This window comes from Acomys minous (assembly GCF_964271855.1).
Source record: "Acomys minous genome assembly, chromosome: 14".
Taxonomy (NCBI): Eukaryota; Metazoa; Chordata; class Mammalia; order Rodentia; family Muridae; genus Acomys; species Acomys minous.
The window spans coordinates 60,536,334-60,680,512 of record NC_140496.1 but is presented as its reverse complement, the minus strand read 5'-3'; the positions used below and the strand labels follow the sequence as shown (position 1 = coordinate 60,680,512).

At 41.9% G+C, this 144,179-nt stretch overlaps 1 protein-coding gene and 1 long non-coding RNA gene across 4 annotated transcripts; both read right to left on the bottom strand.

Moving 5' to 3' along the window:
- Window positions 1-43,551: 43,551 nt before the first annotated feature.
- Window positions 43,552-50,566, bottom strand: LOC311583951. The gene is made up of 2 exons (XR_014774726.1): window positions 46,303-50,566; window positions 43,552-45,119 (listed from the first exon to the last, which is right to left on the bottom strand). It is a non-coding gene; the product is annotated as an uncharacterized lncRNA (long non-coding RNA).
- A 1,159-nt stretch (window positions 50,567-51,725) lies between these two features.
- On the bottom strand, window positions 51,726-141,123 carry TRIM33 (tripartite motif containing 33). 3 transcript variants are annotated; one of them, XM_084757940.1, is made up of 20 exons: window positions 140,430-141,120; window positions 104,153-104,271; window positions 103,647-103,791; window positions 103,191-103,323; window positions 90,283-90,399; window positions 86,061-86,175; window positions 83,288-83,434; window positions 82,625-82,742; window positions 80,689-80,963; window positions 79,609-79,773; window positions 75,311-75,508; window positions 67,113-67,245; window positions 65,369-65,432; window positions 62,655-62,814; window positions 60,873-61,219; window positions 58,583-58,706; window positions 56,933-57,007; window positions 53,576-53,728; window positions 52,109-52,159; window positions 51,726-52,029 (listed from the first exon to the last, which is right to left on the bottom strand). In XM_084757940.1, exons 1-20 carry the CDS (start codon window positions 140,989-140,991, stop codon window positions 51,817-51,819), a joined length of 3,414 nt encoding a protein of 1,137 aa, XP_084614066.1. In that variant the 5' UTR covers window positions 140,992-141,120; the 3' UTR covers window positions 51,726-51,816. The 3 variants fall into 3 exon arrangements, with proteins under 3 accessions (XP_084614066.1, XP_084614068.1, XP_084614067.1); XM_084757942.1 differs by lacking the exon at window positions 79,609-79,773 and having other exon boundaries at window positions 140,430-141,123; XM_084757941.1 differs by lacking the exon at window positions 52,109-52,159 and having other exon boundaries at window positions 140,430-141,121.
- Between the last annotated feature and the right edge of the window lie 3,056 nt (window positions 141,124-144,179).

Sequence of the window (144,179 nt, the reverse complement as noted above, 5' to 3'; positions counted from 1 at the left end):
CTGTGCAGAGGAGAGAGTCAGAGCCTACACTCGGGGGCAGGCAGGGGATGATTTGGTGGGCTCTGGGGTGCTGTTGCTCTATTTTGGTTCTTTGATGTTAAGGTTGGGTTCGTCAAACTTGTGCATGGCCCATTTGCATCATGGTCAAAAGAAGGCCACGCTCTGCTCTTCATGATCAACTCTATTAGTGTTATTCAGCCCCATCTTACATCACATCCTAAATGTGTTTAGTGCGGTCCAGGAACACACAGAGAAAAGGGAGTGACTGTTATAAGAGAAGAAGTTGTTATATTCACGGGTCCTACAGAATCACACCGAGGCCCTGGTGCCAATCAGGAGGCAGAGAGAAGGGACAAGAGTCTTTCCGGTGTTTTTGCATGATGCAGGGGTGAATAGACTTGGGACTGCCAATTTGGGCAGTGTCAGTGGGCTCTGCATCCATCTCTGCTTACCTGACACCAGACAGCATAGGAGGCCCCAGTGAGAGACTCTGGGCTCTGAGTTGGATGCGTTACATATGAAAGGTGTGCCCTCGGCAAGTTATTTGTTATTTTCGGGTGTTAGAAGTCCTGGGGTTAATGAAGCCACCGACGATATCAAGAAGTATTAGAATAAAATAAAAAACGCTCGCCTGGGGCCACCGATCATTCAGGAGAGCGCTTGCCTACCTACCACAGAGGAAGTCCTGGTCCAGGCCCGGTGCTGCATAACCTGCCGGTGGCTCCCACTTACCAGCCCGGCATTGGGAAGGTGAAGTAGGAGAGTTCAAGATGACGCTCCTCAGCTACTCAGAAAGTTGTAGGCCAGCCTGGGCTACCTACGACCCTGTCTAAAAAGAAAAAGAAAAAAAAAAGAGGGAGAAACCAAAAAAAGATGTTTATATAATCCTGAATTTCCACTCTCACACTCCCTTCCTCCAGTATAAACCCATTCTAAAATATTATAAATATGCAAATTATATGTAGTATAACTATATGTTTATAATTATATGCACATTATATTACCATATTAGCATGTGAATTAACATATAACATTAACATATGCATACCCCTTCCGGCGCCCACCCAAATGAGGATAAGGCTCAAAGACGGGTGGATTCAGATCACCAAGGGAGGAATTTCATTTTATGAGAGACGGACAGAGAGGAACCACATTTCAGGATGGCTGTACTTGCTCTGACAACCTGTGTTTTTCACAGGCTTTATTTATGCACAAAGTCATTTCCTCTAAATCTTTTTTTAAAATATATTTTATTAATTTATTCATATTACATCTCAGGTGTTATCCCATCCCTTGTATCCTCCCATTCCTCCCTCCCTCCCATTTCCCCCTACTCCTCTCCCCTATGACTGTGACTGAGGGAGACTTCCTCCCCCTGTATATGCGCATAGGGTACCAGGTCTCCCCATCCAGGGGATGTGGTCAAATATGGGGCACCAGAGTTTGTGTGAAAGTCAGTCCCCACTCTCCACTCAACTGTGGAGAATGTCCTGTTAATTGGGTAGATCTGGGTAGGGGTTCGATGTTTACTGCATGTATTGTCCTTAGCTGGTGCCATAGTTTGAGCAGGACCCCTGGGCCCAGATCCGCCCATCATAATGTTCTTCTTGTGGGTTTCTAGGACCCTCTGGATCCTTCCATTTCCCCATTCTCCCATACTTCTCTCACATAGAGTCCCGATAGGATGTCCTCCCTTCTCAGGGATCCTTTCTATAGTTCGTTCCTCGAAATCGTTAATCATTGATTACACAGCTTTTTCAAGATACATGTTTTCCTAAAGTCTTCCTCGATTACATAAGTATGTTGAAATAAAACAAGCAAAGCAAGCAAACAGCAAATTTCATAAGAACTGAACATTATCATTATGATAAAATCAATTTCCTTTTAACTCCATGTCTTTTCCTTAAGATTGGTGTCATAAAGGTTTACAGAAACCCTCGACAGGATGATGCTATTTGAGTTTGCTCACGTCTCAGTGTGGCACAGAATTAATACACCAGAAGAGCTATTTCTCACTACCTGTTACAGCAAACGTATCTTCCTACAGAAGTCCAATCTCTCTGACCCTTTTCTTTTATATTTGATTCTTAAAATACTGTGCAGCCTCTTGCTTAAGCAAAAGGGGTTTATTCTTCGTTTTCCTACAATATCAGAAAAGCTCTGACAGCTCAGTTCAGGAAAGCAGGCACTGAGCGAACATGTTTTCCTCTGTGTCTGTCATGAGCCCTTGTTTCAATATGATATCTACCTTTATTACAATTCTGGAAAGAAGAGAAGAGCCAGCATATGTGTTGAGGTCAGAGGGCAACTTACAAAGGAATCACTTCTCCCCCTCTGTGGTGTAGGTGTAGGGGGCCATACGCACATCATCCATCTTGGTGCCTTAATCACTGAGTCATCTTCCTGCCCCAGAACCTTATTTTACTTACCTGATGGGACAGGGTCTCAGTATACAGTACTGATTGGCCTGGATTCACTTTGTAGACCAGGCTCCTCTAGGATTCACAGAGATCTGCCTTTCTCTGCCTCTGCCTCCTGGAGTGCTGGGATTAAAGGCATATCCACCACACCCAGCAAGAGATAGTATTTTAAAGATCATTTAGGATCTCCTCCTTGATTTAGACAGAAAAAGTAATTTATCCAAATGTCTGTGAGCCCAAAGAATAGACGACAGAACAAAATCTGTTTGTGCGCTAACCCAACTCTGAGGAATGTCAAGGAGAAAGCACGGCAATTGGAAACTAGGGGCAGACTGGTTTGCGGAGGAAAGGGAGAGATGTTTTGTGCAGTCCTAGAGTCAAAAGAGTCCCTCAGGTCCTGCGAACTCTACCAAGAAAGGCGAGGCAAGACCAGAATGCGATGTGCCTAGCATGCAAAGGTCGGTCAACCCCACCCCCAACAAGAGAGCGCAAGACTCCCACAACACTGTAGCTTGCCTCACAGCACCCAGAGAGATTTTTTAAACTATTAAAATGACACAGGAAGGGGCTTCAGAGGTGCCAGCAGCTAAAAGCACTGGCTGCTCTTCCAGAGGACAGGGGTTTGGTTCCAGCACCCACGTGGCATCTCACAACCAGCTGTAACTCCAGGCCCAGGGGATCTGACGCCTGCTCTGGCCTCCGGGCACTGTATGCAGGTGCTGCACACACACACATGTGCAGGCAAAGCACTCATACACAACGTGCTTAAAAAGAAAAGGTAAAAACCACAAGAAATCTACATCAATTAAAGAAATATAGTTCTTAGTTTAAAGTCTCTCCCCCACGTTAACTTCAAGTCCATATTTCTTTCAAACACTTAAGGAAGAAATAGAGCCACTTCTGCACAATCTGAGGGGGGAGGGAGGGAGGGAGGGAGGGAGGGAGGGAAAAACTTATTCTCATTTTCTAAGGTGAAATATATATATATATATATACACACACACACATATTCACATACCAATATCCCTCATGAATATTAAAATAAAAATTCTTAGTAAATACTGGCAAATCTAACTCAACAATAATATTTACTTATTCATGGAGTTCATCCCAGGAGTGCAATATTGGTTTAACATTCAAAAAAAATGAAACTGTAATCCACCATGTTAAGAGAATTAAAGAGAAACCTCGTGTGATTGTCCCTTGGTGAGATTCTGCTCACGCATGCGTGGAGACGCTAACCGGCAACCTGAGAAGCAATGTCTCTGGACAGCCCATGGCCAACGCTGTGCTCCACGGTAAGAAATTAGGTGCTTGCTCTCAAAATCAACAGTTACAGCATCCTCCTTCTTCTCTTCTCCTGGGTGTTGAATCCTGGAATTCTGCCCCAGTCAATAAAGAAAGAAAAGCCAATGGGGCACACGTGTGTACATACACACATATATGTACACACCTACGTATATAGGAACACACAGCTACATACACATATGTACACAGATACACACACACACACATATATATACACACACACATACACAGGTGCATGCACACACACATCCAAATTATCTTCATTTGCAGAAAACACATTCATGAAATATTCTAAAGCGTTAGAAATGGGAATCACTCTATAATTCCAGAACGCAGGCTGCAGAAGCAAAAGAATCATTAGGCAAAGGCCAGCCTGGGCTACCTAGTGAGACTTGTGTTGCTGTGTGTGTGTGTGTATGTGTGTGTGTGTGTGTGTGTGTGTTCCTAGAACTAACAAATCAGTGAGCCTAGCAATGTTATGAAATACATATTCAAAACTCAGGGCCCCAGGAGACAGCCCAGTGGGTAAAGTGATTGCTGTTCAAGTTTGGACCGCAGCTCCACGTTAATCTGTGACAGTGGCGTGCACTGTAAGCCCAGTGCTGGAAAAGGAGGAGACAGATGGATCCCAGGAGCCTTGCTGGCCACCCAGTGTAAGCACAGAGGCCAGCTCTGGGTTCAGTGACAGACTGTCTCAAGTGAAAGTGACAGGGCAGGACACTCCACATCAGCCTCTGGCCTCCAGACATTCACGCACAAGCATGCACACCCTCGCCCACACTTGTGCATATATATATACATACAACACACACACACACACACACACACACACACACACACATACACACACACACATACACACACACACACACACACACACACACACACACACACTTTTCCCCCTGTTTTTCTCTGTAACAATCTTTATCTGTAAAACTCTCTGCCCTCAAAAGGCTATCCTCCTGCCTTAGCTTTGCTGAATACTGGCATTACAGCCACATACCGCTGTGCCTGACATCAATCACAATTCTATAAACACCAACAAATAACTGCAGTTTGGATTTTTTAAAAACTTATTCTTTGTGAATTTCACATCATGCACCCCAATCCCACTCATCTCCCATCCTCCATATCTGCCCTCTGCCCTTGGAACCTCCCCCAAAAAGAAAATTAAAAATTAAAGTTAAGAAAAGAAACATCTCGGGCTGGAGAGATGGCTCAGCGGTTAAGAGCACTGACTGCTCTTCCAGAAGTCATGAGTTCAATTCCCAGCAACCATAAGGTGGCTCATAACCATCTATAAAAGAGATCTGATGCCCTCCTCTGGCCTGCAGATGTATATGGAAGCAAAGCACTGTATACATAATAAAGAAAGAAAGAAAAGAAACGTCTCATTGTAGAAGCTGTAATACGTCACAGTGTGTCCCTTTTGTCCACCCATCTCTACTTGCAAATGTTCATTGCACTGAGTCACTGGTCTGGGTCGAGGCCTCCGGCTTCTGCTAAACTGTGAACACTGGATCCTGATCAGGATTCCTCTCGGGTACCCTGCTGCTGCCCTGTGTCATGGAGACCCTGCAGCTTTGGATCTGTAGGACCAGCCCCTTCATGTGATCCAGCGGATCGTAGATGCAGTAGATGCCGGGGTGGGCCAGCTCAAAGCCCTGGATCTGGGCCCGGGAGTGGGGTGGGGGTGGGGTGGCTGAGTTGGTCAGCCTGCCAGCTGTCCTGCGCCTGGACCTTCAGGGCCAGCTCTCCCGCCTTATCAGCCAACAAGGGGCAGTGGTCCAGCACCCACACCATCAGTAAAAGACTTCTCACAATAGCTTCAAAAATATGAGGTAATCAGAAATAACTGGAACAAAATAGATGTGATGTCTGTAAAATGAAACCACAGCCCACAGCTGAGAAAAGCTTATAGAGGTCTAAATAAACAAAGGCAGCACGGCTGTGAAACACAGAATCAATATTGCAAAGATGTTGATTTTTACAGTATTAAAACTCTTCACAAATTGACCTCAGGTTGTGTTGATGTGCTCATACATTTTTTTTTCTAAGACAGGGTTTCTCTCTGTAGCCCCAGCTGTCCTGGAACTCACTCTGTAGACAATGCTGGCCTTGAACTCACAGAGATCTGCCTGCCTTTGCCTCCTGCATGCTGGGACTAAAGCTGTGTGCCACCACTACCTGGCTTACCCACACATTTCTCTTTTTTATTTTTTTCTTTCTTTCTTTCTTTTTTTATTTTTATTTATTTGTTTATTTGGGGGGGGGGGGTTCGAGACAGTGTTTCTCTGTGTAGCCTTGGCTGTCCTAGACTAGCTTTGTAGACCAGGCTGGCCTCAAACTCACAGTGATCCACCTGCCTCTGCCTCCCAAGTGCTGGGATTAAAGGCGTGCAGCACCACTGCTCGGCATTCACACATTTCTTTTTTTTTTTAATATTTTATTTAATTTTCTAATTTATGTGCATTGGTGTTAGAGTGTCAGATCTTGGAGTTACAGACAGTTGTGAGCTGCCATGTGGTTGCTGGGGATTGAACCCTGGTCCTTTGGGAGAGCAGGCAGTGCTCTTAACCACTGAGCCAACTCTCCAGCGCCCACTCACACATTTCTTAAAGGAGCCTTTTTGGGTTTGTTTTGTTTGTTTATTTGTTTGAAAGAAATTGAACATCTAAAATTTACATATACATGCAAAAGATGTGGAAAGTCCAAAGAAATTTTTGAAAATGCAAAGCAAAACTAGACTTGTAAAGTTCCAGGAGAAATTTTTTTTTCTTTTGAGACAGGGTCTCTCTGCATAGCTTTGGCTGTCCTCGAACTCACTATGTGAACCAGGTTGACCTTGAACTCACAGAGATCCTTCTGCCTCTGCCTCTTGGGCGCTGGGATTGAAGGCAGGCTCTACGATGATGGGGTCAGGAGAAAAAAACTCTTACCAGCCTTTTGGTAAATGGTTTGTTAGGAAACAAAACACACTAACCATAAAAGAAAAAAAATGACAAGTGAGACTTGCTCAGATTTTAAAGTGCTGTTTTATATCAGGCTCCATTAAAGGCATGCAAGTGGCAGCTCACTGGCAGAGTGCTTGCCTGTATGCAAAAGGGTTTGGGTTCAGCCCCCAGCTCTGGGAGAGGGGAGAAGGGTCTTATTTTGTTTTGTTTTGTTTTTTGTTTTTGTTTTTGTTTTTGTTTTTTGAGACAGGGTTTCTCTGTGTATCTTTGACTGTCCTGGACTCACTTTGTAGACCAGGCTGGCCTCGAACTCACAGCGGTCCACCTGCCTCTGCCTCCCGAGTGCTGGGATTATAGGCATGCTCCACCATGCCCGCTTTATTAATAACATAAAAAGTCAAGCCCTCAAGGCCTGTCTCAGTGGAGGAGGTGTCGAATGTGGAGAGTCTAACTGGCAGCCTCTTGGCTTACTTTCCCCTTGATTGTATGGGTTCGAGTTATCCCTACGATTTGGCTGTTTCTCTGCAAAGGCTCCAGGGCACGGAGCAGTGGGATCTGACTCATCCCCAACTCCCAGACAGCATTGTCACAACAGATAATGACGTCATATAGGGATGGATGGCCCAGGTCTCAGAAAGGAGAGCAGTAGAGTCCTTGATCTCCTTGTACAGGATTTTTCCCTTTCCCACACCCATACCGTGTGTGTGTGTGTGTGTGTGTGTGTGTGTGTGTGTGTGTGTGTGTGTAAAGCTGCCACATGCTTCCATCACATGGGGTCCAGGCATAGAACTCAGGTCACTCAAGCTTGGCAGCAAGAATTTGTACCTACTAAGCCATTTATTTCATCAGCCTTAAAATATATTTCTTTAAAAGCGACGTTGGTCCCACTGGTTCACAATGAAAACTAATTATCTTGAACGTATCGGTTACAAGTGACAGAAACCCAGTTTAGTCAATGGAAAGACCTCTGGCCTCTGAGCAACTGGCCTGAAGTAGGACCGCAAGGGCAGTTGGAGGCTGATCTCAGGAACAGGCTCCCCGACACCCCTCCTGGCCCACACTCCACCCACCCCATCCCAGCTCTCCATGCTTGGCTCTAAATCCAGCCCTTCATAGGTGAGCTCCATTTCGACCGAGTCCCACTGCTGCCTCGAGAGGCAGGAAGGAGGTTTGTTGTTGTTGTTTTATAATTTACTCACATTGCATCCTGATTGTTACCCCCTCCCTCTTATCTTCCCATCCCCACCCTCCCTCCCTCCTTCTGCCCTATCAGGTCTCATCAGGATAGCCTGCCTGCCCTTCCTCGGTGTGCCCGCAAGGCCACCCCACCAGGACAGTGATCAAATCACAGGCACCAGAGTGGCAGTAGCCACCCAAGAGTCCCATGCAGCTACTTACCCGCATGGTGGCGCCTTTCCCGGAGTTTATGCACCGGACCAAGACAAGGTGAGAATGTTCCAGCTGCAGAGTGTGGCTCAGGCTAGCCCTTCTCTGCTGCTAGGGGTGTGAAGGAATCCCAGTACAAACCCTAAGCTCCTTTCCCCATCCCGTGCTAACTCTACCATACACCCAGTGCGGGGCCGCAGCGTAAACTTCACGCAGTCGCTCGCTGTGTCATTCATTCAGTCGCCAAGAGCATTGACCATAGGAGACGCCAAGGATGAGAGAGTAAATACAATTCCTGCTTCTGGCTTTAGGACTCAGTGGCTCTCTGCACCTGAAGAAACTTCTGCCTCACGGACCCTTCTAGGCGACTCAAGGACAAATAACTCCCAGAAAAAGTGGGGTGGAGAGGAAAATGTGCACCTTCCTCAGAAACGTATGCATTTTTCTTTTGGTTCACAATTAAAGGAGTACTTTCTCAGCCCCCAGCCTCCAGCCCCTAGCCTCCAGGCCACAGCCTCCAGTGCACAGCCCACAACCTCCAGCCCCCAGCCTCCAGCCTCCCGCCCCTAGCCTACACAGCCTACAGCCTACAGCATACAGCCTCCAGCCCGCAGCTCACAGCCAGCAGCCCATAGCCCACAGCCCACAGCCCCCAACCCCAAGCCCCGCTAGAGGCCAAATTGACCTATCCGTCTACCTCACATTGTTGTATGAACATTTAAAACTAGTTATCTGGCTGGGGCTGTAGGTCAGAGATAGACCGCCCATCTACCTGGCTTCAACCCCAGTACTACAAAAATTAACAACTGGCTTGTTTTGTACTTTCCTTTTTAACTAGTTGAAGTCTCTTATTCTAAGGTATTAGCTCTCCAAGCTAAACTCACAGTCACCTGGAAAGCTAATTTCTACAAGTTGCTGTTGGGATTCGGCTTCAGTCGGCCTACCTGTGACGTCATTGCCTGCCTGCCATGGGGGCGTGGCCCTGCCCAGGCTATGTAAAAGGACAAGCCCTCCTCATGGCTCTCTCTCTTATTCTTCCTCTCTCTCCCTTCTCTTCCTCTGTCTCTGTCTCTGTCCCCCCCTCCCTTCTCTCTGGGGTGCCCCTTCCCCCTTTCCTTCTCTCTCCATGCTCATTTAATAAACCTTATATAGTATAATACCTTATCATCTTACTATCCTATTGCCTTATATCTGATAATAAACATAAAATTGGTGGCCTGTATTAAATTGATGACCCCCGACGTGATCATCTTATTTTCTTTTAATAAACATAAAATTTGCTTCTTAGCTAATACAGAAATGCGGGGAAGGGTTGTTGTTTCAGCCAAATGGATTAGAAACCGGGGACATTCCAGTCACCAGATAATTTGTATTGTACATTTTATAAATGTGCCTTTTCTATAACAAGCTTTTGTCAAAGAATAACAACGAAGTCCCCTGGTTCTTCGATTAGCGAGCACTTTCAACCTCTGTAGACACTAAAATCTCAGAAAGCTGTATCTAAGATGCGGTTATCAATGCGCTCATCCCAGAATGCAGTGCGATATTGCTTTTATGCCTTTTGTTATATGGCTGCTGGGGGTGGAGGGAGGCAGTGACAGCGAAATCTCAGTTCCTACTACTTTGCACCTGTCACTCAACCCTTCAGCCTCTCTTTTCAATTAGGAGGAAGTGTTAGGAGTTAGGAGCCAGCCTCCTCTGCATTTCCCAGAAGAGACTGGTGTTCCACACAGGCGCACAGCAGGTACAAACACTTACTCGGAGTAGGTCCACATTTATATTACATTTATATGAAAGACAAGGCCATGCTTTTTTTTTTTACCCTAACCAAAAACAAAACAAAGCAAAACACTTTGTAGAGAATTCCTTTAAAATGCAGTGTTACATCAAAGTATCACATTGTGTGTGGATATACACAATTATTGCATGCGACTCCAAACAAAATGACAAGTTTTACAAAGAAAAATTTTTTAAATCACGTTACCTTTGTATTAAAGTAACAAAGATTCGATTTCCATGCAGCCCATGAAGGACGTGTCTACGTGTAAAGACAGTCGTGCTTGTAAAGATTTGACAGCGCCTTCTATTCACGGCACCAAGATTCTTGCTATAGCATCAGTCCCGCTCTTAGGAAGAATCGGCTGGGGAGGCCACCTGAGCCCCAGAATCCTTTCCAATTCTACGATGAGTCCCTACGTTTGCTGATTGCCCTTCAGGTCCAATTTAACATTTGGCTGGTGGCAGTTGCAGGGAAAACGTGGCCCAGAAGAGTAGAAATTTACAAAGCTCCTGGAAAGGCTCTTTGCTAAACTCACGTCAACTATGCCTGACTAGGCTGAGAGAGCTGCAGCATCGCAGCGCCTGCAGTGCAGATGGTGCTCACGACATGCGGCCAGGGCTGCCTTCATCCCGCTGGTCACAGAACCCTCCAGCCAACAGGCTGGCTCCTCATGCAAAGCGCCTGCTCGCGGCTCCCGCCACTCCGGGTGGCAGGAAGCAGTGGCACAGCATGGTAGTAGAGAAAGATCTAGAAGGAAGGACTTATTCAGCCACCACCTTTTACCACAGCACAGCCTGGCACGGGCCTGCAAAAAGCATGCATTCTCAAAATAGACACTTTTCCGCCGTCACACACAAAAGGTGCCGGCCGTTTAATTTGGCATCTTCGGCCCCTGCCTGCCTGTCTGGTCTCTCTGCCTTCCCAAGCCTGAACAGAACTTCATCTTCTAACAAGCTTCTGTGGTCCCTCCCACTGTTTAGATCCATCCTCTCCTCTGAGTGGCATCTGAGTTTAACCCTGAGCTGTCCGAATGCTGACGCGCACATTCGTTCCACCAAGGTAGATTAAGCATCTGCTAAGGTCTGTGGGCTAGGGATGCCGTTGTGAGAAAAGTCCCTCACTGGCAAATCACAGTAACAGGCTCCTGCCTCCGATCGTTTCCAACTGGTCAGAAAGATCCGTGAGCAGATGAGTAGGGGGAAGGAGTCACACAGAAGAGGAGACATGCCACATCCGGGGCCTCCATACATCAACTGGATGGAAGTGTGAAATGTGACCCGGCCTTCGGCGGGTCCAGAGGCACTAAGACACAGGAGGCCAGGGTTCCCACGGACAACATCCCAGAGGGCTGAAGCAAGTGCCAAGAAGAACTAGGACCATATTCACCTGGGCTTTTTGTATGCTTTAAAATTTTAATATAGGGGCTGGAGAGATGGCTCAGAGGTTAAGAGCACTGGCTGCTCTTCCAGAGGTCCTGAGTTCAATTCCCAGCAACCACATGGTAGCTCATAACCTTCTATAATGTGATCTGATGGCCTCTTATGGAGTGCAGGCATACATGCATAATAAATAAATAAATTGAATTAAAAATAAATAAATAAATAAAATTTTAATATAGATGTTTTCTGTCTTACAGAGTGTAGCTTTGTCCTCTGTGTAAGACCCATCTTTTTTTTTTTTTTCTCCTGAGACAAGGCCTTCTGTGTCCCAAGCTGGTTTCCAGCTTACTATACGTAGCAGATGATGGCTTTGAACTTCTGACCCTCCTGCCTCCACCTCCCAACTGTGAGTAACCTCACCAACTTTATGTGGTGCAAGGAATTAAAGCCAGGCTTCATACACGATACCGACTGAGCTACGCCCCCAGCCCAGACTCAGTTCTTCACGTGAACTTCCAAATGGTATTCAATTATGTCCCACATCCCTCCCTCCAAATCCCCCAACCTCACCCCACCCCACCCCCCCACCCCCAGCCAAAGAGGTACATTTGGTGAATTAAATGTCACTCCCATCTCCACTGGCTTTGGGAGAGCTGACAGTGGTCCCCAGCCCTGTGCACTGAAGATCAATGACTCGGAGCAAGGAGCAGACCTGCCGGCATTTTAGAATTTACGGAGGGGCGTTTCTCGGAACTCTATTTTCTTGAACTTCTAGGCGCAATTCAATACCCAGAACCCTGTCTACTTCTCAAAGCTCTTTCCTTTTTGACTCGCAAGACGCAGCATTCTTCTTCCCAGCTCCCTCTGCTCTCCTGCCTCTCTCAAATCCTGGGAGGCTTCAGGGCTCACTTCTCTGCTCACTCTTCTCGTTAATTTCTTTAACTTATCCCTCCAGTGATCAGTGTGTGGCTGTTGCTAGCAGCGCGCAGACAGAGCCAGCTGAAGCAGCCCCGGCCAACGGCTGCCTCAAACCTCGCATCCAAAATACATTCCCTTGCTACAGAATCCCCCTTCTTACAGGTCTTGGTAGGAAGCTGAGCCTCTGTGTCACCCACAGAAACTGGAGATGCCTCAGCCAATCAGAGGCTCATCAGACTCAGTCCAGATCTTTCCAGGTGACCACTGTAAGAGCAGTCCCCAGAGACCACGGCTGGGATCAGCAGTGCCTGCAGAAGCAGTGGCTGCCTCCAGGGTGCGCTGTTGGCCCCGGTCTTGAGCATGCCGCTTCTTTCTTTCTGTTCAGTTCGCATGCCTAGTTCTGTGGGCCTCACCGGCTGTTCAGCAAATCGTCTTCTACTTAAATAAACTGGAATTAGGATCCATTCTATTGAAAGGTTTCTGTCCAGTCTATTTCTTGGAGGGTGGATCCAAGGCTTTGCCTAAATCCATGAACTCTGAGGTATGGCCCTCAGGGACCCAGTGGGACGACAAAGCACGTCATAAGGTCTGCAAAGTCAAGACAACTTTCCTAACGTTACTGAGGCATTCCTTATCTGCCTTTTCCCCAGTGTTGACATTTTCCCTGAGGGCGTGACGTAAGTAAACACGGAGTGGAAGGCCTGAAGCCTCAGCGCAAACCGGAGCTCTGGCATCAAACTGTGATGGTAGCGTCTCATCTCCCTATAACGCCTTTAATCCCAGCACTCAGGGAGGCAGAGGCAGGTGGATCGCTGTGAGTTAGAGGCCGGCCTGGTCTACACAGGGAGTCTAGGACAGCCAGGGCCACTCAGAGAAACTGAGAACTGAACCGGGTCCTCTCAGCAGCAACAAGTACTCTTAACCCCTGAGCTATCGCTCCAGCCTTTTTGAGACAATAAATATTAATTTTATTAGGTCTTAATCCTAAGTGTGCATTTTCCTAAAATCCTGTATTTCTCAATAGGAACAGCCCATTCTGTTGAAGTCTGCAGGACATGGCTTACTTCAGGCGAAGAGTTTGGGTTGACAAATGAACATCACTTTCTTCATAGGACACCATTTATACTAAGAAAAGAAAGAAAGAAAGAAAGAAAGAAAGAAAGGTTGACTGATGGCCTTTGTTATTTAGAATTAAATATTTGAAAGGCATCATTCTGAAAATGAATGAATGAGCCCATCCTTCCTATGAAAACAGTGTGTGTTCCCAGCACACACAACTATCCCCTGCGCCTGGGCGGGGTCCCTGGATGGGGAAAGAGGCCATGCAGACAACTCTGCATTTTCCTTCCCTAATCAGAGACTTCTCTCTAATGAGAACCCCAAGACCTCCCATCAAATGTGTCTCCCGAGGCAAGGGTTCACATGGCCCAGGAGGGTCTCCACCTTGCTCCATGATGGGAGATAACTTTGAAGTTCTAAATCTCTGGAGTTCGAGGCCACCTCTCCCGGGTTATTCAGGACTGGGGCTCAAACCCAGAGCTTTGTGCCTGCCAGCCAGACACTCCACCTCCAGGCCCTGGAATTACAGGAGAAGAACTCACTCACCCCACAAACTTCCACCAGGGATTCCTGTCTGCCCCTTAACCCTTCTGTAGCTTTGAAATTTTACATCTGTTTAGGGCAGGATAAAGGGGGGATGCTGTTTCCAGGGGACCCAGATACAGAAGAGCAGAAACACAGAAACCAGACTAATATCCCACGTGAAGCCCCGTGGCCCTGACTGTCCATGTGAGCCCCCTTACACTTCAGACTGCAGCTCCTTTTTCAAAGGATGCTCAGAGCCCTTCATCCCATGCCCAGCTGTGTCTTGGTGTAGCTCCTTCCACTTGGGACCCATCTCCTGCTTTTAACTCAAGCCTCACTGAACTTAGTGTCACAGTCTCAAAAGCCCCAACTAGTCTTCCCGGCCTGTTTAATTTGTATCTCAGTAGACCATAGCCACCCGGTGGCAACCATGTCTATGCCACTCGGTTCTGTGTGGCCTAAATTCCGTTCTCAGTATTGATTTACTGAATCAAGGAAGGAAAAAACCTACAACTATTATCTTTTTTAGACCTGATTTTCTCTTTCCTCTTTTTCTTTCTTTCCTTCCTTTCTTCCCTCCTTCCTTTCTTCTTTTTAAGCTTTTCATGCTACCAGTGGGATAAATTTATTTTTTATTTGCTTTTAAGTTTTTTTATGCTTATGTATTTAATTTTATGTGTATAGCTGTTTGTCTGCATGTATGTCTGTACACTGTATTCATGCAGAAGCCTACAGAGGTCAGATGCTCTGGAGCTGGAGTTACAGACAGCTGTGAACCGCCGTGTGGGCGCTGGGCCACTGTCCTTAACCACAGAGCTATCTCTGCAGCCCTAGACCTGTTTTTCTAATGTCAACATTTAAAGCCGTAAAAAAATGCCCCTAAACTCCGCTTTAGCTGCCTCCCAGAAGCTTCGTTATGGCATACTTGCATTATCACTTCCCATCAAGTGTTTTCTAACTTTGCTCTTGAATTCCCTAGCGATCTGCAGATCATTTAGAAGGAGGTGGCTCTGCCTCCCTGGGGTTTGCACTGCCGTTGACTGTTGGCACCTGAAATCACACCATGTATGCCACAGTTTTAGGGCTGACCCTACTGCGGTCTCTCTTGTGGGATCATAACATACCGTCTACAAAGCATTCAAATTCTGAAGATGAAGCTGTGATGTTCACATCAGTTAAGACAGAGTACTCTATTGTAGTGTTCAGACCCTTTAAATCTTGAATTTTTTCCCCTAGTTTTTCTGTCAGTTGCTGAGAGAGGGGGCGGATGCCTTGTGGCGTTTGAAGCTGCTATTAGGCACACTGTGTTTACTGTTTTCTCAGTGCCTTTGGCCATTTTACCATTATGAAAGATCTTGCCTTTTTCTCTGATGATGCTTTTTGTCTTGAAGTCCATCTTCTTTGCTTGTGCTTCTCACAACTGAGAAGCCTTACACGCCTGCTTCACAGCTCTCTCTCTCTCTCTCTTTCTCTCTCTCTCTCTCTCTCTCTCTCTCTCTCTCTCCCCTCTCTCTCTCTCTCTCCTCTCAGCACAAAGTTGAAACAAACCACAAAAGTGGCAAGAACCACAAAGGACGTTTCCTTTAATGCAGAAAGAGGCGGGTAACTGAAAGACTGGTCCTCCCGATTTCCACCTCTGCCCGCAGAGGGCTGAGCTGTGCAGCCTGCCCATTCCCCAGCCTTTGTTCCAAAGGCAACGGCATCCATTTCTGATGTTTTTGTGCCCTACTAAACAACTCAGGACTTAAAATAATGCATCAAAAGACTCATTTTGTGGCTAATAAGGCAAGCTGGAGAACAAACTCTATGAGGAGAGTGTAACTGTGAACCCGACCCACACAGCTCTGACAGGCTTCTGTGTCTAGTGCAGGTCCACGGCAAACGTCAGGGCACTCCGAGGAAACCAGGTACCAGGTTAGCTGTGGTTTTTTTTTTTTTTTTTCTCCTTCTGATCAAACCCTTCAGAACGTCTTCTATTCTCTCGAGGGAGAAACAAGGGGTTATAGCTGGCATTTTAGATGTTTGTAAACTGCCACACTGATGATACACAATGGTTTCCCCCAAACATTTATGTTAATAAAAAGGCTTGGAGTTGTTGTTTCTAAATTGCCGTGGTGTAGTTGCTGGAGGAACTTCTTGCAAGCTTTGGATGGCTTTCAGCCATTGTGGAATCTCCAATAGCCATATTAGATGGCCCTGGTTGAGACAGAAATCTAATACATAGCGCTCTGAGAGTCAGGAGTTCAAGGCCATCCTCAGCCACGTAGCAAGTCCAAGGGCAACCTGAACAAACAATACCAAATTCTTAGGCCTTCCACATCACATCCTATCATTGTGAGCATCTCCATGAATGCTGTTTTAGGCACCTATGTAGAAGGAATCTAGGAAGGTCACAAAAGCCCTGATAGTAGCAGCTTGTTCCCATTCCTTTGAGAAGTTTTCTTCAAAGGGCTCTCAGGCCACTTCTACTCGAATAACATTGAAGTTCATTAACACATTGAAACGTGTGTGTTTAGTCATTTAATGGCATTAGGCTTTCGGTCTCTATCACAGGGCAAAGACCCCTCCCTTTGGTACTTTGCTCTTTCTAAGCAGCCCTAATTGTTCTTTTTAAAGGAGATTTATTTATGTATGTATACAGTGCTCTGTCTTCCTGTACATCTGCCTGACAGAAGAGGGCATCAGATCCCATTATGGGTAGGTGCTGGGAATTGAACTCAAGTCCTAAGGAGTTAAGAGCACTGGTTGCTCTTAACCACCGAGCCATCTCTCCATCCCTATTTGTTTTTCATTTCCACACAAAACAGATCATGAGAAATCATCACGCAACTCTAGCTCTAATCTGCTCGTCTATCTCTACTTCCAGGTCACTCCCACTGGTCTCTGATTAAATAAAATCTCACTGTCCCAGTTGATTCCCTGTGTCAATTTGATGGGTCTAAGGGATGCCCAGTGCCTAGCAAAACATAATTTCTGGATTTGTCCGTGAGGCTTAATAAGAGCATCCCACTTGCCAGCTGAGGGTGTGCATCACCCTCATCTGTATTAGGGAACCCAATTGGAGAATGAGTACATCACAGTGGCTTATAAGCTGTGGTCCAGGTAGTCCAACAATGGCTGTCTCATGACAGAAATGCCAAGGGTCTGGCAGTTGTTCAGCCAGGCTGGTGTCTCAGCAGTCCCAATCTGGAGAATCCCTAGAGAACTGCTGGTCTTTGGTCCCTGTTAGAGACCTGAAGAAACTGACAGCAACAGGATAGGTCAACTCGCTAGCCAGAGCGAGAGGAAGCAGACAAAAAGCAAAATTTCATTCTCTCGTATATTTTATCTGAGCTGCCACTGGAAGGTGTGGCCCCCATTTAGGGCAGCTCTTCTTGCTTCAAACAATCTGATTGAGGAAATCCCTCAGTGGCTTGGGTTTACTTGATTCCAGACGTAGAGAAGTTGACAACCGAGATTAATCATCACAGCCAGCCATTAAAGACCCAACAGAGTCAAAGGACAGAGTAGGAAAGTACATTCTCTGTCTGTCTGTCTGTCTGTCTGTCTGTCTGTCTGTCTGTCTTTGGTCCATGGAACTGGTAATCTGACAACTGTCAGAATTTCAGACACAAGGATTCACACCAGTGAACATCTGGGGTCATAGGCCACCTGACCCAAGTATGAACTTCTGGGGTCATAGGCCAAGTGTGAACATCTGGAGTCACAGGTCACCTGACCCAAGTGTGAACGTCTAGTGTCATAGGTCACCTGATCCAAGTGCAACCAATTGACTAATTCTACTCAACACTTTTCAAATTAAGGAAAAATAAGTGGGAAAAAAATTAGATGGTTTCAGTACTGATAGGAAAGCTTCATAGCCAACTCCTGGCCATTTTCTTTTTGGGGGAGCGGGGAGGTGGTTCAAGACAGAGTTTCTCTGTACAGTCCTGGCTGTCCTGGAACTCACTTTGTAGATCAGGCTGGCTTTGAACTCAGAAATCCTCCTGCCTCTACCTCCCGCCTAGCTCCTGCTCATTGTCTTTTTTCTTTTCTTTTTTTTCCAAAACAGGCTTTTCTCTGTGTGGCCTTGGCTGTCCTGGACTCACTTTGTAGACCATGCTGGCCTCAAACTCACAGCGATCCACCTGCCTCTGTCTCCCGAGTGCTTGGCTCCTGATGATTTTCTAAGTGTGGCTTTCTAGGCCAGTGTCCTCCCTAAGTCAGCTTTTTTCTAATTCAGTCATCCAAGGCTGAGGACCCAAATAGTAAAGAAATCAGCAGGGCAGGGGTACAGGGAAATCTGAGGGCTGACTGGAAGATTGGATTTTAGAGAGCAGGGCAGTACAATTCCAGCTAATGTTCAAGCAATCTGGCAGCTGCTGGCCCTGGGTAGTGAATTGCTAAAAATTAAATTATCATTTAGCTTCACCTGGAATTAAAAAAACTCAGTCATTAAGGCAAAACCTTGAAGGCCATACTGCTACTCGCACAGAGCAAAATGAAAAGCATGAATCAGAAGAACAGTTCTGAGTGTGGCTTCTCCTATAAAGGCTGGACACCTGAAAAAGCAGGTGATACGTTTAAAACTCCATTTCCAACCCTGAGATTTTCCAGTAGTGTGCTAAAACAGCATCTTCAAGCACAGCCAAACTTCAACACCTGTTCAGTTGACCCTCACCCCCCACCCCCACCCCTCAGCTACGGTGTATGATGGTACACCTGGTTCAGGAAAGACTGTTGTAGTGGATGTAAACATGTTTTTGTTTTGTTTCCAGGTGTGGGATGGGGAGTAGACTTGTGAGAGAACAGGTGATGTTTATCCACTAGAAGATGAACCACCTCGTGGGGGGACTTGGTTTTTGCCGGCTGAAACACATCCTAGTACAGACTCTGAGAGGAATACATATATATATGAGCCCAAAACAGGAGGCGGGGGCTTTTGGGTCTTGGTGTTTTTTGGCTGTTCACTGCTCCACTTTGAGATGCTCCTAGAGAGACTTCTCCACAGAATGTTTTGGGGCTCCAGGTTCCAGCAGCAACTTTGTTTAAATTGCTGCTCGGCTGACTCCTGCCAACTATGCCAGGGTAGTTGGGTTGGAAGGGAGGTGTAAGCATTTTCTTAAAACCTCAAATAAAATAGGTTTGGAAAAGGTCAGAGCCTACAGACTGTGACCCCAGAGTCTATAGTAAGGACATTTGACGAGATCTGAAGGACTGAAGTCCTGAGTGTTGAAGTCCCACTGGTGGAAACCTGTGCCCTCCGTGTTTGCTCCCGACTGGCTGGAACGGTGCTGTCACTTGCTGCGCATGTGCCCTGGTCTCCTCTCCATCTCACTGTGTACAGGTCTCTAAAGACTGTCCCACATCAGTATGGCCCGGAAGCCAGGACCTGATGTTATCGCTAAAAAGGTTGAAGGCCACACTTGCGCCTGTAGTGCCAGCCCTCAGGAGGCTGAGTAAGGGAGAGCGCAAGTGAAGTCAACTCAGAGTGTTGGGTGCTTTTTCTCTTTCCTATGACAAGAGGACCTGGTGAGATGGCCCAGGGGCCAAGAGCGCTGGCTGCTCGTCCAGCGAACCTGTGTTTGGTTCCTAGAGTCCACACCAGGTAACTCGGGAATCTGATTCCGTTTCCCTCTTCTGGACCACATGGATGTTCAAGGGCTGTGCAGAACTGGCCCCACCCCTCACATGTACTCGTTGCGCACAGACGTGCATGCAGGCAAGACACCCACATACATAAAATAAAAGTAAAGACTCAAGAAAGATGCCTCTACTGCCCTGGGCAAAGAGACACTTTGTTGGTGGTGCTGAGGGCAGAGCTGAGGGCAGAGCAGATGGCAGTGCTTTGTTCATCCTAGCTTGATGTCCGGCTTGGTGGCCAAAGCTACCTTATGCCTAGGACTCATTAAAATAAAATAAAATAAAATAGGGCTGGAGAGATGGCTCAGTGGTTAAGAGCATTGTCTGCTCTTCCGAAGGACCCAGGTTCAATTCCCAGCACCCACATGACAACTCACAACTGTCTGTAACTCCAGTTTGAAGGGATCTGACATCTCCACACCAATGCACATACAATAACATTAAATACATTATTTTTAAAAAATAAAATAAAATCCAGGCAGCACAAGAGGAAGGAGACAGACAGATGGACTGCCATGCCACCCACAGACCTACCTTCCCTCGGGTGGCACAGTCGGACCACAGACACCCGTTTGTCACCATAACACACAGTTTGGATGGAGGAGTCAGTCACCCAGGGGCCCTGCAGCCGTGTGGCCAGCCTGCAGCGGGGGCCACTACAATGTGGTGGTCAGATGGGAGCAGCGTGAGCACTATGAAGAGAGATGGAAGTGGAGACTCAGGAGTGGAGAGGAGCAGCCTGCTGTGAGTGGCCAGCCCTGCCACCTGGGGCCATGGTGAGGTCCCGGCCTAAGCTGCCACTGAGGGCCACGTCTGAGCTTGTGGTTACCCAGCAGCAGGGGTCAGTATCAATGTCCATGGCTCATGTTACTACTAAAGACCATGGGGATGTCCCTGGTCTGGGCAGCCACCTGGGACCACATGGATGTCCAAGGGCTGTGCACAACTGGCCCCGCCCCTCACTGGATGCTCCGGAGAGCTGGCCCTATATCTTGATGGCAGCACTTGAGAAACCAGGCCCTGTACCTCACTAGGACAGAGCCAGGGAGAGCTGGCCCCACCACTTGTCTGCCATGAGGTGGTGTGGGGATGGGGGTGATGCCTCCCCTGCCCCCCACTGCCCCTCACCACCTGTTGGAGTCAGGAGAAATGGCCCTAGGGGCACGAGAGCCAGTCAGCTGGTCTTGCCCCTTGCTAGTTGCAGCACTTGGGAGAGCAGGTCCTGTACCTCACCTAGGCAGCACAATAGGGCTGGCCCTGGTTGTGGGGTGGAGGTGAGCCAGCCCCAAGGGTGAGAGCATGAAGTGATGTGGATGTTAGTATGATGTCCTCTCCCTCACCACCTGTGGCAGTAGGGTGACCCCTGCCTACTGCAGCAGTTGGGAGAGTGGGCCCTGCACCTCTTCTGGCCCTGGTGGAAGGGCACAGGTGAGCCAGCTCCGAGGGTGAGCGTGCAAAAGAGCTGGCCCTACCTCCCTCTCTCCCCCTCACCTCCTGCAGTAGCCAGGAGAGCTAGCCCTGGGGTCACGAGAGCAGGAGAGCTGTCCCTGCCCCTGCACTGGACGTAGCGCTAGGGAGAGCAGGCCCTGCCCCTTGACTGGGCTGTATAGTAGAGCTGTCCCTAAAGTGGAAGGCACAGGTGAGCCGGCCCCAAGGGTCTGAGAGCAGGAGAGCTGTCCCAGCCCCTCACAGGCCCCAGCACTTGGGAGGGTGGGCCCTGATCAGTGACTGGGCAGCTCAGTGGAGCTGGCCCGGAAGGCATGACATACTACAGCTTCCATGGTGAGATGATTTCTAGGCTTTGGATTTTATTGTTGCTGTAGTTGTTGTTGGTAGTGGTGGTGGTTATGGTGGTAGTGTGTGTGTGTGTGTGTGTGTGTGTGTGTGTGTGTGTTTTAGTTGAGGGGAAGGGCAAAGGGTAAACATGAGGGGATGGGGAGATGAGCAGGTCTGGGGTGCATGATGTGAAACTCACAAAGAATCAATTAAAAGTAAAAAAAAAATGGCTCTAGAAAAAAAAACTATCCAGACTACAACGATGGTGGAAGAGAGAATAGCTCTTCTGAGGATGCTATTTCTTCTGCCTACAACCTGAGTGTGTGTGTGTGTGTGTGTGTGTGTGTGTGTGTGTGTGTGTGTGTGCATCTGTGTGTGTCTGTGTGTCTGTGTGTGTGTGTTCAGGGGTGAGTGCCAGAGAGAGAGAGATGGGGGGGGAGGAGCAAGCACCCCAACCTTAGATAAGAACATCTAATCACTTAGCTGTTAGGAGACTGCCTGGGAACAGGAAGTCGCCCTATGGCTACAGCCTGAATGTTACTCAGACCTCATCAGAGTCTCCCCACAAGACATCAAACACCACCACTGCCACCACCAAAGTGAGTTAGGGTGCTGACACCTCCCCCCAATTCAGGAGGCCTCAAGATAAGCATCATTAACTTGCGAATAGGCAAGGAAGAAACAGCGCATAGAGCATGAGGGGCTTTAACCAGAACCAGAGTCTTCAGACTTAGAACTCTGTGTTCAGACACACTGGGTGGCACCTGGAACCAACCAGAAGCAAAAGACAGGAAGGTCCAAGAAAACACTAGCCAGGCCTGAAAAATCTGGTAACTACGAAGCAGGCAGTCTCTTTGCCTAAGGTGGAGCCAGGCAGTCTCTTTATGGAGTGGGTCAAGTGGTAAACAGCTTGGGTGTGGTAGGAACCGACTTCCTGTGTGTGCAGAGTCTGCCACAGGGTGGAAGGTGAGAGGGAGGGCTCCTCCTTCTACCCAGCCTGTTCTCTCCTCACCTGTAGCCAGAGCACCTCAGGTACGTGACACCGAGACACAGGACAGTTAGAGTTCTTCTGTGGCCTGTCTTCATGGGCGTGTGTCTGCTCTGAGGGGACAGCAGATCTGACCAGCTTTCACCTTGTGGCATGCCCTCAGAGAAGGACCTGACCGTTGTGTTTCCCCACAGCCCTGCCCGGTCTCCAAGCCTGCTCTCCAGCTTGCCTGCCGACTCTGGATAGACCTAACATCACTCTGTTAAATTCCTTTTGCTGCCTCGGTTACCCAGCCTGCCACTGCTGTGGATAAGAAGTGCCACCAGGACAGGCCGGACAGAAGCAGTCTGACGTTATGCCTGTGTAGATAGACATGAAATGAGCTGCCAAGAGGACCTCTGGGAAGGAAGAGACAATGATCTATAAAGGCGGAGCGGTGTGAGGCAGGAGTGTGCTTCGGTGAGGGTGGGGAGCAGCCAGTGGAAGGCACAGGAAGTTGAGAGACTGAGTACAAAGAAACTCAGTTCAAAGCTCAGCGTCTGAAACTGGAGCTATTCTGTTTGTGAATAAGGTACAAAGTGGGTCGATGCCTTTCACGCATGCCCCTAGATGCTGTAAAGAGAAAGAGCGACAGGGAGCGAAAGTCACAAAAGCAGAGAAAACTCATCGACCAGGGGACATGTCTTAATTCGACTTCATGCTTATTCTTCTTGATTTTCATTTTCATTTGTGTGTGGAATACATATGCATATATGCATGCTCTGCATATTCACATGTGAGGACACATATGTGGATGTGTGTGTGTGTATGCTCCGAGGTTGGTGGCAGGAACCATCATCCACTGCTGTCCCACCTTATTCATGGAGGTAGGGTGTCTCCGTCAAACCCAGAGCTTGCCCACATAGCTAATTCTTGCTAGGCAGCTTGCTTTGGGGATCCCCTGTGTCCACCTTCCACGGCTGCAATCACAGACTGGCCACCCAGCATTTAAGTAGGTTTGGGGGAATCTGAACGTCGGTCCCCACACTTTGTGCCAAGCACATAAACCACTGAGCCATTTCCTGAGCCTTCCACCTCATTTCTTGGTCTTTTCCCTGTACAATTGAAATCTTCCAAGTTTTCACCATTATTGGTTTCATATTCCTAAAATTCTTTTCATTAGCAATAACCCTTCCTACTTAAATTCTACATCTCAAAGATGGCTGACTGGGAGCCAGGTCCTTCGATTCCGGCAACTACAGAGCTGCAGCTGGGAGTTCCCTTTTGTTACCATCTTTTCTGATCAGATCGTCTGTTTGGTGATGTAAATTTATCCTTCAGCTAATTTTCAGTCTGACAGATTTTATCAAGTGTAATTTCCCCATTGTCAGTTTCGATCTTTAAAACAATTTGGGTACAGTCTGAGGCTTTTTGTTTGTTTCCTGGTGAGCCCAGGAGAAACGGGAACACTTTTGTCATATAGAGAAGAAGCAGAGACAAGATTGATGTGGGAAAGAGGGGGCTTTGTGTCGGAGAAGATGCCTAGGTTCTGGCTCCCAGAAGGTTCTCCAACAAAAGAAAAAACAAAATACCTACTGTGTGGGGAGCAAGTGTAAACATCTTAAAAAAAAAAACACCTACTATGTGGGAAGCCAATGTAGACATCTAAAAATGCCGAGACTCTCCTCCAGCAGCACAGCAAGGTCTGTCTGAAGAGACACCCCTCCCCCCACCCCATCTGCATGCCGAGTGGGGGTTAGCTCGCTTGCAAGGGAGACCTCAAATCCTATTCCTCCCTGTGGTCACACCCCCGCGTTCCCAGGGTCACCACGACGTCAGCTCACGGCGGGGAGGGCAAGCACAGCCCCTGACTCTGTGTATCCTTCTATCCGTCCCTATCTCCTTTCTCCAAATTCTCTGTCAAGGTATTCGTGAATTTTAAAACCTGAAAAAGCAAGGGGGTTATGTTGTTCAGCAAATTTTTTTTTTTTTTTTAATACTCTTGGGACAGTGACCGAAAACAAAACTTTGTCCAGTGAGCTCCATTTGCGTCATAAGACTTCCCCTGGCAGGCAGAAATAAGCTTAAGAGGCCGCCCTAAGGACTGCCCAAACACTTACAAATAACCTCAGGAGCCCCTGAAGCTCTCCTAGCAGCCATTGCGCCTTTGCGGCGCTCTGCAGGTCCTCTCTACATTGTCCACCAGAGGGCGCCCGTGCTCCTCTGAAGAAGACGCAGACGCGTCTGCCCAAACGCAACCTTGAATTTCCAGGAGACTTTAACAGTCACAGGCGCCAGCTTCCTTCAGTAGCGTAAATTTGCTGATACATGCAGTCTAAGGATTTTTAGATTGAAACCGTTTCATATCCGTTGTGCCAGTCCCTAAGTCGTCGTCGTAGTCGTGGTCGTCGTCATCATCATCATCATCGTCGTCATGACAGTAAGCATGGTGGCTGTGGTTTAATTACAAAGGTCTCTTGCCCCGCTAAGGGTTTCTGGCCCAGAATAATCTTGTCTTGGCTGTTCCTCAGAGGTTATTTGAAGACCTGAGTTATTACGTCTCCCTTGGGGACGTTTTAATTTTTAAGTATTTCAGAGAGAAATCCGTATGTCCCATTGTGCACATGGAGAGCAGAGGACAACTTGAAGGAGTCAGGTCTCCGCCTCGCACCATGCGGGTCCTGAGACTTGAACTTGAGTTGTTAGACTTAGCAACAGACGCCTTTATCAACTGAACTATCTCTGGATATTTTTAAATGTTTAATAGTATCTTGCATTTCACCCTTCACTTGCGATTTTAAATGCTCTTCATAAACATCATTTAAACCCTCAAACTAAAACCTTTTGTAGACAAAAACAACGGTCCATGCCTGTAACCCTAGCACTTGCGGGGCTGAGAACTGGGAATTCGAGACTAGGCTGGGCTGGTCAGAGTCCACTTTAGGGAATCCTGGTGCGGCAGGCCCACGGGTCCTCCCCAGGTCCTCTAAGAAACTGTCCCCTTGTGTTTCTATCATATTACAATGGTCTCCTGTCTCACAGGCTTCTGTTACTAACACCTGAGGACTCGCAAGTACAGAAAGTAAACCCATTGTAGTTATCAGATTAACAGCAGCAACAACAAAAGCCTTTTTAGCCAGGTGCTGTGAGCCTCCTGAGTAACTAAGCACTTAAGAGACTGAAGCGGGAGGATCATGAGTTCAAGGCTCACCAGGGCTACACAGTGAGACAGTCTCGACAAAGCCAAGCGCAGGGTCTGGAGAGGTCACGTGCACTGGCCGCTCTTGCGGGGAACCGTGAGTTCCCAGCACTCACCGGAGTCTCACAACGGGCTGTAACTCCAGTTGCGGGGGATCTGGCGCCCTCTTTTGGCCTCTCAGGGCACTGCATGCACGTGCCTCACAACGAAGAAGCAAGCAAAGCACTCATTCACATAAAGCAAAACCAAACAAGACCTTCGCACTAAAGACATGGGAGAAAACACTCAGTAAGATGGCTTGGCGGAGTAAAATATCCAGTAAAATGACTCACCGTGTAACGATGACAAGCCATATGCCTGGACCCCAATGTATAAAGTACTGACCCCCCAAAGTTGTTCTCCTACATGTGTGCTAAGACATATGTGTGTCCTCCACAATTAATAGTAGCAGCATCAGCAGCATCAGCAGCAGTAGTAGCAGTAACAATAATAACTTTTCAATGTTTTTTTTAAAGTTTTGTTTATTTTATGTATATATGAGAGCTCTGCCTGCATGTACACCTGCAGACCAGAAGAGGGCACCAGATCACATTATAGATGGTTGTAAGCCACCATGTGGTTGCTGGGAATTGAACTCAGGACCTCTGGAAGAGCATTCTGTGCCCCTAACTCTGAGCCATCTCTCCAGCCCGATAATAGTAATTTTTAATATAGGGCTGGCTCAGTGGTTGGAAGCACTGGCTGTTCTTCCAGAGGACCCAAGTTCAAGTCCCAGCACCTACATGACAGCTCCTAGCTATCTGTAACTCCAGTTGTAGGGGATAAGATACCCTCACACAGATGTATATATGGGCAAAACAACAATGCCCCTAAAATTAAAATTAAAATACATTATAAAAATAAAAAATGACTTAATATAGAGATGCTGAGGTTTCAGAGGGGCTAACCACGGTTTCACAAAGGTGATCTTATTCAAGATGACACCAATTTGAGTGTTTCTGCGCATGTGGATGTGTAACTCAAACCAGATGGCTTTTTCTGAGGAGACTGTTTATCTGTCAGGTGTGGCCTCTCTACGGTGCAGTATTTCCCCAGAGCCTCCTGTCTGTACCATCTCCGATGTGTTCCCACTCAAGTGCTCTTATTCAAAATCACCCGGGGCTTTTTGCCCTCCAGGCCTGGCTTTTCTGCTCCGTCACCAAAAGAACTGTCTCTTAGAAACTCAGGAAGGAGGGAACACACAGGCCGGCAGACAGATGAGCTTGTCAAACGTAGGATCAGCCGGCCAGTCCTCAGACGGTTAGCGCTCCGGGCAAAGTTCCCAGAGCCTCTGGAGAAGCATTCTTAGTACCCTAGGCCAGGCCTGACTACCTGAGAAGCCATCAGGCGGAGCCAACACAGGGAGCCTGGCCAACGGAGATTTATGTGGCCGCTTCAGAGTGCCAAGGTCTGGGACCATAGGGACAATCTGCACTCCCGCCGCCACCGCCACCCCCGAGCCTGCTAAATCAGCCAAGCGCATCTCGCTCTGTGGAGCAGGTGCCTTGTTGCACATCCTCCTGGGAGTTTGTCCTGGGCCAGGCTGACAGAACTCAATGGTCGAAGGCGCATGCAGCCTAGAGCATCCCCAGTCTCCCCTAGCACACGAGCGCCCCCTTGCTGCCAGGCCTCTTTCCTGAAAGTCCAGTGGGACTGAAAAGCCACTGGTGAGACTTTTTGTCATTTAACCCTCAGAGCCTTCCTATGAACTAGGTAAGAGACCAGGTGTTCCTCACAGGGGACGAATCTCATACTGGAAACTGAAATTACTCAGTGTTAGTATTCGGCTGCAGTCGGCCTACCGGTGATGACATTGCTTACCTGCCATGGGGGTGTGGCCCTGCCCAGCCAGGGTCAGATAAAAGGATAGACCCTCGTCCGTCTCTCTACCCTCCTTCTCCCCCGCCTCCCCTCTCTTACCCCTCTTACTCTTCTTCTTATTCTTCCCCTGTATCTGTCTCTCTGGGGTCATCCCTTTCCCCTTTTCCTCCGCCCCCCATGCTCATTTAATAAACTCCTCTACAACATAATATCTGCTGCCTGGTACCTTATTATACCTTTATTACCTTACGTCTTACTGCCTTTAATTATTAAATATAACACTATAACGCCCAGGTTGGAGGTTACAGCAAGACCTGGTAGACCCCAGAAAAGTGAGAGGAAGCCCCCTCCCCGGGGACATAGCTCACCTCCTCCTGCCTAGGCCTGTCCCCTAGAGCAGCGCCATGCTCGGTCAGATGCTCTGGGTCAACACTGGTGTGCGCTGGCGGCGCTGTTCCCGATAGACTACAACACTGCGGCAGCAAATGTAAGTGGGGTCCATGCTAGGAGCAAAACATGCGACCAATGTGTCCTAGGACTCAGAGCGATGGCGACCTGTGCTGCATTTGAAAAGAGGGGGGCCTTTAGGAATAGTCCTACAGCTCTTGGTACCCCTCCTCTGACCTCCTTAAGAAGTGACATCCTGTTTCTCTCTCCTGTCACCTCCCTCCGCCTTCCAACCAGAGATTGTCTGCTCAGACTGGATACAAGGCAGAAGCCTGGCTCACCTCAGGGAACCTAAGAGAGTTTCTGTCTTTAGAACCAATACTGCCATCTTGGGGCTGCCTGCAAGAGGCAGGGGCCCACCCTGAGCACTGGGTTTTTCCTCCCATCCTGTCAGGTTGTTTTCCTGGCAGAGATTCACCTTGCCCAGTTAATAGGAGTCCTACACCAATGTGGGAGTCGGGGGATGACTTTGGGGAGTGACCAGGTCCCAGCCACCCACCCCAAAAATCAGTCCCAGGAGAGGCAGTGGAGAGGGGCAAGTAAGGCATCTGCTCAGTAGACTGGTGTCAGGAAGCACAGGCCAGTGCGTCCTTAGCTTGTCTTTGGGGGTGCTCACAAGAGTTCCAGGATTACAGAAGGGAACAGGCAATGGGCGCACACTTAAGTCCTGCTCACACTGTGCTCTGACTGATGGTTGTCTCAGATCTGGCTCTGAGACCAGGGAAGTTGTTAGTGCCAGAAGGAATGATCCAGTTTCCATCATGGGATGATTGCTCTTGCCTGGGGATGGGGGTGGGGGGTATGGGTGGGGTATCTGTCTCTCTGGAGTTACCCCTTTCCCCCCTTTCCTACCCTGACTCCCCATATACCACATGGCTTGCTGTTCCTGGCACTTTGAAAGCATATTAGTCACTTCAGTCACCAGCCTTGAATTCCTGAAGATGTGTGCTAGCTTTAGTATACATACGAGCCTTAGATGATTAGCATGCTGTGTGCAGGACAGACAGAGGAAGAGGACAGAAGGGCCATCTGGCTGTGATGCTGTCCCCCCACTGACTGTCAGGGTTGAGGGATGTGATCTGGCTGACTGGACAAGGGTTCCCCTCCATTTCTCTCCCAACACTGAGTTAGCCACTGTGTAAGCCCTGCCCCTTCAGGGCCCTACTCTCCTTTCTCAGCTGAAACTGTATAGTGTGAGCTGAGCATTCCTGCCCATCATTTTCATCTTTAACCTGAGCCTGCTTGGGGCTGGGCTAACCCTGTTTGGACAGCCACCCTGAATGAAACCGCTGTATTCCTTCTTTGTTCAAGGGCAGCGGCGTTGCAGGATATTTGATCCCGCCGTGAACCCCGAGATTGTGAACTGTAAAATCCTGGCTTTTGTTTGGCGTGGTTGAGCCCTAGCACACACCTTTAATCCAAGAGCTATCTGTACACGGGATTTAATAAAGTTAGCCCTAGGTCAAGAGGCAGAGCAAGAAACCAGCTAATGGGGATTAAAGAGTAGGAGGGACTTTGTGTTGAAGTGTATTTAAGACAGTGTGTAGAAATGGAAGAAGTTTTAGCTCTTCAGCTCCTTGGCCTTTGGCTTTTGGGCTTTTTGGGCTTTGAGGTAGCAAGACTTTGGCTTTGGGGCTTTTGCCCTTTTCCTCCTGGGCTGTCAGCTGCGTTAGTGAGCCTTTTGGGCCTTCTCCATTGAGGCATGAGCTGAGTAGGAAGTTCAGCTGGTGCTTTCTCTGCCTCTCTGAGCTAACAGGTTTTACACCACAACATCCGGATCCTGAGTCTTTATTGGTAAAATAGAAGATTTGGGATCTTCATTTAAAAACAACAGGGCATTTGCTTTGAAAATGACGCCCTTGCGCTCCTTGCCTGCTGCAGGTGGTAAGTTCTCTTCCACTGGTGTGTCTCTCCTGTGCCTGTGGCCGCTTTGTACCCGTCAAGATGCAAGGCCATGGTGTTCATTTGTAAAGGTATACAAGGTGACTTCGCTGTCCTAACAGGAAACAAGGTACAAAATGGAGATCGAGGTGCCCAAGAGTGTTATTCACTTTACTATTGTTGGGGGAAGTGGGCTACACATGTCATGGTCAGAGGGTACCTGAGAGTCAGTTCCCTCCTTCCAACCTGACATGGGTCGCTAGGGTCGAGTTCAGGTCACCAGCCTTGCAAGGCAAGCCCTTCTAGCCACTGTGTCATCTTGCTGTCTCTGCTGGGATTTTTATTTTGCTTTTAGTTACACATGAGACATTCAGGGGCCCGAGTATGTAAGTCAGGACCTTCAACAACGGTAGCTCCTAGGTCCCTGTGGCAGCCATACTTACACCCTCCTCTGGGTTCCTCAGTTCGTGTCTGGGTGAGGTTTCCAGCACAACCAATACTGCCACAGGGGCTGCTGTTGATATGGTTGTTTTACTAATATATATATATGAGTGGACGAGTGAATGAGGCAAACTTTGCCTGTGTGGTCCCCGTTCTGAGTGTGGCTGGTCTCAGATCTGAGATTTTAGTACTGAAAGCATCACTTAAGCTACTGATGTTGCAAGAAACTGTTAAATGTGCCTACTGGCTCTCTGAACATAGTAAGCTGTAACCTAACTTGTGTGTATAGAGTACAACCCACTCTTGTAACAGGTCACTGAATCTCAACCAATGAAAAGCAGCCAGCTGTTCAAACCTCCTTCAGATAAGGAACTCACCAGATGTAGCTAATCGAGCTGTCTCTGGTCCTGGATTCCACTTTCTGCAAGTCACGTCCTGTTCTCTGGCTATAAATACAACCAACCCACCATTGCTGGGGCTGGGCCTCTGTGTGCAGCACTTGCATGCCTGTCCTGTGTAAGGCCCTGGAGACAGGGTAGGGGAAGAGAGAGTTTGCCCATAAGCAGAGTGAAGCATTTTGGACCATTTTTTTGTTCTAGGCAAGTGCTCAGTTCTAGAATCACAAATAAAGCCAGTAAAGATCTGTAACCCTAGGGAGTTAGGGTGCAGCTTTCAGGAGTTGCCCTAGTTTATACAAAGCCTTTGGGAAGATCCTCAGTACAAAAAAAAAAAAATTCCCCCAAAGCTAGCTCTGTTGAGATGTGATTTGGCAGCATGCAGAGGACCCCAGTCTAACTGAGGACCTTAAGCCCCCAAGCCTGGAGTCACACCTAGAAAGAGTGGCTCTCCGTACCAGCCAAGCCTCCACCTCCCTCCGGAGCCAGGGACTCGTCGCTGGCGCTGTCTGTGTGCTGCTCTGCCAAGCTGCTCTGTGTTCTCTCAGTTTTCTCTGTCCTCTGTCCTGTAACCTCAGCCTCTCCGGTTTATTCACATTTCAGCTTTCCAAGACCCCTCTGAGGCCTCCCACCTTGTGACCCTCCAGCTGCGCTGTTTGATTCCGCACCCCCCACCCCCATATCCACAAACTAAATTATGTCTGTCTTAATTCAGCAGCAGAGACAAACAAGGTGCCCCAACAGAGCCAGGTTTGCTGACCTGGTGTGAAGGATTCATATCTCAAAGAAACCTTGAGATGTCTCACCTCGAGATTATTATAGGATGTCAGGAACAGTGGAGGTGGGGTAACATTTAAACGGTCAGCGTCTCATGAGGCTCACGGGAAAGCTGAGTGTGAAAGGGTCAGTGTCAAGCGTTCTCAGCTAGGACTGTGCAAAGCAGGATGGATCTAGAAGATGGGACACACACACACACACACACACACACACACACACACCATCTGAAGCTCTCTGTTTCTGATGTAAACAAACACCTATCCATAGTCCGGACTGGTTTTTGTATTAACTTGATGCAAGCTAGAGCTTCCTGGGAAGGGGACCCTCAGTTGAGAAAATGTCTCCATCAGATGGCCCGTAAGCAAATTTGTGGTAGTTTCTTGAATTAATGACTGAGGTAGGTAGGCCAGTCTCACAGTTCGAGAAGGGGGCCACCGGAGTAGACATGAAAGCAGGCTGAGCAAGCCAGGAGGAGCAAGCCAGGAAGCAGCACCCCTCCATGGCTCCTGCTTGAGATGCCTCCAGGTGCCTGACTTCCCTGGGTGATGGATACAGCTGTAAGGTGAAATTGATAGTTCCTTATTGATAGAGTTTCCTCCGGGGCTGGACAGAGAGCTCAACAGTCACGAGCACTTGCTTCTCTGTTAGGAAGATTCATGTCTGGTTCTCACACACATCACGTGACTCACAAATCTCCCTAAGTCTAGCTCCACGGGATCTGACATCCTGTTCTAGCCTCTGTGAGCACTGGCACAATCATGCACATACACTCACACACATGCATACAGTTAAAAAAAAAAAGTAAAATAAAGTCAGGTGGTGGTGGCACATTGCTTTTTAATGCCAGCACTCGGGAGGCAGAGGCTGGTGGATCTTTGTGAGTTCAAAGCAAGTCCAGGACAGCCAAGGCTACACAGAGAAACTTTGTCTCAAAAAACAAAACAGCAAAAATTAAATACAATTAAAAAAAAATAACTTATCCTCCCTCTGCTTTTACAAGGGGCCTCAGAGCCCCAGCAGGGGTAAAAGAAGAGACTCTTTCTAGAACATTCCACCACAATAGCTCTGGCTACTTCCATCACTGTGCTCATTCATCAAAGCACCACTTGCTCCCAGCCCCTTGGCCATCAGTGTTTTGAACCTGGATGTCTGCCCAGCAAAAACTTCAGTGGTCAGAACAGCCATGGCCCCAGGCCCCTAGCAGCACTGGAGTCCCCCACAGGACAATGAGTACATCCAAGGCCTTTCCAGTTTGTTCTCTTCCCCTCCCACAGGGCCCTGTGTTGGGTGGGGGGAATGGCAGAGGAGGGTAGAGTGCAGGCTCCGGTGACTAGCCCCCAGGCTGTTTCACCCATCAGTCGCTCTCTTGGCTCAGTGACAGGGCAGGGTGGAGTTCAAGACCAAGTACAGTCGATGTATCCCAGTTTCCCGTGAGCTCCAGGCTACACCAGCCTCCTGGACTGGCAGCCACACACAGAGGCACCTGGGGAGGCTGCAAATGATGGGTCCCTGGCATGGCAGATACTATCTCACCCCTCAACACGCTCAGGGAAGTAGGAACGAGTGAACAGGGTATGCCCCTCCCCCATACAGTTACTGAAACTATCCCATCTCAACGGGTGTTCTTTCAATTAAAAAAATAACTAAGCAGTTGGCTGGAGAGACAGCTCAGTCATTAGGACAACTGGCTGTCCTTTCAGAGAACCAAGTTTGCATCCCAGCACCCACGTAGCGGCTCACAAGCATCTGTGTTTCCAGTTCCAGGGAATCTGATGCCTTCTTCTGGCCTCTGCACTAATATGCACGGTACACATACATGCAGGCAAAACACTCATATCAAATATATAAATAAGTAAACCTTTTTTTTTAAGGAAAAAAATTAAAGAAATTGACTCAATAGTGAGTTGACTGCAGCTTTTGTGGATAATTCTTTTCGTGTGATAAACATAAGAAATGGGAGGGGCCGATCTGACAGGTTTTCCTTCATGTACACCTGGAAGGCATTTGGGGTTACCGGTGTTCGGACTTGGGACAAAATGACCTCGGGTACCTGTTAAGTTCTAGGTCACTCATTTGAGGGACAAAAGTCAATCTGTCCAATGCCCTGCTGTGGGGTGACTTCACGCGCGCGCACACACACACACACACACACACACACACACACACACATTTGCGTGTGAATAACCCCCACACACATATGCACATGGCACACATGCACAGGCACACACACACACCCACACACACATATATGCACATGAGCACACACATGCGTGCGCACACACATGCTCGTGCGCGTCCGTGTACGCGCACACACACACACACACACACACACACACACACACACACACACATGAACTCATTCTCCAATGCACTCACTGGCTAGAATTCCTGTCTACTGATAAACCCTCAGTGAGAATGCACATTTGGAATGCCACTGATTTGACAGCCTAACTATAATTCCCTTAGCCCCAAGCAGTCGTTCCTCGCCCACCTGACATGTAAAAACCTTTAGAATGCGTTAACGTAACAAAATCGCATTCTCCACCAATCAGCGTGCTCAGAATGCCTATATGCTCAGGCCATGGTCACTCAAATGTGGTTCCAGAATAAACTTGGTCTTATTCTGTCTGAGGTGAGAGCTGTGATTTTTTTTTTTTCCTCAACAGTCCCTGGGGAGTCACAAGTGGCTGGTTTAGGGGGATATCTGGACCTCTCCAAAGTATCGTGTAATCACATTTTTATGCTTTTTTGTTTTTAATTACTTGTACATGTATACCTGTGTGTGTGTGTGTGTGTGTGTGTGTGTGTGAGAGAGAGTGTGTGTGTGTGTCAGTGCCTTCTCCTCCACTCCAGCCCAGAAGCACGGGATTTCCTGGAACTGGACTCACAGAAGGTTGTGAACCACATGACGTGGATGCTGGGAACCAAAGGTAGGTCCTGTTGGGGATCACTATACTCGCTCGACTGCTGAACCACACACATTCCTAGCCACTCTCTACAATAAGGAAAGAATTTGAAGCTTGTTAGGTCAGAACTCAGGATGGGAGAAATGACTGAAATAAAGCATGATGGGTAGACAGCAGAGCTGGGCTCCATCCTCGAAGCCAGATCTCAAGGGTAGGAGACATTTCCTCTGCTGATAGGGTGTGAGTCATTATTTGTTTGTTTGATTGGATTCTCAGAGAGCAAGCATCCCACCAAATGTTGGTGAAATCAGGTCTGCAGCCGCCCTGCTCAAGCTTCCTACATGGTGCAGCAATATCTAAGTGAGGGAACCATCCTCTGCGTGCCACCAGCTAGTGCAAGCATCCTTGCCCGTGCAGCAGGGGGTTCTGGGACATCGGGGAGCCAGCGCTGCTTCAGCTCAGTTTGTTCTCACAAGGACACTGCAAAGCAGGAAGCAGGTGCTAAGAGGAAACTGAAACTCCGAACATAGAAGCATCCTGAGATCTTTTGTTCAAAAACAGGTCTGCCTCATGCAAACACTGGTTTCTTAGGGCTGTTACATCTTTGAGAAATCTAGGCCTATGTCCTCTGAGGTATCTTGTCACTCCTTCTGAGCACCACCCCCTTCTGTATGCATGTATGTATGTATGTATGTATGTATGCATGCATGTATGTATGTATGTATGTATGTATGTATCTCTTTAATATTTTTCAAGACAGGGTTTCTCTGTGTAGCCTTGGCTGTCCTGGAACTTGCTCTGTAGACCAGGCTGGTCACAAACTCAGAAATCCACCTCCCTCTGCCTCTCAAGTGCTGGGATTAAAGGCATGTGCTGCATACCCAGAAACCTACTTTTCTCTTTACCCTCACATTTAATCCTATATTAAAATATCTTTATTAAACCTCCACAATAATGCCAGGCATGGTGGCACATGCTGGTGGTCTTTGTTTGTTTTGTTTTGTTTTTTCAAGACAGAGTTTCTCTGTGTAGCCTTGGCTGTCCTGGACTCACTTTGTATACCAGGCTGGCCTTGAACTCACAGCGATCCACCTGCCTCTGCCTCCCGAGTGCTGGGATTAAAGGTGTGCACCACTACCTGCCATTTTTTAAAGATTTATTTATTATGTATACAGTGTTCTGCCTGGATGTATGCCTGCACACTAGAAGAAGGTACCAGATCTCACAGATGGTTCTGAGCCACCATGTGGTTGCTGGGCATTGAATTCTGGATCTTTGGAAGAACAGCTGGTACTCTTAACCTCTGAGCCAATTTTCTAGCCCAGTACATGCCTTTAATTCCAACACTCAGGAGGCAAAGGCAGTCTGGTTTACATATCAAGTTCTAAGATAATCAGGACTACATAAAAAGACCCTGTTGATAGATAGATAGATAGATAGATAGATAGATAGATAGATAGATAGATAGACAGACCACCACAAAAGACAAGTAGAAGTTGGAAGCATGGGCATCACACTCCCCAAGGTCTACTTACAGACCATGTCTGTTCTGGTCCCATCCCCACCCCCCGCAAGGTGAGCAGCAGGGCTGTCACCCAGTGCCAACTGCTTACCAAGGTACTAACTATCACAGCCTCCTGTAACAGCTCCCCTAACCTTGTTTACACCTTTTATAGTATACGTATGAATATTTTGCTTGCATCATGAAAGTGCACTGTGTATGTGCCTGGTACCTACAGAATCCAGAAGAGGGTGCTGTATCCCCTGGAATTTTAGTTACAGATTGGAGCTGCCCTGTAGATGCTGAGAACGGAACCTGGGTCTTCTGCAGGAACAGCAAGCTCTCTTAACCACGGAGTCATCTCTCCAGCCGCACAGCTAGATCTCACCCAGAAGTCCTGCAGGTTCAGACTCAGAAGCGCCTCCCTTGGGTGTCATGCTGTATCAAGGAGCGCACTGCCCCTGTCCCCACTTCTCAGGCAAGCCCACTCACGTTCAAGGTGGTTGTTATGGGACGGAGACTCATTTCTCTGTCGAAGGTCTAGCCTTAAACCTGGAAAACAAAGGCCCAGATCTTCTAAGCAAACGAGGGGGAAATGTTGCCCACACCATGAAGAATTGTAAAAAGAGGATGTAAGGAGGCAGCAATAAAATCTCATGAGCAAATAAATAAATAAATAAAATAAAGATTTTTTTAAACCTTATGAGCTAGAAGACATGTTCGAGTGAGCCAACCTGGGGTACACAAATGTCACAGAAGGCTGCGTGCACCTGTATAAGGCCGATGATGGCAGCACAACACATTCAGGGGTCACATCCCTATCCCAGACTGTGCAGCTGGTGGCATACATCCAACTCAGCCACAAACTACAGCAGTATAGCCAATAGCCACTAACCTAGGCGGGGGTGGGGGGGTGGGGAGCTGAAGTGTGTGTGACTGTGGTTCAACCCCATAAAGACCAACACTCACTTGGGAGTGTCATTCCAATTCTAGGACATTTTCCTAAGTTGTCACGAGGAATGCTCAGAAAAGGGAATTCGCACAGAGTTAATAGAGAGTCAGTGTGCCAAAAGGCGGGGCGGCACAGTGACCACCAAGTGTAACACAGACTCAAAGCCGAGTTCATTGGATTCAAATCTACTAAGACCTGGCGCAAACTAAGCCTTTGCGCCTCGTTTCTTCATTGGTAACATGGCGCTGGCAACAGAAATTCCTTTATATTTGGGAAGATGGAAAGGCTCCCGGCGTTTGCCTGCTGCAGCAATGCTTCCTTTTAACACCAGCATTTGGCTGACGGTGGGCACGGGGATTCAGGGTTGAAGTTTATCCTCCGCTATAAAGCGAGTTCCTGGCCAGCGGGAGCTACACATTGAGACCTTGTTGAAAGGAAAGAAAAGAAGGAATGACGAGGGATGGCTGTGTTCAAATAGTGCCCAGCATAAACCATTTAATAAAGGTTGGGTGATGCTGTCTTCTAAAGGCTTCTGAATTTGAATAAAGGGGAATGACAACAGAGTCTAGCTATTTACGGCTGACTACTTCCTTGCTTCACAGAAGTGAAGGGGATGTGGCTTATGAACTGTGAAAGCTGGGGTTGTCCCTGGGAAACTGTCTTAGAAAAGAGTGCCTGGGCCGTGAGGTCAAAAGGAGGCTGTGGTTAACACATCTGGGGTGGGAGGTTGTAAACAAGGTACCCCGTGGTCTCCTGCTCAGAAAGCCCTGCACCATGTGAGTAATTACCTGAACCTGCTGGATCAGGGGTGGAGGTGAGGCAGATTCATTAGGTAAAGACGGAAGGCCTTGGAAACCCTGGCCGTGCATGGAGTAGGAAGGTTGGACTTTGGTGTATAGTAACATCCCACAGCTAATGTCACATTAGCACCTGCACTTGCAAAGGACCTCGGGACGGAACCCAGATGGACAGAGAGCTTCCGCTTCTGCAGGAGGAACAGATCTGACTCATTGACTGACCCACAGGTTATGGGTAGTAAATGCTTGCTGAATGAGGTCACAGCCAATCATCAGTTCCTGCTCTGTAGGGAGCCAGCAGGTTCCCTCCGGTTCACGTGCATCTATAAAAGGGCTTCTGTCTTTCCATCTGCTCCTGGGCTTGATATCTGAGATTCTACTACTAAAGAATAAAATCCTGCCTGTTCCCCACCAGGGGAGCTGGCCAGCCACCAAGGGAGACCCAGCTTGGTGTAAGACCCTCACCCCGCCCCCCCCCCCCCACTCCAGTAGAGAGACCATCTACCTGAGCTAGGCTGGTGTCTGCGATAGAAAGGCAGAGCTGGTGTTAGTCTTGCCCTTCAACTGTCAAAAGTGGAACCTTAGGTCCCTTACAGGAGGATTTGCCAACTGTTCTCTTAGACTGAGTGTCCTCACCTACCATCCCCTGGAAGGCCTGCCACCCAGAGGATGTGTACCAATTCTGATAAAAATAAATCTTATCTAATGAAGTTACTGATTTCTCTCTCTCTCTCTCTCTCTCTCTCTCTCTCTCTCTCTCGCTCTCTCTCTCTCTCTCTCTCTCTCTCCCCCTCCCATCTCTCTCTCTAATTTTGAATTGACTTTTTCTTTTTTTAAATTTATTAAATTTTGCTATTCAGATTACATCCTGATTGTTATCCCCACTTATATCTTCCCATTCCCCCTCCCGCCCTCTTTCACCCTGTTCCCCTCCCCTAGACTGTGACAGAAGGGGACCTCCTCCCCCACCATATGATCACAGCCTATCAGGTCTCATCCAGATAGCCTGCTTCCCCTTCCTCTGAGTGCCACCAGGCCTCCCCACCAAGGGGAAGTGGTCCAATCGGGGGCTTCAGAGTTCATGTCAGAGTCAGTCCCCGCTCTCCACACAACTGTGGAGAATGTGCTGTCCATTGGCTAGATCTGAATAGGAGGTCTAGGTTTACTGCATGCACTGTTCTTGGTTGGTACCGCAGTTTGTGCTTGCCCCCCCTTTCTTGTATTTAGAAAATTGCATGTGTGTGTGTGGTATGTGTATACACGTGTGTGTGTGTGTGTGTGTGTGTGTGTGTGTGTGTGTGTGCGCGCACACACATGCTCAGCACTCAGAGGACAACCCGTAGGAGCTGATTTTCTACTTCCACATGTTGGTCCTTAAGAGCTAAAGAATTGGGCCCAACGTGTCAGAAGAAGGGGTGCAAAGTCAAGGCAACCAGATCCCCAGCAAAGACTGAAAGGAGGGCAGAGAGCAGAGCATGGTGAGGAAGGCACAGCACAGCCAACAGTGAGGTGGTGGGGGAAGCAGGTGGAGTGGCAGGTGGGGAGGCAGGTGGAGTGGCAGGTGGGGAGGCAGGTGGAGTGGCAGGTGGGGTGGCAGGTGGGGAGGCAGGTGGGAAGGCAGGGGGGGAGGCAGGTGGGGTGGCAGGTGGGGTGGCAGGTGGGGAGGCAGGTGGGGTGGCAGGTGGGGTGGCAGGTGGGGAGGCAGGTGGGGTGGCAGGTGGGGTGGCAGGTGGGGAGGCAGGTGGGGTGGCAGGTGGGGTGGCAGGTGGGGAGGCAGGTGGGGTGGCAGGAGGGGTCTGGAGGTAGAGACAGGCTGACAGGCAGTGCAGAGAGGCAGTTCCACGGAGGGATAGGGAACAGGGGGAAGGCTATGCTATCAGATCCCCTTGTCTTTCATCCCAATCTTTCGAGAAGACTAGAGGGAGAGCCTGGGCCTGGAAAGCCAAGGTTGCCTCTTAGAATTAGTGATAAAATTTCAATTAGAAATCAGTAACTTAAGAAGAGACTTGATACCCTATGAGCATATACAGGGGGAGGAAGTCCCCCTCAGTCATAGTCATAGGAGAGGGGAGTAACGGGGAAATGGGAGGGAGGGAGGAATGGGAGGATACAAGGGATGGGATAACCATTGAGATGTAACAAGAATAAATTAATAATAAAAAAATAAATCTCATATAAAAATCAAAAAAAAAAGAAAAGAAAAAAAGAAAAAAAGAAATCAGTAACTTTGGGTGGACTCAGTGGCTCAGCGTGTAAGGTGCTTACCACCAAGCCTGATGACCTGTGTTTGATCTCTGAGGCCAACGTGTGGAAGGAGAAAATCAACTCCCACAAGTTTTCCTCTGAGTGACACACACACACACACACACACACACACACACGCACACGCACACGCGCACACACACACACGCACACACACACACACGCATTAATAAATGCAATTTTTTAAAAATATCAAAAAACCATTAGTAACTTCATTGGCTAAGGTTCGTTTTCATCAGAACTGGGAGGCATCCTGTGTGTGGCAGGCCCTCAGTGGGCTGGCAGAGGAGAACTGGTGTGCCCTGCAGGGGATGCTCAGGGTAGGAGGAGAGCTGGCAAGGCCTCAGCTCCCAGCAGACCATACCACAGAAAAGGTTAGGAGTAGGTCTAGCCTAGGGCAATAAAGAGGAGGTGGGGGGGGGGCGGGGGGTATGGGAGGAGACAACCCAAGAGAAAGCTTGGGGCGAAGGCAGCAGCACTCACTGAGCGGAGAAGGCCTTCCCACCAATCAGAGTCAGTGCATGTGAAGACCTGAAAGCCAGCTTCAACCGTGGATTCCAGTCTCGGGGACCCAGGACTTGCACAGTCCTAGTGAGCGGCTCATGCAGCTCTCCTGGCTTACTCTGGTTTAAGAAAAGACTTCTCTAAAACAGAAACAGGACAAGAAACCCCACTATTGTGCTGGGGATCCTGTTTCCCACCCACCTCCCCTCAATCCCACAATCCTCCTAGATTTCTCTGTTAGGTCCCTCATGTGATCTTTGCACACGCTCAGACAACGCTCCAACCCATGCTTCCTTCCTCTTGTCGCGTCTTCCTCTTAACCTGATGTGTCTGAGACCAGAGCTACATTTTCTTGGTTCTGTTGGTCTCCAGTCTGGCTGGAGGACAGAAGAGAAGGTGTGAGTCCCAGGGCCAAGACGGTTACAGCGTCACTGCCACAGACAGTACCTTCAGAGAAATGCCAGGGAGGCCGAGGCTGCAACGGGCTAGTGGAAACACAGGTCCCGTGGCCCTGTAGATGGGCTGAGGCCCAATGGAGTCTGCACCCTTCACACACTCAGAATGTGTGAGGTTAGTGAAAAGACTAAGTTCCTTTGACGAGGAACCTGCCCTGGTGTGGACGAAGGCTCCTGCTGGCTGGTCAGTCCAAGCCATTGCCTGCTTAGGCAGGTGCAGGGTAGGGAATAGCTCCATCGGTCCTGCCACTCAAACACAACCCATGTTCCACTGTGGCTCGAGGTACTCCCTACTGTCCAGAAACTGTCAGCCCCTAGAATAAACCAGAACATAGGACACAGCCAGGCTGGCCAGTACGTGTAGCCTGCTCTATTACCAAAGAAACTTCATTTAATCTCATTTTCAGATGTTCATTCATTGCAAGTATAAAAAAAAAATACAAATAACTTTCCTATAGTGTATTTTGCAATCTTTCTGATGGACCCTAAGAGTTGTCTGTAATTTCATGTTGTAGCTCTGTATCCTCATTTCTAATTTGAATGTATTTTGCTTCAATTTCCTGGCCTAATATTCAAATTCAAAACTTGTAGCACAATCTATACACAAGAAGTGAGAACAGACACCCTGTTTTCAAAAGAAAGTGTTCAGGCTGTCACATAAAAGAGGACAAGACTTCACTCTTCAGCTCCTGGTCCTAGTTTATTCAGTGTTTCATCATGAAAGGTTTTGTCAAATGCTGCCTGTTTACTGAAATGTCATTTTTATGCTTGTCATGATATGTTACATTTACTTTCAGATGATTAAAAAACTTTGTACCCCAGGATAAATACTACTTGGTCTGTACTAAGTTGTTTCTTCACTACTAGTAGGGCCAAAATGTATTTTCGGCTCTCTGATCCGGGCTGCAGATCATCAGAGGAAAGCCAGGGTGGCAGCCGCTTGAGGCAGCTGGTCACATTGCATCTGCAGTCAGGAAGCGATGAGCTAGCTCAGCTCCATTTCTGTTTGCTTTAGTCTGGCAGTTAGTTAGGGTGGAGCTCCTCCTCCCTCACAGGTGTGCCCAGAGGCTTGTTGCCTTGGCAACTCTAGATCCTGCAAGGTGAGGACATTACTGCTGCTGGATCTTTTTTTGTTAGTATTTCCTTGTTATGTACACCCACAAGATGTACCGGCAATATCTTTCTCAGGATGTCTTAGTCCGCACCCCCCCAGGGGGTGATGGTAGCCTCTTGTAATGAATTAAAGCATTCCTTTCTCCTACTGCCATCACAATCATTTTAGCCCTTCTAATCAATAAGCACAAAAAGATATTTCCCCAAATACAAAGTGTTTATGATGAATTGTTAATTTGTTAACCCTTGTGTTTGATGGAATTCAGCAATGAGGCTGGACTAGGGGTGCAGCTTGGTGTTGGTAGAGTTGTCTCCTCTAGTGCATGCAAAGCCACTGGTTGTATGCCAGCACTTTAAAAAATTAAACAAAAACCACCCAAACAAACAAAAGAGAGCATGCCAGGTGCCACAGTGCATGCCTTTAATCCTGGTACTTTGGAAGAGACAGAAACAGGAGGATTTCTTTGAGCTCCTGACAAGTCAAGGCTACATAGAAAGACCCTGGGTCAGAACAAAAACAGGAGCGAGTGAAACCAAATGGGCCTGCACATTGTGCTTATGTGCATGTGTCTGTGTGCATGTTTGTATGTATTTGTGGATGTATGAGTATTTGTATGTTTGTGTATATGTGCATGTGTCTGTATGCCTTATATTCGCTGAGGTTTCTTTTATAGGGTAATACAGTCTCTCCTGTAGCATGCTTAGCCCTTGGGAAAAAAAATGTATATTCTGTTGTTTGCTGACTGCACAGTGTTCTGTAGGTGTCTGTTGGTCTAGGAGATCTACAGCATAGTTTTTTTACTCAACTGAATATGAGGGTGTGCTGATTAGCTCTTATGTCAATTCAACGCAAGCTAGAGTGATCTGAGGAGAGGGAACCTCAGTTGAGAAAGTGCCTCCATAAACTCAGCATGCGGAGGCAAGATGAGGAGTTCAAGGCCAGCCTTAGCTACTTAGTAAGTTTGAGGCCAGTCTGGTACCTGCTAGTAGGCTCTGTCTTCAATGTTTAAATACCATGGAGTTTTTCTTTTGCTACTTCTAGATTTTGTCTGACTTCTAGTGTTCTTTTTATATGATTCATCTGTTTGTGGGTCCCTGTGCTCATCCCACTGAGTTTCTGGAGGTGTTACCATTGTTTCTTTGAATATATTTTCATTTCCTTTCTCTCCCCTCTGGACGTGTTGGGTCCATAAAGTTGTCACCCATTAAAAATGTGTATTTAGTACTTTCTAGTGTCCTTCACCACCCATTTGATTCAGCAGTGCCATTGTATGTGTTAACCTCTTTTGCCTGGTCTTTAGTTTTGAAAGCAGTTTTTGTTCCTGACATTGCCTAGCGTGGCTTATAGCCCTTGTGCTCAGCTTCCCCAGTAGCTAGGACTTCACGAGTGTCCATGCACAGCAAGCTGAGTCTGCTGGGTTTTGCAGTGCCTTGCAAGCAAGCATGCTCCCCCTCCGGGGCCTACCCCATAACCTCAAATGTTCCTGTTATTTGCCAGCTTTCCATTTGGGCGGATTAGTTCTTTTGTCAACCTGACATAGCTCAGGTCATTTTCGAGGAAGGGACCTCAGCTGAGAAAATGCCTTTATCAGATTGGCCAGTAGCCACATTTGTGGGACATTCTTTTTTGTCTTTCGTTTAAAGATGTATTTATTTATTGTTTTGTATAGTGTTCTGCCTGCATGTACAGGTGCAGGCCAGAAGAGGGCATCAGATCACATTACAGATGGTGGTGAGCCACCGTGTGGTTGCTGGGAATTGAACTCATGACCTCCGGAAGTGCAGTCCATGTGTTTAACCTCTGAGCCATCTCTCCAGCTCCGTGGGATATTTTCTTGATATGTGAGAGGGCTCAGCTACCTCTGGGCAGGTGGGCCTGTGTTATGTAAAAAAGTACGCTGAGTAAACCATGAGCAATCCTGTGAGCTTAAGCTGTTAAAGGTTTTTTTGTTTTTTTAAAAAACAGGGTTTCATGAACAAACTAAGTAGTCAGGATGACTAAACTTTGGTCCTGCATCTACCTCCTGAGTGCTGAGTTTACAGGCATGTACAACCACATCCAGTTTATGTAGTGCGAAGGACTAAATGCAGGCCATCAAGCATACTAGGCAAGTACTCTACCAAAACATCTTCAAGTAGACACTATATGCTATATACCAAACTGCCAGGTAAGATTCATCTGTTTGCCTACTGTGCAACAGAGGACAACTGTCCTAATTAGTGCTGTCAGCTAGATGCAGCCTAGTCATCTGAGCTTTAATCGAGGAATTGCCTACAATGGTCTGTAGATTGTTTTGATGCAGAACGGCCCAGCGCAAGGTGGTGGTATCATCCGCTATGAATGTGGTTCGAGGCTGTGTAAGAGGAGCTAGCTCTCAGCATGATCCTCGGGGTGGACCAGCACACAGTTCCCCCGCTGCAGTTTCTGCTCCACAGTCCTGCTGGAGCCCAATGCCAGACTTTCCTCAACGATGGGCTATCTGAAGTGAAGTTAAACCAAACTAATCCTTTCCTTCTCTATGTTGCCTTTCAATATGTTCTAGCAAAGCCACAGAAATAAAAAAAGAATAGTAGCCACCTGCTTCCTTAGTGGGTCTGGGCCTGCTCCTTAGAAGGGAATTCACGCCTAGTACTTCAATGAAAGCGGTCAAAGGCCCATGGCTGGAGAGGTCGCAGGCCCCAGAGGAGCCTCTTACTACAACACTGCTGCTTTGCTAAATAGACGTTATCAAATTGCCTTCTAAATATTTTTATTTATACTATATCAACTCCCCCAAAGCTCAGAGAACACTAAAGAAGTGGGGGGCAGAGCCAGAGGCTAGGGAGGAGTGCTGTGAACGCTGTCTTCTGGATGTGCTACTGGCTGTCACATACACCAACTTAAGTCTCCTACTGTAACCCACACACGAGCAAACCAGCTGGCGCATTAGCCTGCATGGGAGCCCTCATGAGGACCTACCCACCCTTACCTGAGGAGCAACTGTGGGAGGAGCAATGTTACCACGCATGCTCTGGTGGACAGCCCACCATCCATCAGCACTAACCAGGCTCCATAGGTGATTTTAAAAATAAAAAATGGCTGGGTGGTGGGGGTGCATGCCTGTAATCCCAGCACTCCAGAGGCAGAGGCATGTGGATTTCTGTGAGTTCAAGACCAGCCTGGTCTACGGAAATGAGTCCAGGACAGCCAAGGCTACACAGAAAAACCTTGTCTTAGAAAAACAAAATAGTCAACAACAAAATAATAATTAAAAGCGAAGGAGGCAGAATGAAGTTTTGGAAGATGGGAGGGGAGATCGGCTTGAGTATGATCAGGATAAGCATGTTTGAGATGAGACTGCTAAAGAACAAATATTCTCAAAAATACCTATTTCCAAGGCTCCAGGGAAGCTGAACCACCGGTGCCCATCCCTTCTATCAAGACTCACCGACGTGATCTGCTGCTTCTGAAACAATGCTACTCAGCACACACGAGGCCACTTTTCCCCAACTGCTGCAACGAGCAAACAGATGCCATTCTTCCTCCAGTAATTTTCTCCAGAAGGAAAAGGCAAGGTTACTGTCACACCCTTAAAAAATCAAACACTACCCCATATCACGTAAGACATGATGCATACAAGGAACTTCTGAGATGTCCCTCAAATGTCTTTAGTGGTCAAGCTCATGTCGTTCAAAACTCAGTCCAAATGGTCCAGCACACGGACAGGCAGTCCTAGCTATACAGGAGCAGATGAGTCTCAGTCTAGCTTAAGAACTCAAAACAGAAAAAAAACAAAACAAAACCCAAGTTGACACCCTGCGTGTGATTGTTTTATCTGTGATAGTCTTATCATCCTTGTGTACATTGACTTTCGTTCTTTTTTAAAAACACAGACCAAAGGTTTTACAAATGTCCCCACATTAGTTTTGTTTTTACTATCCCATGTAATTTGACTCAAGTCAAATGCTGTATCAACAGTACGGCAGATCTTTGAGGATATTTACAATTCATTTAAATGTTTTTTAAAAAAATATATAAATTAAAGAAAACTTAAATCAATCTTACTCAACATTTGAAGCATTTTACGGCACAAATGAAGTTCCTTGGGACACCATCAGAAATACATGTCCCTAAGTATGACTGACTTCCCAGATCACTAACAACTTTACAAATGAAAGAACACAGACACACACAGACACACAGACACACACACACAGACACACACACGTAATGTGTTTAACACATCTAAGGCTATGTAATACCAAAAAAGGGAAACCGGCGATAAAAATGTTCATTACGTTTTTATTCTTGTATTCTCTAAAAACCCAAAGCTTTATAAGGTTGTTAGTTGGGCTCTTGAAGTCTACAGGTTAACTAAATTAATATAAAATTTTATCAATTCGTAATAGCTGAGGACAGATTTAAAATATGTCTAGTGTGGAAGGCCTTTTTCATCACTAAAAGGGAAAAAATTTAAGACAGGTCTCACTATGTGGCCCAAGCTAGTCCCAAACTAAAAAACTTTACTGCTTTCACCTCTTGGGTGCTGGAAATAACATGGAAAAAAAAAAAACTTTTTAGCTGGGCCTGGTAGCATAACCTTTAATCTCTTAGTGGGAGGCAGAGCCAAGTGGATCTCTGGCTGAAGGCCAGCCTGGTGTATCAGCCAAGGCTATACAGAGAAGCCCTGTCTTTTTTGGAGTGACTACTGTGTCATCCCAGTGGATGGGAAGCTTACACTCCCTCTGAGGTCCATGAGCGTGATATGCTTCTTCTCTTTTCACCAGGGATCCAAGTGACTATAAAAGGTCCACAGAACAAGTAGCAAAATTAGAGCTTAAACCAAAGTTTGTACAATGAAGGACCAAAACCCATTTTTTTAAAATCAACTACATAAAGGCCGACTACAGAGGGGAATAATGACAACTTAACAGTGTGACGTTTTACTTGCACTAAGTTATATACAACCTAAAGAAAGGCCAAAGTAACAACTTCATGCCAGTCTTCAACAGCTCCTGCAGAGTGTCTGTGGCTTTCTTATTGCTAAACCCATTCATCCTTACCTCTTGCCGAAACATCACCACTAACATCTTATCCTTTTAAAGAACATTTATCCCACAATTCACTCATGGGTCCCCTGAGCCAACCCTGATCACAGTACCACTAACAGTCTAAAACACTGTGAAGGCAGAAACTGCATTTTACCTTGTAAATATCTCCAGTGTCTAGCAGAATATATAAACTTGTGAATTGCACTTAAGTCTCAAAAAGAAAGGAAATTCATTTGAAAACTTTTGCAATTTTCTAATTTAATAGAAATAACCAAAACAATGTGGGTTTTTAAACAAGGCTTCAAACTAATCTAATACAACTTCTACAACACATTCCAGAGCATTGTAACAAGAATTATTTACAGGCAGCTAATGTATTAAATAACCATAAAAAGAAAAAACTTGCTTATTACACGCAGCAAAAAACACAGGAACAGAACAATTAGAAATTGTAACCTTGTTTAAAAAAATTAAATATGATCATTTAGAGAATACAATACCACAGAAACAGCACTTTTTAAGAATCATTCTGAAGGGTAGTTTAACTATGTGCAAAAATAGTAGTAATGAGGGGAGACCAGCAGAAACACTGGAAGCAAGGAACTAGTAAGGCTGTGACTTTTAACACTTTTGTGTGTAGCTGTGTCCACGGAGGAAGTGAGCAGGCTTTGCAGCTGCTCACACCTTGCATTCTAAGCTCATACCCATGTTTCACTGCTTTGAAACATAGTAAATGCCTACAAGTCTCAGATCAGGAGCAGACATGCACTTCATTCTCAAGAATGAAATTTAGGCCACAACTGAATGGAGTATCGTGGCACTTAAAATGTAATTTTGGTGCCTTCGTAGGAACTGGTTGAATGTTAACAGTTCAGTTCTTAAATGACACTTGATATAAAAGGGCTAACCTTGATTCTATACATTCTGTAGTTTTGACAAATACGCCAACTTATTTTTTTAAGATAATTTTGTTTCTAGATACAATAAAAATATATAAAGGATCATGTAAGGAAACATAAGTAACTAAGATTGGAGAGATGCACTTTTGACCAAGTAAAACATGCATTTAGCCAAGTAAGGAAGCCATTATGTCCAAGAGTAAATGCTGAAATTGGAAATGTCTATGTAAACTGTGGCATATAAATTTTTTTCCTTAAAAAAGTACCTTCAGTTTTTTTTTTTACTCAAACAGCTACTGTTAAAAAAATATGCAACTTTCTCCAATTTTTCTTTTAAAATAAAATGCCACAATATATTGTCATTACTTCCAGCATACATTTAAATTTAATTTTTTTTAAAAGATAGACTGGGTGATATGCATACAAACTTTCCTATAAAATCACCATCCAGGAGAGGGTTATGACATGCTATTATTAGGCAGCAGACTCAAAGCAGCGTTATTGCTTTATCAAGGAAGTATTAACTGGGAGAAACAAGTTAACATCCAGGTCGGGTGTATTACCCAACTGCAACACACCTTGAAAATCTTAATCACCTTCAGGAGACAATTAGTGAGGAGGCATGAATGGTGTACCTACTTGCATGTTATGTGTAAGGGCTCATGTGTGGTGCATACTTACACGTGTGAGGACACGTGTGCTAGGGTGCATGTGTGGAGGTTGGAAGACATCTTTACGTGTTAATCCTCACCTTCCATCTTCAAGAATGAATGTGCCGGGCTCGCTAGCCAATGGGCTTCTCTGCCTCCCATCTTTCTGTGGAACTGTGCTTATAGGCGCACATTGCTGTTCCCACATTTACATAGGTGCTGGGGATCCAAAGCCGGACCCCCATGCTTGTGGAACAAGCATACTTTTAACCCATGAGTCATCTCCTCAGCTCAACCAAGCTGTTTTAACTCAGGAAGTTGGGTGGGTAGGTTTTATTTTTGTTTGTTTTCTTAAATTTTTATTAACAAAACTACCTACTGATCCAATCCAATGCTGGCTACAAAAAGAAATTGAATTTTTGTACTTTATGTGCTGTGTGTGAATAAGGCTGGGCACCAGATGGAAAGGCTAAGTAAGGGCGAGGGGACTACAGCATCTACTCCCCATTTTGGATAAAAAGGACTGTTCAGTAAGCCACAACCCAAGGGCATAGTTGGAAGACCTGAATCTCTGGCTTACTAATACTACTCACTAATAATTACATGGCAGGATACCTGCTGAGGTAATTGATAAACTATAATTTGCACACTTTAAAGCGTTATGTCTTTGGATTAACTAAAAAGCAAAACAAAACAAAACAAAAACCCCAAAAAACTCAAAACCTGTTAAAAGATTGAGAACTGACTTTTAATGACCTAAAAGTCCCTCATAAGAAACACAAGTGGGGGAAAAAACAACCTGCGGATTCCAAAGGGGACAATTTCACCAAGGGATCTAATGCTTTACCACAGCTGGGTGGTAGCAATCTGGCGTTTGTATATAGAGCAAAGTCCACACTGGACCCTATAGACAGGGCAACGACTCCATCTGATAAAGCAGTTCATTCTCTCAGTCAAGCAGCGGAGTTAAATGCTGAGACACGTAAATTAAGGCCAGCCGACCAGGCTGAGGAACATTTATTCTTAGTTTTCTGATGGTAAAAACAGCCCTAAATTTACCAGGAACCTTGAAGGATTTTAAGGAATCATCATTATGCAGACTTTTCTGCAAGTGTAAGATACAGACTCTAACAAACACAGTATGAAGAGCATCTCTCCTGCATCAGGAGTTAGCAGCTACTGTTTTTGGTTTTGTTTTGTTTTTTAAATATAAAGAGGGAAACAGGAGATACTTTGAATAAGAATTACATTTTTATATTTTAAATCATACTTATGACAAAGCTGGACAGCCTAGAAACACAATGACCAGTGTGCAAAAAGGGCTTTATGGAGTTACAGTGAGCATCATAGAAGCCTGGCAGCTGATAGCAACTACATTAATCCCTCAGCAGTAGGGGCACCTTTGCTAACAGAAATGGAACAGACTAAATTGGTAGTTAAAAAAATTAAAGGGGAAATCAAACCCCAAGGAAACATGAGCATGCCTTTATGGAACACACTCTCAGGGCTTCAAACATTGAGAGTCATTTGTTTAAAAAAAAAAAATCTTTGTTTGCCTCACTTAACTGGGCTTATTTATAACTCATTACTGAGAGCTTGGAAGGATTCATACAAGACGCAGATATAAATCACTGGAAGTCAGGGGCTTCACAAAATGAAGTAAACTCCTACTCCCTCACTTGCCAAAAATGCACTTACAAATCGAATCATGGATATCAAAGAGATAGGTATAAATAAAATACTTTAAAAATAAATATTCTTCCCCTCATAAAAAAAAAACTTGAAACCTCAATAAAAATGATAAAATGGTTTGGAGTATTTTTTTTTAAATGAAGCTTGATTTATAAGGGAAGAGAAAGGAGATGAGGCAATAATATGATTGATATTGTTTGAGTGCAGCATGAGAAGGCCTAAATCACACTCCTCTGTACCCACATCCCTTGTTAAGAAAAAAACAACCCAAAGGAATCTGTATAATAATTTCTTTAGAGCACTTTATTTGATTCAATGCACACTAAAAATATTCACTTCTTCAACAATTACGTCAAATAGTTTTCTGAGGAAGTCTACAGTCTTAACTGCTTAGGTTGAATTTTTTAAAAAGGCAAATGATTTGCCACACATCTGCTGACACCTGAAGTATTTCTGATGTTGAGTTCTGCTTTGGTCACTTTATACTCTACTGTGCCCATACAGAAGTAGGACTACAGCTCTTAATCCAGCAGCGAGGCGCACACCATCTAGAGCACACTTGATCTGAGTGTCACACTGAAGAGGAGAAAAGTAAGCCAGAGCAGTCGGTCTACCTGCCCCAGGTGCTGCTCCTGTCATCAGGTGGTTAATAAAGTTGGGCTTACTCCAGTTAGCATTCAAGTGGGGATCGGCTCGTTTTCAGGATTTACTTACAGGTCTGTTCTAAGTCATGTAACGCCCCCAGTCCATGCACATGTCCCACTTGGTGGACAGATGAGTAATCTAACCCCACCGGGTTTATTTCAGTATTTTGATATTTCAATAATAAGCTGCTTCTGAAGATTTTTTGAGAAGTCTGTTCTCTATTAAAATAAGATAGAACCTCAAAATATGAATGTGAACATTAGAAATAGACAGCATATATTACAAATCCATTCTTGATAGGAACATTAGTAAGAATACACATTAGCTTAAAAAACAGGCTCAGCAAATGTTGCTGATCTGCCAGAAGTCTGAGCTCACTATTTACAAATAAGACAAAGTGAAATACAGAAAATTGTACACATTTGGTAGCTGACAGATTTCTGTTTACCAATAGTGGTCTACTGGAAACTGGTATGAAGACGGACTGGGTGAAAGTTAGTCGTCACCTTCTCAATGTAATTTACATGTACAGAAATTCTGAAATAAACGTCCTGTCTTTTGAGGGAATAACTAACTGTGTGGTCAGATGATCTGACCAGTAAGTATAATTGTTTAGATGGGTTTTCTGGAAAGGACTTCCGCAAGTCTGTATGACCCACTACTGAAAGTCATCATCATTTTAGTACGCCACTGAAGTTGACTAAATAATCATGGTTATACTCCTAGACCCTACAACTAAGTAGAAAATAAAACTACTCTTGAGTTCTTTAAACCAGTTTAAAAACTAAGGCCCAATAGATCAATATGAGAGAAAATACAGTGGCATGATTCAATTCATCTTTAGTGACATTCAAGTGGAATCTGATCTACTCAATTTTTAACCAGAAAACAACCCATTCGTGTTTGTGGAGGGGGAGGCTTTTAAGCTGTTTAACTGTGTGCTCTAGCAGAGACACATCACGCAACATGAGCCTTGCAGGCTTGCCTGACTCAGTACCCTTCACTAATTAACACACATGATCATCTACGTTTATAACAGCCAGAGAACCATCTTCATTTGTAACAAATTCCCAAACAATTTCACTTGTAATTTTGTTCTTAAAGTTGCCAACAGCGTTCTCTCCTCCTTTCTTGACAAAAATGTTTTCTGTGTCCATTATTTCAATCTAATACTGTATGAAAGCTACCAGCTTCTTTAAGGAGGTACCCACTGTACACAGGATATTCCAGTAACACTTAAATAAAAGGGCGTTTTATTTATTTCTTTTGTTATTTCTTTCTTTTGAAAAAACAACTCATTTAAGTCCATGTCATTCTATTTTATATGCACCGGTCTCTCATCTGGCTTTAGGCGCTTTCTGCGAGGCTGTATAAAATCTTCATCAGAGTCTTCGGTTACTTCGCCATCGTCCTCTTCCTGCTCAAACTCTGGCAAAGGAGCGAAGGTCCTGTCTGAGTACATCTCTGAGAGTTTATCTTCAAAGTACAATGCAACTGCTTTCCCTGCCTGAGCTACTTCTGAATCAGCCTGCAAGCAAAAGATAGGAATATTCACCTATTGATAATGCATATTCCTTCACCAAGTTTGCATGGTCTGAAAAGCTTACCTTCAAATTAATCTCTTGTGTGTCTGCATAAACTTGAACAACTTTCATCATCTAAAAAGGATACCAGAGTCAAAAAAAAAAAGGGAAATTATAATCCTTTCTAAAGTAAGAAACTGTATAGGATTGGTGACGAAAGTCAGCCATACTAGGGAGAACAAATTGCTAAAACCAGATTAAGTGCTATCTAAAATTCTATAGAACATGGAACCACTTTCTTTACAAAGCTGTTAATAAAGTTACTTTGAAACCTCAATAACATCTCACTCCAAATTATTGAGGTCAATCTTAGTAGAAACTGGTCAGTAGACATCTACTCAAGAGAAAAATAGAATGCTAATTTTAAAACAGTCAAAATTTCCACAAGATAATCAGAATTATATCTTTATGGTAATACATTAATCATAAATTAACCTTTTTGTTTTGTTTTTGAGATAGGGTCTTCCCTACACAGCCCTGGCTGTTCTGGAACTGCTCACTATATAGGGCAGGCTAGCCCAGAACTCATGAAGATCTGCCTGCCTCTGCCTCCCAAGTGCTAGGATTAAAGGTGGGCAACACTATGTCTAGCTCACAAATTAACTATTAATGAAATAGGCAGAATATGTCTTTTTGTCAATGACAGTACACAATAGCATATCCATTTGAAAATAATCTATACTTTTATAAAGACAAAAATTTGGGTTTTGTAACTTGTAAATTTGCAGTAAGATTTTACTGATTTATTCTGTGGCAGACTGATATAAAACTGACTACACTTCAAACCTTATGGGGATTTTGGTTTGTGTATTCAAGCACCACCTGGATGTCTCTAGAGACAGCTATTGGTAGACTTGGAATCTCATCTGAGACTATTTTTTTCCTCCTATAAGGAAAAGCTTCCATAGCAGTAACAAACTTGACTTTATTACAAAGATAACAAAAAGCAATCCCCCTGACAGATTATCTGTCACTTTTTTTTTTCTCTTAAAATATGGGTAATACAACTTTAGCGTCCAAGAAATAAATTTAACTCACTGCAGAAACCAAACCCTCACCATATTGGCACTACTATTCAGTAGGCCTGCAGTTTAGTCAGAACACTCTACATTTATGTGGCCAGTGACAGAATTAAACAACACAGGCCCTTTTAGCTTTCCTTTAAGTGCCCCAAATGTGGTGGGATAAAATCATATTCCACCAAGTTACTTAACTTCAGACTACTTTCTATACTCAACTACAACTCTCTTAGGAAAGGCTATTCTGTAACACTCTTAGTGTCTTATATTTAAGAATATATTCCAAATTACAGGTAATAAACTGTCTTCTCTGGAGTTGAGGAAAAAAGATCAAAATCTGATTTTATAGAATGAAGCAAGGAAAAAAAAATCATTTGAATTAGGTAATTCTTTAAACAAGAAAAACAAAAAAGAGGAACCAAGGAAAGGAAAACTAACAGAACAATACTCTATAGGTTGGAAGCTAACATACTTCATTAAACCTTTCACAGTTCTTGAAGATCAAACGGACATCAGCCACAAAATCATCTGGGATTTGGTAATGCTGGGAATGTTTCTTCTGGAGCTTCTTTTTCACTGTCGATAAATCCATTGGTTTCTTTATAATTTTATAGTAGTTTGGTATCTAAAAAATAAATCATGGCATGTCAGAATTCTCCAAAATACCAAGGTATTTAATTTGAAAATATATAGCATACTGGTTACATTTGAAACACAATAAATGGACTTCAAGTTTTCTGTCCAATTATATCTTGAATATCAAATCTTATAGCAAACTATGTGCTGGTTTCCATGGTTACTTTAAGTTCCCAAGGTCCTATCATTAATAAGCATAATGGAAAAAAGCAACCAGCAGGAGAAGTCATCTCCAATAAGACCTACAGCACATCCGGTTCATTTGGTGCTTGATGACTCTGAAGAGGTCTTATAAAAAAAATTTAAAGGAGAAAGAAAAGTGTTTGAAAAGTATATTAATGCTATGATTAGAGCACAGTGTTGTAGAAGACATCAACACTTCATTTAAAAAAAAAAAAACACCTCAGAACACTGAAAGAAAAATTTGCATTTAGTGTTCTGACTCCACCTTTGGCCAAATGTTTTCTATACACCTGTGGGATATAAGTGAGCACAGTAAGGCTGGTTAGGGCTTGGCTATTATTTTGAGACACAGTCTATGCAGCTCAGGCTGGCCTCAAATTGAAGATCCTCCTGCCTCAGCCTCCCAAGTCCTGCGACCACTACCATGTGCTCCTATACTCAGCTAGAGAAGTTATCTGAATACACCTTGAAAAGAAAACACTAGGAAGTGACGCTCTACTGTAAAATTCCAAAACTGAAAAGATAAAAAAGATTTTCTAGAACCAAATGACTAGTACTGTTTATGATATGTTTCATCTGTCAAAGCTTTGTGCTTTTTAAGTTTCATTTCTTAGGCTACTTAGCAAACAGGTCAATGCTTATATTTAACAACAAACAGCTAACAAATAAAGTGCACACAGAATATTTTACTCCCCTAATTAGGCAATAAGAACCCCTAGCCCTTCTTTTATTGTAGTATTTCAGAGCCTTTATTCCAAGTCTCTAGCAGAATGAACAAAAAACCCCTACTAACCCGCCAAGTTCCCTAGGTGTCTCTTCTCAATCTTAACTATTTGTATTAAGAGCACTTACACACGGCAAAGCTATTGTGAAAAATACAACTGCACACTTAAATATTTGTTTTCTTTGTGAGCAGCACTGGAACAAAGCAGGCATAGAATCTTATAAACCATTTAGTATTTTTACTGCACAATTAGAAACGAAAGGCAGAAGAACACAATGTTTTCTCAGTTTTAAAGTTAGTTGACACACATGTGGCAATTCACATTTGTAATCCTAGATCTCTAGAGTTACAGGCAGGACCCTGTAGATTAAAGAAAAATAGAAGAGGAGCAGGAAAGAAGGGAAGAACTGAAAGAACAGGCTTTCTGCCCTAGTTCAATGTTCTTCCCTCATGTCAACCTTAAAAGGAGAATATAGAAATAAAACACAATTTCTATCGAACAACATTCACACACAATTTAATTTTTTCTTTTTAAAGACAGGATGCATGTCTGCGTTAGCTTAGGCAGGCCTCAAACTATCTTCCTACCCTAGCTACCCAAGTACTAGCAGCACCACACCTGGCTAACAAACTAAGGTTTCTGATTGTGATGTGAGGAGGTAATTCAGTCATGAACACTTCCCTTACACAAAGCCCAGATTCAATTTCCCAAACCACTACACATACAAATTGATTAAACAAAAGATATTTAACAATGTTATATGCTAAAATGTACAAATTTTACACTGATTATTTTCTATAAACTTCTAAATATCTCAATGAGGTTAAGAATGGTAGTGGTACTCATCTTTTGTTTGTTAGTTTTTCAAGACAGGTTTCTCTATGTATAGCCTTGGCTATCCTGGACTCCCTTTGTAGACCAGACTGATCTCAAAATCACAGAGATTTGCTTGCCTCTGCCTCCCTGCGTGCTGGGATTACAAGCATGTGCCACCGCACTCAGCAGCGGCACACAGCTCTACTCCCAGCACTCAGGAGGCAGAGGCAAGCACATCTCTTGAGTTTGAGGCCACTTTGGTCTATACACTGAGTTCCAAGATATCAAGAACTACATAAAACCCTATCTCGAAGGAGGGAAGGAGGGAGGGAGGGAGGGAAGGAAGGAAGGAAGGAAGAAAGGAAGGAAGGAAGGAAGGAAGGAAGGAAGGAAATTACTACATACTATAAATATTTATCAAATTATCAAAGTGCACTCCAAAAATTTGTAAGAAAACAAAGGAGGGTGGCTGTGTGGCGAGATGGACCAATGGTTAGGTGCACTTACTGCTCCTGCAGAGGACCTAGCTCAGTTCCCAGCATCCACGTGACAGCTCACAGCTGCCTGTTCTAGGTTATCTCACATCATCTTCAGGCCTCCACAGATGCCCAGTATGTATACAGTAAATATACATGTAGGTAAATACTCATACATATAATTTTTTTAAAAATAGTAAAAACTATTTTAGGGGCAGGAGAGATAGCTCAGCAGTTAAGGGCACTGGCTACTCTGTCCATTCCCAGTACCCAGAACAGCTCACAACTGTTTGCAGCCACAGTCCTACGGGGTCCACTGTCCTCTTCTGGCCTCCCTGAGCACCAGGGATGTACATGGTGCACAAATATACACACATCCAAAACATCCATACGCCCAAAAATAAACTTAACAAAATAATAATAATTAGTATTTTATTTTTTAAAAGGTGTTTCCAGAGCATTTAATCCCAGCACTGGGAAGGCAGAGAAAGGCAGATCTCTGTGAGTTCCAGGACAAAGTACCTAAGAACTCTGCTTTAAAAAACAAAAGGTAAGCAAGCAAACCAACAAAGGTGAAAAGGTGGTTAAAGAGTGTAGAGTGAGAGGCAAGGTAATAGAAGATGTTGCCCAAGGAATATAAAACTTCAGTTAGGCGGATGGTCTACTGCCTCACATGTAAATCACATTTAATGATATATTGCATATTTCAAAATTATTTAAAGGAGTTTTGACATTCCACTCTGATAAAAAACGTTAAATTGATGGTGATGGGCATGCTTGTCTGATTAAATCTTTCAATTTGCATGTAGGTCAAAACATCATATTGCACCCTACAAGTATACATAACTCATCAATTAAAGTTCTAAAAAAATGGCGCGGAGGAATTACCAGAGCGTATGAGTCACAGTAAGTTAAGTAACTTACTAAAGAAGCCCCAAGGAAGCCACAGCCCACAGACTGCTTTACTGGGTGGATACAAAGCATGCAACTCACCGAAACAGGAACAGGCTCCTGGAATTCAATACTTAATTCATGGCAATAGAGGTAAAGCAGAAGACGTTCACATTTCTGGCCCCCAAAAGAAAAAAAAAAAAAAAGACAACTATTTTTTCCCAGTAAGATATTTTGGAGAATACAGCTACAAAGTACTATTACAACAAACAGAACAAACAATACCTTCTATATAATAGGGATCAAACAAAATAATTTTGCTTTCCATTAAAATTTGACACCATGATCTATTCTACCTTAATTAAGTGTATCTATTCTAATAGAACTAAGGCAATTTATCTATTATTCTTATTTACAGAAATATAAATAATTCATAAAACAATTTACAGTAAACGAGTAAAGAAAATTTCACCATTAGTACCTAATACAATTCCCAAAGGTAGGCAAAAACAAGTATTATTTCTGTTTTTCATCGACTCCATTCAGATTTAAAATTAACAAAATCTCTTTCTCTTTAATCCAATTACAAACTCTTCCCTTTTAATTCTTTCTTTTCATCTTTTCTGAGACAGGGTTTTACTACATAGCTCTGGCTTGTTTAGAACCTCTTTATAGACCAGAACTAGCCTAAAATTTGTGGCCACTCTCCTGTCTCTGTCCCGAGTGCTGGGCTCAAGACCTATTTTTAAGAGAGCTATTAAACTTTATTTTACATTAGTAGTTTTTACTTACTTAATCTTTAATTTGTATTTAGTTTGTATTTTCAAGTATATGTATTAAAGCTAAACTTACTTCTAATATCCACAGAACTATGTGAAAGGTATCCCGTTGTTAAAATTAGTGAAAATTTGAGTAAATTTAAAAAATTGGGTTTCATTTTTAACATGATGGGAAGCTATTGAAAAATTGTAATCAAGTGGGGCATGGTGGCACACGCCTCTAATGCCAGCACTCGGGAGGCAGAGGCAGGCAGATCGCAGTGAGTTCGAGGCTGGCCTGATAACACAGAGAGAGCCTGTCTCGAAAAACCAAAAATAAATAAATACATACATAAATGAATAAATAAATATTGTAATCAAGGAAGTGGTAAATTTATTTACTTTTTTTTTTTTTTTTTAAAGAAAAGAACACTGTTTAAATATAGAAAAACAGACTTAAGGGACAAAGGAAGAAACAAGGAAATCAACACAAAATTATGGTGGGGAGATTTTTTTTTAATGGCATTATAATCATGTGACGTTTTAATCTCAGAGGTTTCTGGTCACAACAAGAAAGGTGGTAGGAATACTAAGGAAGGAATTACTTGTCTGGTGTTTGCTATCATTTTTTTGAGGGAGGATCAGAAACCAGGATTTGAGTTGAAACATATTAATCTGGCCTATGAGTCTGGCCTAATGGTACATGCCTGTAATTGCAGCACTCAGAAGGGAGTACAGCTGCAAATTTAAGCCCAGCTAACAGCAAGGGATAACTATCTTAAAAAAAAAAAAAAAAAAAGGTTAAGTCTTGAGCTCAAAACTGAAACCAAAGACTTTAGAAGTCATAATACACCATCAGATGCTGCAGAACCTACCAGGTTGTGCACATTCCACAGAGGTGCGGGCTGTGCATAGTATGGGCTGGGTAGGGAACATGGGAGACACAGGCTGATGCCCACAAAATCTCTATTAACAAGTCAGCTCTGATACTTACCCTTTGGTCCACGGGGCTTAAGCCCTGTGCAGTTTTCCCCTTCTTACTATGCTGCATATTATCACAATCGTATTCAACTTCTGGCTTCCCAATATCTCTGCAAAACGTGCATATCCAGTCCCCACTACACAGGGAGAAAGGCAGTTAGTCCATGTAATGACAACAAAGCCTATTCTGGAGAAGACAGGTTGCTAGTGCAGGTCTCCATTTTATTTTGTTTTCGTGAGTGTGTGTGTGTGTGTGTGTGTGTGTGAGAGAGAGAGAGAGAGAGAGAGAGAGAGAGAGAGAGAGAGAGAGAGAGAGAGAGAGAGAAGAGAGAGAGAGAGAGAGAGAGAGAGAGAGAGAGAGAGAGAGAAAAGGAGTTTGTTTATTCCCATATACAGTAAACTCTTCAAAACTTTTTCCAATCACATATCAAGTGACAACCTTCTGGAAAAATATAATATGAAATCTCTACATTAAATATGAGTCTACTCATGGCACAAAGTCAATGATCAGTTCCTGCAGCAAAATACCTGACAACTTCTCTGAAGTTACCATATCAGCATCCCATGGTCCTAATTCTGTGATAGGAAAACAATCTGTCATTTATTTTCTTGCAAGCACAAAGACCTACATGACACCTGTAATTCCCATCACTGGGGAAGCAGGATGGAGAAACTCTGGGCAACAAGCTAACAACCTAGCTATTTGAATGGTTCAAGTAGGCACCTAAGGAACAGTTCCCAAGGCTGTCACTGGCCTACACACACACCGCCCCACACAGTGTATGTACATACAAAGAAAAAGCAGACAGTATGGAGTTTCTTGAGCATCTACAGTGTTCTAAAGCATATTAAATGAACCAAAACCAAATCACGTCTTTTTTTCATGGCCTCTTTTAAAAATGGATATACAAACACGTGCTTGTAAGCACAAGCATATGTATTACGTTCTGCCTAAATGTACACCTGCAGGCCAGAAGAGGGCACCAGATCTCATTATAGATGGCTGTGAGCCACCATGTGGGTGCCGGGAACTGAACTCAGAACCTTTGGAAGAACAGCCAGTGTTCTTAACATCTGAGCCATCTCTCCAGCCTGCTCTCTTAACTTTTAAAAGTCAGATAAAATATATACTGTTTTAAATCAGGGTTTCTATTAAATTATGCCTTTCACAAATTATCTGTCCATATTTTTCCCTTTTTTCTCTGCCTATATATAAATATACAGAGATAAATAGAGATATATTAATCTAGGCAGATAATAAATATTCTAATTCTAGGAGTTTTATATAGAGTCTATGCCAATAGTTTACATTCCTCCCTAAGTGTCTGCCTTTAAAAACTGGTAAAACCTTAGCCGGGTATAGTAATACAGGCCTTTAATCCTAGCACCAGGAAAGCAGAGGCAGGCATATATCTGTGAGTTCAAGGCCAGCCGGGTCTACATAGTAAATTCCAGGATAGCCAGGAGTACACCCCCACCTTCCCCCCTTTAAAAAAAGAAAAAGAAAAAAGAAAAAAAGAAAATTGGCAAAGTCTTAATGTACCAAGATATTACCATGCCAAGAAAACGGGGCCAGCAAGACAGCCAAGGTAAGAGCACGTGCCACCAAGCCTGATGATGAGTTTGACTCCCCAGAACCCACACAGTAGAAGGAAAGACTGAATCCTGCAAGTTGTTCTCTGACCTCTATACATGTTCCAGAGCACCTGTGTACACATGTGCATGCACATGTGCAGACATACACATAAATAAGTAATATAATAAAAAGAAAGGAACTTCCTTATTAGATCACTAGCAAATCATACCACTAGCAGGTATTACAATTAAAAAAACAACCAAAAGGAGCTGGAGAAATGCCTTAGCAGTTAAGAGCACTGGCTGCTCTTACAGAGATCCTGAGTTCAATTCCCAGCAACCACATGGTGGCTCACAACCATCTATAATGTGATCTGATGCTCTCTTCTGGCCTGCAGGTGTACATGTAGATAGAGCACTGCATACATAACTAATAAGTAAATAAATATTAAAACAAACAAACAACAACCAAAAAATATTCTGGCATTGTTTATATAGCTAGTTTTCTTCTCCCATCTTAGTGCCTCAGACTGAACCCAGGGGCCTTATGTATGCTAGGCACATGATCTAGCACTGACTACATTGTCTCAGCTTCATTATCTCCTAGTTTTTGCAGTCAAACGGTTTAATCTTTAAAACGGGCTTTTTTGAGGAAAGACCAGAACAACTTTCTGCTATATATTTAGATTTAGGAATAAAAGGACTCGAATCAACTATTTCACTGATACCTTGGAAAGCTGAGAAGGGTTGGAACATGACAAGTAAGATGAAAGACCTTTGGACATTTTTCACAGCACAACAGATCCCCTCCATTCTGGCAGACAGCACACCAGTCTTCATTTGGATCATCGTCTTTGCTGCTGCCGTCTCCGGTCCTTGCTGACCTGTGCATGAGATTTCTAACTGGAGATTTTCCATTAACTAGACTACCAAGTCCTGACTGTTTGCAGCTTTCACTGATATCTGTGGGTTCGGTTTTCACGTGGTTCTCCAGGCTTGTTAATGTATCCAGCTCACTCTCTAGATGGAGGTTAGTTGAGAGAGGTGGTGTCAAACTACTCTCAGGACTGCTCAACTACAAGAAAGCAAAGACAAGTTTCCTTTTTACACAATCATTTAATCCTTACTTGTATATAGCATGTGTATATATACATAAAGCTACATTAATAGACACATACTTACTAAAATTATTCTGTAAATCACTTTAGTGAAATAAAATACAAATAAACTCCCAATTACATATGCTAAAATGATTTTTAGGAGTTTTGTCCATCCATTATTGCTCATATAGTTCCAAAACTCACTACACCATTATACACATGACTAAGAAATAAACTAACAATCATACTATACATATACATATTTTGGTTTTTGAGACAGTGTTTCTCTGTGTTATCTTGGCTGTCCTGAACTCTTTGTAGATCAGGCTGGCCTTGAACTCACAGAGATCCACCTGCCTCTGCCTCCCAAGTGCTGGGATTAAAGGTATGTGCTACCACACCAGGCCAGTTATATGATTTTTACAGAAAGCTTATTATAGTACACTATTTTTCCAATCAAAATCAGTTATATAGCCTTTGAGAAGTATCTTATACTACTCTTTGGCACACTTATTGTTTAACTAATGGAGGACTATAGCAATATAAAATAGATCTTTCACAATACCATCTATTTTTATGAGAGCACTTTTTTTGTTGTTGTTGAGACAAGGTTTCTCTGTGTAACAGCCCCTGGCAGTCCTGGAACTTTGTAAACCAGGTTGGCCTTCAACTCAGAGATACACACCTGCCTCTGCCTCCCTGAGTGCTGGGATTAAAGGCGTGCCCTGTCACGCCAGGCTTATGGGGGCACTTTCTAAACTAGGAGTTTTAGTGGAACAGATGACATTATTAGAAACACTGAGCTAAAGGTGTAGCTCTTTAATCCATACATTGTACCTCATAAAGTGACATGCAGAGATATCTATGCGCCAATAACATAGGAAGAAACGTAAAAAACCTGGGCAAAAGGAGTAACAAAACATAAAATTTGTAAATGAAGATAGGCTTGGACATTCCTCCATTCTGTTTTATAAATTGTATAAACTGTTTGGTCTGAGAATTCTAGAGAATGGTTTATAAGACAAAAAGAAAATCTTTCTATCCCAAAGTCTTTGATCAATAATCTTTCCTATGAACAACCTTAGTGTTGAGTTCCTAGGATACAAACAAGAGTTAACGTTCTGCTGTGGCCTTGAGATCCTACATGTACACTGAGACCATTAACAGAACATAATTTAGCACCATGGCGTTAGCATTAACTAAATAGAAATTCCAAGATAATATCAAGTAAGTACTTAACACAATCAAATCTTTTCTGATTAATTATAGCTGACTCTTAAAAGCAAAAATAAAATGAGATCTTAGCTTGTGTCAGACACAAAGATTAAAAAACAAGTAAGTATGTGTAATGAGCTAGAAGATCAGGGTCGTGACTTCCTGACGCCCTGTCAGACCCTGGTGTGAGCTCACCATACAGGCACTCCTCCTGCCATCCTCCGTCTTCTCTTGTTTCACAGCTCCTGAAAAGCTACACATCTCTTCCTCAGTCCCAGGTTCCTGCTTGACCTTCACCTGATCAGACTTGAAACTATGACCACTTTTCTCAGTAGTTCTTCCGGATGAGCCACAGCTAGTAAGAAACAAGTAAAAGTCACATGTTTGCTTGCATAGCAAAAATAGGCGCAAGTACTATTTATTAAAGGTAATTTAGGTAGTTACCTAAAAAAGAAAGGTGACAGACCTAAGCCAAGACCTTAAAATTACACTTCATGATCCAAAACACTTAAGAGTAAACTACTAAAAGAGTCTAACAAACATTTACATTTCTCCATGCCAGTACAAGTTGAGTATTCCTTATTCTATCTCAAACACCTGATAGTTTTGAGATGTTTTGTCCTATTTTGAAACGTTTACTATACAGAGTGAGATGCCTTGGGATAGGACACAAATGTAAACATAAAATCCATTTATATTTTTTACATATATAACCTGAAAGTAATATCATACAATATTTTAAGTACGCCTAGCAATTTGATTGCAACCTACCACAGGAGATCAGGTATGGAATTCTCTACTTGAGGCATCATAATATTTTAGAGCATTTCAAATTTCAGGTTAGGGATGCTCAACCTACAGTATAAAATGTCAGTGGCTATGTCTCTTTATATAAACAGTTTCAATACTACCACCTCAAACAGCATCAGCGGTGGTTAATAAAGCCTCACAGTGATTATTTCAGATTTGGGAAGGGGACTGAAAGAGAAAAACCAATAAATAGGAAACAACCTAGTACAAACTTACTAGAATCAATTTTTTTTAAAAGTGAAGAATACAGGTACACAGCTAAAGTCTATAGGAAGCACCACCACCAGCACCACCATGACCACCAACAACAAAATTTACCACTGAGCAAAGCAACTGATAAAACTAGTATAGCTACGCAGAATGAACATTTTTCACTTATTTGTTTTTCTTCTAAAAGCACTGGCTTTTTAAAATATTAAAAAGCTAACCAAGTACTTTTAAAGGAACACCTTTCAAATATAAATTAAAAATGTAAAACCCCAATTCCCTATATCAGTTAAAATTTTAAATTGTATTAAATTATACAAAGTATAGAACAGTAAAAAAAATGCCAATATTCATTATGCTTAATCTTAAAATTATATTTCTTAGCTCTTTCCACTGAAAGGCTTAAGGAAAATATGAAAAATTTAGAAGTAATGAGTGCCCTTAATAGCTATAAGAAGAACATCAAAATTATGTTGAAATATATAGATTCATAAAAGTAGTAATAGTCGAGCTGGGCATGGTGGCACATGCCTGTGATCCCAGTACATAGGGAGGCTGAGTCAGGTGGATCTATGTGAGTTTGAGACTAGCCTGGTCTACAAAGCAAGTCAAGGACAACCAGGGCCACAAAAAGAAACAAACTCTTGGGTCACTGAAGCAAACTGGGAATCAGCTCATCATAAAAGTCAATAAAGAAAATTTATCTTGATTAACTCAGTAATTGACAAAGTTTCATTATAAAAGTATTCTAAAGTAATAAACAATTATCAAAATAATATTTTTAAACCAGCAAAGGCACTTGTCACCAAGCCCAACAACTTGAATTTGATCTTAAGGATCCACATAGTATAGTAAAAGAAAGCTCACTCCCCATAAACTGCCCTCTGATCTGCATGTAGGCACGAATGCACACCAGGCAAATTTGGAGCTCATTGGCTGGTCAGCTAGCCAGACAAATCTGAGCCCCAGGCTCAATGATCAAGACATTTTATGACATCTCTGGCCTCCACACACATGCACTGCCCACATGCATACAAGCTACACATAAAAACCAAAAAGACTGCCTCCAATGGAAGCACACAGTACAATTCAAATATTCTTGTTTCTTCCTAATTAAAACCTTAATTCCAATAAAAATCTCTCTTATTTTTGAGCGCGCGCACGAGCGTGTGTGTGTGTGTGTGTGTGTGTGTGTGTGTGTGTGTGTGTGTTGTGTGTGTGTTGTGTGTAAAAAGGGAGGCAACAGCTGGGCAGTAGTTGCACACGCCTTCAATCTCAGTACTTGAGAGGCAGGGGCAGGAGGATCTCTGAGTTCAAGACCAGCCTGAGACTAGAGTAAGTTCTAGGACAGCCAAGACTACACAGAGAAACCCAGGCTCAAACAAACAAACAAACAAACACACAAAACAGCAAAATGAGGCAAACTAAATAACAATAATAGAAAGAGTCTAGATAGAGGAACTTCTACAGCTGCAAAAAATAAAACTGATGCTTATGTAAACCCATCTGTTGAAGATAGTGTATATGGCTTATGTAAACGTGGCTGCAAGAAATGATTTGCTTTTTTAAAGAAGCATTTATGTAACTAAATACCTATAAAACACTGAAAATGTGTTGCCACCACACACATAAAAAATGGGAACTTTAATAATAACTGGATCTAAACAGTACTGAATAGTTACAAGTAAAATGACATAATTCCTGGGCTTTGTTTAAAATAATCTAGACAAGGGATTAGAGAAGATTACAAAGGAAAGAAGATTGTGCATTAACTAATGTACTGACTACTGAAAGTGGGTATATAAAAATTAGCTTATTTATTAATTATATTTGGAATTTTTCTTAGTTAAAAAAGTTGTAAGTAACATAATGCTGGGGAAAAAGTTACTCACCTGCCTCGACTTCCAGTGCTAGAAGTACTAGGGGGTCGCACAGGTGTGTGAGAATTGGATAAGCCTAAAAAACAGTAGGTCAAACTGAGTATCAGAACGCTCAGATTTTGTAACCCAATTCAAGAGAAATTCTTGTAAATGAAAGACAGTTGTAAAGTCAGAGATGGCAAATATAACATTAGTAAACATCAACCAGTTTCTTACAGCTGAATTCAGACATGAGGTTAGAATCCTTTTCCAACTGCTCTTCCACAAGCAAAAAGCAGCAGACTGAGAAAACTGTCATTTCTTCACATCACAAAATAGTCTATTTAGTCCCACACTAGCCTTAAACTCTCAGTTGTCCACTGCCTCCATCTAAGGTTACAGGTGCACACAAACCAACCAGGGATTTATCCTTCTTAATGTCCTGAAAAAGAAATTCTGAAACTCAATGCAGTAATTCAAAAAGTGTTAATAATATATCTCATGTAAAAATGCCAAGAGGTGGTGGTGCAGGCCCTTAATCCTAGCACTGAGGAGGCAGAGGTGGATCTGAGTTCAAGGCCCATTCGGTCTACACAGCGGATACAAAAGAGAAACCCTGTCTCAAAACACAAACAATTAAATAAAAGACCATGTTTACATCTGAACTATTTTTCCTCCAGAAATGAGATGTTCTATTTTAGTTAAAAAACAAAACAAAAAGCCCCCCAAAAAACAACAAAACAAAACAACCACTTAGCTTACATCAGAAGAATCTACTTCAGAGCTGGATGCAGCAGTTTGTGAATGTAATCCCAGCACCTGAGCTAAGAGTTCACCTGCTTACTCCAGTTAGATAGTAAGTTCCAGACTAGCCTGGACTACACTGTGAGACTTTGTTCCAAAAATCCAAAAAGAAAAAGGGGGGTGGGTGGGGAGTATACTCCATAATGACTTGACTATTTGGCATTATTCCAATCATGACTTTTGAATGTCTCAGCTAAAATCACATGATAGTAGGAACAATAAATCTGGGTTTGAGGCAAAAATCACACTTTACAAATATCTTAATTGTTAAAGGCATATTTAAGCTTTTTATTTTAAAATTATAACTTGAAACTTTATATTAACCAACTTTGTTAAATAATTTTCACTATTTTAAAACTGTTTTGAGTTTAAATTTTAAAACTCAACTCATCATCTAAATGTAAAACACACGACACAAAAAGTTAACAGACTCTAAACCCACCAAAGAATGAGTGCAGTGTGGGGGAAGATGCTGTCAAGAGACAGGATATAGGTATACTTAGCATCACTCTAGTTAGCTACAGATTCAACATCATTTAAACCTACAGGCATGCAAATTTGAAAAGTCAATAGACCTTGAGCAAAGCAAATTATCTTCAGACTCGAGCGGGCCTCATTTAGCCAGCTGAGGCCCTGGGAAAGGTGGAGCTATTCCTTGCAGTTACTTGCCTAATTTTACTCTGGGACCTAGTCTCCATCTTGCTGAAATGCCCTGCAGATTTCAGGCTTGCCAATACCCACAGTCACACACACTCAGTGAGCCAATTCCTACGGTAACTCCCTGTCCCCTCCCCCTCCCTACTACACCATTTGTGTGACGTGTGTATACATATGACATATCCTACCCATACACCTCCCTCGCGCTGCTTTCTTTCTTTTTTTTTAAACCCTGAAACGGATACCGGAAGACAGCCCTCACTCTCCAACTCCTGGCTTAAGGTGTTAGAGTAATGAAGCCATACCCCTGTTTTACCTGAAGATCCAGGTGATAACGCGGAGGGTCCTGGAGAAGGATTCATGGTACTTGTAGGCTGTGGGGGAAGGTGGCTGCCTGAGATGTATCTACTCAGTAGATTATCTAAACTACTTGAGCCAGCATCTTCCAACTAAAAAGAGATAAAAATAGATTTGTTTTGATTAAACTGAGGATGAATGAGTTAATGTCACTGTTTATATTCACTGTACTATGCATTTACAGATTATTCAATATCAAGTTCAACCTAAGTGTTGCTTCCTTAGGCTATTCTGAGAACTCACACAGTATAAAGTTTATGTGACTGATACTGTAATTTATATTACACAACAGATATCCAGCTGCTAAGGCAAACTTAAAAATCCACTAAGCCCTGTCTGTGCAACTACAAAAACAGTTCTGACATACTAATACTTGACTTTATTTTCTCAAAATTGCTGGAGTACCCTTGTCCCCAGTCTCTGTCCCTCAATTTTAGAGTTCCATCCAATAATTCACTCAAAGAGAAATACATGTCAAAACCCAACTTTAAGGTCTGACAAGTTCTTCTATCAGCATCCTGCCTGACAAAAATGCATCACTGTACACACAGGAAAGAAAAGGGACAGGAAATCTAAACTCACTTCATACTCCAAGGCAGAAGGATACGGTCAGACAGTCCTCGTCCCCAAACCAAGCCAACCAACCAAAGAGCAAACCCACATCAGTTTCCTGTCTTAAAATAAGCCATCTGCCCTAAAGAATGTGATGCTTAAGTGAGAAAGTATTTACACAAGTAAAAGGAGATAAGTGTTGAAATTATCTGAAAATCCACACTATTCCTAAGAAACTGTCAAGTTACTATTACTTGTTAATCTTGTTTATTCTATTTATTCCCACATTTGTTTCTTTTTTCAACCTGTTCTCCAGACAAAGGTAAAATTATTTCTTATGCAAATCTACTTCTGGCTTAAAACAAAACTATGCATTTATTGCCTGCTCTTTTCCTCCTAAAAGTGAACTAATTTTTACAGCAATAAAACAAATGATAGTATGAAGTTACAGATTTTGGAGACACCAAAAGCAGAACTGAAAACTAAGAATGAAGCAGGCTACGATACAGCACAGGCAGGAGAGGATCCTCCTAAAAAGCAAAAATGACTTCCCAAACCCTTAAAAACACACAAACAAAAAACCCAAGCCAGTGACAAGTAATGCTAGGGTTAAAAAAAAAAAAAAAGTTGACTTAATCAGAACAAAAAGTAATGGTCTGTCTAACTTGTGGTCAAAGCTATTGGTTAAACATCCACTTATTAGCTCTAACTTTAGGAGAATCCTTAGCTGTAATTCAAGTTAAATATAAATAACTTAAGATGGGAGCTTTTTGTTGTTGTTTTTTATTTCATATATTTAAATATTTATTATTATTATTATTATTATTATTATTATTATTATTATTATTATTATTATTTTAATGTGTAAGAGTGTTTTGCCTGCATTTATGTGCACCATGTGTGTTCCTGCAGAGGTCAGATGAAGGCATTGGAATTCTGAGGCACCATGTGGGTGCTGAACATTCAACTCCAGTCCTCTGCGAGAACAGCACATGCCCTGAGCTATCTATCTCTCCAGCCCCAGAAAGAGTGCTGCATACCACATAAAAACAAACAGGGAAAATGGCAACCCTATACCGCTCCTTTTATATTCTCTACCAACAATGTCTCTCTAGCTAATTGACGGCGCTGAAGTTGAAGGAGTCAAAAGATCAGGAAGCAGACATGAACACCATCATCGAGTTCAAAGTCATCTAACTAGGTGGATGGTAGGGAAGCAAAGGAGTCACAAAGATCTCTGTGACTTACAGGCCAGCCTAGCCCACATGGTAAGTTCCAAGGCAGCCAGAGCAACATAGTGAGACCCTACCTCAAAACAAATAAACTATTTAAAATAAAGGTATTTAAAAACCATCTAATTGGAAAAATATCAAATCATTTATTATTAAATATATTTAGTACTATCTCCAAATAACTGCATGAGTGTTACCTAAGTTGCATAACTAATTTGTGGTGTAAAAGGAAAGGCAACACAAAAGAAACATGCTGACCTCTTACAGAAATAAACAAACAAAGAATAAACTCAAGATGAAAACCAAGTCAGTGGACGGTTGCACACCTATATAAGCTCTGTGCAGAAGGCTGGGCCGGGGACTACCTGCTTGAGGCCAGCCTAGGTGGCTGCCTAGTGAGACTGCCTCAAAACAATGTGGGCAGTGTGGGGACAGGGTTCATAAAGAAAAGAGGAGGGAAAGGGAATTAAATCACAGTGATGTCACCTTACCTACCAGACTGGCACAGATGGAGACTGATTTGAATCCAGTGTGGGAAGGTCATACAGAAACGGATACTCTAAAATGCATAAGCTGGTAGGGCTGAGATGAACACAACTGGTGCCAACCATGCCCAACACCCCACACCTCAGTTCAGTCTCTAGCACTGTCAAATGAACAAATGAACTACCGAAAGAGCAAGCTGGTCCAGTAATATATATTTGACTTGTCCTGAAATGAACTGTTTTTCCAAGTGATCACAGCACTTTGTATCTCCAGTACCTGTGGGGACACACACACACACACACACACACACACACACACACACACACACACACACACACACACACACGAGAGAGAGCGATAGGAACTGACGACAAGGAAATTGGATATTTTATAAAGTCTACAGAGGCCTTTTAAACTCTGAAAACCCCACAGGTAACAGAATATTCTTCCCCTCCTTCCTCACCTACTATTAAGTTCTTCAAATCTAAGGCCATTGTTGAACTAAAAGTCCGTTATGCAGCTTACAAGGGCCCCACGCACCCACTTCCTATTGTCTCTAGACTCCTTTCACGACATTTCTGTTTCTTTTTCCTTTCCACACTAGCCTTATTTTTGTTCTTCAAAAGCTCCTTTGTAGCTGGGTGGTGGTGGCACACTCAATAGACGGAGGCAGGTAGATCTCTATGAATTCAAGGACAGCATGGTGTACCGAGAAATTTCCAGACAGAAAGGGCTACATGGATAAACCCTGTTTAGAAAAACCAAAACAAGCTCCTTTCTACCTCATTGAGCTTTGGAATTTTGTTCCTTTTGCCTCATACAATTTATTCCCAACACCTCATTTCCTAATTCTCACCCAGCCCACATGTTCCAAGGAAGTTTAACACTTTACTAGATTTAATTTGTGCTTTCCTCTTTAAAAAACAATCACAAGTAAGATTTTAAACATATGTGCTCTTCTACCAGCAAGCTCCATGTCAGCAAGCCTCTCTTGTTCCCACTATTCCTCAAGAAAGGTGCTTAACGTATTTGCCAAATAAATAATCGTGTTTCCCTTTAAATAAACTCTCTTGTTTCCTCCTCCTAAAGCTACTTTATAATAATAGGAGGCAAAGCTAATCATAACAACTATTAATATTTATTAAACATTTACATTGCAGATACAAACTTAAATACATGAATTATTTAATCTTCCTGGTAAGCCTATGAGGCAGATTCTGAGAGACTCAAACACTTAAGAAATTAAAGAGTGGCAAGCAAGGTCAATATTTAAGAAACCACAAGCTCTAATTTCATTGTACTATACTGCTGCCTGTATTACAATCAAGTGATGGGTGCCTGGTGCTTTTGCACGCACAGTTCCTCCTGCCTGGAGTTTCTGCCAGGAATACCTGAGACTCTTATCTCCCAAATCACGTTGAAGATAGTTTCATACAAAGTCTGACTTCTACATATAGGGAGCGCGGAACGGTCTTCTGCTCTTCTACCACTATCATTATACTCAAATGAAGAAGTAACCTCAGGTTTTGAACATGCCTAGAAAACTATATCCCTATGAGAAAACCTTTGAGATCACAGACTGTTTCTCTTTGTTCTTTAGACAACCAGTACTTAGGGCCTAATATGTGGCAAGTTGCCAAATCTTTGAAGAAAATGTACTATAGTGTAGTGATGCATGTTTTCAGGAACATGTAATCTTTAGACTGCAGTATACTGAAATTCTGGCCTTGAACCTAGTAACTATTTTACTAATCATGAAGAAATTATTACATTCTGCCAAAATACATTACTGTTGCAAACATGGCCAATTGAGAACATACACTATTACTGTACATGAAACATTAAAATATGAAGCACTCTGGTTTCTATTTACTACCGCCTACTAACTTCTCATGGAAGCAAATTGTATTTTTTTTTTTCAACAATTTTCACTTTAGGACCACCAACATGGCACAGCAGGGTGGAAGCACTTGTTGTACAATCTGCATTTAATCCCTGGAACCCACGCAAGGCATGTAAAACCCCGCAAGCTTGTTCTCTGGTTTCCACATACTTGTATGCTGTGGTACACACAAACACACACACACACACACACACACACACACACACACACACACACACACTCACACTGCACAATAACAATTTAATTTTAAATCTTCACTTTATTATTTTCTGGCTACCTGTCAAAGTTATAACATCTTAGTAAAAGGGCTATTAATATAGCTGTTAATTCCTAACCACTTCCATTTGTCTCTCTTGCCTGTGCTCCCAGTACAGTATTGTCACATCCAATTATCATCATGCTGACCAACCAAACCACAGGACCACACAGTATATTTATCTACTCAAGTACAAATGAGCTGTTTTCTGGACTATGAAAATAGGTCAGTCTGAGACTTCATCTCTATATTCTATATTAAACTTACCATTTCTACTATTCATTTACTTTGATTAATGTTAATGTTGGATTTTTTCTATGTGAATTCTTAATTTAGTCTAATTTTAGCTATACTAAATAACTTATTGAAATATCATTATATATGTGAATGGCACAGTTCAAATCAGTGTCTTGGAATACATGACTACATGGAGTTTTAACCATTCTTCTAAATTCCTATTGGCTTAATGATGCTAGTCACAACACAAAGCCATTACTCATGTGATGTTGCTGATGCAAACAAACCTGAGACATGAAAAATTTTGTAAAAGTATAACATAATTACATACAGCACATAACACTTGATAATGAAAACTAATCACTGCTACTGATACTAGGTATTTACTGTATTTTTGTTGTTATTTGATAGCCCTCATAGTTATATAAGAAAATGTTACAGCAGGGTATGGTGGCGCATGCCTGTAATCCCAGTACTCAGGAGACAGAGGCAGGTGGATCTCTGTGAGTTCAAGGCCAGTCTGGTCTACAAATGAGTCCAGGACAGCCAAGGCTACACAGAGAAACCCTGTCTCATAAAAACAAAAAACAGAAACCACCTGGTATGGTGGAACATGTCTTTAATTCCAACACTTGAGAGGCAAAGGCAGGTGGGTCTCTGAGTTGGGAGGCCAACTTGGTCCACGTGAGTTCCAGGACAATCAGGGCTATAAATTGAGGATTTGTCTTTCAAAACAAGAAGGAAAAAAGAAAGGTAGGTAGGTAGACTGCTTGTACATGCTAGATAGCTAGGTAAGTCACATGCCCAAACCAAGGTTTACAGTTAAAAATGTTTGCTGAGCTGGGTGTGGTGGTCTTATTTTTTTTAAGCCTTATAGGTTTTTTAAAATTATATATTATGCTTACCGATTTTGTGTCATTATGGGATTTCTGTGGTGTGAATATATGTGCCTCTGCATCTATGTGCTCCTTGTGGGTTCCCTGCCCCTTCCCCACTTGGCTGTCTTTCTTTTTCCTGTCCATCTGTTTTGTCCTACTCAGGTTTTGTTTTGTTTTAAATACTTTATCTTAGAAAAATAACTTACACAAAAAGTAAAATTATAGACCAGTCGTTCTCAAACAGTGGGCTGCAACCCCTTTAGATATCCTGGGTATTAGGTATTTACATTATGGAGGAGCAAAATTACAGTTATGAAGTAGCAACAAAATAACTTTATGTTTGGGGTTCACTACAACACAGGAACTATAGTAAAGGGCCGCAGCATTAGGAAGGTTGAGAACCACTGATGCAGACAGTAGCCCACAGTCACATTATTTCTTTACAGGTAAAAAGTAGAAACCAGAATACCCATCAACTAACACATGAACAGGCTGTGACAGATCCAAAGCCAGGAACAGGCACAGGCTATTTGTTTATAATCCTACTGTGTGAGAGAATGAGGTAAAAAAAATCACAACCTGGAGACAACCTGGGCTACATGGTGGATTCCAGGCCATAGTATTCTACATTTCAAGACGCTATCTTCAAAAGAAGAAAAAAAAAAAGAGTATTCTACACAACAGAACATTATTCAGCCACAGAAGGAACTACGGAATATAGACACCTGGTAAATAATATGAAAGTGAGAAAGGCAAGCATAAAAGGCCACATATTTTATCGACACAGAATGGCCAGAGTAACAGAAACGGAAGAGTTATTAATGGTTTCTAGGAGCCATTAAAGAAGGAAACAGAGTGCTGGGCATGGTGGCGCACACCTTTAATCCCAGCACTTGGGAGGCAGAGGCAGACAGATCGCTGTGAGTTCGAGGCAGGCCTGAACTACAAAGTGAGCCCAGGACAGCCAAGGCTCCACAGAGAGACTCTGTCTCTGTCTCGAAAAACAACAACAACAACAACAAGGAAACAATATTATATATTTTTAATTTTTTGTTTATATTTTTGAAACCAAAAAAATAGCTAGAATTAGAGGTGACAGCCAAACAATATTGCAAACATATAAGAAACAATGACAAAGAGTAACTTTTCAGCCAATCTCAACTATCTTCTTGGTGTTGCTATGGATAATAAAGCAGTCTAACTTTACAAGCAGGAGTCTGAATCAAATTTCAATTACTACATGCATAGGAAAACCATTCAACACTCTCTCCTTGTAGATATTACACATTCTAACAAGTGATCTCAAGATTCAAAGCACACTGCCCAAGAAAGCATCCTGTTAATTATAAGTTAACTGACAAAAATGCAACTTTCTAACTTACATTCCAAAACTATTCCAAACTGGTTTAACTCTTTCAAACCAGAACTATTACCATTTCCTCAGCCAAAGAGAGAGGTCTTCCTACATCAAGAAATTATGATAGAATAAAAGAACCATGAGAAGTCAGTGGTTTCAAGTAACTTTGAAGTTATAAAAGGACAAACAATTTAAGACTTTCACACAGCCAGATACTGGAAGCTCATGCCTTCAATCATAGCCCGGGAGGCAGAAAGAGATGTGATCTCAGTGACTCTGAGGCCAGCCAGGGATACACACTAAGAACCTGCCTCAGCAAAACAAAATGATCCTACTATTTCAGCAGCTTCACTGCTCCTTGCTGCCATGGTGACCTCCAACTCTAATACTCATACAATAAGGGGAAATAACCATATAATCCTCAAATACTTTATTTACATTTAAGAAATCTGTTTTAATTCAGATGAGCTGGGAATTTCAAAAGGTACCAAAGACTTGTATCATTAGGGAAATTTCTCAGCTTAAAGAAATGAGAAACCTCAAAGGCACTGTGCAAGTCATATTCTCTTTTTCACCACCATTTCTTCCCTTTTACGTTATCTCCTAAAGTGCCTGATAACTAAACACAATTTTCCCACACAACATTTCAACACAAGCCTTTCTCTACCCACCTGGTTTGTTCGAGTAACGGACTGCCCTTACTTATGGCTCTAAAATCAGAGTAACAAAAGACAAGACCCCATTTTGGTTCTGAGCCTCTTCTAGGCTCCAAATTCTTATCATAAAGCAAGCATATTACTTGATTGATATCTGCCTTTGGAAAGTGCTTTAAAAAGTGTGAAGAATGGCCTATCAACAAAGCTAGTATTGGTCCATTAGATGGATTCTTAACTTGGAGTATTCAGTTTCTTCTAATTTTAAAACATAGAAGAATGTTATCTATCTTAAATATATGAGTGCTTTATCTGCATTTACACCTGCATGCCAGAAAAGGGCATCAGATCCCAGCATAGATGGTTGTGAGCTACCCCATATGGTTGCTGAGAATTGAACTCAGGATGTCTGGAAGAGCAGACAGTGCTCTTAACAATTGTCTCACCAGACCCCGAGCACAGTAACTTTAAACTTCACATATGTTCCCTTTACTCTTAAGACGCTTCAAGGAAATATTGGTCCTGAAACTAAAGAAAATCTAAAATATGTATTTTCTTCAATTAGTATGCATTTTAAATGATACATTCAGCTTAAATACAAACCTGTATGGGTGGAATATCTGGCAATGATGGCAGGTTTTCTGGATTGGTGACTGATGGGATTAGCTCTATTGCTGTAACAGAAGGGCTGGTGGGACCCCGGTTTGCATTTGCCATAGTTGCTGTGGTGGGGCTGGTTGGGTTGATTGGGTTGTGTGCTGAGACGACAGGAAAGGGTCCAGCATGCCCTGGGTTTGAGTGCTGTTTAAGAAAGAAGGTATTATTATTATTATTATTATTATTATGTGCTCTGGCAGCATCTAGGAACCATACCTTAGCAACAATTGTAACTATTTTTAGTGTATCTTTTCCAAACTAAAAGTGCCTGTAGCCTGACAAAGTGGGGCCTTTTGAACTTATGCAAGAGAATAGTTTGAACTAGTCCTTTCATTTTTCACTCATTTTTATGTACTATCTAGGGAAAAACAGATTTGTCAACCTGTCAGCCTACTGATATGATCTTCAGAACAAGGTTATATGAAGATATGGAGGCCACCAAGTCTGCAAATAGCAGGCCATAGAAGGCAGTTCTAAAGACATTCCACTTTAATACTTCAATCTTCTAGTTAATGAAAAAGAACCACAAAATGTAACTGGATACGGTAGAAAGAATGATGAATTTTAGAAAGGAACCAAGACATTGATTTCTGGCTCTAATACTATGCAGTTTTGGTTTGTTTTTTGTTTTTTTGAGACAAGGTTTCTCTATGTAATAGTTCTGGCTGTGCTGGACTCACTTAGTAGACCAGGCTGGCCTCAGACTCACAGCGATCCGCCTGCCTCTGCCTCCCGAGTGCTGGGATTAAAGTTGTGTGCCACTACGCCCAGCTACTGTGCAGTTTTAAACAGTCACATAATCTCAATAATTCTGAATTATGGATAAATAATCCTTTACTAATTTCATTATGAGGGCTATTATAAGGATTATTTAAGGTCATGCATGTGTAGGTCTTTGGAAATAAGTTACTATACATATACAATTAAATCATTTAAAATCTAAAAACTAAAAATGCCAACACTGACTTCTGAAAGGAAAGCCCCAAAACCTAGCAGCTAGTTAGTCTGATTCTGTTTCATTTGTACTCTTTCCAATGTAGAACCTTGTTACATACAATTATTGAAAGCACCCCAAGAACAAGGAGTATATGGGTATCTTAACAGTTAGAAGGAAATCGGTATCTTCAACCTTCCTAAGTATTATTTTTTAAACATATATGCCTAACAATGTGCCACACATGGTCTTTTCACTACTGTACTCTCATTTGACAGTGTAATTGCATAATGCTAACGAATATGAGGAAAAAACTAAAACCAAATAGTAAAGTTAAACAAAGGCACTAATAATGCAGACTAACAAAAATGAAGAGCCAAAAAGTTAAACAAAGGTACTAATAATGCAGACTAACAAAAATGAAGAGCCAAAAAGTTAAACAAAGGCACTAATAATGCAGACTAACAAAAATGAAGAGCCAAAAAGCCCCGAGTAAAGCAGAACTATGAGGACAGCTGTTACAAAATGTTCAAAACACTGACAAATATTTTTGTAATAAAATTTTAACTCACCAATTACATATTTTGTCAAATTTTGTAAACATTACATAAAAACAAAAACTCAAAATAAAAATCAAGTATTCTTATTCTAATAGTAATAGTAAGCAAACATATAGCCGAAAAGGCAAAAATTCTAAGAAATATATATATTAAAGAATTTTATATTACCAGATTCTTCATTTTTTAAAATTTATTTTATATGTATGAGTGCTTGAGTGTATATATGTGCATTACACTGTGTGCAGTGGCCGCAGATGTCAGTAGAGGGCAACAGATACCTTGGAAATGGAGTTACAGTTTGAGCAGTCACACGGGTGCTGGGAACTAAACCCAGGTCCTCTATAAGAGCAGAAATGCTCTTAATTGCTGAGCCATCTCTCTAGCCTTGTTACAGCTTATTCTTAAACCAAATAAACCTATTTTGTTTCCATAACTGTGTATAAATAATGAAATTATAACTTTTCAACAAAAAGGTTTTAAATCTTAAAAAGCCTTCATTATCACTCAATTTAAGCAACATTTCCTGTTAAATTTTTTTTTCTACAGAAAATTACAAAAGGTTAACTTGTCTGTCAGATATAAACACAGAAGATAAAATTCTGTAGAAGTAGGAAGAAAAAAAAGAAATTCAAGTCCAAGGAGAATAGTCTGTAAATTTTTAATTTTCTTCTTCTTCTTTTTTTTTTTTTAAAGATTTACTTATTTTATGTGTATGAGTGTTTCCCCAGCATGTGTATCTAGACACAACATGCATTGTACCTCAGAGACCAGAAAATGTAAGATTTCCCTGAGACTAGAGTTAGAGATGTTTGTGAACAACCATGTGGGTGCTGGGAATCAAACCTCGAAGGGCAGCTAGTGCTCTTGATCATGGAACCATCTCCCCATTCCCATTTTCTCTCCGTGTGTGTGTGTGTGTGTGTGTGTGTGTGTGTGTGTGTGTGTGTGCGCGCGCGCGCGCGCGCGCGCGCACATGAGTTGGCGCCAGTGTGGCGGTCAGAGGACAAAGTTACAGAATTTGGTTCTCTCCTTCCACCCTGCAGTGTTTCTGAGGAGAAAATTCAAGTCAGGTGACAAATGACTTTACCTGCTGATACATCCTACACACACTATTTATTTTTCAAATCAAAATTTACAATATGCTAGAGTAGTTTGATACTACTTACAAATGTATAAGCGTTTTACACAAGGTGAGAGAACATTTTTCACAAGTATTTCTGGGTGTACTTTTGGCTAAAAAGCTGGGGAATCATTGCTCTAAGTGTTTAACAGCCCAAATGTTAAACATGTGGACTGAGTACTTAACTTGAATTTATCATATTTTTTCCTTCTGGAAATTATTTGATTCTATTTAAGATTTATTAGTTTGTCATGTAGGTGGGTATGCCTGAGTTTATATGGACCACACATATACAGGAAGAGGTGATGGGTCCCCCAGAACCAAAGGCTACAGGTAATCGTATGCTGCCGTGTGAGTGCTAGGAACTGAATTAGCTGTCTGCAAGAGAACAGTAAGTGCTCATAGTCTAAGCCATCACCAAACTCCCCTCCCCAAAACCCTAGTCCAGTAGTTATAACTCAAAAGTTGTTACAGCAACACCACCACTGCACTTTAAACTAACCCGTGATTTTAACAGCCTATACAATATGCTTGTTTAATTTTTGAGACAAGACCTCTCTAGACCAGCCTGGCTTCCAATTCATATACTTCTACACTGCCTCCTGAGTCCTAGAGTTACAGGTGTATACTACCACACTCAGCTCAAAGCATGTTCATATTTTGAGAACACACTCAAGGAGTTTTAAGAAAAAATAATGAACTATATTTTTAATTTGAAATACTGTTTTTTTAAAAAGTGGCTTCATTTTATAGTAAGTTTATATAGTATTTATATAATTATATAAAGAATATAAGTCTGTCTCTAAATCACTTTTGTTTGCATGTTACTTTATTTGTTTATTTATATGCATGTGTGTGCCTGCATGAGTTTCTTTGCAACATATGTGCAGTACTCTCAAGAGTCAGAAGATGGTGCTAGATCTCTTGGAACTGGAGTTACAAGTGGTTTTGAGCTGCCAGGTAAGTGCTGCTAAGAATCAAACACAGGTCCTCCGAAAGAGTAGCAAGTGCCTTTAACCATTGTGGCATTTTTCCATCCCTACTTAGTTGGCTTCTGAGACAAAGTCTAATGTAGCCTAGGCTGGCTTTGAATTTGCTATCAAGCCAAGGATAACTTTGATCCTCCTACCTCTACCACTCTAGTGTTAGGATAAGAGTCATAGCCTTTAAACCCAGCTTACGTTACTTGGCAATATTCTAAAAAAGAATAATGCCTGAGAATAGAAAAGGAAAAAAAAAATAAGCACCCATACTGCTAGCCATATTATTTAAAGAATTCTTTGTTATCAAGATAAAACATCATGTTAAAAGTATAATAACGATATCAGAAAATTAAAACTCTAATCTTGATTTTCAGAATTACTATTTCTGACTAATGGTAAATTCTTGATTTGCCTTTTCACTCTGTAGGTATAGAGTTGTTAACCAGAGTATTTTAATCCCTAGCATGTGATAAGTTTAAAGAGACAAATCTTTATGTGTATGTACATTTTTGTGAGACAAGAAAATAAATAAAAAAAACATCAGATTATCAGAAACATTAAAGACCCACACCAACAACTAATTATGAAAAATAATGTCTGTTACTTTTAAAATTGTATGACTCTTACAAATGTAACTCTAGGCATACTTGTCTTTGGAGGTGTGGCTGCATCATGGAATACTGAGGGCCGCTGTGCCTGGGTATCCCTGGTATTCTGGCAGCATTCTGAGCCAGTCTCATTTGATGGGCTTGAAATGCTCCACAGTTCATGTTGCCTCTTTGCATTGTTTGCACACTGATCAATCTTGGAGGCTATAAAAAGTAGAAATTGCAATTCATACAATATTTCCTTTTTTCCCCCCCCACCTTTCACTTTTCAAGACAGGGTTTCTCTGTATAGCCCTAGCTGCCTAGCTGTCCTGGAACTCACTTTGTAGACCAGGCTGGCCTTGAACTCAGAGATCCACCTGCCTCTGCCTCCTAGGTGCTAGGATTAAAGGCATGTTCCACCATGCCCAGCTGATAATAGTATTTTTACAAATTTACATAAAATGTTAAAGTAAGAGATAGAATGGAAAGGTATAAAGCAAATAATATTTGCTATATTCTTTTAAAAATATTTATTTATTATTTGTATAATATTCTGCCCACATGTGTGGCTGTACACCAGAAGAGGGCATTCAACCTTATTATAGATGGTCATGAGCCACCATGTGGTGGCTGGGAATTGAACTTAGGACCTTTGGAAGAACAGACGGTGCTCTTAACCTCTGAGCCATCTCTCCAGCCCCAAGCCATATTCTCTTTTCCAACCCCAGTACTTACAGAACTGGTAATTACGATAAAAGTGTTTCTATCTACATTTTCTGGGATGAAGGAAGGAAGGGAGGATCGTGGAGTTAACAATACTGAGCGAAGCAGCATATAAACAAGAAAAGAGCAAAGATAAGAATAAGTTGAGCAAATGCTGAAAGCGTGCATCAGAGCTTAGAAACAATCTGAGTCTTTGGCTCACACTTTTATGCAGGTCACAGAATATATAGAGGGAACAAATGTCACTGCTTCTCATGATCTTAATTAATAACTTTATTCTTTTAAACTTTTCCCAAATCTCTGACCTTTGAACTCCATCGAGTAACTCCGGATGTCTAAATCATATACACAGAATGATGTGTAGTCTTGTGATCTTTTTTATTTCTATCAATAATGCAGGGACACAATGCTTACCTGTTGTTGTAGCATCTGTGGGGCTGCTTGCCTAGGATGCTGCTGTGTTGTTGCTGTTGTTGTTGGTACGGGAGCTGGCGGCTGCTGCAGTCTCATCTGTTGTAACTGCTGATGTTTCTGTGCATACACTTGTTGCTGCATGTGCTGGAGCCGAAGCTGTGCTAAATTAATCTGTCCAGGGGTTTTACTAATGTGGTTTGTCCCTGGAGGAACTTGCCCAACTACAACATTAGGAGTATAACCAGGAGCTGGCTTATTCTCTATTACTAGATTACCTAAGGGTTTAAAAACATAAGAAGGATTTACAAATAATCAGCTAAACTGCCCACCTTAAAGATGAATTACTATCTTTTCCTGCCTCTGAGAATTGGCATCTCAGAGATTCCAACAGAACAGCACAGATGAGAGCTAGGTTTAATGACAGTAATTAGAAACCAAATAGATTTCAAAGCCTCTTAAACCCTTCCACAAATAAGCACATTATTCAGAATACACTATCTGTGCATGAGCGCGCATGAATGAGTGATGAGTGTGTGTGTGTGTGTGTGTGTGTGTGTGTGTGTGTGTGTGTACATTTGCAGGTGTATTTTTCGGGGTGGATGATTGTGGGTGTGTTCAGCAGGACATGTGGGGAGGTCAGAGGACAACCTTTGGGTGTCAGTCCTCATCTTTCCAGCTAGTGTGAGGCATGGTGCCTTTGCTGCTGCATAACCCAGGCTAAGCTGGCTGGAGACTGACAAAGACTCAGGTTGCTATATTGATCCTCTCTGCTTTGTTTCTTCTTTCTTTCTAAATATCTATGGGCGTTTTGATCATGTATGTGTGTGTGCACTAACTACTGTGTGCCTGGGTGCCTGAGGCTACCAGATACCTAGAACTGGAGTGACAGAAAGTTGTGACCTGCCACATGGCTGCTGAGAATCAAACGTGGGTCCTCTCTCCAGCTCCCCATCTGCTTTTGAATTGTCAACACTAAAGGGTAAAATAAAACCCTGCTACCAAATAATTTTCTGTGGGAATTCTGAATGCTTTAAACCATTTATGCCTTTAAACGGGTCACTTTCTTCCCTTTTTATAGAACAGAATAGAGAATAAGTCCTTGCTTTGAGGTAATGTTGGCAGGCCATCAAAAAAAAATCTGTTACAGCCAACAATATTTTTAAACCTTTTTGAAAATGCAGCAGAAAAAGAAAACAAACACACACAAGTCTAGTAAGTCAAACAACAGTGATTTTCTGGTGTTTCATCTAAAGTCAAAATTGAGTACCTCTTTTTTCCATTTACACAAATCATGCCTTATTTTACACAGTATTAATGTGACTCTCAAGGACACAACTACTCTGAAAGTGGAAACACTAGCATGGACGGCCGGCTTCAATATGTCACCTACACTGGCCTCGAACTCCTAGGCTCAAGTGAACCTACTGCTTCAGTCTCCTGAGGAGCTAAACTACATGTGTCGCTTGCTTGGCTTTTTGTTGACCTCTACAACTTTTACCCATGGTCTTCAGAGGTCAGCAATGTGGAGCAACAAAAGCAAAGTCAAGTGAAAAGAGCTTTTGTCTAAAGCTCCCCGGACGTGGTTACAGAACACTTCAGCGTATTCAATGTCCTCCTCATGGCACGCCTTGACATCATTAAACTACTACACATCTAAATAATTATTCAGAAAATAAGGATTTGGTAAGATTTCTATGATAAAAATCAATACTAATTTTGAAAAAGAAAGGCTAGAAACGGACCACACTGAAAAGCACTCTGCAAAGACTGAGGAGTAAGAGAGCATGCTCAGTGTGCTGGAGGCCAGGTTCAAGTCCCAGCACCAAAACCAAATAAAGCCTATACCTAAAGAGTTTCCAACATACAACATATTTTTTATCACTCACATCTTAAAGTTTAAACTCATTATCTAGAATTTGCTTAAGTGGTTTCTCACCTAAATTCACTACATTTTTGGCCCAGAATGTGGGATCACAATGGAAACGAATTGCTCCATTGGCAGCAGGAACAGGATCACATCGTGCTTTCAAAATATGACGTAACTGAAAAGTAATCTTAAAGGGGAAAAAGTCACATTAGCCTTAAAATTACATGACAGTTGAAGAAACATACTAGAGACATTTTTAACGTCATAAAGCCTTGGAGTATCACAGAAGACAGAGTCAATGTCTAAATTAGCAAGCAAGTGAAATACACATATTTTAATTTCTGCCACCTGCAGTAAGATACTAAGTATCCTCAAAATAATATATATGGCATGATTTCATTCATGAGATTCCAGGAAAATGACAGAAATAAGATTAGTCAATGATCAACAAGAACAATAGATAAGAATGTTCCAGCTCTCTGAGTCAGGGAAGTGCTATGTAGTTCAGGTTAGCCTGGAACTCACAATTCTCTTGCCTTAATCTGCCAAGTGCTGGCTGCAATTGCAGTTATATGCCACCAAGTTCAGCTTCTTTATCTTTAAATACAGATGGTTAAATTTCCCAAAATACATGTTTACAATTTAAACAGGGTTTTATATTTACAACATAAGTATTCTACACTTGTAAATAATAGGTACATTAAGTAAAAATAAAGATAGTGTGTGTCTCACCAGACGCTTGCTATACAGCAGGGCTGTACTGCTGCCACTTGCAATGGCCCAGTTTGTAAAGTTCATGACGTGTTTCACCTGCCGGGAGAGGCCTGTGATGTCACTCTGCTGCTGCAACAGCTTCATCTGCCTTTCTTTTGTAACATTCTGAAACAGAACAACAACTTCACTGATTTTTTAAAAATCACATATATAAATACCTCTATTTCCTTCAAAAATTATACAAGAGAAGCTTGTAATTATTTAATAAATCTATCAACAATCAGAAGGAAAGTAACTAAGAAAAGGGGGACTAACCCTTTCTGCTCTAAGTTAACTCACTACATTCAGGACATTAGTAGTAGCTTATGGCTTTTCTCTCATTGAATTAATAACTGTTCAAAATAGTGTCTTCCTGTTTTTAGGTTGATCCAATATGAGCCAACCTTCACAAATCATTTTATATAATCTTAACTATGTTTTTTGGGCCAAAGAAAATACTGAGCTACTAGTGCCACCTACTGGTATGGTTTGAGGATGTTAAATTAAACATCAAAAACAAAGGGATTGGGGTGGGAGGGGCTATGATTCCAGAGACCCAGGTAAACTGGTATACCAAAGTTCACAGAGGAAACTCTAGTTTCAGTAAACTGCTGCAAGGAAGAACCAAGTGTTTGGAAGAAATCACTCCATTGAAAGGGTGGGCAATGTCCTATATATCATGACACTGAGTGTGCCAAAAATAACCTACCAACTTCTTAACCATTTTCTCCCCCAAAACTATTCAACTTCATTTACTAAGCAGTATTCTTTGAAGGAGAACAAGTCCATTTTATAATATAAATCAATGGATAAAAGTATCCAAAGAAGAATTTTGATCTACAGCCTTACTAGAATCATCAATTCCCTAACAAAGCTTAGTTAGGAAAATGTCTCTTTTAGGTTTAGAAAAATGTTATACAAAATTAGCTATTTTAAAATTATTAGCATGTTAATTGTACATGGAATATTTATCACAAAGTGCTAATATACACTTTAGTCTTAAAATGAATTTTTAATCTAAAGATCTTGAAATGGATTTAAAATTACCACTTTTAGACATGTAGGCAAATATATATGTTTAACACATTAAAATGTATTAAAAATAGCTACTACTAACTGCTCTGGATTCATATAGTTATTCTAGAAACAAAATCTATTAGGGTTAAAAGTCACTGGCTACAGGTACAATAGGTAAGAAGACACCCAACTTTAATATCCCCAACGTTTTTAATCTCACTGCTGTTTTTCAATGTAAGATGTATTTAAAAGACAAGAATTCAGATATTTTGCTTGCCAGATTTCTTTCATTGGCATGCAACTACCTGTCTCGTATCTTTAAAAGGTTCTATGGATAAATAAAATGGAAATTTCTATGGAAATTAAATTCATCAGCTACATGAAGTTAAAACTTTTCAGTGGCACATAAAAGATAACCTCAATATCATAAACCTACTTAAGAACATAAAATATTCAAATAAGAAATGTTTACCCATTTAAAAGCTCAACCGCTATAAAACTCACATTTGAAATTTTCTAAGAACATATCAACTGTGGGCAGTAAAGATTTGAATTAAAAGTTAATGTGAGGGCTGGAGAGATGGCTCAGAGGTTAAGAGCAATGACTCTTTCGAGAGGTCCTGAGTTCAATTCCCAGCAACCACAGCCATCTATAATATGATATGATGCCCTCTTCTAGCCTGCAGGTGTACATGCAGGCAAAGTACTATATGCATAATAATATATAAATATTTTTTTTAAAAAGTTCCTTAAAAAGTAAAAAACAATGTAGGAGCCGGGTATGGTGGTGCATGCCTTTAATCCCAGCACTCAGAGGCAAGCATATCTCTCTGAGTTTCAGGCCAGCCTGATCTACAGAGGGGTTTAGCTACACAGGAGTTCTGTCTCAAAAATCCAAAACACAAAAACTTCATTTGGATTTCAAAACTGTACTAGATTTTCAGAAAACTTATAACTACTTACACATTAATTTCAAAACATGAAAGAGACCTAATACTATAAAATAAATGTTAAGTTTAAGGTTTATATATTTCAAAATGTGGAATTTTTTTTTTTTTTTGGTAAATTATAAAAATACATAAATGGCTCAATCCCAAACCCAACTGTATTTATATAAAGTTAAACTAGGGCCTCTTGTTAGGAAAAAAGAAAAGACATTAAAAGGGCTTGCTTTGTCTTCACTTACATCATCCTTTAGTAATAATTCTTTCCTAAGACAGTAGCACTATTACCTAGTTATATGACTTTAAACAAACAAACAAACAGTGTTTTAGGGCTAGGTAGTGGTGACACACACCTTTAATCTCAGCACTAGGGAGGCAGAGGCAGGCAGACTGAGGCCAGCCTAGGACAGGATGGACAGGGCTACACAGAGAAACCCTGTCTTAAAAAAACCAAACCAAACCAAACAGTGCTTTATTGTCAGGCATTGTATGCCTTTAATCCCAGCACTTGGGAGACACAGATAGGTTCTACAGGCCCAAGGATAGCAAGGCGATTTCGAGGCCAGGCAGAAAACAAAACAACAGTCAACCAGTATCATAAAATGAACTACAAAGCAACTGAACATGCTTTCTTCCCAAATAGGAAATTAAAAACAAAACAAAACCTTCAATTCTTATTTTACTTTATTTCTATTTTCTCCAACCCATTTAAAAGAACTTTTTTAAAAACACTGAGAACAGCTGAAGAACAAGAGAAGCAGTTTTTGTTTTATTTTGGCTTTGAACCATACCTCTAGCTGCTGTAAGAGAGATTTTCCTTTCTTATTAATTTCATTGATAAGGGTGAAGATGGCCACTTTAATTTCTTGTTCTACTCGTTTGTTAGTCTCATTTACTTCTTTAATCCTGAGTTAGAGAAATGCATCATTAGGTCATCAAATCAACCTGTGTCTGAATCATCAACTGTTACCAAAATTCATCCAACTAGGCATTACCAAGTAATTAAAATTAAAAACTTGTTAAAGTGGGAGCTGGAGAGATGACTCAGCAGTTAAGAACACTGGCAGCTCTTGCAGAGGATCTTGGTTTAATTTCCAGCCCCCACATGGCAGCTCACACCCTCATACAGACATACAAGCAGGCAAAACACCAATGCACATAAAAAATTTTTTTCTCAAAAGTTTTCCACTTATGTTTCAGCAGAGCTAGCCACTTAATTAGATCCAAATAAAGAATGAATTCAATACTTAGTAATTTAAATTAAGCTCATGAAGGCCAGTTTATTAATTTGTAGAACAATCTCAAATTCCTACAGTATGAATGTTATACACAAATATCTAACACTACTGTCAATCAAACTTGCTACATTTATTCTGTTTAATTTACTTTTTATTCTACTTAAGATGCTTTCTGCAAACAAAATATAATAAGAATATCACAATCGATGGTTACAACCTTCGAAAGAACACCACTTCAAATGTGTGTTCTAACTAAGCTTGTTTCATAATTTCCTCTCAAACTGGCTTTAAAAAACATATTAAATCACTGGGTTTGGGGGAGCACACCTGCTAGCAGTGACCCAGGACTTCTTTTATTGCTAAGAATGTGTTCTATCCCCAGAGATTCTGAAACACTCAATCCATTTTTAAAAACAGCCACTACGTATTTTAGAGATAACTATGCCCCAATGTTTTAAAACTTACGTTTATGGAAGTTCTGGTTATGGCTATAAAGTGATGTGTTGTTTTCATCATTTATTAAATGAAAAGCAGGCTACCTCATTAATAATCAATGTCAAGCATAACCATAAAATGTAGTCATCTTTTATATATTCTACTTTTGTATAAACTGTCTTTCATTAGCCAAATACATAAATAAGCAATTTTAATACACTTGGCAATATAGCACAAATTTTCCTCCTTTGCCTCTATGTCACTGAGTATTTAGTTATTTGCAAATTTTACTGAATTCTGTCCTTATTAAAGTAAATGGAAGACAATAAAAAAAAGTTACTAATCATTGGTAATAAGATATACAAACCTCTAACATAAAGCAACTAAACCAAAAAAACATTAGTCATACAGCATACCTGAAAGCAGAGTACCTCAGACAGACTTATTGTATATACGTACATACACAAAGACTAGGGGGTGGGGGTGGGTTTGGTGCAGCTGAAAGATGGTGCAGAGTTTTAAGAGTGTTTCCACAGAGCTCCCAGGTTCGGTTCCTAAAACTCACAACCGTTCGTGAGTTTAAGGGGATCCAACTCCTCCTTCTGGCTATTTTAAGCACTAAGCATGCAAAGTGCACACATACACCTATAAGCAAAACACCTACACATGTAAATTTTAAAAATAAAAAACGTGGGTTGGAAGGACCGCTCTGTGGTTGCGAGCAAAGGGCCTGGGTTCATTCCCGGCACCCGTATCAGGAGGCTCACCACCTCTAACTCCAGGCCCTTCTTCTGGCCTCTGTCGGCACACATTGGTGCATGAACAGATAAGCAAGCAAACACATACAGAGACAGGTTAAAAAATAAATACAAAGTATTATTTCTTAAAATTGAAAAAATAGTAAATAAAAACTTTAAATAATAGGGAGGGGAGTCATGGAGAAACATGTGATCAAGAGAACTTGCTAGAGACTTAAGACTGAAGTTCGAGGCCAGCATGGTCTATAGAGTGAGTCCAGGACTACATGGCTACAGAGAGACACCCTGTCTTGAAAAAGGAAAAGGAAAAAAAAGAAAGAAAGAAACAAACAAAAAGACTGAATTCAGATCCTAACACCAACACAATAAGCCAGACTGATTGTGGATTCTGGGTACCAATCCCGGTTCGTAAGTACTCAACTGCTGAGCCATCTCTCCAATCTTGCCTTTTATTTTCTTTTGATCTCTCTCAAGATAAAAACATTCCATCATACATAAACCACTATTTTCATTCATTCAAATAGTTAATGCCTTTGTACATTTTTTATGTGTTGTGTTAACCACTATAAACTAATACATTTTATTATTCAAAACAACGCACAACGTCATTGAGTCTACACAGTAGCTACCATCTAACACACTCTTCCCAGGTTTAAAGTGTGCCAGTTACAAGTAGATGTTTTTTCAGTGTCAAGAGTCATAACTTTGTAAAATAGGCCCTCTTTAGAACTTGTTACCACTTTCCCTATAAACAATCTAGTTTGTTTATAAATGTACCTAAATAAAATAATGAGGGCTGGAAAGCTGGCTCAGTGGTAAGAGCACTTGTTTGTGCAAAGAACCCGGGTTCAAATCCCAGCACATGCATGAAGGCCCAGCACTTCCTTAGGTACCAGGCATGTGTATGGTGAACAGACATATATGCAGGCAAAACACTCATATACACAAAATAAAATAAAAGTTATAAAAACAGAATAGGACATTGTTAATAATAATAATAATAATAATAATAATAATAATAATAATAATAATAATAATAATAATAATAGCTGGGCATGACAGCACATGCCTTTAATCCCAGCACTTGATAGGCAGAGATAGGCAGATCTCTGTAAAATCTAGGCCAGCCAGGTCTACAAAGCAAGTCCAGGACAACCAAACCATGAGAAACCAGAGAAACCATGTCTCAGGGGGAAAAAAACAAAACAAAACAAACAAACAAACAAAAGAAAACAGAAGAAGAGGAGGAGGAAGTAGAGGAGGAGGTGGAGGAAGAAAGGGGAGGGAGGGAAGGAAAGAAGAAAGAAAGAAAGAAAGAAGGAAGGAAGGAAGGAAGGAAGGAAGGAAGGAAAGGCAGGCTGGAGAGTTGGCTCAGAGGTTAAGAGCACTGTCTGCTCTTCCAAAGGTCTTGAGTTCAGTTCCCAGCAACCATATGGTGGCTCACAACCATCTATAATGAGATCAGATGCCCTCTTCTGGCCTGCAGGTGTATATGCAGACAGAGTACCGTAGAAATAATAATAAATACATCTTTAAAAAACAAAAAATAAATAATAATAACAAGGAGGAGGAAGATGATGGTTATGAAAATGATAAAAATAATAGCAATTTGGGTGCTTAGGACACCAAATCTGTAGTATATATTCATCGTATAATGCTGCTGGGTTTTTTGGTTGTTGCTGTTTCAAGTATGTGTGCTATATTTGCACACATGTGTGGGTGAGAGCACAGTGTAAGGCTGGGGGAAGGTCCTGGATGCCCTGCTCTATTACCTTCCCCTCATTTCCGTGACGGTCTCTCACCCAGCCGTAGGCTGGTAGGCAGCCACCCAGGTCACGCTCCTGCTCTCCCTTCAGCCACACTAAGCTTTCCATGTAGTACGGGGTATCAGGCCCTCATCCTAACACACCAAAACTTCTTACCCATTATGCCTTTGCCAGCTATCAGTCTCTCTCCTCTATGCTGTATCTTCTACACAATCTCTACTTTTAAACCTTACAATTCAATTCTTTCCACATTAACTCATTTTCCAAGTTCAAAGCTTAAATACATTGAAGTTTTATTAATTATAAAAAGTCAAAAATGTCCAGGTGTGGTAGTGCATGCCTCAAGTCCCAGCACTCGGGAAGCAGAGGCAGGCAAATCTCTTTTGAGTTCGAGGTCAGCCTGGTCTACAAAGTGAGTTCTAGGACAGCCAAAGGTCAAAGACATAGCCTAAAAAAATTTTCATGTTTTTGGTAAACTTGCTTAGTTAACAAATATGTCAACCTTAAGTTTTATTATTTCGTCTATTAAAAATTATATCCTCTATATATGTTTGATATAGTAGGAAAATAATCTTAATCTGGATGCATTCTTCCTTAACAATCTTTAAAGCAAAATATTGTTTGTTTGTTTGTTTTTTGTTTTTGGAGACAGGGTTTCTCTGTGTAGTCTTGGCTGTCCTAGAATCGCTTTGTAGCCCAGGCTGGCTTTGAACTCAAAGCGATCCGCCTGCCTCTGCCTCCCAAGTGCTGGGATTAAAGGCGTGCGCCACCACGCCCGGCCATCAAAATATTGTTTTTTTAATGCAATAGGCTTACCTATTCTGCACTTGTGTAGCAGCAAAATGAACGTAATTCTTCTTTTCAAGAAGCTTAGCCAACAGATTTTCAATTGCACCTTTCTGATTTTGAAAAGCTTCTTCCAAAAACTGGTACCTTAAAACAAAACAAAACAAAAAAAAAACTATATTCAAAACAGGAACTTTATAATTAAGATTCAGGAAATTAATTAAATGAGCCACTCTTGAAATAACTCTTATCTATTGCTCACTTGTATATTACTACAACAGCAACCCAAAGTCATCTGCCTGGAAAAGCCATTATGAAAGAAAAATTTCCTCAGAAAAATGTGAATACTCTGACTTACATCAAAAATTTAACCTAACTATCAGAATATGGTGTATACAATTTAAATCATAAAACACAACATACTGTACAGAATATTATCAAGGTCACTAATGTTCCAAAATCACTGCTAACAATCTAAAGTGTCATCCACTCAGTGACTGAGCTCTGTAACGCAAACCCACATGGTAGGCAAGTGCTCTAAAACTGATGTATGCCCACAAACCTAGATAAGCATTTTAAGTACAACTGTCTCATATTATCTACTGTTTTATGAGGCTTTCTAAAAGAATTCTACCAAATAAAGATATCAACATACTTTACTCTAATGATGGCAATATGAATGATACATGCTCAAACGTTCTAATTATAACACTAGAGATTTAGATTTCAATGTTAAAAGTCCAGAGCCCTTGGCTACCAGGATGCCAGAATAATAGTTTTATTTCACGTTTATAAATTATTCATTTAATCAACAAATTAATTTTGAGTTTCTTCTACATGCTTTTGTCTCTTTGTTGTTATTCAGTGTACTTCCTATGCAAGTAAAAACACACCTGTGGCTCACAGTATAGTAATAAGTAGGCACAAATATGCATTGATACCACACTCTGATGAGATATAATCTACCAAAAAATAGTGCCTAAAAATGGCTTCGAGATCTAAGAAGCTTCACAAAGAAATCCTAACAGTTATCATTTTCAACTCGGTCAAAGAATATTCAAATGTCAAAATGAGAAAAAAAAAACCTAAATTAAAATAAATTAAGTATCAAAGGCCAGGTATAGCATGCCATTTCTTTGTTTTGTTCTCTTAAGTAATGAGAGCCCTTGAAGAATTCTAAGCAAAACATGAAAAATCAGAACACTCTAGGGCGATCATGCAATAGAAATACAAGACTAAGAATATCACCAAACCTAAGGAGACAGTTCAAATGAACAGTTCGAACTCTTAAGACAGAAGCACAGGTAGGAGATCAGGGTACGTTTACTGGTTGGTATAGCCAAACAAGCTACCTGATTTTTGTGAGAGGTCAGATGTTTTAATGATTTGGGAGCATAAAATATGGTACATACAATAGTGGCCTGAAAGTTATGGGGTAACCAGTTACTTTGGAGGTTGGACTTAAGGTCTACTCCACAGGACGGAATTTGAGCCCCATGCTGTAAATCTGGTCCATGGCTCAAGAGGTCCTAGATAAGAACCCTACTACTGTTCTTTTTCCTCAAAAAGTTGTCAAACCACTTTCTCTAAATATTTATACTCACCTCCCCTTAACCTTGACCAGAGAAGCTTCTCTCTGAACTACCCAGCAGTTAATGCAGAGTTTTATAACTAATCAAAGTGATAAGAGTAAGTCTCTACTTAGTCAAGTGGTCAGCCTTAAATAGGACACCTATTTCAACGCCATCACAACATAACACATCACACCACACCAAACCACCCCCACCTCTACTGAGAGAATATCACAGAAGAGCTTATGAATGTAAGAGACACAGAAGATAGGAAGGAAAACAGTGAAATGTTGCCTTGGGGACAGATATGACATGACCATTGCAGTCATGAACTCACTGTAGCACCTATGATCACCTACATAAGATCAAGTCAACAGGATCATTCAGTACTCCACAACAGGCAGTACTTGACTGAGGAGGTAATAAGAAGAGAGAGAGAGGTCAGGTGTGGTGGTGCACACCTTTAATCCCAGCACACAGGAGCAGAGGCAGGCAGATCTCTGAGTTCAAGATCAACCTCATCTACAAAGTGAGTTCCTAGACAGCCAAGGCTACACAGAGAAATCCTGCCCTCCCCCCCAATAAGAAAGAAAGAAAAGAGGAAGAGAAAAGAAAGGAAGGGAAGGAGGGAGGGAGGGAGGAAGAAAGAAAGGAAGAAAGAAAGAAAAGAAAAGAAGTCACTAAAGGGAATATTAGGGGAACTGAGGGGGTGGGAATATGAGAGGGTAAGGGATTGAGGTACATATGATCAAGATGCATTGTTTACGTGTATCAAATAGTCAAAAAAATTAAATGCAAAATATTCTATTGGGGGAAGGAGAAAGAAAAAGGGTGTTTAATGCCTAACCAAAGCAGAGCCATGCTTTCTTCCCCTAAAATCCTTGGGAGGCTAATGAAGCATTCCCATCCAACCTCTGCAAGTTTGAGTTCCATACCAGCATGGGATAAAGTGAGACTCTGTGTAAGGAAGCTGGAGAGATGGCTTGCAGTTAAGAGCACTGGCTGTTCTTCCAGAGGCCCCTGATTCAATTCCCAGCACCCACATAGCCATCTGTAACTCCAATTCTAGGGGACCGGACACACTCACATAGACATGTATGCAAGCAAAACACAAATGCACATAAAATAAAAATAAATATTTTTAAAACCTATAAATTTAACTAGACAGCATAAAATGCATTTTATTTAATGTAGATGGGATGCTGTAATATGTCTAGAGTCTCAGCTACCCAGGAGGCTAAGACAGACTAGGAAACAGTGAGGTCTTTGGAAAATTTTTTTATCTTTTGTGTATGACTGTTTCACTGGCAGGTATGTATATATATCATATCATGCCTGGTAAAGGCAGCAGTCAAAAGAGAACGTCAGATCCCCTAGAACTGAAGTGAACAACCATGCTGGCCCTGGGAAACTAGCCTAAGTCCTCTGTGCTTCTAACAGCTGAGCTATCTCTCCAGTCTGAGATCCTGTCTTTAAAAGACCAAAACAAAAATCTGGCAGGCATTGTAGCACATGTCTTCCCCAGCACTGAGGAGGAAGGAGCAGGACTATGAGTTCAAGGACAAGGTGAAACTCTCAAAAAAACAAAACAAAACAAAAAAACACAGTAGGTAAATAAATACTGAGGAGCCATGGATAGCTAACAGTTTCTGGGAAAGGTGGAATCAGGTTTCTTCAGGGTGTAGCTCCTTGCAGGTATTAAGCTCCAGTAGAAACCCCAATGGCAAGTGCACGGACAGAACAAGCTGGAGAAAGTGGACTATTACAAGTAAATAAACAAACAGAAAGAGAAAAATCTTTTAATATATCCTAATCTGGGCAGAAGACAAAAACCAGTGTTTTCACTGAACAATATTGATATATTCCTTATGTTTTTGTGCACATTTCTTTCTGCAAAAATTAAGTATATGCTGAGGAATGAATAAACTTTCCAGGAAGCCAAAGTTAGAAAGAAGGAAAGAGATCCACTGAAACACAAAAACTCAAAGCACATCATTTTGAAACTATTTGACATTTTCAGGATGAAGCAGAGTAGGAAAATGCCAGATAAAATGTCCTGGATGCTTTGCTGGTATTGGATTCAAAAGTAATGATAAATTATCAAGGTACTGATGGTCAAGTAAAAACCAAACAAGAAAAAAAAAAAAAAAAAAGAAGGAAAACCAGGTTCTTGCTATGCAGCCCAAAATGGCCTCGTTAATTATCCTCCTGATCCAGCATTGGAAATGGTGTTGGGATTAAAGGTGAGCTCCACCATGTCAGTTACCTGAATCAATTTCAAGTGCATGATTAGAACAAAAAACACTAACAGGAGCTGGAAATGCTTAATAGTATGAGCATAGTTGTAATTAGATCGCTTACAGAATAGATGATAAAGTGTGCACGTGTATGAGCTATGTATGTGTCACTAAATGCATACACACCGCCAATGAAGAGCCCCGGTGTTCCCTCTGTCCCTCTCTGCTTTATTCCCTTGACAACATCTTGATGAGCCTCAGGTTCCCCCATTTGGGTTAAGCTGACTTGACCTGCAAACTTTGGTCATCAAGGCACAAGTGAGCGTTTATATGAGTGTTGGATCTGAACTCAGGTTCTACACGGTTTGCATAGCAAACACTCTTAGTGGGCTATATCAAGCCAACCCAATTTTTAGCTAATTAAAACTGCAACAACAGAAGTGGGAAGAAAGAAGAACCAATAGACAGATTATTAATTTTGATTACTATTGAAAAGTAATTTCAGATTTGAATCTTCATTAAGTGATTCTTTTTTTTTAAATAAACATTTCTTATACACATTTAGACAGTGTATATGTAACACACATGTTCGCATACCATCACAGGGCACATGTGGAGGTCAGAAGCTACTTGTAGAAGTTTGTTCTCTTTCCATCATGTGGGCTCCAAGGACTGAACTCAGGTCCTTAGCTTGGCAGCAAGAGCCTTTCTGCTAAGCCATCTATCTCACGGGCCCTTTAGTTACTATTAACATGGACTTTAATCTTAAAAAATATTTCCAGCATATCAAAACGTCCTAAGGAAAAAATGTGTACGCGCAGGACTTAGTTTAGAATGGTTTAATAACTTCCTGTGCTTTTACCTAGTGTAGTACACATTAATAATGAATAACCATTTAGTTTAATCAGAACTCATCAGTAGTCTTTGTCCTTGAAAAAATAGATTTTATTTTTGCAACTTGCTACACAATGTTTGAAAATATGGTGCTCATGGGTAAATAATTGGTGAACAATTGATGAATATCCCTTTATTCCCAGTGCTCCAGTGGTGGAGCTAGGTGGATCTTTGTGAATTCAAGGCCAGCCTGGTCTAGGCAGTAAGTTCCAGGACAGCCAGGGATAAATAGTGAGACTCTGTACTCTCAAGCAAGAGGGAGGGAGAGATGGATGCAGGGGTGCAGACAGGGAGGCAGGAAGCAAGATTATTTTTCTTAAGACTGAGAATCAGGCCAGGTGATGGCAATGGTAGTGGTGGTGGTGGTGGTGCACATCAGCACTGAGGAGGCAGAGACAAATGGGTCTCTAAGTTTGGGGCCAGCCTCGTCGACAGAGTGAGTTCCAGGTCAGTTAGGGCTGTTACACAGAGAAGCCCTGTGGCTACGAGCACTGGCTGCTCTTCCAGATGACCCAGGTTGAATTCAAAGCACCCATATGGCAGCTCACTGTCTGTAACTCCAGTTCCTGGAGATCCACCAGTCATCTCTTCTGGCCTCCTCTATCACACAGTGATGTACAGTCATAGACGCAGGCAAAACATCTGCACATATAATACATTGAAAAAGACTGAGAATTACTTAATTGTAACTTCAGTCTTTTGACTGCACATTAGGATCCTGAACTCTACTATTCAGCTTGCCAAATGAGTACAATGTAATATTTTTATATAATCGTTGCTATATTTTGATGACTAAACTCACCTCAATTTGCATCCAAGATGAATATAAAGGGAGACCTTTGTACTAATGCCTCATTTTTCTTCAGCTATCCCATTGTTAAATACATAATTCTGCTATTTTTTGTTTTGGTGGTGGTGATGGTTTGGTTTTTGTAGGGTTTTTTGGGGAGGGTAGGGGCATGGTTTTTGAGACAGGGACTCACCTTGTAACTCAGTCACCCGTCTGCCTCTAACTCTTGAGCAGGGGTTAAAGGTGTGCACCACCACTCAGCTTACATACTTTAAACGTACACTCAAAACTCAATTTCAACAATGATCCTACCATCAACTTTTATCTACTTCAGCCAATTTTTATCTGTTCCCTTAGGTTACTGTATCTAAGTATTTCTTCATCTATAGACCATAACAACTATTCTGTCTTGAGAATTTACTAGCTTTTCAGGGACTGTGTTCTCTCTCGCTGAACTTCTTTCTTAGTGCTTAGCTTCCATATTTTAGACAAAGCATTTTATCATATTAATGTGACTTTAGATATCATTATTATGGCTCATAGCCAACAGCTAGATGACTCTATGTCCTAGTTCTTTTCAGTAAAATATAAAATGATCATACTTATCTTTATCAGAATGTTCTAAAAAACTACATTGGCCAAAATGCAAAAAAGGACTTAAAGCAATAGGATTTATAGCTTGTCAGTATTCTCTGTAATTATTTTATTTTTAAAAATATGTATAGGTGTTTTGATTACCCAAATGTCTATGAACCAGTGTACCTGGAGATCTAAAGACACACCCCACCCATCCCCCAGAACTGGAGGTACAGCTGGTTGTGAACCACCATGTATGTGCCACCAACTGAACCTAGTACCTCTGGGAAAGGAGTCAGTAATCTTAACTTCTGAGCCATCTCTCCAGCCATTGTAATTTTTTATTTTGTGTGTGTCCATGTTCACGTGTTTGAGACAAGAGGTCAACACTGGGTGTTATGCTTCAGGAGCTCCTTCTCACTGGGACCCAGGGCTCACTGACTAGGATATGGCAGCTGGTCAGCAAGCCCGAGGGATCCAACTGCTTCCCGCTACCCAGCAGGGGATTTTAAGTGTGCAATACCACACCTGGCTCTTTATATGGATGCTAGAGATGGAACTCAAATCCTCATGCTTGCATGACAAGCACTTTACCACCCGAAGCATTTCCACAGTAACCTGAAATGATTTAGTATTACAATTTAACAGCTCAAATCTTCAACAGCAAGAAGACTTGCACACAAAGACCTTATGAGAGAGGTTTCCGACACTGTGGCATGAGTTAGGTTCTTCACTTGGGTCGCACACTGAGACAAGCGAAGTGAACAGACTGAATGAGTTTTATCTTGGAAACTGGCTAAATTTGCAACATAGCGGATGAACTAGTGGAAAAACAGACTGAGACCTCAAGAGCCTTTTCTGTATTGACAAGGACTGTGATTAGAACTGTAACAACAAAGGTATTGGGAACTATAATGAGGTCTCTTGGGCAGAACCCACAGAAACGGTTAAGGGACACAATTAATGAAGTAGACGGTGACATTTACAACAAAGATAACTTTTTTATGGACTAGACAATGATGCCAAACAAAAATGAAACGTACAGAAAAGTAAAACAATCATAGACTCAAAGGATGGAGAGATGGCTAGAGGTTAAAAGCACCTCTTGCCATAAGATTCTTAATCAGTCTGGACTAGGATCAATACTTTTTATTGTTACTGTTGTTTGTTTTAACAATGTAGGTCTGGTATCTTTTCTAAAATCACTATAAGTACTTCTAATACATATCTAGGACTATAAATATCAGCCATATCTGTGCAAAATTCCTTTCAAAGTCAACTAAATACCAAAAAAAACTATTTATGTAGAAAGATTTTGTAGAGAAGTTTCACTTACGAAGTTCTACTCAAGTGACCTTTATACTACATTATACTTTAATATATGTATGTGTGTATATATATATATATATATATATATATATATATATATATATATATAATGTACACACACGCAATATTTTAAGTAGCTAAATAAATTCTAAATAACACAAAATTGCAATAGGGTGTGAAAAACCGTTAAGGTTAAACAAAGATAATTCCTTTTTAAAGCATGATGGAATAGCCAATATTATACTAGTCCAGTCACTAAAAACTATAAAACAAGAGAAAAATAAGAGACAATAAGCCGGGCGTGATGGCGCATGCCTTTAATCCCAGCACTCGGGAGGCAGAGGCGGGCGGATCACTGTGAGTTCGAGGCCAGCCTGGTCGACAAAGTGAGTCCAGGACAGCCAAGGCTACAGAGAGACCCTGTCTCGAAAAACCAAAAAAAAAAAAAAAGAGAGACAATAATTATATTCAGGAATTGTTCATAGGCCCCCCCCCCCAAAAAAAGAGTCTAAAGACAATCTAATTAATTTTTTTCCTGGGAGTTTTCTGGGGATCAATCCCAAGGCTTTGTATATGCTAAGCAGGCACTCCTACTACTTAGCTACATCCCCTTTCCTCTATATTCAATACTATAAAAAAATGGGACACAGTATAAAAAATGATCTAGAGATCAACTAGAACAGGCAGAAATCTTAGCACTCCTGAGTAGCTGGAGAGAAGCTACATTTGATTTAATAAAACAAAACAAAAACAACAACAATTGGGACTTTAGGTGAGAGAAGCATGGGGAGGGAGAATGGGGAAATAGAAGGATCCAGAGGGTCCTAGAAACCTACAAAAAGAACACTATGATGGGCGGATCTGGGCCCAGGGGTCCTGCTCAAACTATGGCACCAGCCAGGGACAATACAGGCTGTAAACTTCAAACCCCTACCCAGATCTAGCCCATGGACAGGACATTCTCCACAGTTGAGTGGAGAGTGGGGTTTGACTTTCACACGAACTCTGGTGCCCCATTTTTGACCATGTCCCCTTGATGGGGAGACCTGGTGGCACTCAGAGAAGGATAGCAGGCCACTAAGAAGAGACTTGATACCCTATGAGCATATACAGGGGGAGGAGGTCCCCCTCAGTCACAGTCATAGGGGAGGGGAGTAGGGGGAAAGCGGGAGGGAGGGAGGAATGGGAGGATACAAGGGATAGGTTAACAATTGAGATGTAGTATTAATAAAATATTTTTTAAAAACAACGAAACACACACACACACACACACACACATCAATTTACAGATAAAAGCTAAGTGAATCTCACACAAAATGAACTGAAATACATACCATAAAAAAAGATGTCAAAAGCTGGGTGCAATGGCGTGCACCCGTAATCCTGGCACTCAGGAAAGCAGAGGCAGGATGATCTCTGTAAGTTTTGAGGCCAGCCTGGTCTACAAAGTGAGTCCAGGACAGCCAAAGCCACACAAAGGAAACCCTCAGGGAGATGGTGTGTGTGTGTGTGGGTATGGCTGTCAAGAGAAATATCGAAAAGAGGGAAAGTTGGGAAGAAAAAAAAAAACAAAAACAAAACAGAGAAAGGCCATGTGATTTCAATGAAAAGTATTGATATATTGTAAGTGCTGAAAGGAAAAAAAGTCAATTCAGAACCTTAAAATACACGTCTCTAAATTAAGGATTTTTATATAAACAGAAGCTAAAAGGAGTCATTGCCAGTAGATTCTTAAGAAATGCTGTGAGGGCCAGGCATGGCAGCACATGCCTTTAATCCCAGCACTTGGGAGACAGAGGTAGATAGTCTCAGTGAGTTCAAGGCCAGCCTGGTCTACAAAGTGAGTCCTGGATAGTCAGAGAAACCCTGTCACAAAAAACAAAAAGAGAAACAAAAAACACACGAAAAAGAAATGCTGTCAGAGGGCCAGTGAGATGGCTGAGCAATCAGAGGCACTTGCTACAGTAGCCTAATGTGCAGAGTTCAATGCACAGAGCTCATGTAAAGGTGAGCCATCCACCTTTGGTTTTGAAACAGGATTTCTTTCTGGTCTGAAACTCAGAGATGAGGCTAAAATGGCTGATCAGCCTCCATAGATCCACCTGCTGCCTCTTCTTCCTCACCTCTGGACTTCAAGCATGTGCCACCTGCTTGGTACTGTTACTGTGACACTAAGGTGCTCATGCTTACACAGATAAGACTTACTGAACTAGCTATCTCCCCAGGCCACAAGACAGCTTTCTTTTCAGTGCTCTTCACTAGGTAAAGGAAGGCACTTGCTTCACAAGTGAGACATGAGTTCATTTACCCACATCTCATGTAAAGTAGAAGAGAACTGCTTCCACAAAACTGTCCTCTGTGGCACACACATTTACACATTTTTAAAAATTAAGTAATTGTACGTAAGACAATAATATGCAATAAGGCAAGTGATTTAATTCTGTAAAGGTACTAATTGTGTAAAGTGAGAAATACTAAAAATACTTAAATAGACATTAAGTCGGTAGAGTTACATATTATACCTAAAGCCATCAAGACAAAAGAATAAAGAAATACAGCTCTAAGGGCCAAAAGTAAACATAAAAGTAATGAAAAATGATGTATAAACCTAACAAGGAAAAAATAACTCGAGAACAAAACAAAAAGAGGGAAATAAAAAACAAACGCCAAGGCTAGAGATGTGTCGTTCAATGCTAAAATGCATGTTTAGTGTGTATAAGGCCCTAGTTTCAATAATTAGTATCACAAAAGATAAACAGTATGCTCAGACATGTAACAGAAGGAAATATTCCAATTAAAGAGAAAGGGACGGGGAGGCGGCTCCATTGGTGAAGCACTTGCTGTGCAAGCCTGAGGACCTGAGTTCAGATGCCCACTCCCTGCAGCTCAGGCGGTAGAGAGACAGGAAGATGCTTGGGGCTTGCTGGCCAGCTAGTCTAGCCTCTCTGTCAGCTTGAAGTGCAGTAGAGGACTTATCTCAAAACATAAGGCAGAAAGTGATCAAGGAAGATAGCTGACACTGACCTCTGGCCTACACAAACACATGCACTTACACACATGCATGCATATGCATACACATACCACATATACAAGACAGAGAGGTAGGGTCTTCAGTTTAAAAGATAAAGCAAGAGTCTCTCAATTATTTATGCAACTTAAAATGTTTCTATAAAAATATTGTAGTGTGCTACATAATACTGTTTTGGTCAAGAACAGACAGTATTTTCATCAATCTATTATGTATCTGCTTAAAGCTCAAGTCTTTATAAAAACATTTATGTTTTAAGATTTTTAAAGTCCTGTTCTAAAATGTAGTGCAGCCCAAGTCCACAGGGCTTGTGAACACTATAATATTTTGAGGTCCTGGTTCTTCAAATTGGCCCATCTCTTATGAACTCATCCAGAGCAGCTTTCAGGCCTGCAACTTCTATTTGTGGTGTCTTACAGAGTATAAGATTTTAATCTCTTAATGTCACATAGAACATCACAGAGGGTATACAGTGACTTCCAGGCCATCCTGAGCTATGTTTATTTTTTCCTGACCTTTCTCAAAAAATGGAAAGAAAGTAAGAAAGAAAGAAACCCTTATAAAGACTAACGGGGGTTTTAGAACAAACTACTGTTTATTACAATTGCCAAACATTAAGATAACAGTATTCTACAGTTAACCATGAGTTAAAAACTAAAATCTTTAAAGAGATAAAGGAATGACCTGAAAGCTTTTAAGAACAGCAATAATAACTGGTTATAGATAGATGGTGGCATGATTTTGAAATCTGGAGATCTGAGGGAGGAGAAAGAAAGACTGTCCTAAACAACAAGGAACTATTTCCTAAGGTCTAATAATAGAATATAAACAAGAGCCACCAGTTAAGACCACCAGGGAAGCATGGTCTAACTGTAGTGGAAAGGACCTGGAAAAGGGTGGAGGAAGAGGCTGAGGACACAATCCACTGATGGCACACCAGATCAGTGACAAAGAAAAGAAGAGACTAGACTCATGATGAATCTTAAGGGAATACATGACGAAGGATACCTGAAAATGTAGTACTCTCTTGGGGAGACAATAGAGGATAATATTAATCTCAGTAGATTGAAGGCTAACGATGATTAAAAAGAAAAACTTTCAAGAGGTGATAATAAAGTCTGGGGCTTTCTTTGGTAGTCTATCAATGCGACCCCCCCCACACACACACACACATTAAAAATAATACAAATAGAGTCAGGTGTGGTGGTGCATGCCTTTAATCCCAGCACTCAGAAAAGCAGAGGCAGGCGGGTCTCTGTGAGTTCAAGGCCAACCTTGTCTACAAAGAGTCCAGGACAGCAAAGGCTACACACCCCTGCCCTGTTTGCAGGGGTGGGATTTAGAAAATGTTCTGTAACAGTGAGAGTTCTCTTACTGAACATATAAAGAGATTTAAAGCATAAACACTGGTTGGGTTAACCATGCTCTACCGTGTGTACAGATTGCTAAAGCTTCCTGAGAGCAGGTTCTTCCACCTTTGAATCATTCACAGCACCAGCACCTTAATACTTCAGAAACTAAATGAGCATCTGACATTGAGAAAAGTGCCCAACATAAAATAGAATAACCGTTAGCAAGTAGACAGTGACATCCAGGGAACTCACTAAATTCAGTGAAGGCAACAATACGTTAAGAGAAACACTGACTCCAGGCTCCGTTGCACATTCCTATTATCCCAGCTGCTTGGGAGTCTGAGAGAGACAGGAAGAGCATAAGCTGGGAAGCAACTTGGGTAACTCAGCAAGACCTCACTAAAAACAGAAAGGCTGGGCAGAAAATACAGGTTAGCTAGGGTCTGGAATAGAAACTCATCTACTATCCTTTCTTGACAGAAGACTACGAAAACTTACTTTCATCCATTCTGAAAATCTACTCTTTAAAAACCTCTTAACTCTAGTGTGTGGATGGGTCACACCACCTATTATTTGTAATAAACAGATGCAATGGAAAGTGAGAAAGCTTGTAAAACCACTCACATGCCCAACTAAAACTTCTAGTATAATTCTAAAACAATTTAGATGAAACAGACATGAGTTTTGCTGATTCAGTTAAAATATAGTTAATAAAAATTATGTTAAACAGTACTATACTAAGTAATGTTAACTTGTTTATAGTTTTCCTATGAAGGCAGGATATTGTGCTTAGGTATTAAAACACGGTACCAGTCATATACATGAGAATAATGACCTCCATACAAATACTGCCTTTGCATATTATAGCCTCCAGACTAAATACATTACATTTGGGAAAATGCATTATTTGAACCACCACAGCCTAGTGAACAATGAAGTAAGATAACTACAATCTTATAAAGCCGAACCCACATTAATGATGTGCCATAACAAATATAAGATATGAACATAGAAAACATTTTATCAAACATACTGCTTTTCAAGTAATAAAATGTGGGTTTAAATACTATAAAACAAAATTATAGGAACAATCTTTGTTTAAGAGCAAATTTATCAGGACTATTTCTAGTATTTTTCAGTAAGCGATTATGACTTCTGTACCTATGTTCTTTGTGCTCCAATAGCTGACAGTCTCTACATGTCAGTCTATCGCATGTCTCACAGAACAGTTTCAATTGCTCTTGCTTATGTACAGGACAAAACACAGGGCGTTGACCCGATGCTCCAACAGACTCTGTAACAAAATAAAAAAAAATTTTAAACAATAAGATTTTTTACTAATTTTCCTCTATTTTCTAAGTACTAGTATTCAAAGATCATAAATAGGTAGAATATGCTATTTTGGACTCAAAAGGTTAAATATGTGTATAGGGACAGGCAAGACAGCTCAGAGATACAGACATATGCTGCCAAGCCTGATGACCTAAATTTGATCCCTAGGACTCAAATGGTGGAGAAAACCAACTCCTGCAAGTTGTCCTCTGACTTCCACAAATAAGCACTGTGGCTTGAGCACACACACACTTTTTTAAAAAACAGCAACTATATGTATCATACCTGAGACATCTTCTTTTTTCCTGATCAGATGATCTTTAGTGAACTTTACTCTTTGATGTGCTTCAATACATGTCTTACATAGCCACTCTCCACACTCTACACAAAAACCAACTGCACTTGCATTGTCTTCACAACTAGTACATACCTAAAGAGAAATAAATACTAATCTACATTACATGTGCCAAAGTAACTTGCTCTCAAAAACACCAATTCAATTTACAAAGCAAAAAACCATCCTGTTATCAATTTATTATTTATTTATCAATAAAACATTTAGATAGACAAAAAATCTAATATTCAGAATATAAAAGCCTATATAAAACTTAACTTTTAAAATAATAACTATTTTATTCCACCAAGTTTAAGAGTGTGGAAGAGTTATCCTTTATTTCTAATGACAGAACTATAGCAGAAATGCCTAAATTACTTAATTACATGTTTTTCTTACAATTTACATTTGACAACAAGGAAAATATATAGGAGTACAGAAAAACTGAGGTTCATACCTGTTCTGATTTCTCATCAGAACTGCTGGGAGCTTCAGATGTGTCTTTCACAAAATAATTATCCACAAGATCTATCTGTCTGCATTCTTGACGACATACTGGACATCGTATTACACCAACTTAAAAAAAAGAGAGAGAGACACAGAGAGAGAGGGGAATGGGTTAATGCTTTTCAAAAGGAAAAGAAGGAAATTCTCCATAAAACCCATATGGAAGGAAACCACAGAAAAGACCAAAAACATGAGAATAAAACTGACTAACAGCCCTAAAAAAATCCTAATCTTCAAAGCCTATGAATGCATAAAAGAGACTGCTGCTTGGCAGTAAAGAAGCACTCCTTTAATCCTGGCACTTGGGAGGCAGAGGCAGAGGCAGGCAGATCTCTGTTGTGTTGAAGGCCATCCTGCTCAGCATAGTGAGTTCCAGGACAGCCAGGCCGGCAAAGTGAGACCCTGTCTCAAATAGGGGGTGGGAGGAAGGAGATGTCTTCGTGGTGCTTAAGATAGAATTATTTCTAAATTATTCAGAGGGACCCTTAAGAGTGAGGCAGATGAAGATTAGTGTGTACGTGCAGATACCCAAGGAAGAAACAAAGAGTGGTGGATGTTTGGAGCTAGAGTTACAGGCCACACGGCTTGGGAGAATGCAGGGAACTAAACTTGGGTTCTCTGGAAGAGAAGCAAACATTCTTAACCACTGAATCATTTCTCCACACTCAGATGCAGAATAGGAGTGATGTGCCAAGGAAGGTGGCCACTAAAAGCTATGAAGATAAATGGATTCTTCCCAAAGCCTGTGGAATCAGCCCTGTCAACATTGCCCTTAGCTCTGTGAAACTGAATTCATACTTCCTACCTCCAGAACTTTAAGAGTAAAAGGTGTATGTGTTCTAACTCAACAAATTCTTGGGTGTAGTGGATGTAACCTTCTTTTTGGTTTGATCACAAGTGTGGGATATAAAACAGACTTGTGTGGGAGTGTGCAGTGTTTTTCCACTGGAAACAGACTTGTGAGAGAATAGGGGATGTCTGTCCACTACAAGAGGACAAGTGTCGTGTGTGTGTGTGTGTGTGTGTGTGTGTGTGTGTGTGTGTGGTGTGTGGTTGTGTGTGTTCCAAAATAAGAGGCTTGGCTTTTTTGGCTTTTGCTTTTGGCATTGCTTCTTATTGTTTAGCTATTCACTGCTCTGCTTTGAGATGCTCCTAGAAAAAATCTGCTCCAAAGAACACTTCGAGGTTCCAGCCGCTGCAGTTACCTTTGCTAAATTGCTGGTGTGCTGTTTAACAGGTCTGCTGAAATCCTGACAACAAGGAGTGGAATTGCTCCAAGGAACTGAGCCTACAAAGGTCTCCTTCTGTTCCTATTAACCTCTTTTCTCTCTTATCTAGGGTAGGTAGGTTGGAAGAGAGGTATAAACATTACAGAACCCCAAATAAAGTAGTTTTGAAAAAGTTTGAAGCCTACACTTGGGTGATTTTATTGTAGCAAAGAAGAAAATGAATAAGCATTCTATAAATTTTAGTTTGGTACTTAATATGCAACTGTGGGAGAACACCCATGCTTTTGCCTATTCATGTTTTACTATCTATTCAACAGGATAAACTGCTGAGGTAATGTATGGAAGCTAAGGAAATTAAAAACACAGAAGTCAATAAAGCAAACTACTGACATGTCAACTGTGGAACTGAAGGTGCACATACAGCACAAATGACACATAAGGGCTGAAGAGATGACTCAGCAAGTATGTACACAAATTATAGTTCCGGAGAACCTTTGTATGACTCCAGCTCCCGTGTCGGGTAATTCACAACTGCCTGTAACTCCAGTTCCAAGGGCAACCCAATGCCTCTAGCTTCCAAGAGCACCTGCACTCATATACACATACCCACACATAGAAAAAACACATATTCATAATTTAAAAATAAAAGTAACTTTAATAAAACAAGAGTTGTAAAAATAAAATAAATGACATACATTACTTATGCTGAACACAATGGCAGATGTTGCTAATCCTAAAACCTGAGAGACAGAATGATCCTAAATTCAAGGCCAGTCTGGACTACACAGCAAGACCCTATCACCAAATAAACAAATCAAAACAAATATAATCTGCTGGTATAATGCTCTTGTGGACTAAGTACAGTTTACCCCTGTTCATTCAAATGCTGATTTCTCTGCCTCACTCTCTGGTTTCAATCCGGACATTGCACTGTGATGTTTAGTCTAAGTATCTCCTGTCTCAAGTTTGTATAAACCTGTCATCATTTTTCTGTATTGCCAATAAAAACCAACTAGCCAACGCTGAGCAATAACAGAATAGGGTGGGACATTCTGGGCTGGTGAGGGAAGGAGAGAGAGCTGGAAGGACAGGACTGAACCGTGGAGAAGACCAGGAGACACTAGGAGAAATGAACCAGACCTAAGAGATGAGTAAAGAGCAAGTATAATATGAGAAGACAGAAAGGGAGGAAACTACACTAGCATGGAGGGTTAGGGTGGAGGAATTACTACTCAGTACTGTGCTCTAGGCTAATTAAATATATCCCAGTCTCTCTGTGTGGTTATTTTGATATAAAGCTGGTTAAAGAGTAACCGCTCATTACACTAAAATTATAAATCAATATTAACTATTAATAATCAACAATAATCCAATAAAGGCTAAAATTACTGTATGTTTATGGTTTATAACACACAATTCTAGGAAACCCCACATGTAAAACTGAGGTATAACAAAGTCCCCAAGAATTACATAGTACACAAACCACAGAATCTATACAATCATTCTGACAGAAAATAAAAATGTAAATAAAACTTCCCATTCTAGCCAGGCATGGTGGAAAGCTTCTCAAGAGGTTGATGCATGACAATCTCTTTAGTTTGAGAGTTAAACAACAGTCAGCCTAAGCAACATAATTAATTTGTCTCTCTGTCTCATTCTAAAAAACAGTGGTTCTCAGCCTTCCTAATCTGCATCCCTTTAATTTTGCTGTTATGAATAATATAAATATCTGTGTTTTCCAATGTGAAAGGGTCATTTGAACCCCCCACCCCAAAAAGGGTTGCAACATACAGGTTGAGAACTGCTGTTCTGGGCAGTAGTGGTGCACGTCTTTAATCCCAGCACTCGGGAGGCAGAGGCAAATGGATGGCTGTGAGTTCAAGGCCAGCCTAGACTACAAAGTGAATGCAGGACAGCCAGGGCTACAGAGAAACCCTGTCTCAAAAGACCCCACCCAAAGAAAGAAAGAAAGAAAGAAAGAAAGAAAGAAAGAAAGAAAGAAAGAAAGAGAGAGAGAAAGAGAACTGCTGTTCTAAAAGATTATTTCCCAGGAGACAAACATACTCTGTTAAACACACACACACACACACACACACACACACACACACACACACACACACACACGATGGAATTACTGGTGTCAGCATTTTCAAAAGTAACTACAAGCTAGAGATTATGAAAAATATTTTTTTAAAAAATGGTTACCTAGCCCTACCCATCTTTTAACCTTGGTCCCTACTTAAATTCTATTTATTGCATTTGTTTCAGACATAGACATATTCCACCTCAAAACTTAAGATTTTAAAATAGAAAGTGGGGAAATAAAATAAGCCTGGCTGAGAATACTCTTTATATTCTTTATAAAATGTCCTTTATATTCTTAGTTTGAGTGATAATGAAGTTTATGTAACTGGGGAAATGCCACATAACTTTGTGTAGTACTATCAGTAAAAATCAAGTTTGTTCGTTTATATTTACTAAGCGTGTTTTGTTGTTGTTCTTTGGTTTTTGTGACAGCCTTGGCTGTCCTGGACTCTCTCTGTAGACCAGACTGGCCTCAAACTCACAGAAATCCACCTGCCTCTGTCCCCCTGAGTGTTGGGATTAAAGGCGTGTGCCAGAGCACCCAGCTTTTGACAATCTTATACTTAAAAGGCTTAGCATTTGAAAGCTTAACAATGCTGTATAGGCTTAAACTTCTGAAAGCATGTTCATTTCATACTATATGAATGAACACTTGTAAGATCACAACAACTTTGAAAAAGATATTCCCTTTCTTATCAGTGCCAAGCTAAGACTATTTCCGCATCAAGGAAGAGGGAAGGGGGACGAACAGAACAGAACAGAACTCTTGTTTTAACACATTAACTGAGGACCTAAAGATTGAATGACCTAAAATAGCCTAGCTGCTGGAAAGTCAACCTGTACAAGCCAGCTCACCCATAATTACTCTCAGAGGTTAATGGAACAGTTGGATGTCACACCAAACCTACAGCTCTGAGGACCTCAGTCCATACTTTGAGAATAACTATTCTAAAGTATGGGCAAGAATTCCAAGGATCTCTGTTGGTGCCATTTTTCCCCTTAGCTTGATACACAAAAACAAAAATCAGCAGCAGCAGCACTGAGCACTCCTGTCTGTCTGGTGCTCTGAGCCCAGTTCAGCAGTGTTCTACACAGCACTTTCCCTCATTCAACAGTCTAACTTGCCTATTTGAAAATTGGGGCTATGATTGAAACAGGTGTTAATAATAGCCAAGTCATGTTTAAACTTTCATTAATACAAGGGCTTTCTGTGCTTTCTTTGTTTTGTTCTGTTTTCTTTTCAGATTTATTTTTTATTTTATACCTATGAGTGTTTTGTCTGCATGCATGTCTGTGAGTTACAGCCAATTGTTAGTCACCTTGTGGAAGCTATGAATGGAACCCAGATCCCATGAAGAGCAGACAATGCTCCTAACTGCTGAGCCATCTCTCCACCCTTTTCCTTTTTTGAGACAGGTTCTCACTATGCAGCCTTGGCTGGACTGCAACTCACTTTGTAAGTTCACAAGAAATCCACGAGCCTCTGCCTCCTGAGTTCTGGGATTAAAGGACTGCACCACCACATTTCAACAGTATACGGTTTTATTGTAAAATGTATGTGATTAGTTTTACTTAAGTCTATTTTACCTAAGTACTTTCAATTACTGCCCCCCATTTTAAAGGTGAAGAAATAGAGTCAGAGACCAGAAAACTTACTCAAAGACATTTGGAAATACAATAAAAATGGGTCAGAGGTACACAAATTTCTAAAATTAAGATATGAGTTTCTCTAGCACATGCTCTTAAACTGTTAAATACTTAGACTGGGGCAAGGGTAGGGAAATACAAAATAAAACTACCTTGAGATTCCAACTCACCTGAGTCAGAAAGAATGGGAACCATCTTGAAAAAAGAACAACAAAAACTTGGACAAATTCGAGGAACGGAAACTATTCACTGTTGGTGAGAGTGTCAGAAAGTACAGCCGCCACAGAAATCAGTATGAAAACATCTCAGAAAAATTAAAACTACTATTACAACTATCATACAATCCAGCTGTATCACTCCTGGGCATGTCCCAAAGGAGTCCATATCCTACCACAGAGATGCTTATACAGCTTTATTTATTGCTGCCCTATTTAGAGCAAGCCAAAAATGGAACTGACTGATAAACAGGTAGTGCAAGTGTAGTTCATATCACAATGGAATTTTACTAAGCCACAATGAAAAAGTAATTATTAGACCTGCAGGAAAATGGAAGATATATTAACTGAGGTAGCCTAGGATCAGAAAGATAGTATGCACGTTCTCTCCTATATGCAGATCTTAGCTTCTAAATCTTATAGCATATTTAAACATAACACATTAAGTTTTAAATTAAATTGATGAAATGATGAGTTAATTATAAATTATGAAAAGTAATTCAAGTAACATGTCCATGTGTGTTTATAGAGAAGTGTATATAAAGACCAGGTAACTAAACATAAGGCCACGGGAGAAGAGGGGATAAGGTGGCTGGGCAATAATTGTAAAACACATATGCAGTGAAAACAGAAGTGAAGTGAGACTACTAGGAATGAAAGATTTAAACAGGGATAGGAAGAAGAGACATGGGACAGAAGAGGTGGGAAAGGGTTGACCAAAACTACTGATATATGAAAAGAGGCACAGGGAAACATGTACTTACATATACATATGCAGGCAAAATACTCATACACATAAAATAAAAATTAAATGTGAAAAGTAAATTGGTGGGAATGGTGACACACTCCTTTAACACCTGCAGCTGGCAGGCGGAGGAAAGACGGTCTCTGAGTTCAAAGTCAGCCTGGTCTGCATAGTAAGCACCAGAACTGACAGAACTACATAGAGAGAGACTGCCTCAAAACAGAGTGGATGGATGGACGGACGGACAGACGGACACAATAAAAAGTATTTTACCTAATTAAAGGTTAAAAGCACTTGCTGCTTTTGGAAAGGACAGAACTCTGCAAAGGACCAGAGTCTGGTTCCCAGGGTGCTCACAACTAACTGCCTGTAACTCCAGCTCCAGAGATCCAGTGCCCTACTGTGGCTTCTGTAGGGCAGGCACCTATCTATCTATCTATGTACATGTACAAACACACACTAACACATAAACCTAAATAAGTGTTTTTGAAAATTAAATTAAGGGGCTGAAGAGATGGATCAGTGGTTAAGACACTTGCTGCTCTTACAAAGGACCCAAATTTGGTTGCCAGCACCTATATCAGGTGGCTCAAAACCTCTGTAACTAGTTCTGGGGAATCCAATGCCTTTGGCCTCCTCAGACATCTGCATACACATGCACATATCCACAGATACATGCTTATAATTTTAAAAGTAAAATAAATATTTAATAATAAAGTATCTAGTTAAATTTAGTTTTTTGTTTGTTTGCTTGTTTGGTTTTGGTTTTGGTTTTGGTTTTGAGACAGGGTTTCTCTGTGTAGCCTTGGCTGTCTTAGACTCACTTTGTAGACCAGGCTGGCCTCGAACTTACAGCGATCCACCTGCCTCTGCCTCCCAAGTGCTGGGATTAAAAAGGAGTGTGCCCCTACCCAGATCTAGCCAATGGACAGGACATTCTCCACAGTTGAGTGTAGAGTGGGGTTTGACTTTCACACGTACTCTGGTGCCTCATATTTGACCACGTCCCCTGGATGGGGAGACCTGGTGGCACTCAGAGGAAGGATAGCAGGCTACCAAGAAGAGACTTGATACCCTATGAGCATATACAGGGGGAGGAAATCCCCCTCAGGAACAGTCATAGGGGAGGGGAATAAGGGGAAAATGGGAGGGAGGGAGGATTGGGAGGATGCAGGGGAGGGGATAACCACTGGGATGTAATATGAATAAATTAATAAAATTAAATTTAAAAAATAAAAAAATAAAAAGGAGTGCACCACAACGCCCAGCCTTCTGGTTAAATTTAAAAGAACTGTGTTTAAGGCTAGAGATTAAAAGCACTGGCTGCTCTCCAGTAAGACCTATGTTCACTCACCCACATGGCATTTTACAACCATCTGCAATCCCAGTTCCAGGTCATTTAATTCCCAGTTATGGCCTGTGCAGGCACATCATGCATATGTGGCACAGACAAAACACCCATCCACTTCAAATAAGAATCTTTAAAAAAATAAAATAAAGGGAAAAATGCAGAAGAATCAAGTGGACTTAAATGACTGCAATAGGGGCTAGAGAGTGTATTCAATCAGTAAAGTGCTTGAGAACCTGATCCCCAGCACATACTTAAAAAAGCCAAGCATGATGGTAGTTTGGTGGGGAAATAGAAAGGAAAACCAGGGTTTGCTGGTTAATTTTCATGGAAAACTACACAACTATTCAAAATAAGGGAAAGGTTTTTTTAGTCAAAATATAACAAGGTTTTGGATAAATACTGTTTAACTTGATTCTCAGCTGAACCACTAGGATATAATCAAGTCAAACCTAAAAGAAGTAAAAGGCAGAAGGCTCAGGCTGAATGAGGATGTAGCTTGTGGCAGAAAGCTTACCTAGTGTGCATAAGAACTTAGGTTAGGTCGCAGCTTAAACAGACACAGTACCCTTGAATATGTCAGTATTTACACATCTAGGAGTTGAGGTGCAGAGAGCTGCTCTCCAACTGAAGTATATAAACACATAACTGAAACAAACTACTTTTCCATCAGTCACTTATAATTAGTGGAATTATTATAAATTCTATTGCTTCTCATCACTACAATTTACTTTTAAATAATACACACACACACACACACACACACACACACACACACACACACACATATAAATCAGTTTTTTGCATGACCTAACAACTTTTTTATTCAGCCCTAGGTTTTCCTTCTGGTATCTTTAAGTACATTCACATCTTTCAATAATAAACAATCCCCTCCCTCAGAAAATATGTAAGGATTAAAAAAAACAAAACAAATGTTTTCAGTTGAATGAAGAAGTTGACAGAATTAACAGCTATGGCCCATAAACTACCTCAATGAGGCCAGTCCAGGCAATGAGAGTGTCCTGTACAATTAATTGGAGAAAGTCTAAATTAAATAATCCAGATAAGGGCTAGGGCTATAGCTCCGTGGTAAAGTATTCCTCGTGCACTTGTAAGCCTTGTGTTCAATCGCCCCCTGCAAAGCACCAGAAGATAGAGATAATAGTAAACAAATTTTAACAAGAATATGGAAAGCTGGAGATGAGAAATGTTAAAAAAAAATGCCAAAACAATTGGCAATTAAGTAAAAGGACAGAGTAGCCAAGAAAGTCCAATTAAAAAAACATTACTGGATAGAGGTGAAATCAGATTGGGAGAGGGGCTAGAGAGATGATGAAGATTTGATGACATCTTCTGGCCTCTGAATGCACTGTATACACATGGTACAGACATACATGTAGATAAATACTCCTACATATAAAATAAATTTAAAGAAAAAAATTGAAGATGTAATACAGGAAATAATTTGTAAATTGGCTCAACCCCTAAAATAATACCATATAGTGACATATATTTAGATTATGGTCATAAATATCCAGCAAACTTTCACAAATCAGTTTTAGCACTATGATTAAAAATATCTACTAAAATTATAATTTATGGTCATATATGTGCACACATGATCATATTAAACCCAATTCTGGTATCAAAAATAATGAAACATATTAGCAAATTATTAAGTATGTATTATAGTAAATAATTACTGACATTCTTAGTTTCATATATTCTTAAGAATCTATACATCTTTAAATTTTTTAAATTTATATAATCAAAAAATGAATCAACTTTAAATTGTTATCAAATATAGCAATATATTAGTAGTAATATCCAACATCATTTAAAATAAGGTACAAGTTTTTTCAACATGGCAGAAACCTGTGTAAAAAAATTAATATGCTTTTCAAATAGTCATACAAATAATTAAGATAATTATAGTCTGTCAGCTATGTTTTTTACAGTACAGTCAACAAAACATTATTCTGAACACTAGGAATTCACATGTTGGGAAGAGGAGAACTGACTCCTACAATGTGTCATGACCTCAAGAATGCCATGAGATAGCTACCAAGATGGTTCAGTTGTTAAGAGCACTGGCTGCTCTTCCACAGGACCCAGGCTCAATTCCCAGCACCTATATGGTGGCTCACTACTATCTAGAGCTCATATTTTTTTAAAAAAAATATTAGAGAGTGAGGCAGGAAGACTGCTGTGAGTTAAGGCGAGCCTGGGCTTTCAGTGAATATTCTTATCTCAATGCAAAAGCAAACCCAAACCAAACCAAGAGTAAAATGTTTATTTCAGCTACTAACCTAAGAATTACTTTTAAGTAGGAAGAGGATTTGGTGAGGTGTCTACCAGAACTGGGGATACAGATTAAGGGGGAAATTCTACAGAAATAACATTATATATGTATGAAACTGTAGAAGAATATTAATGTTTATTTTTAAAATGACTTGAGTGAGTGATCTTGTTTTTACTAAAGCAAACAGAAATTATATCTCATAATCAGAAATTTCAACATAGCTCTTAAAATATTCAATCCCATCCCAGCATTCGGGAGGCAGGGGCAGGTGGATCTTTGTGAGTTTGAGGCCAGTCTGCTCTACAAAGCGAGTTCCAAAACAAACAGGGCTAATAAACTGTCTCAACAAAACAAAACAAATTCAATTCCAAAGTATGGAAATCCTGAGCCTAACAATGCAATCACAGGGCACAGGGCTTTTTTCTGTATACACACAAATATACCTGCATATGTAAATTTACATACAACTAGATTTTTCCCTCGTTATGCAGGAAGGAGGTATTGACTTGTACAGAACTGGGGAGTCTAATGGTTTCCAGGATCCAATGTAGTCACTTATTCACTGACTGCTTAGAAGGTCATCTGAATTCTGTACTAAGAGTCAGTTATGAAAAGATCAAGAGAGACCTATTCTAAGCCCACTTGTACTAGCTGAGCAGCGAACAGTGAGGATCTGTTGGTCTTGGGCTAGGACATTTAATTTGAAAATGTAGTCACTATAGGGCAAATGAAAAAAAGAGTATCATGTCTATTATGGTCTGCTGGCTTACTACTGACCAAGAACTACAAAGTCATGCATCAGCTTGATCCTGTAAAGGGAGTCATACTCATGAATAAGCAAAGAACACATATATCCCATTTAAAGAACTGCAGTAACTTGATGGAAACCAAGCTGAACAAGCTGAAGAGACTGGAACATTCCTACTGAGGCATAACTAATAGACAAAACGAAAGAAAACCTAGCTTTAAAAAAATGGAGATGGGAGAAAAGGAGGCAAGGAGGGAGTTGTTTTAAAATCAAAAAAGGTGGGGGAGACTATTGTGGTGGCAGCAGCTATAAGAATTTCTTAAAGAAATTCAATAAAAAGAAAAAAGCCCTGCAAGAATGAAATAAATAATTTCTACATTTTAAAATCTGAAAGATATTAAAACAAACAGAACAGCAACAGAAGCAACTTATCCAGGAAGGTCAAATTACAAAACATAACTATAGAAGACTCAAAAGCAAAGCCAACAAAACCAGGAAAATAAAACTTTATGTATGTAATTAACAAAACAAAGTAAACAAACTATCTTCAGATTGGGAAAAATATCTACAAATTAATCATCTCACTAGGAATGAAACTAAGAATATATAAGTAAAACAACAGCAAGCACCAGTAGTAGTGCTAAAAATGGGCAAATAAAGGATGAAGATGGGGGGCTGGAGAGATGGCTCACAGGTTAAGAGCACTGGCTGCTCTTCTAAAGGCCCTGAGTTCAATTCCCAGCAACCACATGATGGCTCATAGCCATCTATAGTGAGATCTGGTGCCTTCTTCTGGTGAGCATATGTACGTGCAGGAAAAACCTAATAAATAAATCTTTAAAAAAAGAAAGAAGGAAAGAAAAGAAGAAAGAAAGAAAGGAAGATAGAAGAGGATGTAGTTCAATAACAAGAGCACTAGCCCAGCATGTAGTCAGTCCCAATCAGAACAAACGGCATGGAAAAGTGATCTGGATACTCAAAACATACAGACGGTCGGCAACTATATAAAAACTGTTCAAGAACTAGCAAGATGGCTCAGAACGTGAAGGTACTTGCCAACAAGCCCAAAGGCCTGAATTCCATTCCCATGATCCACAGGGTAGGAGGAGAAAACCAACTCCCCAAGAGTCAGTAGTCCTCTGTCTTCCACATATGTGTATACACACACACACACATACACACATATATACACACACATGCACACACATGCACACACAGAGTAATGGAAAGTTTACATCACTGATAACAAAGACAACTGCAGTAAGTTATGATCTTATTGGTTATTATTTTAAAAAAAGACAATAGAATATAAATGCTGTTGGGGAAGCAAGAGAGAAACTCTTATACACTATGGGTAAGAATGTAGAATTAGCGCTAGCTTCAGCAGCACATATACTAAAATTAGAACAACACAGAGAAGATTAGCATGGCCCCTGCGCAAGGATGCCACGCAAATTCGTGAAGTGTTCCATATTTTTAAGGTCTAATATTCAAAATATATAAAGAACTCAAGAAATTAAATACCACCAAATCCAATAACCCAATTAAGAAATGGGCTCAGAACTAAACAGAGAATTCTCAACAGAGGAACATCGAATGGCTGAGAAGCACTTAAAGAAATGCTCAACATCCTTAGTCATCAGAGAAATGCAAATCAAAACAACTCTGAGATTCCATCTTACACCCATCAGAATGGCTAAGATCAAAAACTCAAGTGACACCACATGCTGGTGAGGATGTAGAGAAAGAGGAACACTCCTTCATTGCTGGTAGGATTGCAAACTAGTACAACCACTTTGGAAATGTATCTGGCATTTTCTCAGAAAACTGGGAATAGGACTACCTCAAGACCCAGGTATCCCACTCCTTGGAATACACCCAGAAGATGCTCCACCACACAACAAGGACATATGCTCAACCATGGTCATAGCGGCCTTATTCAGGCCTTAATAACCAGAACCTGGAAACGACCTAAATGTCCCTCAGTGGAAGAATGGATAAAGAAACTGTGGTACATTTACACTATGGAATACTACTCAGCTATTAAAAACAACGAAATCCTGAAATTTGTGGACAAATGGATGGAACTAGAAACGATCATACTGAGTGAGTTAACCCAGAAGCAGAAAGACTCACATGGTATATACTCACTTATAATTGGACTCTAGCCCAAGAAGCATGTTCCATGAAAGTCTTCACTTACCAGGGGATTGGGATAGATGTGAGAATATCCTATTGGGACTCTAGGTGAGAGAAGTATGGGAGAATGGGGAAAATAGAAGGATCCAGAGGGTCCTAGAAACCTATAAGAAGAACATCATGATGGGCAGATCTGGGCCCAGGGGTTCTGCTCAAACTACTGCACCAACCAAGGACAATACATGCAGTAAACATCAAACCCATACTCAGATCTAGCAAGTGGACAGGACATGCTCCACAGTTGAGTGGAGAGCAGGGACTGACTCTGACACAAACTCTGGTGCCCTATATTTGACCACGTCCTCTAGGTGGGGAGGCCTGGTGGCATTTGGAGAATGCCTGGTCTACAAAGCAAGACTAGGACAGCCAGAGCTAAACAGAGAAACCCTTTCTTGAAAAACAAAACAGAACAAAGAAGTCTTTTGTTCAACATTAATTCACGGCTGATAGATGATACATTTTATATAAATCTTATGTAGTTAGAAATTTTAATATCTCATTTAGTGTATACACTGTAAAGTTATCAAGATAAAACCAGTATTGTCCACAAAAAAGGCACTATTACATTTAAAATCTGTTCATTAAATTACTAAATTTAGTATTTATGTTTACAAAAATGGTCTATCTGTAATATGCTATAGATATTTGACAAATATAACATGTAATTACATCTATAAATGTCACCCATAATTTCTTCAGAGTATAGATATTCTGAGTTGTCAGACTTTGTATCAAAGCAATTAGACTTTGTCAAAATATACTCTATTTTTAGTAGAATTTTTAAAAGACTAAGCTTGTAAAACAGAGTAAATGTTTTGTTTCCTGTTAAAATTTCATTAGGCATTTAACAAAGTTGGAGCTCTCTTAAATTTCTGTTTAAGGGTTGGAAATCAATCTGAGATTAAAAGCAAGTACTGCTCTAGCAGAGGACCAGTTTGGTTCCCAACACCCATGATCCGGTAGCTTATAACTGCTTCTAACCTCTTGCCTCTGGGGGTACCAGCACATATATACATACATACACATACATACATAAATCTTTACATTTTTGCTTAGGCTGAGGTCTGTGTACATGTGCATGGGAGCAAGTGCCCAAAAGTGTGTACATGCATGTGAAGCTGAGCTTGCTTGTGTGCTATGCAGGTGTGGAGAGACACGAGGTCAACACAGATGTCTTCTTTAATCACTTTTATTAGAAAGAGTCTCTCACTGAACTTGAATACATCTACTTTCAGTGATTAAGGACAGCTGAGATTAAAATCACTAGCTAACAAGTGATGTCTTCAAAGAAACCTTTTTTTTTTTTTTTTGGTTTTTCGAGACAGGGTTTCTCTGTGTAGCCTTGACTGTCCTGGACTCGCTTTGTAGTCCAGGCTGGCCTCGAACTCACAGCGATCCGCCTGCCTCTGCCTCCCGAGTGCTGGGATTAAAGGCGTGCGCCACCACACGTGGCCAAAGAAAACTTTTTAAAGATGGTCTCATTATATAGCCCAGCCTGGCCTAGAACTGTCAATCTCCTGCCTCAGCCTTGAAATCATAGACATATCATCACATTCAGCCTAAATTTTCTATAACTTTCTCCACATGACAAAGCATCCACAAAAACAAAAAGTTACAAGCTAAGCACGGTGGCACATGTCTGTAACCCTGCACTTGGGGAGGCAGAGGTAGGCGGATCTCTGTGAGTTAGAGGCAAGCCTGGTGTACAAAGTGAGTCCAGGACAGCCAAACCACACAGAGAAGCTCTGTCTTGAGAAAAACAAAGCAAAACAAAAGTTACAAATATTTTATCTAGAACAAGCATTAAGAAACTAGTTGAGCTGGAGAAATGCTCAGTTGTTAAGAGTGCCTACTGCATGTGGAGAGCGCACCAACACCCACATAGGGTAGTTCACAGTCACCTGCAACTCCAGTTCCAGGGGGCTCTGAAATCGCTGGCCTCCATGTGCACACACCCATGCACACACACTAATTTAAAAAAACAAAAACCTTTAACTCAGGAGGCAGAAGCAAGCTGATCTCTGTAAATTCCAGTCCAGCCAGGGCTACAATGTGAGACACTCTGTCTCAAGAAAAAGAAACTAAGCCGAGTGGTGGTGGAGCACACCTTTAATCCCAGCACTCAGGAGGCAGAGGCAGAAGGATCTCTGTGAGTTCGAGGCCAGCCTGGCCTACAAGATGAGTCCAGGACAACCAAGGCTACACAGAGAAACACTGTCTCGAAAAACCAAAAAGAAAAAAAAGAAAAGAAAAGAAAAAGAAACTAGTCAAAACACTATGTAAAATCATATTAAATCATAAAATCATAAATAAAAATTTAATACTAAATTTTTTAGGTAACACATGAAGGCAGCAAGGAAAGATATACACAATATGTAACCTATTTAAGCTGTGGCATCAATAATCATCTTATACAGAGCTAAGTTAAATACTTCTAAATTAAAAGAAAAACTAGCCCAATGAACAAAGTAAAAACTTAAATCTATGACATCTGAACAATGACCCTCTCCCCAGCCTCTCCTCAGTATAATAAAAGCAACATTCCAAGGGAACACTGCCCACCCATGTCAGGTCAAGGACCAGCCACCTCGCTTCTCATCCCACCTGTGTTTGAATTTCAAAGCCAAAGCCAAAACAGAGTAACCAGCGCTGCTCCCAGTGCAAAGATTCTGTCCCAAGCACTATAGACCAAAAGATGCAGAGGCAGCTCACTTGTAGGGCCAAGAATTCATTCTAGAAAAGTCAAACCAATGAAACCAATGCTATGGCTCTCCTCTATTCAACATCTTGCTCATGCCATTTGAAGAGCTAAGCTGAGATGGCTTAGTGGGTACAGCACTTGCTGACCAATGTGAGAACCTATTTTGGAATCCCCAGGCACATGTTAAACCAGGTGAGTAATATAATCCCAACGCTATACATCAAGATGGGAGGCAGAGAGAAGAATCTCTGCAAACTTGTAGTCCAACTAAGTTGGCATACTCAGTGGCAAAGCAAAGGAGCGGTCACAGAAAGGTGGAAGGCAAGGACAGATAGCCAAGGTTGTCCTGTCCTTGTCCTCTAACATCCATACAGTGCAGCTTGTGAGAGAAAGAGCACGTGTCGAGTGTGTGTGTGTGTGTCTCTCTCTCACACACACACAGACAGAGAGAGAGGGGGGGGGGATCTGAATCTGAATCTGCTCAGGGAAAATGAAGCCAGTGAGAACAAAGAACTATCAAGTTCTTCCCCCACCCCTCAAAAAACTGACTTAATTTGGAACAGAAAAAAAAAAAAAAAAATCAAAGCCTAACAACGCTCTTTAAAAAACAGGAAATTGAGCCGGGTGTGGTGGTGCATGCCTTTAATCCCAGCACTCGGGAGGCAGAGACAGGCGGATTGCTGTGAGCTCGAGGCCAGCCTGGTCTACAAAGTGAGTCCAGGATGGCCAAGGCTACACAGAGAAGCCCTGTCTCGGAAAAAACAAAACAAAACAAAACAAAAAAAAACAGGAAATTGTGGTGACAAACAGTTAAGACAAAGATGACAACTCCACAAAACAGAGCTGACAAGACAAACCACGAAAGCGCATTCTCCTTCTGGGGTCAGAACAAATCTCTCAAGATTAACCTCAAATCTGTGGCTCACACGTTTGAGGAGGGGGGTGCAGTACACCAAGGGACAGGACACAAGGACTGACGGACAGGGATAGCTAAGACAGCAGTGCCCCCAGCACATGTGCAAGCACATGCACAAATTAGCAGGTCCTCACAGCTAGCTGTGACATCAAGAGGAAAGCACTTAAGCAGAGAGCAGTCATATTTCACCTGCTAAAACCATTGCCTCTATGAAACTCACAAAGGCTAATGCGCTCTAAAAGTAGACATAGATGTTTCACAATGTAGAACATAGCGAGGACAATCCATATCCACACTAGGGGCAGGATCTCTCAGTTGTTACGAGTGCTTGCCTACCATGCAGGAGGTACAACCTGGACCCTAAGCCTGATCCCCAGCACGTCAACGAAGTGAACTACGGACACATACTTGTAACCCCAGTACTTGGGAGGGGGAAGCATGATGATCAAAAGTTCAAGGTCATCCTTGGCTACATAACAAGTTCAAGGCCTGCTGGGACATGGGAGTATCTCAAAATAACCACCACAAAAAAGCCAAAAGCAAAAACACTAAATTAAATAAATGCAGGTAGCAATGTTAGAAAAGGAGCATATGATGCATGAGAAATAAGACATACCAAAATGGTAGGTGTAAATCCAACTCTACCAATAAAAGCATTAAGTATGAATGGATTAAACAATCCAACCAAGCGGGCATAATGGCACACGCCTTTAATCCCAGTACTCAGGAGGCAGAGGCAGGTGGATTCCAGGCCAGCCTGGTCCACAAAGGGAGTCCAGGCAGCCAAGCCTAACAGAGAGAGACACTGTCTCAAAAAATCATAAAAAAAATAAAAATAAAAATAAAAGAACCAAAAGGCAGACCGTGGTACTGGGTCATAACAATGACAATTTAAAATAACACAGCCCTTAATTCAAGTCCCAGAAACAAATTAGATTAGATTAAAAACAAGAACAAGATCCAACTATATGTTGTAAATGAAAGACAGTTTAATCTCAAAGTATACAAATACATTCAAAGTAAAGGGTTAGAAAAGATGTTATCATACAAACCACCAGAGTGGTGGGTAGCACCTGCCTAGAGAAATAGCTCAGTAGTTAAGAGCAGGCCGCTCTTTCAGAAGCCCTAGGTTTGATTCTCAGCAGCTGCACGGTAGCTCACAACTCTCTGTAACTCCAAATTCCAGAAGATCTGACACTCTTCTATACTCCGTGGGCACCAGGATACAACGACTGCGCAGACATAGAGACAAAACACTCATACTTATACCATTTTAAAAGGAAAAGGAAAGAACTGGATAGCTAAATTAAGATAGAAATAATAACGACCCTCTAAAGACGTCTACAGAATCTGTTACAAAGTAAAAAGCAATACACTAATTTTAATTGTTTGATTCTGTAAGCTGGGAGTGCAGCTCATGGGCTGAGCACATAACTAGCAGACAAGAGCCCAAAGGTTCAGTCCCCTGCATGGATGGACAAACAAGATTGTGGATCAAATGAATACTGACATACAGATACCAACATGTACTATATGCAGTGAAAAAGTCAAGGAACCCAGAAAACCCTTTAAATACAAGGTAGTATGGGGAAGATAGCTCAGCAGTGAAGCTCTTACAGAGGACCTGGGGTCAGTTCCTGGTCCACACATAGTGGCTCACAACCTCCAAGCCTTATTCCCAGCCAGCAATTTAAGGTTTGTTTGTTCTTGAAGTGCTGGGGATTGAACACCCAGAGCCTGTGGCCAGCAAGGCATGAACAACTAACTTATAGAGATCCCCCTGTCTCTTGTTGATCTGCACTCATTAATCCAATGCAAGCCTTGGCCACACCTTCTGCATACCCCAAAAGTCTGGGGCCTTCTTTTGGCACTATCTCTAGGAAAAAATATTTCTAGGAATGCCTTGACTGAAATCCGTTTTCAAATGGCGTTGTTTACCACAGTTAAAACACCTAACATTTTGGTTTTTCTTAAAACTTTTAAAAATTACTTTTCCTATCAGAGTAGCATCATAAATGTGAGATCCATTATCAGCAATATTTCTAACCCAACCATTTTTTTTGGTTGCTGATCTTGCCTTTAAAGGCCTGATCACCCTTTTGCACCCTGAACTAACATTTTCAAAAGCCAAAGATATTTGTCTATTTTTCTGGCTTCTGAATCTGATACTATTCTGTTGACATCTGAAGTCAAGTTCTGGGGGGAAATGAGTGAAGGCTTCTTTTGGGTCTTGTGTACTTTTAGTAAATGACTCACACATCTTTCCTGGCTCTTTAACCTTGTCCCAAGCATTTAAAGCTGCTAATGGCAAAATGCCAAGGTGTGATCCTCAATTTCAAGCTGTCTTTGTAATTCAGCATACTGAGCTTCACCTAGCAATTAATCCTGGGAAACAGCAATACCCCTAACCTGGGTCACTGTTCTGTGTCCCTAGCTTCCTCTTCCTACCTTGTTCGCCACTGTAACTGAGGGCCAGCTTCCAATATTGTTGTTACCAAATCTTTCCAGTCTTGGGGGATAATCCTATTCTGAGTTGCCCATGAATTTAATATGTTTCACACAGGGTAAATGCGTTCCATTGAAACAACAGCTTCCTAAAATCTCTGCAGATCTATTGTGTCTATAGGATTGCATTTAATTTCTTCATAACCTTGGGGGTGCCTAGTCTCTCCTGGTGGGCCTTATACACTAACTGGATAAACTAAGGTTGACTTTCTAATAACCCTGGGCCACTCCTCTTCAGTTTCATCATGCGGTGATAACAAGAACAGTAGGTTCTTGTCTAAAGTCCTGTCTGTGTCTGAGTATTTTTCTCATTTATAAGTCTAATTTTTCTTCTAAGGCTTGTATCTTATCAATCCACATTTCCTATTTTTCTTTGCCTGTATCGCTAAAGCTTTTTTCTTTGATACTATATAGATATAGTTACTATTTCTAGTAAGACTAAAATATGAAATACCAAAATGATAATAATCATAATCTATATTGAGTGAATTTCAGTTAAGCCATCTAGCTTTTTATTTTTTGCTTCTATTTCCAAGCCATCCAAAGTAGCATTATACAGGTATTCCCTGTAGGCTTCTATTGCAAATACTTTTAATATATGGAAAATAAATATTCTCTCTTTGAGAAACAAATCTGGACGTTTTTGGTTGTGAGCCTAGCCTTTAACGGCTAAGCCATCTCTCCGGCCCAAATCTGGACATTTTACAAGAACCTTATACTTAGTCATTCCCAACCACCCTATAGTCAAAGTGCACCTCTTCCATGTTGGACTGGATCCATTTGAAAGCAAGAGTCCCTCCTAAGCACTTAGCCATGGAAGGAAAGATATTACAGTTGAACTGGTACCTATTTGAATCCCTTCTTGACCAGGATGTGGTAGCAAAGGGGTCTGTGTCTTCCCCCACGAAGGAAAGAGCTCAGTTGCCTATAATCCCCATCCCTAAACTGTTTACCCCAAAAGAGGCACCTACTGAACTGTGGGGACTAAAGGAAATGGTCACAACATTTGGCTAACTAAGGCATGGTGAATTATGATTCAACCACTGATGGAACTAATGGGAAACTGCAGCCTATAGACATGGGTGGTGGGATGGAGAATACTGAGGAAAGAACCACAAAATCAGCACAGCACTATTGGCTATAAAACAAGTAGGAAAGCAGAAGGAAAACCTCTAACTTCTCCGATTCATGGCACATGTACAATGGTATAGCTGTATGGTCACCAAAATGAGAAACCACTAACTGGCAGATCAACAGCAAAGACACTAGGTCATGGGAGGCAAAACCTAGCAAAGACATCAAATTTTATGTAGCTCATACAGGCAAGGCAGGTAAGACATCTGAAAATAATGAAATAGAGGACAAATTGGTATGTTTAATTAAGGCTAGAATGTTAAAATTTGTCAGGGAACAAACTCAGAATAAATCAGCAAGAACGATAGACTATATACGCATTCAAAAAATTTGGAAGTTTACCCCTAACACTAAACTATAATGGAGAACCAAATTAAACCAGGAAAACCCTATGAAACTAACTATTATAAAGAAACCATTGCCAGGCAGTGGTTCATACCTTTAATCCCAGCACATGAGAAGCAGAGGCAGACATCTAAGAATTACAAGTGCTTTAAATTAAAAAGCCACTTTCAAAAAGGAGGCTGAAATTTAAAGTGAATGGCCTTTGTGATCTAAAAATAAATACACAAACCCTGAACTGACAGGGTTTGTGTATTCCTGAAAGAGGAATACAGTTATATTTATCTACACATACTAAGGTATATTTAGTTTCAATTTTTCAAAAGAAATTTTTTATTTCAATTGAAAGATAAAACATTTTGCCCTAGGAAAGAAATAACCTGCTCCAAAAAAGAACTCCCCCCACCCCAAAGAGAGTTGGGGCAGAGTTTTGCTTTTATCTTTCCAGGAGAATGAAAGCATCTAAGGAATCTGGAGACCCCTGGACAAGTGAAACATCTGAAGAAAAAGGATGGATCATCAAGAGAAAATGTCCCACAAAAAAGAGTAAATTGGCCAAGTGGTATCGCTTACTCCTACATGTACAAGTGGCGAGTGCTTCTTATGTGGTCCCAATTCAATTAAAATGGAAGCTGGCAGCCAGGCATGATGGCTCATGACTGTAATCCCAGCACTCAGGAGGCAGAGGCAGGTGGATCTCTGTGAGTTCTAGGCCAGCCTGGTCTACAAAGGAAGTCCAGGACAGCCAAGACTACACAGAGAAATCCTGTCTTGAAAAAACAAAAACAAAAACAAACCAAACAAACAAACAAAACAAAACCAAAAACCTGAGTTTGGCTTTGGGGTTGGAGTGTGGCTCTCTTCTTCTCTAAGCCCACACATACTTGTTAAAGAAAAACCAAAATCTCTGTCTCTATCAAAAAAGCCAGCTGGTGTGGGAAAGAGGAAAACAAAAAATAAGAGACTATTTTATTGCCACTAATCTCATAGTCTTTGGGGTTTTCATTTGATTCTTTAAAACTTTTCTTAAAGTATGACTACCTCAAAATCTCCAACAGTGTTATGTATATATAAACTTCTTGTCATGATACTATTAGCCATAGAGTACTAACTAATCCTAGAAATAAGCTTCATCTACCTTCCTGTATGGATTTTCAGGTTTGAGTCTAAAGCAGGTAACTAGGAACAAAGTTTGTGTACCTCGGATGTTCTTAATAGACTGTGGTCCTCAAACCTTTTAGAAATCTCCTGAATATGGCATTTAAAATGTTTTAAGGTTTCTACAATAAGCCATGACCATTCCTAACACTAACAATTGAGGTCTCCAAGAAGATGATGGGGCTTTGCAACAACAAATCCACCTGCATTGTGGTAATGCTAACCACTGGTCCAAACTGCCTGTGCCCCTTCTGTCGCCAGGTCCTGCTCAAACAGCGGACGCCGATGGGTTGACTACTATGTTCTACCTAGTCAGCATTGCCACTAAGCTGACAGACACTACCCAAAGATCAGCTTTAGACTACAAAGTGCTGAGAACATTCAAATTGTTCAGTTCATGAGATTAATATACAACCGAGCTGGCCATTGTGGAAATTTTGGCAGAAATAGCTTCACTATTGTAAATCATTTCACTGTGTTAAGAGTTAAAAATCTTGGGCTGGAGAGATGGCTCAGAGGTTAACAGCATCAGCTCTTCTTCCAGAGGTCCTGAGTTCAATTCCCAGCAACCACATTGTGGCTCGTCTATAATGAAATCTCGTGCCCTCTTCTGGCCTACTGGCTCACATGCAGGCAGAATACTGTAAAATAAGTAAATATTTTTAAAAAAAGTTAAAAATCTTTCCATTTTATTTAGACAAAAAGCAGGGGATGTTGCAGGGCATGTAATCACACTGTGAACCCCAAGATTATGTTATTTACTAGAAAAAAAAACTGTTTCTAATTGTTGTGTCCACACCTTAGTATACACCTGTAATCCAAGAACTTTCTGCTTGTAAACAGAATAAAGTCAACCATAGGTTAAGAGATGGAGCAAGCAACCAGTTGACAGAGAATGAATACAGAAGGAAAACAGAAGGGACGTTTCTTTGGGGGAGGTCAGCTGAGCAGGAAGGTCAGCTGGGTGCTTTCTCTGTTCTCTCTGATCTAGCATGCTTTCTCCCTGGCATCTAGATCCAGAGTCTTTATTGATGAAATTGAGTGTTAGTTTTGTTGAAACAGTACATCTTGGGGCTGGACAGATGGCTCAAAGGTTAAGAGCACTGTCTGCTCTTCCAGAGGACCTGCGTTCAATTCCCAGCACCCACATGGTGGTTCACAACCATCTATAAGTAAATATTAAAAAAATCATCTCCCTCATCATATACACACAAAGAGCAAAAGATAATTTTAATTATAAAACACAAGCCAGGCACAGTGGCACATGCCTGTAATCACAGCACACAGGGAGGCAGAAACAGATGTTTGAGGCCAGCCTGGTGTACAAAGTGAGGACAGCCAGGGCTACAGAGAAACCCTGTCTTGAGAAACCAAAGTAATAATAATCATCATAATAAATAAATAAAGTCTAGGAATCTAAGATCTGACATCAACCTCTGGTTCTAGGCACACTGCAGGCACACATGAATAAACACATACATATACAAATAACATCAATATATTACAATACAGTTACTGAAAACTCTAAATGGAAAAGTTTACTTAAGTAGTTATTAATACTTAAAGAACTTAAACTTCAAAGCTGAAAAGTCAAGCTATGGAGCTCAAGATGGCCAAGTGGTTAAGAGTGCTGGCTGTTGGGATAATCTCTTGTGCACTGTGTAAAGGTTGTCTTTGTATTATTCAAATGGTGATTTCTGTACTGGCAGGGAGCTGAGAACAGGCCAGACTTTGGTTTGAGTTTCATGGCTCAATGTTCTGTAAACATTCTTCTCCATCACCTTCTGACTGGCTTAATAAAGAGCTGATGGCTGATAGCAGGGCAGAGGAGGACAGGCAGGACTTCTGGGCAGAGACAAGAATACTGGGAAAGAATCAGGCATGGGGGGTTTCACCAGCCAGATGCAGCTGCCAGCACTGAGGAAATGAGCCGTGTGATAGAACACAGATTTGTATAAAGGGGTTAATTTAAGTTATACAAGCTAGTTGGGAATAACTAAACTTAGGCCCAGCTTTCATAATAAATAAAAGGTCTCCTTGTCATTACTTGGGTGGCTGGCGGCTTGATAGTCCAGAGATAATTGCAGCCCAATGTGAGGTGATAACTGGCTATTATTCCAGAGGACCTGGAGTCAATCCCCAAAAACCCACATGGCAGCTCACAACTGTCAGCAACTTCAGTCCATGGGACCCAACACCCTCTTTCTCAACCTCAGGCTGGATTTCTTCATTACTCCCTATATCTTATATGTTAATATCTCCAACATAGAAGAGCCAGATTTAAATATGATTGTATCAATACTCTGTGGCCATGTTTGTTTATAAAAAAATAAAATTATAAAAATGTGAGGGGCTCTTTTCAAGGGGGAAGGAATCAATGAATGGGGGGATGGCTCACTGACATGATCATAGCCCTAGGTTTGATTCTTAACATCAGAAAAATAACATATAACCCTTTGAGCAGATCTTTATAAGCAAATAAGATAGCATAAAAATGTTTTACATTGGGATTGTTTCTTTGTTTCGCTTTTGACAAAGGATCTTGCTAGAGGTAACCCAAGCTGTCTTTAAATCCCAAGTGCTAGGATTATAGATGAAGCAATGCCATATCTAGCTTGAACTTCGGGTTATTTTATAATGAAGTGGTCTAAACTAATTCAAGGAGCATTCAAATAATTCACTGTCTGTCTAGAGCTCATTTTTCCTGCCATTATTAATTAAACAATCTATCCTGAAAGCATACAATATTAAGTGAGGGAAAAACCAGAAAAAAAAGTTGGACAGATGCTAAGAACAGCCTGAGTTTCAAATAAAGATTCAAACGAATCATATATAATATGTATATGAGGAAAAGAGATCACCTCCAAGCCCACATGATGGGCAAAAGCAGTAAATTTCAGCTATAATTAATTGCTACTTCTAAACATTTCAATGGGTATTTGATTTATTGTTACAAAATACCTTACACCATTTTTAAAAAATATTGTTAATCACCTCAGCAAGGTTCAGCAGGCTCAAGGTTTATTACATATACCCCCCCCCCAAAAAAAAGGCTTCACAATATATGGAGGTAATACTGAGTAGACAACAGAAAATTTAATATACGGAGACAACACTGAAATGCAGTGCTTTTGTTACTTTTGGTCCTTTAGACTTACAAACACAGTGAAATGATTTAAGCACCCTACCCTCTTATCTGTAGTGGAAGTTCTGGTGCCTTTAAAAGCTCAGTTATGTTATGTTATGTAAACATATTTTTGTTTTAATCCCAGGTGTGGGAAATGGGGCTGATTCAGATTGTCCACAGCAGCAGACTATTAGCCTTTGCCAGCTGCAAATAGTTTAATTCTGAGGAATCTGGAGAGGGAATAAATGCAGAGCCCAGAGACAGGGGGCTCTGAGAAATAAGGCTGCTGCCCCCCCCCCCCCCCCGCTGCTCCTGGTTGCTGTTGCTGTAGGTTGACAAGTTGGAGGCCCTAACCAGCAGGAAGCAGTTAAAGAGAACTACACCCCTCTCCCCAGTAACCTTTCTCTTCTATCAAGTGTTGAGGGATTGGGGTGGAGAAGGGAGGAAGAGATACAAGAAACCCCAATAAAATAGTGTTTTTGTTTTTGGGTTTTTTTCAAGACAGGGTTTCTCTGTGTAGCTTTGGCTATCCTGGACTTACTTTATAGACCAGGCTAGCCTCAAACTCACCAGTGATCAGCCTGCCTCTGCCTCCAAAGTGCTGAGATTACAGGTGTGCGCCAACACTACCCAGCCACACTAGTTTGTTTCTAAAAAAAGATATGTTGTATAGTTAGGATATTAACATTTTATTAATTGACTATAATGCTCCAAAAACTGTATTCTAGCAGTCACTTGTATTGTTTCAAGTAAAAATCTGGGTGATCTTTCAAATCCTACATATTGTACCAGACTGCATACACACTTCTTAAAACCTGACTCATAACTGTTACCTAATAGGTCTCACCATATCCAAATATGGGGACATGGTATCAGAAGGCACAGTCAGTGTTTTAGGCCTTGAGACAATATCAAGAATATGAGAGGAACTTTTAAAACAAAGAAAACCAATTTCTATAATTTTTATTGACAAAAAAACAAAGATGAAATAATCTAGTAAAACTGTAATACTCCTACTAATAAGAATGGAAATGTTTTTAGAAAAATTTTGGAACATTTTGATTAACTGAAGATTTAAAATAAAGCCCACATCTATAGGACTTTCCTTGCTTGGTTAGAAATAAGACTCAGAAATTTATCTTGTTCATAAAGTCATTTCATTTTTTATTTGTAAAAAATTCTGCTGTGATTCAGGCCAGGTCATTAAAGGCACACAATTACTTACGTATACTTGGATTTTTTATTTTGGAGGGTAAACACTCTCTTGGAGTCCTCTGAAAGGGGCCCATAAAGCAAAGACATTTTCTTCCATATGAATGAGCAACTTTAGAGGTAGTGCATCTTCTAGCCTAATCCATTTCAAATAATTGTAGCCTAGTGATTCTGACTATGACTTCATTAGAGGCACTAAGCCAAAACTCCCTATTTCTTGGGGGTATTTTAAAGGTTGATTTCTGAGACAAGGTCTCATATAGCTCACACTGTCCTTGAATGATGATGGTGAAAACACGTCATCTTCTTGCCCCTAAACAACCAAGTGCTAAGTTACAGGCATATACACCACCACAGCACAGCTGGCTCCTCTTCTGTTTTTGTTTTTTCTTTCTTTCTTCTTCCTTCCTTCCTTTCATTTCCTTTTTCAGGCCCTAGAACCCTAGTGATCACAGCTCTGCCCTCCTCCTGCTTCCTCTTTATGCTCCCCTCCCTGTAAACTCCGACATACATCCTGAGCACTACACCAGCCTCATTTTCCTTCTTCACTACATGACCACTCTGCTTTAAGTAAGTGCCTTGTTGCCATCTGTTTGGTGTGGTGGTTTAAATGAGAAATGTCCCCCTTAGGTTCTAATATGAAACATCTGGTTGCCAGCTGGGGGTGCTGTTTAGGAAGCCATTGTTAACTGCTGTGTTCTCTTGGTCAAAGACATCAGCCTTGAGAAAACAGTGGTCACAAACACAAAAAGTCAAAAAGACAAGAACAAGACACTACTTTAGAGGCTGGCTACCATACCAAAATAGAGAGAGGCTCTAAATAACTTTCAATTTGGCTGGGAATGGTGGTACACACCTTTAATTCCAGCACTCTGTTACACAGAGAAACCCTGCCTCAAAAAACCAAAAAAAGAAAACTTCAATTTGCATACTCAACAAAAAGTAACGTATAGAATCCACTGAAAATTCTTGTAAAAAACAAAGAAAAACAACCTGAAAAAAGAAAACATACAGACAATTCCTAGAAAGAACATAAATCATATTAACACACTCACAAAGTATTACAGGAGCTGTGCTCAGAGGTAGAACATTTGTCTAACATAACATGTAAAGGTCCTAGGTTTGATGCCCAACATATGGTAAATGCGTGTGTAGAGTGTGTTCATTAGTGCCATGTTGTGCACGGTTTTTCATTACTAAGTCACAGACTTTAAGTATTTCTCTACAAAGGATGCATCTGTGTTCATTCATTATTGCAGTTCTTTCCCACTGTCCCTTGCATCTAATGACTAGGGACAGAGGAGCAGTTTGTGACTCACAGAGGAGATAAATTTATTTATCCATCATCCTGAGCCTGATCTCTAAACTTGGCACTAGGAAAATGCAGTGATGAAAAAATCATAACCATAAAGAAACCAAAATCAGTAGGTATATGGTGAACTGTTTATGAAACGGCCAACTTCAGATAAGAAACACTTCATTTTTACATTCTGTTAGGGGCCCACTATGGATACATCTAATCTAAAGACTTTAAATGAATTACTCTGCTGCCTCCTATCCTCACTGTCCCAATGACTGTAATTTTTGCGTTGTCCTAAGGAAGGAACCAGATCTTATTTTGGTTTCAGAATCCTTACATTCTAGTTCTTAAGGAACTCAAAGCATTTTTGAATAGCTACTCAGATATAGCTATTCATACTTATATACAATACAATATTAATTTTTTTAATGTATCAATTCTTTTTTTAATCTTCATGTTTTAGTATTTTAGGGGAATGGAGTGATGGCTCAATGGATAAACTGCTTGCTGTACAACATGAGGACTAGAGTTCAGATCCCCAGAACCGACATTTCTAAAGCCAGGACACTGCAGTGCTAAGCATGGCAGCATATACCTTTAACCCAAGCACTTGGGAGGCAGAGGCAGAGAGCAGAAGCACACAAGCAGATCACTGAGTTCAAGGCAGCCTAGTCTACATATAAAGATCCAGGCCAGCCAGTGAGACATCATCTCATTTTAAAGAGAGAGAGAGAGAGAGAGAGAGAGAGAGAGAGAGAGAGAGAGAGGGAGGGAGAGAGGGAGGAGAGGGAATGCCTACTGCCTGCAGTAATCTCAGCACTTGAGTGTCAGAGGGGGAACCAGCAGGCAGACTGGCTGGAATCTCCAAGTTCAGCAAGAAACCCTGACTCTGTAGTGTGGAGTATTCAAGGAAGACACCCAACATAAACTTCAGGCTTCCAAAGGCAAGCACACACATATGAACATATATTTGCACATACATGTACCCATACACACAAATACACAAACCACAGACATAAAAAAACATAACTACCAGAAATAATTTTCCAAAAGAGAGAGAGAGAGAGAGAGAGAGAGAGAGAGAGAGAGAGAGAGTGTGTGTGTGTGTGTGTGTGTGTGTGTGTGTGTGTAAGCTAGAGATATATATAACTCAGTGGTAAAGCATGTTTATGGAATGTTCCAGACATGGATCCAATATGTACCACCTAGACAGACAGATAGATAGATAGACAGACAGACAGATCGACCGACCCATAGTTAAGAGTGGCATTTGCTACATTACTTTCAATCTCTTTGATGCCTGCTTTAGTAGACACTAGCCTGCATTTAACCTAAGTTGTCTAGTCAAGTTTCCACTGGCTTGAAACCAGGCTGGCCCTGAACTTGTAGACTCAGGCAATCATCTTCTATCAAGTTCTCAAGTAGCAGCTGGGTGTGGTGGCGTACGCTTTTAATCCCAGCACTCGGGAGGAAGAGGCAGGCGGATCGCTGTGAGTTTGAGGCCAGCCTGGTTTACACAGTGAGTCCAGGACAGCCAAGGCTACACAGAGAAACCCTGTCTCAGGAAGGGGAGGGCGGGGGGGGGGGGGGGGAGAGAGAAACAGAGAGGGGGGGGGAACAAAGAGGTGTGGTGGCGCATGCCTTTAATCCCAGCACTCAGGACGCAGAGGCAGGTGGGTCTCTGTGAGTTTGATGCCATCCAGGTCTACAAAGAGAGTTCCAGGACAGCCAGAACTATTACATAGAGAAACCCTGTCTCAAAAAAATTTTAAAAGAAAAAAAGAGGAAAAAGGGAGCAGTCTGGCATGGTGGCCCATGCCCTTAATCCCAGCACTTGGAAAGCAGAGGCAGGTGAATCTCTGAGTTCGAGGTCATCCTATCCTAGTCTACAGAGTGAGTTCCAGGACAGCTAAGGCTATACAAAGAAACCCTATCTCAAAAAACCAACCAAAAAAAAAAAAAAGAAAAAAGAAAGAAAGAAGAAGAAAGGCTACATTTAGTAGTCTTTCCAAGTAATTGTAGAAAAAATGACAATCCTTTGATACAACAGAAGAACTTTAGAAGTATTATTTCTTAAGTGTCCATAGTAATGTGAATTCCTGCTTCTCTCTCATATTAAAGTCTGTGCATTTCTAGCCTATTATACTTTGAATCTCTTTCCTAAGCACATTACAGCATTACACATTGGTCAGTTGGATAATAGCCATTCACTGAGTTGTACAGTTCTTCCAAATGTTAACATTTTATTATCCAATATAAATCAATGAACAGGGGGCTGGAGAGATAAATCAGAGGTTAAGAACATTGCCTGCTCTTCCAAAGGTCCAGAGTTCAATTCCCAGCAACAACATGGTGGCTCATAACCATCTATAATGAGATCTGGTGCCCTCTTCTGGTGTGCAGGTGTACATGCAGCAGAACACTACACATAATAAATAAATCTTTTTTAAAAATTAATAAATACATGCACAAGCATATACTATACAAATCTCATCATAAATGGATTTAAATACTTGGGGGCTAGAGAGATGGCTCAGGGGTCAAAAACACTGGCTGCTCTTCCAGAGGTCTTGAGTTCAGTTCCCAGCACCCACATGGCAGCTCACCGGAGTCTGTTAACTCCAGTTTCAGAGGATCCGACACCCTCTCACAGGCACACATGTGGGCAAAACACCAAAGCAAATAAAATAAATAAATAAATTTTTGAAAAAGGATTTAAATGCTGAAAAACTATCAGGCTTATAGCAACATATACCCTTTTTCCAAAATTCCAATTTTCATCTAGAAGCTCAATTTTTATCCTTGGCAAACAACTGCAATTTGTTTTCATAGAAGTGACAGGCTCAATTCATTCATTCTTGAGATAATGGCTGCCAAACACCCATGCCTGAAAACATCATCTGTCAGTCACTTTTAATTAACATATTATTTTCCATTAATAAAAAAAAATAGTTAGCTCAGAACTACTTTAACAAAGTGGCAGTAAGGATACAATGATTTAGGCTAGGTAAGAGATAAATCTCAGTAGTAAGGAATGAAGCCACCATCTTATGCTATGAGGCCAGCAATTTTATTGCTCTTTACCATCACTGTGTCATCACAATAACTAAAGCAAATAATGTAACAGTGTAGTTATTTAATTTTTTAAAAAGTGTTCTAACCCTGCAAATCATAAAGGGTCTCAAAAATAACACCACTCACATTCTGTGGACCACCCCTTTAAGAACTGCTGTTTAGCCAGGTGTGGTAGCCCAAGCCTGTAATCCCAGCACTCAGGGAGGCAGAGGCAGGCAGATAGATGTGAGTTTGAGGCCAGCCTGCTCTACAAAGTGAGTCTAGGACAGTCAAGGCTACACAGAGAAACCCTATCTCGAAAAACAAAACAAAAGAACTGCTGTTTAGCTAGCCAAAGCGGTCCCTAGCCTAAGATCTCAATTTCTTAAGAAACTGAATCAGGAGGAGCAACTACTTGAGCCCAAGGACAGTCTGAGCATTGCAAGACCCTCCCTTGAAAGCCAGGGCTAAACTGTAAGTCGGTAGAATTTTTTCCTAACATACATGAAGCCCTAAATTCAATCCTCAGCACCACATAAGCCAGGAGTACATGCCTGTCATCTCAGTACTCAGGAGGCAGAGTTAGGAAGATCAGAAGTTCAAAGTCATGTTCAACTACATACTGGATTCAAGACTCAACTATGTAAGACACTGTCTCAAGAAATTAGAATTAAAATTTAAAGTGGGGTTGAAGAAATAGCTCCACTATTATGAGTACATACTCTTCTTCCAGAGGACCCATACAATTCCCAACACCCACATCAGGCAGCTCACAACTGCCTATAGCTCCATCTCCAGGGGATCCAAGGTCTCTGGTCTCTGGATTCCCCTGCACTTGTATACACATACCTACACACAGATACAAGCAAGTAATTAAAAATAAAGTAAACCTTATATTGATGATGATGATGATGATAGTAAGTGTCCAAATAGTTAAGCCACACGGAAGCTAGAACTGCATTCGCACAGTGACTAGAATTAAAAAAAAAAAAAAAAAAAAAAAAAAGAACAAATTTAAGGTTGAAACAGGATGTCTTCCTCCTGCTTGGTCAATTGGTCAGCAGGATTAGACATGGACCACCAAGTCTGGCTTTAAATCATTTTATGCTAATTCTTCTATCATTCCCCCAGAAAATATAAGAACATTACACCCAGATCTAAGAGCTGAGAAGCAGCCAGGGATGAACAGCAAGTCAGTGCGTCTATGTCTGTCTCTGCAGCCCCCTCACCCAAAATATAAATGTATATTGATGTAATAGGACAACAACAGATTCTTAGAATTTTACAGGGTAAAATTCGGCAGCCTCAGAGTGCAGAAGAGCTACACTGATGCCTAGGCGCCTTCCTCTCCTAAGTGTTACACAGCTGACTAATAGCAGAACCCAATGCAACTTACTCTGCATTCATTAATCAGTCTCATCAATGTACTATCACAAATGTACCCAAGTAGGTCTCCTCTTTAAGAGTTTATCTTAAACTCTTGTTTAGATGAATCAATAAAATCTTTATTTCTACTACTACATTATAGATTTAAACATACACAACCTGACAAGGCACCAAACATTTTTTTAAGTCACAAAAGCACTTTTAAAAGCTCACTACTGAGATTCAATAAATATGAAATAGTTTGATTTTCCAATGCTCTAACACTAAATTAGACTTGTTCCTCAAAATACTTAAATCCATGGGCTACAGAGCTGGCTCAGTAGTTAACAGCACTTACTGCTCTTGCAGAAGACCTAGGTTAAATTCCCTGCATCCACTTGGCAGCTCCTAATTTCCTGAAATCCCATTTCATGGAGATCCAATACCCTCTTCTGACCTGCATGGACACTGCATGCATGTGGTACACACACAATGCAGACAAAACACTCATAAGATAAAAATTTTAATTAAAAATATTAAATACAGATTCTTCAAAGTATGGTAATTATTACCTGCACCAGAATCACATGAGGGGCATGTTAATAATGTATGTACAGAGCCCAATCTGGTGACACATGCCTGTAATACTAGCCCTTGGGGGATCAGGGAGTTCAAGACCATCCTCAGTCTGTGGCCAGTCAGAAAGGACTACATGAGGCTCTGTTTCAAAAACAACAATAAAGGTACAGATACAAGAGGTGGAGGTATAGCTCAGTAGTAGAGAGCTTGCCTCGAATGATTAAGGCTCTGGATTCAACTCCCGTCTCCCACCCCTTCCTGAAATACATAAAGGCACAGTGCTCTTAACCACTGAGCTATCTCTCCAGTCCCTTTAGGTCAGTGGTTCTCAACCTGAGGGTCGCAACCCCTTTAGCAAACCTCTATCTCCAAAAATATTCACGTCACACTTCATAACTGGGGCAAAACTACAGTTATCAAGTAGCAGCCACAACAAAAACAAAAAATTATGGTTGGGGATCAAAACATAAAGAACCACAAAATAAAGGATTGTACCATTAGGAAGGCTGAGAACCACTGCTCTAGATGATTCTTATTTGTTCAAAACCCATTTATTGAACACAGATTCTATAATATTCTAATAAGAAATAAGAGATAAACAAGTAAAAAATAGATTTTAACTGTGCTATGAAATGCAAAAGGTACGTACACAAGTTACTACTGACAAAATGCTTTCTAGACTGCCTAAAGACATGGCTGATTCCATCTGTTTTAGATGCTCTTCAGAAAGCAGCATTACTTAAGAAGCAGCATTACTTAGAAATGACTGTTTGCGGGGAGCAGGTACACATCTGTAGTCCCAGCACTTGGGGAGACAGGGGCAGGTAGGCATTCAAGGCCAGCCTGGTCTACAAAGCAAGTCCAGGATATCCAAGGAGGCACAGAGAAACCCTGTCTCGAAAATAAACAAAGAAATGACTGTTTATTCCTTCCCACTTATTTTATTTCAAAAACAAAGGGGAAAATAATTGAGGGAATTTACAGATTATTCTCTCTACTATACAAATTTCAGAGAGTCAACTTGGTCACCTCAGTCCCTCAGTTAATCACAGGCACCTGCATCTTTGGTTCCCAGTTAATGTGTCCCCAACACAGTCTTTCACAGGAACCCTGAGTCCCGTGTGTCTCACTACGCTCTGAAGGGATAAGCAGACATCCTCTTTGCATCTATCAGCTCTTAGTAGCTCCATCAACGAAAACTCGGTTTTTAAAACGCATCTGCTGTTGCTGTTACCATGTGGAGACAGTTTGCTTGTGAACTCACTATGTAACCAGGCTGGCTTTGAACTCAACAGCAATCTTCATGCCTCAGCCCAAGTGGGGGGGACTACAGATATATGCCACCACATGCAGCTCAGAACTGTACTCTTAGCTGGGCTGTGGCGGTTCGTGCCTTTAACCCCAGCACTGAGGAGGAGAGAGGCAGATAGGTCTGTGGCCAGGCTGGTCTACAGAGTGAGTTCCAGGACATCCAGGCCTACAGAGAAACAGTCCGAAAAACAAACAACAAAAAAAAAGAAGCTGCCTGTATGTTCCAGTAATATTTCAAAAATGAGATCATTATATCCTTCTTCCATCACCAATACCTGAGTGTTGTGTGCCTGAAATCCATTTAAATAAAGGTACAGCCAACCAAGCAAGGACCCTGGAATTCATCCAACCACGGTCATCTCCTTCACAGCCATCTCACTGCTCTCCTCCACCCTCACTTCTATGGCCAATTGTACTGAGTTGCTGGTAACAAGCTGTAAATGTTGTTTTTATTTCCTTTGATGGGGGGATGAGATGAGAGCTGTACCCAAGCTTTACTACTACATGGCTTGGGATGAGCCCAGAGCATTTCTACCTAAGTATCCCTAGGCCTGGGGCCAACCAGGAAGATTCCGTAAGCCTGGACCTTGAAGACTGCAGCTTCCAGCCTCCATCCGCTAACTTAGGCCTAAATGTTTTCAACCTCCGAGACTTACTGCTGAATAAACTCACCCTTTCCAGTTCTTTGTGAGCGCTAGCTGGCTGCTCCAACATTCTAGCTCAAAACCCTTCTCCAAGCTGACTGATTAAAATTAGCTTCTCTCCACTTCTCCCTGAATTGCTCTGCTTGGGCAAACTGCCGCTGAACTCCACGAACTGAGCTGCACTGAACTGCCTACATCAAACTCAAACTCAACCAAACTGCCCTGTACTGACTGCATGATCTCTACTGCACTCCTAGACTGCACTTTACCACTCTGGCTCTGCACTGCTCTTAAGTAGCTTCCCTTTCCTCTGTTCTCATGACTCATTCTGTCAAATCTTTCTCTGATTTGTCACTTTGTCTGTCACTCAATTAGGCATAATTGTTTGGGATTAAAGGTTTGTACAAAAGGCATGTCTGTAGTCCAGCCAAACGGATTAAAGGTGTGTCATGTCTATATCCCAGCCAGAAGGATTAAAATTGGATACATACTAAGGGTGTGTCTGTAGCCTGGCTGGATCACACAGACCTGAGTTTCTGAATGTGATCCCTTGCCAGAGTAACCATGTTGCTGGATTAAAATTCCTCTACAATACACTGGCTGCCATTTTTTAGCTACCATGTACTAGTTACTTTACACTGCCTCTCACTTCATTTTCTCAACCCTACAGTGTGTATATATGTCTCTAGTCTACAAATGAGGAAAAGTGCAGCTATGAAATAATTCATTTGTCCAAATACTAAGAAGGAAATGGCTCTAGGTAAAAGCCAAATTCAGCATTTCTCACAAAGCCAGTATCTACCCTAATACCAAATGTGCCCTTCCGTCTTTACTACCCATTCCAAACAAATTCTTGCCTAAATCAATGCCAAGGTTCTCCTAACTGGTCCTCCCACCAGAAGCCTTGCCTCGGGCCTCATCCATCCAAGTGCTCTAAGTCATTTTTCTGGATCGCAAATCTGATTTTTTTTTTCCTCTTGATACAAAAACTTCAGGAGTTGAGCTAGCTCAATTGGCCAGGCGCTTACCTAGCACACAGGAAACCTCCAATTCTATCACCCAGCACTGCATAAAACCAGGAGTAGTGGTATATAGCTGGCTGTAAGCCCTAAACGTAGGAGGAAGGAGTAGGATCCCAAGTTCAAGGTCATCCTAGAAACTACAAAGAGTCTGAGGCCAGCCTAAGATAGAAGAGACCCTTCAGGAAGGTCCTCCAGCCTACAGGATAAACCCCAACCAACCCTTTATAGTACAGCCCACAATCCCTTCCCTGCAGTTCCAAAATTAATTCAAAAGCTTTGACATGTTAAGCCTTTTAGCAACCTTGTCACACACAAAACCTAACGCAATTAGCTGTAGGATGCTATCTACACCATTAATTAATTTATTTAGTTTCTATACGGAAACACTTTCATGAGGGCATACCAATCTAGACCCTGCTAGAGTACTACAGAAGAGACCTTTCTAGGGAAACAAAAAAGTTCCAAAACTGCATCTCAAATCCAAAGCACATCTAAAGCTAACAGTTTCAGAAACTGGGAGGGTGGGCGCCTTTAACTATTCCGCCCATTAATCGCATCTAACTTCCACCAATCCCCTTGCACATCCTTTGGCTGGAACTGTTAGAAGTGTCCTGTGCTGGGAATATCATCCACCCATCCTGGGGATCGCTCGTCAAGGACCATGCTCCAGGACTGACTTCCTTTACCTGCTGCAGGTCACATAGCATTCCCCTAGTAGACTGAATGAGCTCCTCGCTGTGCATTTTATTCAGTCCTAGCACGGTGTCCTAAATACTTGGGCCTATTAAAGTGCAACCAACGAAAGAGCATAAGCCCAACTCTCCCTAGCACTCTATTCCCTCCCAAGTTTGTTTCTTCACCCTCAAATCCAAGGATTTCCCCTAACCATGCAGGCCCCTCACAACTAGGAACACTTACCGAGCTTCTCAACGCGGTGTCACCGAGGGCCCTTCTTTTAGCTCAAGGTCTCCAATGTCTCGACCCCTCTCTCACCACACTCTCTCGGACCAGGCCCTTCCACCCAAAAACACATCTCACGGCGGGTTTTTGCAGACCCCTTTTCTGTCTCCATTAGTTCCACCCTCTCTGTAGAAGAGCCTCAAACCTCCCTCGCAGCAGCATCCCCTCCCCCAGCCCCTCGCTGCTGCCGGCACCCCTCCCTTCTGCCTCCCCATATCTCCGGCGGTGCAGCTTCTCTGGTAACCGTCCCCCGGGCCGTGGCTTTCGCCTCTGAGACCTCGCAGCACCGGCACCGTCCGTACAGCCTCGGGACCACCACCACCCCACCCCGCCGCCGACCCGCGTCACCAGACCCTCCCGGGTGCGGCCTGCTGCTCACCTTGCTGGACGTCGCCGTTGCTACCCCCGGGGATGGGCACGTTGAGCTGGCGCTCGGGCTCCGGCAGACAGCGCAGGCAGAAGGAGTGCAGGCAGGGGAGCAGCTTGGGCTCCGCCTCACGCCGGCTCTGCAAGCTCTGCTGACACACGGCGCAGGTGTCCAGGAGGGAGCCTGGTGGCCCGAGAGGCGGCCCCGACGAGGGACCCGGAGCCGGAGCCGGAGCCGGGGCCGGGGCCGGGGCCGGAGCCGGAGCCGGAGCCGCAGCTGAGGCCGGCGTCGATGTCGTGCCCCCGGGGACCGCGGAACCCACTGAGGCCGCGGGGACAGAGGCGGCCGGGGCCGAGCCCGAGGAGGCCGCGGCCGCCCCCCCGTCGTCGGGCCCAGCCGCACCGCCCTCCGCGCCAGCCCGGCCGCCTTCCTCCTCCTCCTCCTCCACCAGCACCGCGGCGAGAGGCGGCTCCGCCTCCTGCGCCGCGGGCCCGGCGGCTCCGGCAGTTACCGGCGCGCTGCCGCTGCCCCCACCGCCGCTCTCTGCCTCACCGCCGCCTTTGTTTTCCGCCATGTTTTCCTCTTTGAACCCGCCGGACCGCCCCGCGCCGCCCGCCGCTCGCGCCGCCGCCGCCGCCCCCAGCCTCAGCCGCAGCCACAGCGAGAGCGGCCGCCGAGAGCGAGCGAGGTAGCGAGCGAGCAGAACACACGAGAGCGCGCGCGCACGCGGCGCCCCCGCCCTCGCGTCGCGCGGCGGGAGGTGAGGGCGCGCGCACGCACGCACCGACGTCCTCCGGGGAGGGAGGGGAGGCGGGAACTCTGGCCGCGCGCGCGCGCACACGCGGAGCAGTCCGCGGTGCTGCTCCGCGCATCGGTGTGGTCGTTGCGAAAGAGCCGGGACTCCCTAACTCGAAAGGAGCTTTTTAAAGCCTGAAGCTGGTGGAACTGGGTCTCTATAGCGCAGAATCGGCTGCTAGCGCCCAAGCGGCGGTGGAGCGGGGGAAAGGGAGGGAAAGCGTGCTATGGTAGGAGGCCGGCCCGCGTTCGCCCCACGAACGAGCGTCTCCTCGGCGACGCCATCCCCAGCGACGGGCGCGCCACCGCGGAAGCTTCACCTGTCGCGCGCTCGGACGCGGAGGCCTCCTGGCTAGGAGGTGCGGACCACCTGGGTCTTTGCTGGGTGCTAATGGACCGCGTTCTCTAGAGGGCTGTGACTCCAGAGAGCGGCTGCGCAGAGCACCCCAGAGCCCCCCCCCAACACACACACACAAACACACCCAAAGGTCCCCAGAAATAGGCTCCTCCGGTGAGAAAGAAGTCTCCTAATATCTATTTTTAGCTTCCTAAGGTGATTCTCCAACGTTGCCACATACCTGAGGGCCAATCAAATGAGCTTTTTCTCAACAGAGATGCCAGGGCCACACCCCAGAACAGAATCAGGAAGTTGGAAAGCAGATGAATGTTGAAAAGCCCCTGCGGCCGCTGTGCCAGTTTGGGAAACCACGTTTCTAGTCAATATTATATTCTAAGAGTCTCATTCGGCGTCCCCAGGTGAGCTACCCGACTGTCCTCACCACCTCAGTATCAGAAGCTTGCTGAGAGGGTTTTATTTTTCTGAGATCGGGCCTTTGCCTCAGGCTGCCATCAAACCGCCACTTTGCCAGTAGTGTAATATGATATAGGGCCCACCTGTAGTCACCTGCTGGAAGACTGTTGAGTTAAAGGCCAGCTTAGGCTTTGTAGGGAGAGGGGAAATGTATGTGAGCTCAACAGCTGTTTGAATGTTAGTCTCAGAAGTCCATCCTGGACAGTAGATAGTATTGCAGGAAATGTATTCGTGTGTTTATTTGAATTCACAGAATTTTTCATTAATTCCTTTAAATGTTCTGATGACCTCTTATGCGTTAGAAACAAACACTAGGAACGAAGGAAGAAGCTCTCTGCCATCAAGAAGCTGGCGATGTGATGGATGAACGTGGGTAGCATGTCAGGGGATGCTAAGTGCTGTGGAGTAAAACTAAGGAAGATGTGAAGGATTAGTGCTGACTGAGCAAGGGCTCTGTTGATGAGGTGAAGAAGCCTGGCTTGCACAAGAGAGTTCCGGATAGAGAGACAGGTAGCAAATACAAAGGGCCTGAGGCAAATAGGTTTTCTCGGCTTAGTAGAGGAGCAACCTGGAGTTGGTGTGGCTGGAATGGCTTGAACAAAGAAAGGAGGAGAGCAGGAGGTAAGATTTGTGCAGGTTTGAATAAAAATGCCCCCCCATGGGCTTATTTAATTGAATGGTTGGTCGCCAGGGGAAGGACCGGCTTGAAAGGATTAGGAGGTGTGGCTTGTTGCAGGAAGCTTGTCTCTGTGGTGGGTGAAGAACACCTTAACTTCCAGACACTCTGTCACTAAGTTTGACAACCACAAATACCAAAAAGAATGAGAGCAGATAGGCAGTCTGCACCGAATCATTATCAGCCTTTCTGTATTTACAAAATCACTAAGGAGTAAATTGGTATCCCAGTAATAAATACAACAGCATTTAAGCAGAAACTTTCTAACTCAGAAATTACTTTCAAACATATTTCTAACTCTTGCAGTTAGTAAGATGTGTCCTAGTTTAGACAATAAGTAGATTTTTAAGTACTATATGAGTGTATTATAGTGCACTGGCTATCTACTGCTAAACATTAAGGTAGTTTCTAATTTTTTTTATTGATAAACAATACTGTGATAAGTTCTGTGGTCATATTTTGCATGTCTCTGTTTCTTCTGATTTTTTTGTTTTGTTTTTCTAGACAGGGTTTCTCTGTGTAACAGAGCTCTGGTTGTCCTGGCTTTATAGCCTAGGCTGGTCTTGAACTCACAGAGATCCACCTACCTCTGCCGCTGCCTCTGGAGTTCTGGGACTAAAGGAGTGCACCACCACACCAGGCTCTTCTGAATATTTTTTAAAATGGAATTGCTAACTCAAATAGTATGGCCATTGTAAAGGTTTTAAATAGTACAAATTCACTATCTTAGGCTATTAAATAACCATTAGGCTAGGCATGAACTCTGAACAGAACAATAACAAGACTAACCCCAAGTGTCAACAGATGGAGAGTATATGTAATTTAAAAGTTTCTACACAGCAAAGGAAACTATGAGAGCACAAAGACAGCATACCAAATAGGAGAAAACCTTTACCAGTTATACGTCCAACAAGGGGCTAATATCCAAGATTTACCAAAAACTGAAAAAAATATCAAGCAACTAAACTGGCCAATCATCAAATGGACTAATGAATAGATACTTTCAAAATAAGAGAAAGACAAATAAATGATCAATAACTATTTTTAAAATGTTCAGCTTCCATAGTTATCAGAGAAATGCAAATTAAAACTACTTTGCAAGGCCCTTTCACCCCAGTCAAAATGGCAGTCATCAAGAAACTGAAATGTTGGAGAGGATATGAAGAAAGGGGAACCCTTATTTAAAAAACAAAACAAGCCAGCCGGGCGTGGTGGCGCACGCCTTTAATCCCAGCACTCGGGAGGCGGGCGGATCGCTGTGAGTTCGAGGCCAGCCTGGTCTACAAAGTGAGTCCAGGACAGCTAAGGCTACACAGAGAAACCTTGTCTCGAAAAACCAAAAAAAAATAAATAAATAAAAATAAAAAAATAAAAAACAAAACAAAACAAAACAACAACAAAAACCAAATAGTTTTGATGCACTTTTATCATAAATATGAATGTAATTAACTTTCAGGGTTTGTTTGGTTTTTTTTTTTCA

Coding starts and splice junctions, on each gene's coding strand:
- TRIM33 (XM_084757940.1), bottom strand. CDS start 140,991: ATGGCGGAAAACAAAGGCGGCGGTGAGGCAGAGAGCGGCGGTGGGGGC. Junction 80,964..82,624: donor CAAAAATGTAGTGAATTTAG/GTGAGAAACCAC, acceptor TTAAACCCTTAG/GTAATCTAGTAATAGAGAAT. Junction 75,509..79,608: donor AGCCACACCTCCAAAGACAA/GTATGCCTAGAG, acceptor TTTCTTAAACAG/CACTCAAACCCAGGGCATGC.